The sequence below is a fragment of the Onychostoma macrolepis genome, chromosome 19 (genome assembly GCF_012432095.1).
Source record: "Onychostoma macrolepis isolate SWU-2019 chromosome 19, ASM1243209v1, whole genome shotgun sequence".
In the NCBI taxonomy this organism is placed as follows: Eukaryota; Metazoa; Chordata; class Actinopteri; order Cypriniformes; family Cyprinidae; genus Onychostoma; species Onychostoma macrolepis.
Window position 1 is genome coordinate 5,784,735 of NC_081173.1, and position 144,179 is coordinate 5,928,913.

General features: G+C 36.2%; 7 protein-coding genes, 1 long non-coding RNA gene and 1 other non-coding gene across 14 annotated transcripts in view; 6 read left to right on the forward strand and 3 right to left on the reverse strand.

Annotated features, from left to right (window-relative positions):
- The first annotated feature begins 10,912 nt into the window (after window positions 1-10,912).
- ptpn2b (protein tyrosine phosphatase non-receptor type 2b) lies at window positions 10,913-26,741 on the forward strand. Its single transcript, XM_058754301.1, has 10 exons — window positions 10,913-11,149; window positions 12,416-12,506; window positions 12,605-12,705; window positions 13,593-13,691; window positions 14,729-14,866; window positions 15,042-15,251; window positions 16,882-17,043; window positions 17,159-17,355; window positions 18,364-18,465; window positions 26,079-26,741. The coding sequence occupies exons 1-10, from the start codon at window positions 11,093-11,095 to the stop codon at window positions 26,101-26,103; spliced, it is 1,182 nt and encodes a 393-aa protein (XP_058610284.1). The 5' UTR covers window positions 10,913-11,092; the 3' UTR covers window positions 26,104-26,741.
- Window positions 26,742-30,743: 4,002 nt separating this feature from the next.
- psmg2 (proteasome (prosome, macropain) assembly chaperone 2) lies at window positions 30,744-34,576 on the reverse strand. Its single transcript, XM_058754051.1, has 7 exons — window positions 34,393-34,576; window positions 34,155-34,314; window positions 34,001-34,059; window positions 32,427-32,545; window positions 31,401-31,574; window positions 31,196-31,316; window positions 30,744-31,026 (listed from the first exon to the last, which is right to left on the reverse strand). The coding sequence occupies exons 1-7, from the start codon at window positions 34,447-34,449 to the stop codon at window positions 30,946-30,948; spliced, it is 771 nt and encodes a 256-aa protein (XP_058610034.1). The 5' UTR covers window positions 34,450-34,576; the 3' UTR covers window positions 30,744-30,945.
- An 11,260-nt stretch (window positions 34,577-45,836) lies between these two features.
- On the forward strand, window positions 45,837-65,705 carry ncaldb (neurocalcin delta b). 4 transcript variants are annotated; one of them, XM_058754052.1, is made up of 4 exons: window positions 45,837-45,985; window positions 58,135-58,531; window positions 62,430-62,535; window positions 63,602-65,705. In XM_058754052.1, the coding sequence occupies exons 2-4, from the start codon at window positions 58,154-58,156 to the stop codon at window positions 63,694-63,696; spliced, it is 579 nt and encodes a 192-aa protein (XP_058610035.1). In that variant the 5' UTR covers window positions 45,837-45,985; window positions 58,135-58,153; the 3' UTR covers window positions 63,697-65,705. The 4 variants fall into 4 exon arrangements, with proteins under 4 accessions (XP_058610035.1, XP_058610036.1, XP_058610039.1 ...); XM_058754053.1 differs by lacking the exon at window positions 45,837-45,985 and adding an exon at window positions 47,305-47,706; XM_058754056.1 differs by lacking the exon at window positions 45,837-45,985 and adding an exon at window positions 49,128-49,150.
- A 1,046-nt stretch (window positions 65,706-66,751) lies between these two features.
- grhl2b (grainyhead-like transcription factor 2b) lies at window positions 66,752-89,478 on the reverse strand. Of its 2 annotated transcripts, none has more exons than XM_058754630.1 (16): window positions 89,165-89,478; window positions 86,754-86,940; window positions 83,997-84,064; window positions 83,547-83,904; window positions 83,402-83,460; window positions 82,396-82,546; window positions 81,114-81,225; window positions 75,118-75,212; window positions 72,246-72,404; window positions 71,063-71,120; window positions 70,713-70,852; window positions 70,266-70,303; window positions 69,304-69,395; window positions 68,378-68,463; window positions 68,009-68,073; window positions 66,752-67,896 (listed from the first exon to the last, which is right to left on the reverse strand). In XM_058754630.1, exons 1-16 carry the CDS (start codon window positions 89,182-89,184, stop codon window positions 67,782-67,784), a joined length of 1,803 nt encoding a protein of 600 aa, XP_058610613.1. In that variant the 5' UTR covers window positions 89,185-89,478; the 3' UTR covers window positions 66,752-67,781. The 2 variants fall into 2 exon arrangements, with proteins under 2 accessions (XP_058610613.1, XP_058610612.1); XM_058754629.1 differs by having other exon boundaries at window positions 82,390-82,546.
- A 10,389-nt stretch (window positions 89,479-99,867) lies between these two features.
- znf706 (zinc finger protein 706) lies at window positions 99,868-104,603 on the forward strand. 2 transcript variants are annotated; one of them, XM_058752498.1, is made up of 3 exons: window positions 99,868-100,028; window positions 100,886-101,021; window positions 103,761-104,603. In XM_058752498.1, exons 2-3 carry the CDS (start codon window positions 100,887-100,889, stop codon window positions 103,854-103,856), a joined length of 231 nt encoding a protein of 76 aa, XP_058608481.1. In that variant the 5' UTR covers window positions 99,868-100,028; window position 100,886; the 3' UTR covers window positions 103,857-104,603. The 2 variants fall into 2 exon arrangements, with proteins under 2 accessions (XP_058608481.1, XP_058608480.1); XM_058752497.1 differs by having other exon boundaries at window positions 99,870-100,028; window positions 100,867-101,021.
- Window positions 104,604-107,295: 2,692 nt separating this feature from the next.
- LOC131525902 (uncharacterized) lies at window positions 107,296-109,342 on the reverse strand. The gene is made up of 5 exons (XR_009267313.1): window positions 108,794-109,342; window positions 108,599-108,655; window positions 108,447-108,503; window positions 108,166-108,248; window positions 107,296-107,682 (listed from the first exon to the last, which is right to left on the reverse strand). It is a non-coding gene; the product is annotated as an uncharacterized LOC131525902 (long non-coding RNA).
- Window positions 109,343-112,588: 3,246 nt separating this feature from the next.
- Window positions 112,589-127,661, forward strand: ywhaz (tyrosine 3-monooxygenase/tryptophan 5-monooxygenase activation protein, zeta polypeptide). The gene is made up of 6 exons (XM_058753610.1): window positions 112,589-112,749; window positions 118,152-118,454; window positions 120,557-120,680; window positions 125,027-125,190; window positions 125,279-125,374; window positions 126,678-127,661. The coding sequence occupies exons 2-6, from the start codon at window positions 118,164-118,166 to the stop codon at window positions 126,735-126,737; spliced, it is 735 nt and encodes a 244-aa protein (XP_058609593.1). The 5' UTR covers window positions 112,589-112,749; window positions 118,152-118,163; the 3' UTR covers window positions 126,738-127,661.
- A 4,763-nt stretch (window positions 127,662-132,424) lies between these two features.
- pabpc1b (poly A binding protein, cytoplasmic 1 b) overlaps window positions 132,425-144,179 on the forward strand; it is a 14,797-nt gene continuing 3,042 nt past the window's right edge. The window contains exons 1-10 of the mRNA XM_058753539.1: window positions 132,425-133,147; window positions 137,793-137,986; window positions 138,119-138,234; window positions 140,130-140,269; window positions 140,355-140,449; window positions 140,546-140,683; window positions 140,964-141,059; window positions 141,799-142,071; window positions 142,153-142,243; window positions 142,336-142,446. Of these exons, the coding sequence (XP_058609522.1) occupies window positions 132,955-133,147; window positions 137,793-137,986; window positions 138,119-138,234; window positions 140,130-140,269; window positions 140,355-140,449; window positions 140,546-140,683; window positions 140,964-141,059; window positions 141,799-142,071; window positions 142,153-142,243; window positions 142,336-142,446 (1,447 nt within the window). The 5' untranslated portion in view covers window positions 132,425-132,954. The remainder of the gene's footprint in view (window positions 133,148-137,792; window positions 137,987-138,118; window positions 138,235-140,129; window positions 140,270-140,354; window positions 140,450-140,545; window positions 140,684-140,963; window positions 141,060-141,798; window positions 142,072-142,152; window positions 142,244-142,335; window positions 142,447-144,179) is intronic.
- On the forward strand, window positions 140,709-140,843 carry LOC131526482 (small nucleolar RNA SNORA5). The gene has a single exon (XR_009267470.1). It is a non-coding gene; the product is annotated as a small nucleolar RNA SNORA5 (small nucleolar RNA).

Here is a 144,179-nt window from a genome sequence, read left to right on the forward strand (position 1 = left end):
ACCGGCATTTTTCTCTGGTTCCACGTTAGGTGCAGTCGTCACGTGGTACAAGCAGGGTACAAACCGTAGCTTTCAGAAAGCTCCCAGTTCACAAATTGAAAATACGAGTTGTACGAGGACGTGAACGCTTTTTACAAGTTGGTATCTCGTAATTACGGGAATTCCTATATGGCGTGAACGCACCTTTGTTCTCATTGGTGGGTTTTGTCATGTGGTCTCCTGGTCTAGTATAAAAGATGCTCTCACTCACTCCAAGATCGCTGATCATTGTATAGCCATTTCCTTGTTCCTAGTTTCCGAGTTTTCCTTTCTGTGTTTCCTAGTTTACCTGTGTTTTGATCTTTGGACTGTTTCCTTGTTTTTGATTGATTTCTGCCTGCCCTGACCATCACCTGTTTATGGATTACTCTTTTGCCTCTGCCTTGGATTATACTGTTTGCTGGTGCTCGGCCCTGCCTATTTTGACCACGTGTGTTAATAAAGCCTTGCATTTGGATCTAGTGGTGGGCAGAGCGAGGCTTCGTGAAACACTGAAACAGTCGAAGCAAATGTGCCGAGGCTTTGAAACAATTCGACACCCGTCTAGCGGTCATTTTCAAGTATTACTCTGAAACAGCATTGACTCAGTTAAGCGAATTGATGAATTATAACGTATATGTTGCGCTTTGCATTTCACCCTGTAAGTTGGGGGAGTGGCTAGTGTGCACGATTGATATGTTGTCAGAATCTGTTAGCTTAGGTTCGAATCCCGGGTGAAGTATGTATATAAATATTTAATATTTAAATATTCTGTTCTTGTAAAGTGTTGTAACATCTCTCTGACAACTGAATGAACTCTTTGTGAATATGTTATTTTGGTCATGAAAAAATTAACATTAATAAAAGACATCAAGCCACAGCGTCTGGCTTTGAAGTATATAAATTGTTCTGCTGTATTAACTCCACTTTTATACTTTGCAGGAGTTAGGTTAAGACAGATGTGCGATTGTCTGGTTTGTTCCCAACCTTGTCGATCAAAAGCAGATTTCGAAAACACTTGTGAAACGCCCCGATGCTTTGGTTCGCTGTAGTCACGTGACATGATGGTGGCCATGATGGGTCAAGCTCCGGCAGCAGCGGAGTTTGACCCATCATGGCCACCATCATGTCCAGTTATTATGGTCACCACTCCTTGTGTTTTCAGCACTCTCAGGTCCAGAGCCTCTTCACAAAATGGCTGCCACACCAAGGCCTCTCCATGTCATGGCCGCCGTTCTAGTGTCTCGTCCCAAGATGGCCGCCGTTCCAGAGTCTCTTCCCAAGATGGCTGCCAGCTCAGAGTCTCTTCCCAAGATGGTCGCCAACCCAGAGCCACTTCACATGATGGCCACCCGCCCAGAGTCTCTTCCCAAGATGGCCGCCAGTTCAGAGTCTCTTCCCAAGATGGCCGCCAGTTCAGAGTCTCTTCCCAAGATGGCCGCCAGTTCAGAGTCACTTCACAGGATGGCCGCCAGCCCAGAGCCTCTAGTCGTTATGGATGTCAAGCCACAGTATTCAGCCATCACGGATGCCATTCCAGTGTTCCAGAGCATCGTGAATGTTGCGTTTGAAGACACCAAGGCTTTCCAAGGGTGTTTGAGGCTGGTGTCAAGTCTGGAGGACCCACCGTTGATGTCGGTGCATGCAGCAGGCATCCCAAGAGCTTCAGCACTGGTCGTCACAGAGACTGTTCCTCTATCCTCAGTGCTTCCTGTAATGGCGGTCGCCATTCTGTGTGTTTGGGCTATACATTGCTCTGTTCCCGCTCCAGTCTGTGAATCTATTCCTGAATCTGCTCCAGTCAATGAATCTGCTCCAGAATCCACTCCAGTCCATGAGTCTGCACCAGGGCCCGCTGCAGTCCTCAAATCTAATCCAGAGCCCACTCCAGTCCATGAGTCCACTCCAGCTCTACATTGGTGGACATCTGCTCTGCTGTGGTGGTCATCTGTGCTGCTGTGGGGATCTTTGCTCTGGTCGTCTGCTCCACCATGGAGATCTTCAGACCCATCTGCTCAGCTGTGGTGCTCTTCAGCTCCGCCCTGGTGCTCTTCTGCTCCACCCTGGTGTTCTTCAGCTCCACCCTGGCTTTCTGCTCTGCCTTGACTCTCTGCTTGGCACCCTGCTCTGCCTCAGTCCCCTGTCCCTCCACTTCCACATGGACCTGGCCCTCCATTCCTTCCTTAAGGAGGGGGCTGTGTTACCATCACCAGCTGGAGTGCCCATGAACTCCATTAGAGGGCACTCCACTCCAGACTCTTGCCATTGTTTTCTGGACTCCATTTCCCATGTGTCCCTTGCCCCTCATGTGATCTTGTCATGTGCTACCCTTGTCTGTGTCTTATGTTCTGATTGGTTCCTTGGTTGCATGTGTCTTTTTCTCATTGGTGGGATTTGTCATGTGTTATCCTGGTCTAATATAAAAGATGCTCTCACTCACTCCAAGATCACTGATTCCTTTCTGTGTTTCCTAGTTTACCTGTGTTTTGATCTTTGGACTCTTTCTTTGTTTTTTGATTGATTGCTGCTTGCCCTGACCATCGCCTGTTTGTGGATTACTCTTTTGCCTCTGCCTTGGATTATACAGTTTGCTGGTGTTCGACCCTGCCTGTTTTGACCACGTCTGTTAAAGGGGTCATATGATGCGATTTCAAGTTTTCCTTTCTCTTTGGAGTGTTACTAGCTGTTCGTGCATAGATAAGATCCATAAAGTTGCAAAGACTAAAGTCTCAAACCCAAAGAGATATTTTTCATAAAAGTTAAGACTCGTCCACGCCCTCCTAAACGCCTCATTTAAACATGCCCCCACATGTCTACGTCACTGTGTGGGAAGATTTGCATAACACCGCCCAAATATATACGCAAAGAATGAGAGCATAATTTTTATCCTTGCTGTAGTATTGTTGCAGCCGCCTGCACCACGTCCTGGAGATGCTGTGTGTTTCATTGTGAAAGCGAAACTACTTTGTTTGGGCTTCCAAAAGAGGACACAACTAGAAATCAGTGGTTAAGGTGTATTTACAACACTGTTCCAGAACAGTTCAACCCAAATATTAGAGTGTATGCAGCGCATTTTACGGAGGACTGTTTCCTGAACCTGGGAGAGTAGCCTACAATGCCAGCTGTGCACAAAGGCTGTTTCTATAAAGTGGGGCAATTCCAACTTTGCAAGGACAGTCTGGCGCTTATGACTCACAGATTGTAAGTATGTTTTCATATTTAAAGAATTGGTAACACTTTATTTCGATAGTCCACTTTAGACATTCTACTAACAGTAAGTAACTTTGCAACTTCAAGTCAACTATCAGTCATTATAGTATTAGTAGACTGTCTGTTTAATAACTTCTAACAGTTTATTTTGATGGGTCCGCAACACAACATACTGACTATGAGAAATTTTGCAAGTATATGTCAACTTATTCTACTAACCCTAAACCTACCCTAACAGTCTACTCTGAGAGTTAGTAAACATGTAGTTGAAAATTAATGAGAATTAGTTGACATGTAGTTACAAAGTTACTTATAGTTAGTAGAATGTCTAAAGTGGACTATCCAAATAAAGTGTAACCAAAAATTTCTCACTGACTATTCAAATTCGAGTTATGAGCAGTGTAGAGTAGTGCTTGTTTGTCGTTTCTTTGATCACAAATGCAGACGTGGTAATGTTTACACGGCATGATGCAACGTGACACGTAAAAAGACAGTATAAGTCATTATAATTAGAGATGCACTGATGATGTATCGGCCAACAATCTGTATTAAAGCAATTTATTTCACTATCGCCCATCGGCCGATTGTTCAAAATCAGCCAATGATCAGGGCCGATTATATCCTGTCAATCAAAAGGCAGCGGAAAAACATGTCAGACTGCAACTCATACTGTGGGTGATAAAATCTTTGTTGAATTTAGGGCTGTCAAAATTAACGTGACAATAATGCATTAACAGATATAAAAAAGCGACATTAAAGCAGGCTCTATTTGACCAGATTAATCACCTGTAGTTCAAGCCAGCATTGCCAGATCCGCAGTTTTTCTCTACACCAAATATTTGTAGCACGCCTCGCATCCAATAATCACAAAGATCTCTGTGCTTTCTTACTTCTGATAAGAAACAAACTCTCAGCTTTCAAATCCTGTACATTCTATCACATGAATGTACATCATAAGATGTTGAAAGATACAGTATGGCTCACCAAAATGTATCATGTCTGTCTAATGCAGTGGTTTTCAAACTTGTTCCTGGGGACCCACAGCTCTGCACATTTTGCATGTCTCCCTAATTTACACTCCTGATTCCGATCATCAGCTCATTAGGAAAGAGCTCCATGAACTCAAATGAGTGAGTCAGATAAGGGAGACATGCAAATGTCCCGAGGAACAGGATTGAAAATCACTGGTCTAATGTAATCGCTCAATCAGTGTTTCAACTGCGGAAAGATGCCAATAAAGCAGATTGTGAACAATATATCACTTAACGTGACATTTACCTCAGCAAATTTATTCTGCTGTTCACAGTTCACTATAAAACAACACTGAAGAGGAGCTTTTTTACTTATAATTATATACAGTATGTATGTTTGAATAAATCTGGCATTAAGGTATTTATGAAGAAAAAAGGAAAGTATAAGTTTATGGTAGCAAAAGTAGTTAACATTCAACCTATTCTTTTTCTTCAGTATTATTTGTGATTTGAATTTTGTGAACAGGAGTTCCTCTTTTGCTGTTCTATAAGCCGGGCTTTGAACGCTTTCACTTTCGAATTCGAATTCATGACCTTGTCACTTTTTACAAGAAAAGATAATTGTCTGTTTTGCTTACATCTATTCACTGTTTAAAACTAAAACAAATGATTGAAAGATGGAAGCATTGTTATTCTTAATTGAAAAGCACAACAACAATAAAACAGTAGGCTACAAACTAACTTATATAATGTAATTAACATAAACAAATAAGACAAGGCATGGCATAGGCTACACCAGAACGTTTAGCAAACACTGAGGAATCAAATAAATAAAGAATATTTAAAGAAAGCCTCCATAGCGTAACCTGAGATAAACAGCAAAGACAAAACCAACATGTTCACCTTCTCTGCTTTTAAGAAAAAGTATTTTATTTTCCGTCCTGTCTGCCATCGTTTCCTCAGTATTGACGCAGCGAGTATAAACCGGGCTCTGCTCCCAAAAGAGTAGCATTGAAAGCACCTCTCTCACTCTCTTCATGTGATCAGAAATCTTACTCCTGCTGCACTGTGCGGCGGCTCTGCAGCACGCGATATACATGGAGCAGAGCAGACGTTTTGGAGCAGCGCAGACTGTGTACTGGCACAAATTCCAAGTCAAATTTTAACTCGCACATAACTATCGGTATCGGCCAATATCATTCTGAATAATCGGCTATCGGTATCGGCAGAGAAATTCAGTATCGGTGCATCTCTAATTATAATCAGTAATTATGTCCCCACTGGATGCAACAAATGCCTCGTTTATAATGGGTTTTATTGTTTTTGTCTCATCGTGCCGGGACACAGCATCACAATATGGTAAGGGGAATAACATTTCCGTCACACGCTTGAGGTATTTGGCCAATCAGAGCACGCCTCGCTTCTCAGAATGATGAGCTTTGTAAAAATCGACGCGTTTCAGAAGGCGGGGCATAGAAGAGCAACAATAGTGTACAGTATGTGGAAAATAATGTGTTTTACACAATACACCAAATACACCAAATAATGTTCTTTTTAGCAACGTTGCATTTGGATCCCCAACTCTGTTGTCACGCTCTCCACGTTACAATATCATCAGCATTACAAATGTGATATTGATTTTATACAATTTGAAGAAGTTAATATTAAGTGACTTACATTTGGACACTGTATTATCATTGTTGGGATCCTTCAGATGCATAAGCATTTGTAACTCATTTTAAGGGGCTTCAGCTCTCATGTTCAATGATCAACCAAAATAGAGGTTGTACTTCTATTTTAGGATAGTTTCACTTTAACTTTTTCACACTCCTTACCGCATGAGAGGTACGTTACCTACTGTATGTTTGTTCAGGGGCGATAATGGAGAAAAAGACTGTGCCATCAAAGCAGTTATTTATCATACAGGTTAGTGTCATTTATACAGTGACAAAGCCTGCTATACAGAATATAGTTGAATGTATTTAAAGAATGACCAAGCTAAATGAGACATTAATTATAGTTAAAGGTTTTTGTCTGTTGGTTTGACTTTAAAATATACAAGTTAAAATAAATTCAAAACCTTTTTATACATAGCCTTTGTCGTGACACTGACACATATGTAGTCGCTCATATTTTAATGCAATAATCATTGTTGGCTGGTGGAAAGATAGGGCTATATCACATCCAAAAATTTTAGGAAACATCCCAGTATGATTTAATGCTAAACAGTTTAAGAAAATGTTTAAGAAAAAAAGCTTCAGTACCAAACAGGACCACATGGAGATGCACAAAGACCACTATACTGTAACTACATTGACCTGACTGCATGTAGATATATTCAGATTCATTCAGAATTAATAAACACAACAAAACACAAATAAAACATAAAAACATTCTGAATGTTTCGAACCTGAAGGTGGTTCAACATCATCAGTGAGTGAACAGTTCTTCTGTCAGAGTCAGTGTTTGCGTCTGTGTTTGGAGTGTCTGATGCCTATATGTACATAAACACCACTGACCATTGCAAACTCCCCCAAAACACACTTCTTCAGCTATCTGGCATGCTGAGGAGTTGAGACAAGTAAGGAAGATTATTTATAAAGCAATCTTTGGGTGTAGAAGTGATATACCATATTTGTAACAAGGAGTTGAGTTTGCAGCTTTAGCTAAATTGAGTAGACAAGACTAGATAATGATCTGAGATATATTCGCTCTGCTGCAGAATTCCAATGCAATTAACATTCATTCCATGTGACAGTATTAAATCTAAAGTATGATTACCATAATGAGTTGGTCCTGTCATGTTGTCTAACTTCAGTAGAGTTTAGAATATCTACATAGATATTAAAATCACCAACAATTAAGACTTGATCTGCAGCCAGTACTAACTCAGATAGAAAATCAGCAAATTCTTTAATAAAGTCTGTGGTGTGCACAGAAAAAGTTACATTAAGCACCATCACGTCAAAAGAATTATACTTGAAACCAGGTAATATACTTATTACCTCAAAGTAATACTGAAAATAATACTACAAATTGTAGCAATACCACACTTTTACCTTTTGGACACGGCTTATGTGTTTTCACGTTGCTCTGAAAAGGGATGAATTAAAAAAATATGTTGCCTGTGAGGAGTAGCTTAAAACAAAAAGAGAAAAAGACTGGCACAAAAAGCAACCCAGGCTCATTAGAAATACATGCAAGAATATACCTATGCACGCATTTCACTGCAGATGAAATGAATACCTGGAAACTGCAGTAATGCATTGATTATTCATTGAAAATCTGCCCCGTAATCATATGTTGTGTGAATAAAAGTTGTTTGCGTTTTACTTATTCTTTTAGGATAGGTGCAGTGAAATGAGGCATTAAAACACCAATAACTTTTGTTCACACAAATTATGATTACAGAATATTAATTTTTTAGCATCACTTCATTTCTGAACTGTCATGATATGTACAACAAACAACCTTATGAAATGTTGCCATAGTCACAATTAACTGTTTTGGAGAAAATTAAACATGCTATTTAAAAGTATGTCAAAAAGAATATGATAGCAGATGCACAGACTTGAAGACTCCTTCCACAGATCACCGTTTTCTCAAGAATGAAATCCAATAATCTGTTTTGGATTATTAGGATTATTAATGAGTAAATAATAATAATGAGAGTTTTAAACCATGTAAAAGAAAATCATGTGAAGCATCATTAAATGGGTAGTTCACCCAAAAAGGAAAATTCTCCATTAATTTTCTTACCCTTGTGCTGTTACAAACCTGAATGACTTTCTTTCTTTCTGCAGAACACAAAGAAGATTTTTTTGAAGAATGTTTTTACTGTTTTTGTTCAAAATATCTTCTTTTGAGTTCAACAGAGGAGAGAAAGTCATAAAGGTTTAGAATGGCATTAAGGTGAGTAAATAACAACATCATTTTCATTTGGAAGGGAAAAATCCATTCAACTATTCATAATTCAAAACCAATTTAAATATTATAGTCAAAACACTTTTTAAAAAGTCACAACTCCCATAAAACCCATAACTGCTTAATGAGATTCCTGAAAATTCACTTCATGACAACAAAGGATCTTGCAGACAAATTAACAAACTCGGGTCAATCAATAGAAGAAATATTTGATATTTTTTTAACAGGGCCTTATATGTAACATTTAGCATGTTACAAGTTCTATGACAGAATCGCTAGTCATTCAAATTGTAGTATTATGCCACTTATTTATATAGTGCCATCAAAGTGACTAGTGCAGAGCCTTTTGAAACTGTTTCAGAAAGTCAGATCTCTCCATTGCAACCACAGAGCTTCTCAGGAAGAGTCTCAGAGACATATGAAGTTGTGATAGGTGCATGCTGGCACAAAAGTCCGCCAGCAATCACTTTCAGTTTTAGTCGCTACATCTCTCGACCTTAACAACACAGACAATGACCAGGGAATGGATAGCATGTTTGAAAAAACAGCTGAAGAAGAGTCCTTTTTATTCAAATGCAATTATTGGCTTTTTAATGGTGGGACTTGAGAAACTCGTGGAGATGGACTTTGCATGTCCTTGTAATCCAAAAATGAACCTGATGTTTTCTGTGGCATATTTTGTGGTTCCTGCTCTGTTCTCCAGCGCACTCATGTTTTGTATTCAAAGCCCACAATGCAAAACAAAGTATCTGCTCTCCACTTTCAACTGCATCATTCCAGCTGCTGTTTGGATCATGCTGCTGTTCTTTGATGGACAATACCTTGCTTGTGCGCAAACCTCCTGGGAAGGACTGACGGTTCACACGGATATATCTGCTTCAACAACATGGTGTCACCCTTTGATCAATTCTAACAATATCACTGAAAAGCAAATTACATTTTTTGGCTTTCGAAATACTTCGCAGGTGAGTGAATTAATGGGATGATTTAATTCTGTTTGATGTGGATGAAAATGAGATTCGTCAAATTAAATATACCGAAGATTTTGTCAAATGCTTTAAATGGTATGTCACAATTTTTTGCTTCAGATAGTGGCACTGGCCATGCTGTTTCTGAGCTCTCTGCCCCTATTTATAATTGGATGTATAAGGTGTCGCCACCAAGCATCAGGAAGCAAAGAACCTGAAGCTGAACAAGTCGAAATGGAGGATCCTGGTCAAAGTTCATCACCCCCTCGTGAAAGGTCTTCATTAATGGAGGATGAATGCAGAGATGCATAAATACAGAAGCTTTGAACATAGATCTTGCAAAGCATCACTTAATGTTCAGAAACCTCATGTTTAAAATGTTGCAAAAAAAGGAGGGAAACAACGTTTGTAGCATATTCTCATCCAGCTGTACCACAAAGTGCATTTGTTTCTGAGACGCCTTGACGTCATTGACAGTAAGAAACCACATCCTGTCATTCAGTGCACTTGGTTAAGTAACATGGTTGCGATATGCTCACGTTTGCTGACTGTTTTTTTTTTATTGTTTTGTTTTTTTATACTTTTAGCTTACTTTGAAGTTTGTAGAATATAAAAAATAAAATAAAAAACACTTTGCAACTGATTACTGTCAAATTATGCTATGCTTTAAGGTATGTGAGGAGGTTATCAGGTGAAGTGTATGTTGACCTACTGATTTTAGCTGCAGGTGGACGTAAGCATTTCCTTAAGGCAGGAGGCTGATCTTCAGGCAACAGCACCCAATTGCTTGTCAAAGAGTCAGAATTACTCATAGTTGTAGGAACAGTTTAAAAAAAAAAAAAGCTCAAATAAACTGAAAACGAGTAGCCTCCCTTTTTTTGGTATGAAATACTTTCAAGAAAATAAATATTAAGAGTAGGATTTAAACAAAAGGTTTGACAAACATACTTCAAAAAAAAAAAAAAAATAAGTTTTCCCAAGTTCTGGTTTAAGCCTGACAAAACTGTATTTTCTGAACATTTTCTAAATTTAGCAGTCTTTTCAAAAAGGGCACTTTGGAGACTACAAAAGGACACCTGATATCCAAAATCCGCTCTATTCGCATTGCTTGATTTTAAATGTAAGTACACTGTGTTTCCTGTCGCCACCATGCGGCAAACGACAACACGACACACCTACAGAACAACATAATGACAAAACTGCACTAATGAACAGAATCACTTAAAATTGATTTGAATCTAATCTGGCTGCGCCCCACAGGATGAAGCGAAGCTCTAAGAACATTGTTTTTCCCACGGTTATAGTTCATATTTCGTATTCAGTTGTTAAATACTGTCAATTAACTGTAAGATTTTATATTTGCATGCAGTACCACTGATAACTATGATAATATTAACCTATAAAAACACTAATAACAAACTAATATCAGAAAAGTATATCAGGAAAAAAAAGAGTTTATTAGATATATTAGGCTATATTTTATTTTTGCATTGACTCGGTACCAATTTAAGTGTATATAGGCTAATTTGATACGAAAATTCAGCATTCTGCTGATTATAGTGGTGCCGATAGACTACATTTATAATGCTCCATAGCCTATTTTGACAAATTATATTTTTCTCTCGTCCATTTATGTCAACAAGACTTACATTTGAGAAGTGAATATCACACTATAACACAAAATAAGCTTATATTAAATAATAAATAAATAATTATGCACATGTCCAACAAAGTGCAAATCATTGACAGATGTTTGACATATTCGCTCTGCTCTGACATCTTGAAGACGCTCTTTCACTGCGCATGCGCAGACGAGCGCCGCTCTCCGCACCGCGCATGCGCAGGGGACTGAGCTTCTCGTCGCAAATGTCAGCGACGCGGACAAACACTGACAGACTCTTTCAGCGGTTCAGTGTGAGGACGAGAAATGAGCGATTTCTACAGCTGTGACGTTCATTCTTAATAAAAAACAAGCTCAAATCGGAAGGAATTGAGGCAGTTATGGAGCAGGAGTTTGAGGACATAGATTCAGAGGGCCGCTGGCAGAACCTTTATTTAGTAAGTAAAGCTAAGACGGCTAGCATGCTAATGAGCCACGCAATCTACATTTAGCCGTGAGAGAAATGTCTTTTTATCTCCTTGTGTCTTTACAAAGTTTAATTCCGTGTGCTGTCACTGTTCTCCTTTTGACTATTGTTGAAATTGGATAAAATGAAAGTGAAGCTGGGGCGTTATTGTGGTAGTTCTGTTGTAAACTCCAGTGTGTTGTGAATGAAACTGTAACTGTGCCTTAAAACGTAGTGAACCAACTACATAGACAACATTTTTGGGCATTGTAGTCTGTTTAACTTTTACTTTTTTATTATTATACTTATTGTTTTGTTATAACAACAAGCGCAGTCTAAATTGAACAACATGTAGCCTGAGATCGAGATCGTAATGTATCGTAACTGCTTACAGTATACAACATTTTAACGTGACATTAATGGCCAAAAAAGCTGATTTTGAAGGCAACACACTAGGTTTTGGGACAGAATTCTTAGGTCAACAGTGGTCAACATTCCCTCCGTTTATACAAATAACAGCTGTTCGCTATTTCTGACCTATACACGTTTATTTACTATAAACAGAAACTGTTACGTTTTCTTATTATCGCTGACTAAATGTCGTCCTAACCACTGAAAACAACAGGACACTGAAAATATCAGGACAGCATTAAAACTTTCCTGTAGTCTTCTTTACATTTTGTGTCCTACACACTTAAACAGTGTGCTTAAAAAGTATTAAATGTAAAAAAAAAAAAAAGAAAAGAAAATCTTGTTTAATATAACTTGTGTTTGTTTGCTGGTTTTTATTGTGTTTTTTATACTTGTATTTTTTTCAAGTTGTTTTTGCCATGAAAATAGCCTAAGATGCTGACATGACATTAAATAAAAATATACTACTACTGCTTAAAAAGTATTAAAGTCTGTTAAATTGTTTTCAAATCTTTTACTCTTATAGTCCTAAATAAGCATACATTTGTAGGCCTCATTCAAAATTGCGTTGAGTGAGTTTTTCTGTAACTAAATAAACAACATGTAGCTTCCTTGATTTATGTTTCCAGTAATGTTGCGTTATTACTTCTGGAAGCTGTTCAGTCGCAACTGACATGATCAGCTAATTTCTTTTAAATGTTTTTTTCCTGTCCTGCGTTTGCAGATATGGGCATGGGCTTAGGCAGTTAACTGAAATGAACCTAATGAATCAGTAATGACTCGATTTAACTGTTGTTTTGAAGCTCTTTTCCAGGAAATACTCAGTTTAAATGTATTTCTTTTCCAGGAAATACGCAACCAATCACACGAATGTCCTTTCAGAGTGGCCAAGTATCCAGAGAATCGCAATCGGAACAGATACAGAGATGTGAGCCCGTGTAAGTAACGTCAGATTAGGATTCGTCTCTTGTCATTGTAATGCAACTGGCCTGTAAAGTTGCGTTTGACATTGTTTAAATTTTTCCAAACATATCAGTTGACCACAGTCGAGTGAAATTAGAAAACACAGAAAATGACTACATCAATGCCAGCCTGGTGGTAATGGAAGACGCCCAGAGAAGATACATACTTACCCAGGTGAGCGGGTCCTTAAAATGTCAGTTTTAAAGAGTTTCGTTATTTCAAATATCATTAAAATTATCATTTTAAATTTAGGGACTGAAAAACATGAATCACGATATGGCCTAATGTGATTATTAAACTTAATAAGGCTGTGATCCATAAAATAAATGTGTTCAAAGTCAAAATGTGGTTATGTGGTTACATTCTACAGGGAGAAGAAACAGTCATAGGACTTCAATAAATATTTTCATTGTTTTCAGAGCTAGAAAGGTTTTGTTTTGACGTGTGACTAAGATGCCTTAAGCAGGCATTTTTTTGTCTGAAGTTATTTTCAGTGGACTATTTTCAGGGACGGTCCCCTTATAGAAACCTGCAGTGAAATGGCTTTGCTCAGGCACACAGAACAGTATTGTAAACAACTTAGCAGCTTTTATTAAAACCTTTATCAGCACCATAAAGATACCTTCGCTCCATCTCTGGCAGTTACTTTACAGAGATGTTACTACAGGATGATGTAGGCAGCTGGTAGGTTTTACAAATGTCTATTACAACCAAACTGTGTGGGTAGCATTTCGAAGGTCACACGCTCTCAAAAACATTAGTCAGCCATTTGAGATGCAGTTTTGGTTTGATATTTTTCAACAGTTGTGTAGGTGTGCTAGACTTTTTGGCGTTACATGATTTTTGCATAGGTAACTACTAGAGATGGTGTGAGACATGTTTTTCTAAATCGACCAGTGTTTACTCAATGACTAGTCAGCTCATCTGTCTTACGAAAGCACTGAAAAATGAGTCTGGAGTTGGGTTCAAATTTCCTAGGGAGCTGTATTACATAAGACACATTCTTGTGGCCTATCCCAACTAATTCTTCACTTTTTTTGCGTGTGTTTCTGTATTGTCAGGGTCCTCTGAGAAACACCTGTGGTCACTTTTGGCTGATGATCTGGGAGCAGAAGACCAAAGCTGTTATAATGCTCAACAGAGTAATAGAGAAAGGCTCGGTAAGCATCATTGATCCAAACCTTTTCTCTTTAAAAGCACCACTCTAAGAGCTTTCAGCCTCCACACTCATTCATACTACAATGAAATGTAAAGTCTGTCTCTTAGTTCATATTACAGAGCTCTGTGTGCCTTAGGGAGTCTATGTAAGTAGCATATCATTAAAGAACTAATATATGTGTAGAAGTTCTGTGTTGTTCTTGATAACAGTTGAAAATAGTTATTTTAATTGAAATAAAACTTCAAATATAAATATTAGATGGGAAAAACTTCAATAATTATAAACATAGAATTACTAAAACTGCTTGAAAGTGCTAAAATTACTCAAACTAAAGCTGAAATGAAGCTAAATAGAAATATTAAAATAAAGTATTTTGTGAATTGATGTGAATAAATGAAAAATAAAAGCGGATTCAAATAATCAAACAAATACATAAATGCAGTTTATATATTTTATGATGAGCATGATTTAATGACTGTTTAAAATTCAAAAAATGATATTTGTCAAGGGTATTTTCCCTTTTTAAAATAAATTAGAAAATCTTTTTGAAATGAATGCAAAGATCATCTTTCTAAGATTATCTTTCTTTATCTTCAACATCTCACTTTGTCTTTATCATTGACCCAGTTATCGTTGCATATTTGGTGATAAATGCCATTAGTGGGTGTAACTGAAACTATGGGTAAAAAACATTTTGGACAGTTAAATTAAAATAACTAACCAGTGTTTTCACACAATCCTATGTTTTTGGACATTTGGTATTTGTAGTGAAGTCATAAGACTATCACAGAACGTAAGTAAAGCATCTTATGACTCTATGTAGGATCTTTGTTCTCTAAATTTTTTGTCATAATTATGCACTGACCTCAGCACTGTCAATGCAGGCTGTTGTGTCTAAATTTACAACATCTTTACCAGCCTTTGGGTTTTAATACATAATTTCAGGAAAGATCAGGAAGTTGTTAGCTTTTACAGATGAGTTTTAAACAAAGAAATGCATTTTTTGTTCTACTTTTCATTATTTATACCTTACTGCAGGAAAAGTGTGCACAATATTGGCCAACACAAGAAGAACGAGAGATGTCGTTCCGTGACACCCGCTTCGTGGTAACACTAGTGTCAGAGGACGTAAAGTCATATTACACCACCAGAGTGCTGGAACTCCAGAATGCAAATGTAAGTTTCACACATTGACTATTGAAAATCACATTCTTGCTCACAGAATGCCATCTCATGTCTTCTTATGCAGATTTTAATTGCAATCCTATGCTGCAGCGATATTAATATTATATACAATTCTTGTCTGTTCTATTTTGTTTATTTTTTAATTATTATTAATTTATCTACTTAGACAGGGGAGACGAGACAGATCTATCACTTTCACTATACCACATGGCCTGACTTTGGCGTCCCAGAATCCCCAGCCAGCTTCCTGAATTTCCTGTTTAAGGTGAGGGAGTCGGGCTCACTCGGGATGGACCAGGGTCCAGCAGTCGTCCACTGCAGTGCAGGAATCGGCCGATCGGGAACGTTCTCTCTGGTCGACACCTGTCTCGTTTTGGTGAGTTGGATCACTACAACTAGGAATAAAAAAATGAGTTTTTCTTCTATCATAGCAATTTTCAGTTTTTCTATGGACTGTAGGTCACTGAAAGTCTGTCTTTTAGTTATATGGAGACAAAAAAGACAATATAATTACTTCCTAAGCTTTTTGTAATGTCTGATTTTAAGCATTTTAACCTTTATATCAACATCCAGTCAAGTGTGTTCAGAGTTAAGATTGTTAAAGGGTTTGTTCACCCCGAAATTAAAATTCTGTCATTAATTGCTCACCCTCATGTCGTTCCAGACCCGTAAGACCTTCATTCATCTTCGGAACACAAATTAAGATATTTTTGATGAAATCGGAGAGCTTTCTGGCCCTCCCATAGACAGCAACACAACTGAAATGTTCCCAGGTCCAGAAACGTAGTAAATACATCGGTAAAACAGTCCATGTGACATAGTGTTAAGCGATATGCTCAATTTTCGTATCGTCCTATCGTCAGCTAATTTATTTAATTATTTATTTACTTAGTTACATTGCCGGAAAGTGAACCAACTCCAGCGTAAGACTAAAAGCAGCCTAATGTTTCTAATATGACTGAATTTATATTTAACATGATAACAAATTAATAGAAGCATCATAAGTTACTAATTATAATGCTTACATTTCCTCAGTTATTCAGAAAGCAAAGAACATTACATTACCAAAGCTCGGCCTAGCGCGAGTTTATGCACTTTAAAAACACGCCCCATTATAATCGGTGAATCTACACTGTATGATGAATAAATCTCTTATACTTACATCGCACATACATCTGCACTTTGTTGTTTATGATGAGAGAACTCGCGAGTCAGAATTCAGTCATTCCAGCGATGGCTCATCTGAATGCCTCTGATTGGCCATTGCATTCATAAACTCAGCATAATCGTGTGATTGGTTATAATAATGCGCAACACTGTAAAAACACGGAAAAAGAAATATAATGCAACAAATAAGCCCTAATATTAATTAGATAGTATTACTAGCCTGATAATAATAATAATAATAATCGTCTTGCTATCGTCAAAGGCATCATCCACAGGCGATATCTCTGACAATCGTCTATCGGCACAACCCTGATGTGACATCAGTGGCTCAACTTCAGTTTTGTGACGCTACGAGAATCCTTTTTTTTTGCGCAAAGAAAACAAAAATAACAATTTACTCAACCATTCTTCTCCACCGAGTTACGTCTTCCGCCATTTTAGAAAGTATCACAACGCATACACACTAAGCATAAACAACGCTTATTACGCAGATTGCGTTCATGTGCACGCTTTCCCCCCGAACGTAAACAACGCTGATTAAGTCAAATACGTTCTTCGGTACTCTCCGAAATAGTGGAAGACGTAACAGAATTTTCATTTTGGGGTGAACCAACCCTTTAATATTATTATATATTGAGTGTTTCCGAAAAAGTAAACTGGCTGGGACAAACATTTTTAAGTTAGACAGCGATGTTACTACAGTCTGAAATGATGCTACATCATGAGTTACACTTACAGTATTGTGTTATCATGAGGTTTAGCGCTTATGTTTGTCACCCACTCAAACTTGGAGGTAATTAACCACTGCTTTTCTTTTCTGCTATGACTGATGTGTTCAGATGGACAAAAGGAAAGACCCACTGGTGGTGGACATCAAAAAGATTCTCTTAGACATGAGGAAGTATAGGATGGGTTTGATTCAGACCCCTGACCAGCTGCGTTTCTCGTACATGGCTGTGCTGGAAGGTGCCAAGTACATTATGGGAGACTCATCTGTGCAGGCATGTCATCACCAGAGTATTTTCAACAGAATTATTATTAACTGGACCCTGGACTAGACTTACTGCGTTTGTGTTTATGCTCAAGATATTGATTTGGTTATTTTTGTGTGTGCAGAAACAGTGGCGAGAGCTCTCCAGAGAGGACCAAGAGCCCCTGTCCGAGTCTCCCCCGCCGCCACAGCCTCCTAAATGCACAGAACGCTACAACGGCAACAAACTGTCTCGTCTGGAGGACGGGATGGACCCAAAGACAGGAAAGAAAGCAGGCCTGGAGACCACCAATAAAGAATCGGACAGAGATGCTGGAACAAAGTATGTAGCAAGACACTATATACGTTAAATTTGGTGTTTCCAAAAGTACATGTGGCCAGTAAGGAATCTGCATTCATCGAGCATGATTTCAGATGCTGGATTTAGTTGCCAAATGAATTCCAGCTGCCACTGACTTGCACAAACATTGCTACTATGTTAAGACTGTGTCTTAAGAACTAGTCTGACCAACTAGCAGTTAATCAAGAGGTGATCGGTCTTACTTTTCAAATTCAGATTAGGCCAGGTTGTGTTTTATTTAAATGACTATAAAAAATAATGACAAGTCTTCAAAACAAATTAGATGACTTACTTGTAAGACTAGTCTAAGCAGTTTATGCAACCGGTCACAGGATTATTTTAGCATTTGTTTAATAGCATTTTAAACAAACAACTCATTAAATTAAAGTAATGTGAATTTTTCTTTAATACATAGTGGTGTTACTTAAAAATATGCAGATTTAAATGTGTATTACAGTAATCTTGTTTTACTGTAAGAATATATAAAACAATATCTAGAGGCATTATGATATTGAAAATTTGGGAAGAAATGAGCATAGGCGTCTAAATGATTTTTTTCTTAAATGCAAAATATTTCTTTTTATTATTTCCTTTAGATTTTGGGGTTAAATGTTGCAATGAGATTCACCCAATTTGTGTCATTAATACATTAAAACATTTTCCACAGTGTTTGCTTATCAAGGCAAACACCATGAAGTCTTCTCTTTCATTTTTCATCACGAGGTTTTGTCCTAACACACCACAGAAGCAACATGCAACAAGATCGCTTGCTTTGTTTTTCTTTGTTTTTTCTATCACTTTGTTTTCTTTTTTGTTTCTGTCACTTTGTTTCATTTTTTGTTTCTGTTTGGGCAGAGTTTTGCATTTAGTGATGACAAATAGGGAAAATACTTTTTTACTGGAAATGAGACCTTGTTAGAACTATGTGTTAGAGTAATCGATTCTCAGCTTATATAAACTTTTTTTTTTTTTCCTTCTTTTTTTCTCCAGTGCTCGCAAAAGGCAAAGAGATGAGAAAATGTCCAACCCCACGCAGAAGACTCAGAAGCAGACGAAACCCAGGATCACCGACCCTGATAAGAAAAGAAAAAGGTGAAACTGTCTGGTCTGTCTGGATGGAATGTGATATCTTTTTTTGGTGTTCTACTCCTCTTTGGCACAATGAATAATTTCAACATGTCTGTTCATGTGTGTGTAGTGTCGTATAATAGCACAGATGCCTCAACCCACTCAGTTCTCACAATGTCACTTGTTGTTTAGTATTTGAGATGCTCGTGCCTCACTATAGTTACTATTTAGTCTTTGGGCCATTTAGAGATCAAGCCATTTGCAGACTCATGTCATCAGGTCATACAGGGGTTGGACAAAATAATGTGAACACCTGGGAAATAGGCAGTAATTCTTCATTAAAGTGTTTTTCTGCCATTTGCATGTAATACAGCTTTAAAGCTTAGAATAGATTCATACAACCTCTGAATAATCTCTATTAGAATGTTGTCTATAAAACATCTTCCAGTTGCTTTAGAGCTGTTGAAGGAGGGAATGGGCTTCTCACTCCACTCTCCAAAACTAATCCACAGTGGTTTGATAATATTTAAGTTAGCTGATTGTCAGGTAATTTGTCTGGCTATAGCAGATGAAGTCTTTGTGCTCCAACAGTCTAGGTTTTATGATCATGACTCCATATTTTTTGCATTTTATCATTGGTGTCTGTGAATAAGTATGAGCAGTTGCAGCTCTTTCATGGATGTTGGCTTTGCGAAGTTCTCTGTCATCAGTTTTTGTGGAAACAGGGTCTTCAAAGTGAATAAGGGTTGCTATCACTTTGCTGATGAAGCCTTGTCATGCTTTGCTTACGTAGTCGTAATCGTAAAGACTGTTGTTCTTATAATACCAAACGGTTGGGCTGTTAAGACGCTCCTGCAAAACGGGTTCCCATGGTTTGTCCTGTTTGGAAGTCTGAGAAGTCACCCATTTTATCCATGACTTGTGCTAAATACGTCAACACAGCTTATCTTACAACCTAGAGAATATAGACAACGAAAAGATAATCACAACATTGTCTTTTCACTGTAGCCTGCACAAATTATATTAAGCCTATAATAATTGGATCTTCTTCACATTGTTTTGTCCAACCACTATACTAGTGTTTCTTGCTTTGGTCAGACTGTTGCTTTGTGGGTCAGTTATAGCAGATGATTTAACAGTCCCTCTAGAAGTAGTGCAGTTACACCAGTGAGGATCAGTGTTTTTTTTTTTTTTTTTTATTTGAGCATCAATTTCTTGCACCTTTATAATGTCTGTGTGTTGGATTCAACTGGCATCACTTGATAGTAATGCATTGAAATCTCATCAATAAAACTGCTTGAAAACAGTGTCACATAACGTTACATTTAACTAAGAAAGGCCATTCAGTCTTGATACCTTGATAGTTAGCTAGAAAAAAATAACTATAGAGAGGAGCATTATGCTATATATATTATTTGTTGATTATTAAACTTGATTGATTTGATTATTAAACAAACTTTGTTTAAATGAAATCTAAATGCTAAATGAAACCTTTAATTCTGGTGCATCACTGACAATATTATTATCATTAGTAATAATAATACATGAATGTAATAAAATGTATATTTTGTCCAGTATAATGGCAGTTAACCATTTTGGATTATTTTATGTACGTTTACAGTATACCCCATCACAAGTGATCTTAATTGGTGCATGTGACAGACAAAGAGGGCGAGATTTCAGAAAACAGTCCGTAGGTGTGACACCCCTGATCTAAACGGAGTTGCTTTGAGTTGGTTAGCGGGATGCCGATGCTGTCAGACTGAGGGTGATCATCACTCTGATGGCCTATTTTAGAGCTTTGTAGAAGATTTTTTTTTTGCATTGACATTTTCATGACAAGCAGATTTTTCCCCTATATGCTCATTGCTGTATACAGTGATTTCTTTAAAAAAAAAAAAAAAAATTTCAGACAAACAAATACTATTGTGGTCTACACAACTGTACTTTACAAATGACCTTTGTAATTTAAATGTCATTACTTGCTTGTTACTGTGAGTTTTATTTTTACATTACACTAATTAGGGGTGCTCCGATTGATCAGCTTCCGATCACTATCGGCCGATAATCGCTTTGGGATGTTTGATCGTGGTCTCTATAAAGGCCGATCTCTAGCCGATTACGCGCATGCAGTGAGAGGTTTGGCACGATATGCAGCGGATCCGTCCGGCGCGGGTAAAATAATTATAATGCTGAAGGTGAGGTACAAGAAGGTTAAACCATTCAGCGCTCACTCGCACCCTCTCCTGGAGATCGGTCGCTCATGCACACTCGAGTCGCAGCGCTCACACATAATGCCAGGTTCACATTACTCTGTTTGCAGTGCGTATTTTTCCACGCTCATGTTAACGAATAAAGCATTCACACTGCACACGGTTGCGGTCCGGCAGTGTGTTCCAGGAGCGGTGCGTCTGCAGCGGTGCAGAGATCGTTTCCACACAGAGTCTATTTCTGCTGCTCTGCTAACACTGAATTAAAGTAATAGTAATTGTTTGCGGTAATTATAAACATGGATTGACATGAAAATGCAGTAATTACACCATAAATTCATATACAGTGGGTACGGAAAGTATTCAGACCCCCTTAAATTTTTCACTCTTTGTTATATTGCAGCCATTTGCTAAAATCATTTAAGTTTTTTCCTCGATGTACACACAGCACCCCATATTGACAGAAAAACACATAATTGTTGACATTTTTGCAGATTTATTTAAAAAAGAAAAACTGAAATATCACATGGTCCAAAGAATTCAGACCCTTTGCTGTGACACTCATATATTTAACTCAGGTGCTGCCCATTTCTTCTGATCATCCTTGAGATGGTTCTACACCTTCATTTGAGTCCAGCTGTGTTTGATTATACTGATTGGACTTGATTAGAAAGGCCACACACCTGTCTATATAAGACCTTACAGCTCACAGTGCATGTCAGAGCAAATGAGAATCATGAGGTCAAAGGAACTGCCTGAAGAGCTCAGAGACAGAATTGTGGCAAGGCACAGATCTGGCCAAGGTTACAAAAAAATTTCTGCTGCACTTAAGGTTCCTAAGAGCACAGTGGCCTCCATAATCCTTAAATGGAAGGCGTTTGGGACGACCAGAACCCTTCCTAGAGCTGGCCGTCCGGCCAAACTGAGCTATCGGGGGAGAAGAGCCTTGGTGAGAGAGGTAAAGAAGAACCCAAAGATCACTGTGGCTGAGCTCCAGAGATGCAGTCGGAGATTTTCTGTCAATATGGGGTGCTGTGTGTACATTAATGAGGGAAAAAAATTCACTTAAATGATTTTAGCAAATGGCTGCAATATAACAAAGAGTGAAAAATTTAAGGGGGTCTGAATACTTTCCGTACCCACTGTAATTAAAGTATACTGTGTTTCACAGTCAACACATAGGCTATGGCTTTTTGGCTAGGTTTAAAGGAAAAGAGCACTTTTAAATAAACAAGGCAATATTAGGCATTAGCGGAGGTAGGAAAAAAGTTCTTTATGAACCACAGGATTGCTTGTAAAAAAGACTTAAATGCTAAAGAAAAGGCAGTAGAGCTGACTGTTTCTGTCAATGGTACATTTTAATTTAGAATGTTTGTGATAATGTAAGAAAAGTAGTTTAAATGTTTTGCCAGTTGCTTGAGCCACTTAATATATAAATCTAGAGGTAAATACAAAATTAAAAAGCATTGAATAATGTGTTTCTTATATTTATTGCGTTTAAACACGTCTATGAAAGATTGTATTACTGGACTGTGTAAAAAAAAAATCACAATGCTGAAAAAGCATTTCAAGTAACAGTGTTTGGATTTGAAATCAAAAGAATGGATAAATGTGTTTGTAGTAAACAGCCACGGATCAGTTGCAGACTCCTATGTGAAAGCACAATGAGAGTCAGTGCTGCTTCTGCACCACATGGACTGCATACACACTGCAAACGGAGTATGTGTGAATCTGGTGTAAAAGGCCCCCTCACATACAGCTCATGAAATCAGGCTTGTGCTGTGTGTAAGCTATTGTGCAACAACTGCACGACTGTCAAAACAAAAATGCAGTGCATGATCAAACATTTAGGTGTGATAAATATATATTTTTGAAAAATGTCTAAAAAATGCCCCCCCTCCACCCCTCAAATTAAAAATCCTCTCACAAGAGTCACCTAAGAGGGAAGTTCATTTTCAAAATGAAATTCAGGCCCTGAATAAATGTCTAAAAAATATTGATTGGATCATCAGTGTAAATGATACTACATGATAAAAAGAAGGCTTTAAAAAGATTGGTATCGGTGATCGTATCGGCAGATACTGCTTTCTGTGATCGGAGCACCCCTAACACTAATGAGAATTTTGGGGGAAAATTGTTTTTAAAATAGTCTTAATTTTCTTTTGGTAATTATGTGATTTCTTATTTTTATCTTCTTATTTTTGGGGTGAAATATGACCGAGCCATTTTTATGAGGTTGATCCTTCAGTGATTTTGAAAAAATGGAAGTCATGTAGTGCTGGGCGGTATGACCAAAAATTTATATCTCTGTATTTTTCCAAATTTTACCGGTTTCGTGGTATATGATGGGGGGTGTATATGACCCGGGTGCATGACCGGGTCTTAACCACATTTTCTACTGATTGCGAGAGGAAATACTGCAGTAGATTGACTTAAAATGCCCTATTTTACTGTCATGATGAATGAATATTGTAGAAATATTCCACACTAAATAGTGACTAAACACGACTCATTAATATGTTAACGAGGAGTCATTCTCATTTATAATCGCGACATTGTCTGATAAAATCAACATACATCTACACTAAAGAGCAGCTATGCAGTGGTTTTGGCTATATTACTTTTTTGTCTCATGCAGTGCGCCTGCATCTGAGTAACAAACTAAAAAAAAAACAACAAACAAAAAAAGTGGATAATATTAACAGACAAACTATGCTCCTATTTATAATTCTAAACAGTCAGTTAGCGGCAGGTGCTTGGAAACGCTGTTTTGTACTCATTTACTGACGTACGGCCAGCTGAATGCACTGCTTCTCTGCCGCAGAGAGTCAGACCTCGCTCGCGGGGCAGCACTGGAGACATCTTCCAACTGAACCATAGCTAGGGTTTATCCAGAAAAGTCGCTAGGTTTGTCATTATGTATATTCTATGGAAAAAAAGCTGCTAAAAGGGTCTAAAAGTTGCTGAATATAGTGCTGAAGTTGCGCTCGTGTGTGAGACGCGGGAGCTGATGGCAGCGGGCAGTGTATATTTGTGGCGGTCAGTGTGGATATTGTGGATGAGTTCTTCTGTGTCGTCACGTTCTACAGCTTCAGTGTCAGAACTTTCACGCGTAGTAACACATACAGCTGTGTCCTCACCACAGTGAAAAGAGACCCCTCTCAAACAGTGTTCCGAACGTTGTTTAAATGACATGCATATATTGCGGTAATTTAAAAATTCATATCATGAGAAAAATAAACACCGGTATTCGGTATGAACCGGTATACCGCCCGGCACTAAGGTCATGTTACATTTGATCAGTGAGTTGTGACAGGTCAGCATTGTGTTGAGGGTTTGTGTAATTGTGTCTTATATTGTGGTTGCAGTCTGGGATGTATTTGCTGTACGTGACACAGCGAGTGCTGCCCTGTTGGGAAACCTCCCCAATGAGGCAGCAATGGTGCATCTGCAGGATTTTTGTAAAGACGAGCTTGTCCGGGCTCCTCAAAATCCTCAGGCTGTACGTGAGAGTCAGACACGGGCCTTGTGTGCTGTGATGATGTGCTGGTTTGGAGCTTGCTGCTGTTCTCATGGCCTTGGCTGTTGGCGTTTTAAGACTAAGCTTCAGCATGGTGTGATCTTTTGCCCCCTCCCCTCCATAGATGTAGACGTTTGCTTTCTCTACTTAAATGAGATTAAATCGTGATCTCAATGACTAATTTTAACAGCAAACCAAAGTCTTTAGAGGGGTGTAGATTTGTACAGTACAAACACCATTACGCCTATGGAGAGTCCCTGTAAACCACAAATACCAACGTGTGTGTGTGTGTGTGTGTGTGTGTGTGTGTGTGTGTGTGTGTGTGTGTGTGTGTGTGTGTGTGTGTGTGTGTGTACACACGTTTATGCTAAATTCCCACAAGGATAGTAAAATATTAAGTGATGTTTATCTGAAAGTGTAACAATGCAAACAGGTTTTCTGTAAGGGGTATAGTTAGGGTTGGGTTAGGGGATAGAAAATATTGTTTGGTCAGTATAAACGTAATAGAGGTCTATGGAAAGTCCCCACAATTCACAGAAACAAATGTGTGTGTGATGGTGTGTGTGGTTTGCGTGCAACACTTTCTGCAGACTGAGCTAAAAGTGTTTTGTTTGGTTAATTGTGTGTCACTAAAGTAGATTTATTTCTTTATTTTTCATGTATATGTTTGTTTTATTCTGCCATTCTGAATAAGACCAAAAAGGATGCATGCATAACAAGATTTTTAAGCATAAAACTTCTCTCACTTGCCTTCCTGCCCCCCCTTTATCACACTCAGGTTTGCAGTAATTTCTTTTTCACATCATTGGAATTGCAGCAACTGTGAAATGATCCCACCAAATATTTGTCATTGGATGGATGAATAAATATCAGTGGATGGATAAATATTTGTATCGGTCAGGTGAATAAAGATGGACAAAATAGTCTAAACCAGTGCTTCTCAACTAAAGCAACCTTATTAAACAAAAAAAAAAGTATATTAAACTGAAATTTTACTTTTTTTATTTTATTTTTAACTTTTATTTTTATTACAACAGAAGTATAATTGGAAAACCTTTCGATGTATTCTCAGACAAAGGGGATCAGAAAGGTTGAGAACCACTGGTCTAAACTCACTCATAATTTTTTAACCCAACATTTTAACCACTGAAGGCAAAGGGGCAAATAAGGGGTAGAGAACAATCTACCAGTACTGAATGCCATTTTGCCACAGCAATCATAAGAGCTTGGTCCTTATTGGTCGTTAATGTCCCTGCTGCATGGTGGGACATTACCAACCTATTATTCCTAATAGACTGTCAATCAGAGGCTGAGCTTAAAAGAAAAAATATTGAATGAGCCACTTAAGGGGATCACCCAAAAATTGAACATTCTGTCACTCATGCAGCACAGATGCAGGAGAAATGTATTTGCACAGGATTCATTAGCAGTGAACATGTTTAAAGTTGAATGCATGCAAATGTGAATGCAAAGTTACCTCTAATACTGGGATATTAAACCTGCTTGTTCTATTTCTATTGCCGAGTCAGAGTAGATGTATTTTAGCATGGCTTTTAAGTGAGATACACCAAGAATCGAATTACATTGTGCATTTTTGAATCATGAGGCGGTTGGCAAATATTCAGCCTCATTCCTAGGCCTAATCCTCAAAAAATGCCTTCATTGTCTGTTATGTTTAACACAGTTGTTCATGAGGTACCGGCAAGAATTGCTTCAGTTCCCGCTTGTGTTTTGGAGCTCAGAAGCCCATGTCCCTATTAGGGAACGTCAGCAATTCTGCTGCGTGTTCATAGAAGAGTGTCAGTCCTGCAAGTTTAGAACCAAATGAGGGCAAGTGAATGTTTTTGGGTTAACATTGTGATTAAAAATATTACGTATTTGACTGTAATTTGTGATTGTATTGACAGAGCGAGAACAACCAGTGACTCCTAACTCCATGGCAACCTCAGCAAGAGATCTTCATCCCATAATGCTCTCCCATCCACCCCTGTGTTTTCAGAAGTCGTTTACAGCATGAACTCTTCGAGAAGGTTTCTCCACTCCGAACAACAGCACACACCAGCACTATATCTGTGGATGAAACGCCGTAATATCAAGAGGACAGAGCATCGCCATGGTTTGGATTGGTTTTAATTTCGTTGGACCTATTTTGTCTTTTTTTTTTTATTTTGCTTTTTTTGTTGGAAAACGCAGCAGGATCTGAAGTAGGTCTATGCATTTCTAATGCTGTTCACACATTGTATTTTTAGACAACTTTTTTTCAGAGGCAAAATGAAATGCTCTATTTTTTATATGAAATTACTTGAAATTTCCTATCATATCTACAGGGCTTTATGCTCAAATCCAGTTTGTGAGATTGTTAGATGACGTCTTATGCTGAAGAGTGCTCGCATCGTGTACATAGTGTACCTTATGAGATGTAAAAAAAAAAAAAAAAATTTGATTGTACAAAATGATGAACAGACATTGCATTTGGTTGAGACACAGAACAAACCAGCAGTGTCTGAGTGTTGAAGTCTTACTTTTCTTTATCCAAGAGTAGGATCCATGAATAAAACTGCTATCATTTAGTTTCTGTAACAATGCGTGGTTTCATTCACTTCTTCCAAACAGTCACACATCACATCAGGCTAAAATGATGGCTCATTTAATTGTCTCTGCAGACTAAACTAGTCATACTGTATCATATTAAGACATGTCCGGTTCATAATTCACCCCAAAATAAGACCATGTTTGAGAGCTTTAAGCATTTTTTTGGCTATTTTCATTACAGTTAAGCACATTTACTGTAATACATGCACAGATTTTTTTTTTTTTACAATAACCAACCAATTGTACTACTATGAATAGATTTTATCATGAAAAATAGTTCTTGTTTAGGAGTGAAATGTTCTACTGTTCAAAAATTTGGGGTTGGAAATATTTTTAATGTTTTTGAAATTCTCTTTTGCTCACCAAGGCTACATTTATTTGATTTGAAAAAAAAAAAATTTTTAAATGCATATTGTAAAATGTAATTTATTCCTTTGATGTGATGTGATGTGAAGATTAATTTTCAGTGTCATGTGATACTTCAGAAATCATGCTAATATGCTGATTTGCTGCTCAAAAAACATTTCTGATTATTTTCAATGTTGAAAACAGTTTTTGCGAAAAAAAAAAATTGTTTTATTTTTTTTTCTGGATTTTGGTGGAAGCCTCAATACATTTCTTTCTGGATTATTTGATGAATAGAAAGCGGTTCTAGAGGCAAAGTTGTTATGAATGGAGAGGACTATCAAATTATATGGATTTGGGCTGCGTTTCAGTCCACGTTTTTATGAACTGAACTGAAACATCCTTTGCCCTTGATCACTTAGAATCCGCCATTGAGTTGGTTTATTATTTACATTTTTTCCACTTACAAATGTTTGATGCAACATTCTATATGTAGTCTCTCACAGAAGTGAGTACACCCCTCACATTTTAGTAAATATTTTATTATACCTTTTCATGTGACAACACTGAAGAAATGACACTTTCCTACAATGTAAAGTAGTGAGTGTACAGCTTGTATAACAGTGTAAATTTGCTGTACCCTCAAAATAACTCAGCACACAGTCATTAATGTCTAAACCGCTGGCCACAAAAGTGAGTACACACCTAAGTGAAAATATCCAAATTGGGCCCAAAGTGTCAATATTTTGTGTGGCCACCATTATTTTCCAGCACTGTCTTAACCCTCTTGGGCATGGAGTTCTCCAGAGCTTCACAGGTTGCCACTAGAGTCCTCTTCCACTCCTCCATGACAACATCACAGAGCTGGTGGATGTTAGAGACCTTGCGCTCCTCCACCTTCCGTTTGAGGATGCCCCACAGATGCTCAATAGGGTTTAGGTCTGGAGACATGCTTGGCCAGTCCATCACCTTTACCCTCAGCTTCTTTAGCAAGGCAGTGGTCGTCTTGGAGGTGTGTTTGGGGTCGTTATCATGTTGGAATACTGCCCTGCAGCACAGTCTCCGAAGGGAGGGGATCATGCTCTGCTTCAGTATGTCACAGTACATGTTGGCATTCATGGTCCCCTCAATGAACTGTAGCTCCCCAGTGCCGGCAGCACTCATGCAGCCACAGACCATGACACTCCCACCACCATGCTTGACTGTAGGCAAGACACACTTGTCTTTGTTGCCGCCACACACGCTTGACACCATCTGAACCAAATAAGTTTATCTTGGTCTCATCAGGCCACAGGACATGGTTTCAGTAATCCATGTCCTTAGTCTGCTTGTCTTCAGCAAACTGTTTGCGGGCTTTCTTGTGCATCATCTTTAGAAGAGACTTCCTTCTGGGACGACAGCCACGCAGACCAATTTGATGCAGTGTGCGGCGTATGGTCTGAGCACTGACAGGCTGACCCCCCACCCCTTCAACCTCTGCAGCAGTGCTGGCAGCACTCATACGTCTATTTGCCAAACACAACCTCTGGATATGACGCTGAGCACGTGCACTCAACTTCTTTGGTCGAACATGGCGATGCCTGTTCTGAGTGGAACCTGTCCTGTTAAACCGCTGTATGGTCTTGGCCACCGTTCTGCAGCTCAGTTTCAGGGTCTTGGCAATCTTCTTATAGCCTACGCCATCTTTATGTAGACCAACAATTCTTTTTTTCAGATCCTCAGAGAGTTCTTTGCCATGAGGTGCCATGTTGAACTTCCAGTGACCAGTATGAGAGAGTGAGAGCGATAACACCAAATTTAACACACCTGCTCCCCATTCACACCTGAGACCTTGTAACACTAACGAGTCACATGCCACCGGGGAGAGAAAATGGCTAACTGGGCCCAATTTGGACATTTTCACTTAGGGGTGTACTCACTTTTGTGGCCAGCAGTTTAGACATTAATGGCTGTGTGTTGAATTATTTTGAATGGACAGCAAATTTACACTGTTATACAAGATGTAGACTCACTACTTTACATTGTAGGAAAGTGTCATTTCTTCAGTGTTGTCACATGAAAAGGTATAATAAAATATTTACAAAAATGTGTACTTCTGTGAGAGACTACATATAGAATGTTGCATCAAACTAATTTGTAAGGGGAAAAAATGTAAATAATAAACCAACTCCATGGCGGATTCTAAGTGATCAAGGGCAAAGGATGTTTCAGTTCAGTTCATAAAAACGTGGACTGAAACGCAGCCCAAATCAATATAATTTGATATGAATGAGGAGGACTAACAACTTTGTAAAATATTTACAAAAATGTGAGGGGTGTACTCACTTCTGTGAGATACTGTATTATAAGTATGCTTGGGTGATGGTAAATGTTCAAAAAAATAGTTTATATATTATAGAGTTGTTTGGGGATCTGCGGTGATGTCATAATTGTGTTGCATTGTGGTCTATGGAGCGGCCTGAAGTGTGCATATGAAGTAGACTCGCTCCCTCGGTCAAGGGTCTGTCTGTATAAACTTCCCTCGTCCACTTCATGAAGTGGAACGCACTTCAAAATGGCAGCAGGGATTCCACCGAGGGGAAGTGCGCGAGTGCGTGTCTAAAAGTGGAGTGGAACGCAACAATTGTGTGCATGTGGGAAAGTCCACACAATATACAATAGTTTGTGCCCTTGAAAAATGCATCACCCCGCCACCCCAGGAGCCATTTTCTTTCAAATTTCTCACAGACTTTAAGGCCGTGAGTCAAACAGGCCCACTGAGTTTATAGCCATGTTAGTAAAAGTGATCCTGCCCCTTTCGAATGTTTTGGTGTCCCTTTGCGACGGCGAGTCAAAAGTTCAACTCTTTTTATAATTATTGAAGTACACTCTCCAGAGAATCTCTCTGCACTGGTTTGGTTCTGATCAGGCGTGAAAAACCTAGGACTCGTTTGCAAAAGTAGGTTTAAAAAAATAATTAAAAAATACAAAATACGTGAAAATTTCACCCTTGAGACTGCAAGTAACAGCTTAGGAGTTATGAGTGATTTCGTACTTTTGATCGATGTAGTGCCCCCGTCAGGCCAATTGGGACGAGCCTTGGTCACGTTGTAGACGGTGTGAGTACTACCATCCCTCCAAGTTTCAAGTCTCTACGACTTACGGTTTGGTCTGCCTGATCAGTTTTAGGTGGAGATTGCTGATCCTTGGCCATTCTAACAAGCTACATGCTTGTACCCCTAAAAATCTTACTAACCCCAAAAGGTGGTATATGATGTGGACATTTTTTGGTTGTTTTTGTTTGATTACTTTATTTCATTTGTGTCACTCTGTGCTGTGAAGATTTCAGACAGCCATGATGGGACATGACTTGACACTGCTAACATGGTAATTTTTGGTGCACCAACAATGGGAAAAAATGGCCAAACTATGCAGAAGGGGCTTTTAATGTTTTCACTTTCTTCCCACAAGAACGTCACACACAACTGGTCCCAGCAGGTTCAGAGCTACGTCACATTACAAGAAGTGCTACTCTGCTGGGAAAGTCAGATGGCAAAGTGCCAGAGCCGTTCTGTCATCCACCGCTGGAGAGAGATGAAAACTGAACCATCAGAATGACTAGCATTATAAAGAAAAAAATGACACAGGACACATGATTTGGCAAAAATAATACTACAGCTTATTATTTCTGTACTATTTCACTTATTTACAAGCAAAATGTGTATTTAGCGCTTTGTGCAGTTTGACCACTTAACCATCAGTCCATCAGTGATTTCTCTGGTTCATGTTTAAAACGGTCACAACCTGCAGAGTTGCATCAGGCATATCCATATGCAAGCGTGATGTTTCAGCCATGCTTCAAAAGAGAAGAGGTGGGATACCGCTGCCAAACAGCAGCCTCCACGAGGGAGGAACCCGCCACTGCACCGAACCCTGCGTCTGAGAGAAAACATAATGAAAAACAACAACGTTCAGTCTAGACAGAAAAAAACCTTCACTTCTGAAATTCTGTAACCACATACTTCTAAGGTAATGTGCCATTCTGGACAACCAGTTTTGAAAGCTCAGTTTCAAATTATTCATATTCACTGCTTTTTCTGACACTTACAGGTTTTTCCAGCAGATGGAGCCAGTCGTTGAGATGGTTAACGAGAGCAAACGCATCAGGGATGTTGTCTCCTTCTGAGCAGAAGATCAGCATTACTGCCATAGAGATGTCCTCTGTGCAGCTGACCAGACAAAAAAAAAAACTCCATTGGCCGGATTCACAATTATAGATTAGATGGAATTGTTTGATTTATGCTGGTTTTTACCAGTCTGTGTAAAAGGCTTTGGTCACTCCTCCTCCGGGAATGTAGAGCCGCTGCTCTGAGTCAGAGATCCCGGGAAATGCACTGATCCTCTCCATCTCCCTCCAGCCCAGCTCCTCCACCCTCTGAGCCGCCTCCTTCTGCAGAGATGGGGTCAGCAGGTACCGCAGAGGAGTGCTGCGCAAACAAAAGATCAGCAAACAATAACATTTGAATACTAGGAACCTGTGTTGGGGAAAGTTACTTTTTAAAAGTAATGCATTGGAATATTGCGTTACTCCCTAAAACAAATAAATGAAATAAAAACTAATTGCATTACTTAGTTATGCTTTATGAAAAGTAATGCGTTACATTACTTTTGCGTTACTTTTTGTCCCCTGGGCTGGGCTTATTGATTTGTTTTTTTATAAAAAAATAAAATAAAAAAATTATTTTTGGCAACTGTAAAGGTCCTTTTTACACCTAAAGTGAAATTACTAAACCTCAGTCTGAAGGAAGTGGCTCTTCACCTCACTCCAAATTTCACCAGAGAGGTGCCAGTGAATAAATGGGAAAACAAAGTAATTTGCATTACTCATTTGAAAAAGTAACTCTGATATTTAGTTGTAAATTTAAAAGTAATGCATTACTTTACTAGTTACTTCAAAAAAGTAATCTAATTATGTAATGCGTTACCCCCAACACTGCTAGTAACACTAAAATATTCCAACCATTGGGTATTGGGTGATTTCTAGTGGACATATGAAGTTCTTCTGAAGTTCACACAGGTGTCCTAGCAGAGGAACCACCGGTGCAAAGAATCACATCAGTTATCAACGTCATCCACTAAGGTTTGGAAGTGGCACAATACTTTTTGATTAGTATATTTATTTTTTTTTACATTAAATGTATCGATTGAAAAATGTGCTACCCACTGGCATTCATCCAATATCATGTGTGGCTTACGTGTCCAAACACTTTTGTATAGTAGAAATACATGGCATTTATTTGCATGTATATTCTATCTTCTCTGTCCTCAGTATTGATTACCCATCAAGCTGTTGGTCATCTCTGTGATACGCGTGACTGCTGGACAGCAGCACACTCCTGAGGAATCCACTGCTCTTGATCCAGGAAACCATCAGCTTTCGGAATGATCTGACCTTCGTCTAAGAACAACAGTAATTAGCAAAGAGTCATGTGCAACTGAAATTAAGAAACTGTTTAAGTGGCCAACTGATATAACGGCTGACATTTGGATTTTTTTTAAATAATCATCGCAGCATAAGCATCAGAAGCAGCTTTTATTTTGACAGCACCAAAAAATGAAAAGGAGCTCTGGTTGTCAATCGCCATTAGTTTTTATTTTTTGTTTAGCCATTCTGTCTAATAAATTATTAGAAAGAAGTGTTATTGAGTAAATGGTATATGAAAAATAGTGCTGTCATATGATTAATTGCATCCAAAATAAATTTTTGTTTATATAATGTGTGAACTGTATATTTATGTATATATATATATATATATATATATATACACACACACATGCATGTATATATTTAAGAAAAATAAGTCATTTATATTTTAAATATATATAATTATATGAATATATACGTGTAAATATTTTCTAAATATATATTGTATGCGTGTATATACATAATAAATATACACAGTACACAGATTATGTAAGCAAAAACTTTTATGTTGGATGCAATTAATCGTTTGACAATACTAATGAAGTATTACAAGTATTTTTCATATTGATTCATTTTCAAAATCAAATTAAAATTAACTTCAGTAAATATTATGTTTAAAAAAATGAATTGCAGCATGTGTTAATTACTATCTTTAAATTAAATTGTCTGATATCATGTTTATCGCCTTTATATCAGCCACCCGAGATGGGGGTTTTCAAACTGGGGACCAGGGACGGAGGAAAAAATGATAGAAAAACATAAATATAAAAATATAAATTAATACTAAATACGATTAACTACATCCAATTAATCACCATTAAAATGGTTTAAATAAAAAATAAATGTGTAACTTTGATTAAAACAAATAATTGATTCAAATAATTAATAGAATTTGATCAAATAAAATACATTTAAATTAATTAACATAAATTTGATTTAAACAACACATCTAACAGTAAAGTACTATAGCGATATATATATATATATATATTCAAATAATATTTTACACATGCTTATATTATAATATTAATATTAATGTTTCATAGTATTAACGGGGTCTTTACATGAAAAAATATATAGCTGCCTTTTAAATTTTAGGATGGGGATGAACATATTTGGGGGTTCATGGCATCTAAAGTATTGAAACCCCTGCTCTAAGATATAAATAAGTCCATTTCGGTCGACCTCTACACTCTTAAAAACAGAAAGGTGCTTCACGATGCTATAGAAGAACTTGTCTAAATGGTTCCATAAAGAACCTTTAACATCTGCAGAAGGTTCTTCAGATTATAAAAAGGTAAGAAAGAGATGGTTCTTCATGGAACCAAAAATGGTTGTTCTATATCATTGCCGTGAAGAATCTTTGAAGCACTTTTATTTTTAAGAGAGTACATTTTTACTTCAGATCCATGAATGCGCATGACTGACCTGAATGATGGGTGTCCTGATCTGCAGCACAGCCAGCTTTAAGTCACTGTGAGAGTACACTGCACAAACACACATTCATACACAGCATCAGCTACTGTACATGCAAGAACAGCTCATCCTCATGGATAATTGACGGTTAAAGCAGCAGTGTTACCCTCCGCGCTGGTGCTGAGCTGGGCGGCGTCCGTGTAGGGGTTGTTCCCAGCCATAGGAGTGAGGCAGTCTGTGTGGAAGTACCCCACTCGGGGCATATTCAGTGTTGAGATGAGGAGATCCACGGCGAGCTGCCCCACATTTCCAACGGACACTGCAGGCTAAACAATCACAAGCGGCTCTAACTGTAGCATGTGTTTGTGTCATGATATACTAATGGCGACAAATAACTCACTTACCATTATCAGAGTAAAACCTTTAAACGAAGGCACAGCATCCCCCGACGCAATGAACATTTTTAAGACGGTTTATGTCGGATTTAAAAAGTAAATGTAGATGAATTGCAGTGGATCCGTAGTGATTTTTACTTTCAATTTCCTGCGCTGTGGGAAGAGGACCTGACGTTACTGCGTCACGCCTCACCGGGGCACCCTAATGCCTGACCAAAAACAATCAAAACTGTTAATTTGTGATTTCTGCATTAATTTGTTAATCAGAAGCAAAGCATGGTAGCATATATAAAGATAACATTATCTTTATCAAACCTTAAATGACCTTAATGTGGCCGTTACAAACAGTAATTTATTGTGATAGATAAGTGTCAAAATAAAAGCCCTCTCGCAAGCAAATTTAACGCTTTAAGATAACAATAATAATAATAATATAAAGTTAACATTACGTTATTATTATTGATGTACACTTTACGATTTGTAACACTTTGTGATTTTCTTTTCAAATGTATTTAAATACACTTAGGCTAAATACCAATATGCTAAAATAGTGCTAGTCATTTTGTTGAAATAACCTTGCCAAAAACAAGCAAACAAAAAGTCATAGGAAAATAGCTTCATTAGAAACTCACTGCTAAAGAAAGATCAGTGCATTGATTACATGGCCACAAGATGATGCTAGACTCTTAGTCTCTGGACTCTTAGTCTTTTCAGTGCGATGCTGAACCGTTGGCATCCTAAACTCATAAAAACAGCAGAGAAGTAATATATTATTACAAGAATATATATATATAATCACAGTAAACTCAATATAAATATCAGACTGAATATGATACTCGTGACAGTACAATTATCTCTGAGGCAGCGGCTGTGAAACTATAAAGTGACTGTGACTTGTGTTTTCTGCAGGGTTATTCAGAAATATGGTGTTTCACAAATGACAATGCAAGAAATCAATACGCTCATCAGCCTCAGCCAAAGGCTCTCCGAAAGCTCTCAGTCAGCAGAGGAATATAATATCTACAAGCCAAACACTATGAAATGTTTCTTCAAATGAAACTGTTTGTGAAAGTCTTATCATACATTTAATATTGATGTTTTTATATTAATGCTTTACCTAGTATTTTGCAGTTATTTTAGTATCATTGAAATACTATTATTGTTATATATTATAGTTTTTTTAAGATTTTTAATTACTTTTTTTTTTATATTTTCTTTTTTCAGTTTCAGTAATTTCAGTGTGTTTTGCTGTTTTTATTAGATATTGTTTTTTTATCCATTTTTGTTTCAGGCTTAGTCTTAGTTATTTTAGTAGGCTTACATCAAGTTAAAATAAATGAAAGTATTGTTTTGTCAGCTAAAATTGTATTGTAGTCAGTATTTTATATTTTTAAGATTTTTAACATTAATATTTATTTATTTTTAACATTATCATTTTAATGTTAAAATAAATAAATCTTAATGTGAAATTTAAAAAATAATAATAATATATATATATATATATATATATATATATATATATATATATATATATATATAAAACATTAACTACATAAAAACTAGCTGTTTTATGGTTTTAGTTTAAGTATTATTTGTTTATTTATTTAGTTTTTATTTAATTTATTTTGGAAAGTTGTACCAATCGACACAAATCTACAGTCATGGCCAAAAATATTGTCACCCTTGGTAAATATGATCAAAAAAGGCTGTGAAAATAAATCTGCATTGTTAATCCTTTTGATCTTTTATTTAAAAAAATTCACAAAAATCTAACCTTTCGTTGGATAATAAGAATTTAAAATGGGGGGAAATATCATTATGAAATAAATGTTTTTCTTAAATACACGTTGGACACAACTATTGGCACCCTAGAAATTCTTATGAGTAAAATATCTCTGAAGTATATTCCCATTCATATTCACAATTTTGAGCACTCCAGCGTGATTATGAACATGAAATTATCCAGCCATGGCTTCCTGTTTCACAGAAACATAAATAGGAGGGAAAACAAAGGCCAAATTCCCTTAATCATCCATCACAATGAGAAAAACCAAAGAATATATTTATGATGTGCAGCAAAAGATAATTGAGCTTCACAAATTAGTGAAGTGGCTTTAAGAAAAGAGCTAGAGCAGTGAAAATTCCCATTTCCACCATCAGGGAAATAATTAAGAATTTCCAATCAACATAAAATGTTACGAAACTGCCTGGAAGAGGACGTGTGTCTATATTGTCCTAATGCACGGTGAGAAGGAGAGTTTGAGTGGCTGAAGACTCTCCAAGGATCACAGCTGGAGAATTGCAGAAAATAGTTGAGTCTCGGGGTCAAAAACCTTAAAAAAAAAAAATTGTCAAACAGCACCTACATCACCACATGTTGTTTGGGAGGCTCATCCAAAAACAAACTCCAGCATATTCAGTTATCAGACACAACTGGAACTTCAAATGGGACTGGCTTCTATGATCAGATGAAAGTAAAAAATGAGCTTTTTAGCAGCAAACACTCAAGAGTGGTTTAGTGAACACGGATAAAAAGTACCCCATGTGTACAATGAAATATACTGCTGTATTTTTGATGTTGTGGGCCTATATTTCTGCTGGAGGTCCTGGACATCTTGTTTAGACACACGGCATCATGGATTCTATCAAATACCAACAGATAAAAAATCAATAAGTGACTGACTCTGTTAGAAATCTTATAATGGGCCATGTTTGGATCTTCCAACCGTACAATAATCCAAACACAAACCTCAAAACCAACACAAAAATGGGTGACTGAGCACAAAACCAAGCTTCTGCTGGCCATTCCAGTCCTCTGACCTGAACCCTGTAGAACATGAGTGAACTGAAGAGAAGAAGCACCAACATGGAGCTGGGAATCTAAAGGGTCTGGAGTGATTCTGGATGAAGGAATGGTCTCTGATCTCTTGTCAGGTGTTCTCTAACCTCATCAGGCATTATAGGAGAACATTTAGAGCTGTTAAACTAGCAAATGGAGGTTTTAAAAAGTATTGAATAAAAGGGTGCTGTTAATTGTGGCCAATGTGTATTAGAGAAAAACATTTATTTCATAATGATATTTCCCCCATTTTAAATTCTTATTATCCAATGAAAGGTTAGATTTTTGTGATTTTTTTAAATAAAAGATCAAAAGGATTAACAATGCAGATTAATTTCCACAGCCTTCTTTGATCATATTTACAAAGGGTGCCAATATTTTTGGCCATGACTGTATGAGTTTCATAAAGATTGGTTTCCCACAAGGCAATTTGTTTATTAAAAGCAAAGATGTTTTTTAGGATGTGAAATGGTACTGTATCTCCAAGGGTCATGAGCATTAGAGCTGATTATTTGCCAGTTAACCTCATATTGGGTCACCAGCATCATTGATTGTAGTCCAATTCTGGATCAGAGTCACGCTACAAACATTCATTCTCACAAATATTCAGTTTAGTGATTTAATATTCTCTGCTTGTGCATTTGCATTCAGAGTCTGCTGCTGTCCTAGAGAGAGAGAGAGAGAGCGTGTGCGTTTGCGTGTGTGTGTGTGTGTGTGTGTGTGTGTGTGTGTGTGTGTGTACCTGTTTTTCTATTCAGGTGGGGACTTAAACCTGAATACACGCAGACTCATGGGGACTCGTGTCACGGTGGAGGCCTAAATTGAGTTTTTTGAAAATCCTGTAAGGGGTAGGTTTAGGTGTAGGGTTGGTGTAGGGCAATAGAATATACGGTCTGTACAGTAGAAAAAGCATTACGCCACAAGGATAGCAAACCAGACACGTGTGTGTGTGTGTGTGTGTGTGTGTGTGTGTGTGTGTGTGTGTGTGTGTGTGTGCGTGCGTGCATGCGTGCGCGTTTTTGTGACAAATGAGGACATAAATTTGTATAATTACAAGAGTATGACAGGTATTACAAGGAGAAGATGACTTTTCAGGACATTACCCCATGTCCCCACTTTTCAAAACGCTTCACACAGAATGGAGTGTATTGAAAATCTGAAATAGCAGAAAGTTTTCTGTAAGGGGTAGGTTTAGCTGTAGGGTTGGTGTAGGGCAATAGCACATACAGTATAAAAACCATTACGACTATGGGATGTCCCCACTTTTCACAAAAACAAACATATGTGCGTGTGTGTGTGTGTGTGTCTCTTCGCCTGAAGAAGGATCAAAGGGACTTTAGCAGCCAGACTTCACCTGTGTACTATCTATAGAGCATTAGATAATGACCTGAGTTCAGAGGTAAGAACAAAACCCCTCTGTTCACATGCACCAGTGCTGTAACGCCACATTTGATTATTTCATTACATCAAAGTCACAATGTACCAACACAATAATTCAATCAATGTTTACAGACCACAAACACACACATCCAAATAATTTCTGCTGTAATATGTCAGAAATGTAAATGAAATGTAAATTTTCATTCATACAGTGAAATATAATCATATCATATCTGCACAATAAGTTGAATGGGGTTGTTGAAATGAGAGTGGAAATTATGAAAACTTGATATCCAGCTGTGGAAAATTTAATGAAATTACTCATTACATTTACATTCAAAATCTTTCTTTTTTCCATCCTTTTTATTTCCCTAGACAGACAAATTCTACTAAAAGTTTAGTACATTTAAAATAAATATTATGTCTATTCAAAAGAAAAAATCAAATTACACTATTGTTAAAATTATAATCAAGTACTTTATGTGATTTAGCATGTTAGTCAACACATTAGAATAAGTGTACTTATTGAATACATGACAAAAGATTATTAAAACAATGATTCAAAACTCTAAATTAAAACTTTTAATTTGACATTAGTACAAAGTGCAGTTTTTTTAATTCTACTTCATAATCATGAAAGTGTCTCCCTTGAAGAAACTTAATTGGCTTTTTATGTCATTAAAACTATATATTATTACTAAGGTTTGAAGTAGCCTTGACTACATATGCACACAGAGGCCAAGATGTGTTTCTAACAGCTCCACCTATCCAGTGTTGGGGGTAACGCATTACAAATAACGTGAGTTACGTAATCAGGTTACTTTTTCCAAGTAACTAGTAAAGTAATGCATTACTTTTTAATTTACAAGAAAATATCTGAGTTACTTTTTCAAAAAAGTAACGCCAATACTTTGTTTTCCCATTTATTGACTGACAAGTCTCCTGTTCCCATATTGGGAGAAATCGGAAATACAGAGGCGTTGTGTGCGCTGTGTGAACATGATGTTACTGTAGTTCAAGACTAAATGTGAATGTGCATTAATTCATCCCACTCGCAAAAAAAAAACTGATTTAGGATTCATCAGAATGAATTAAAACAGTGAAATGCAAACTCAGAATATGAGGCAAACCTTATTAATTAATTAAACCTAAATAATTAAATATGTTAAATAACACAAATGTATCTAATCTCATTTTATTAACCAATGTCTTTTCTGCTGACCTTTGATGATCCAGTTCAACTATAATAAGCAAAAATGACTTTAGATAAACTAAAAATTGTACTTCATTGTTTAGTTTTTTTTATTGCTAAAAAGTAACACGAAAGTAACGCAAAAGTAATGTAACGCATTACTTTCCATAAAAAGTAACCAAGTAACGTAATTAGTTACTTTTTTAGGGAGTAACGCAATATTGTAATGCATTACTTTTAAAAGTAACTTTCCCTAACACTGCACCTGTCTGCACACACACACACACACACACACACACACACACACACACCTGCAAGCATCACTAAGGTCACTCAACCTAATCCTGCACACTTGTGAGCACTTTTCTTTCTTTTTTTTGGCAGCTTCTTGCTGTCTCTGGCTATCAGCCTAACTCTCAGCATGCAGCAGCAGTGACCTTCGACTGCAGGGCATTGTTCTTTTAACTGAATCACCTTATTTCTGCATTTGGCTCAAACGTGTGATCTTGAACAGAGCTGCATTTGTGAGAATTACATAATGAGGCATTAGAGATGTGATCAGACATCTTGAAACTACATTTGGTAATTTTCTGATAATGTGGGGTTTTGCTTTCACAGAAATTTGCCACCGCGATGCTAGATTGTTGTGAATATGAGCCAGGACATGCAGTTACTCGAGTGCTCTTTTGTGGGTTGGTTGCCATATGGTTTCATAAAGAGTGCATTAGTGTTTGCTCACTTTTTCAGTGGCCTTGCTTTAGAAGTATTTGTCCCATAGAGATCTTTATTGCAGAGTTTTTGGACCAAACTAAGTTTAATCACGCAACACAATGTGATTTGCTTGTTTCGTTACTCTGACTGGTGGATATTTCTCTCATAAAGCAGTTTTTCAGTTAAACATGATTATTTTAAGAATAAGTTGAAATAATGTAAATGGAAGGCTTCAACAAAAGCATATACCATCATTTAACAACCTCACAGCTCACAACATGTCTGTCTTTAACATATTACAAGTTATCATTAGCAAGTTACCAATTCGCCTATGGAGAAAATGAATGTGATTTTTACTTCTGTTGCACTCTAATGGTCCAGGTTAAAAGAGGCTGCATGTTTCTAGGGCTCAGGTCTCTTCTTTAATGTAAGTCTATGGGATTTTTTTATTCATTTTAGTCCAATTGATTTAGGTACTGAAGAAGGTCATGTTGTGACCAAAATGTTTGCTTTTTCCCCGGTAAAGATGTGGGATTTTTTTCTCCATTGTGTGTGGGCATTTTTTGAAAATGTTTACTTATTTGGATTATTATGGTTTAGGCACTAGTGCTTATGTGGACTTTTCAGGTGTGGCAAGTTTTTGGTGATAGCTTCAGACCAACTGCTTAGAAAGACAATAGCACAAATCTTCTCGGTAGGCCACATGATTTGAGGTATCATTCCTGTTTCTAGCATGTTCCACTTTGCTACTTTTGACTTTAATAAAGTCCTGCAGTAATGCATTTTTGAAGGCCATCCTGAAAGTTCACATCACCTTCAACAAAAACTCAATTTTCCATTGGCTTTTGGATTATTGCAAAAAAAAAAAAGTGCTGTGAGGTTTATGATTCTTACACATTTTGTTCATCATGATAATCTTCACTTATGAGCACAACTTTTCCCAAGCCTAAATATAATCGTCAGAAGTAAAAAGTTAAGCATACCTTATAAATAATCTACACCATACTGATATGACTTCGTTCACACCTTTACGCTTCTGACAACTCTTTCAGTCTTTATTTAACAACATTTCCTCTGAAGGTTTGCAGATGTGTGATTAGAAACACAATGAGTCTGTGAAAGCGACTAGTGATCAGATGAGTTTATCTGTTCAGTGCGAGGATGTTTAATGTCCTCGACGACCTTTGTAGTCCCGTTTAGACACTTGTTATCAACCACTTTTTTCAAGACAAGTAAATGCTTTAAAAAAATCACAAGGGATATTACTGATGTATTTTGTCCCATAGGATAAAACATGAAAATATCTTGAGCTTGTGTTCACCAAAGACCCTTATTACAAACATTTAACCAAAAACCCATTCAAAAAACCCTCTGACTTTGGCACCATCCCTACAGCACTCTGTTTACTGTAGACTAGGCTTATATTTGTAGCCTAGATGTAATATTTAGGAACCGCTGACCATCTATAAATGAAAACCACATTCTGAGTTCATTGTGATGTTAAGTTTGATATTAAGAGGAAATCACCTTTTTGCTGACATTGCAAAACTCACATGAACTGAAGTCTTCCAATGTGTTCACAGGATAAACCCTCTAAAGCCTTGTCTTTGGAGCAAAGTGAGTAAAGGACAAACCTGCACACACACACACACAGAGAGAGAGAGCAATGACAGCAGGAGAGTAGCCTGGACTACTCTTCACCTCTGACTGAAATAGCAGCTCCTCCAGAGCATGCCTGTGGGGTGTAAGCGGACTGTTAGGTAACAGATAATCATTGAGAGCTCTACCCTCCCATACAGCTCTCATTATCCATGCTAAAGCTGACGTTATCTAAAGATAAGAGCCCGTGGCTGTGCATGGACCGGCTGATGGAGCTACGGCTCAGAGCCAGCCGGTGCCCCAACATTACAGGATAGACAAGGCCAGTTTTTATCCAGCAAATATCATCCTGTTAGCTGGAGAACCATCTTCTCATATGAAATAAAAATCACAAATGAGATCTCTAAAGTATCTACCGAGCCATGAGATTAAATACAGATCAAATGGAGACTTCTGCCTCCAAAAACAGTTCTCACTTTTTTCTCCCTTTAGCGTTGAGTAGAGTTGCAACTGAGACCTACTGTTTTTTTCCCCTAACTTTATTTGTGTCTTTTCTAGAGTTTCATACAGATATCTCAGTATGAACTCAAACATTTTTCATCAAAGACCAGAAGTTCTAGGTTTTTCTCCTGAGAAAAAGACCTTGGTAATCTCATATGTTTCGCCTCTTGAGTTTCAAAAGATCTCAACAGTGTATCAAATGGGGCTCAATATGACCCCAAACAGATGTAATGAAAGTCAAATAGAGATTATTGCGCAAGTCTTTCACTTCTTGGTTTTTACTCCTGAGAAAAAGACCTTTGAAATCTCATATTCTCTCTAAAGGTTCATAATCATAAGAGATCTCAACAGACACCAAAAATCTGCAATAAGAGTCCTCAGATATTTCTCATCAAATTCTTTGTCTTGTCAAAGTTTTCTGCTTCTCAGGCTTTTTCCCTGAAAAAAGAAACTATGAGGAGAAAAGTTGTCTCCTCTAGAGTTTCATAAGTCTCAACAATGTCTCAAATGGGGCTCAGATTTGTGGTGATTTTAATGCTGTTTTAAATCCTGCACTGGATAAATCTCACACTGATACTACAGCTAACCCATCCTCTAAGTTATTGAATAAATTTATCACTGAACCTAATGTAATCGATCTTTGGAGAATCCAGAATACTACATCTAAGGACTTCACTTTTTTCTCTAAAAAGGGTGGAGCGTCTGATGGGAGGACCTATAGGAATTTTGTAACAACACACCCTTATGGCACAACTTAAATTTTTTATGTTGAAATTGGCCATTTGTCCAGCCCTCTTGGTCTACATTAGGCAGAAACACATCCGGTGACTTATATGATAACCAGGGACTCTGCTCACTTCAAGAACTAAGTTTTGTTTACCAGCATCATCATATTTTGTCTTTTTTCAGTTTCGTTCTGCTCTCAAGGCCTATGGAGTTCCCTGGGCATCCCCTATTTCCTCTCATCCTATGTGGGATTGGATCGCACCACCCTCTGGTCGGCCATCTGTTTCTTTAATATATAGTAAACTTAATGATCACACTGCAAAGTCTCTTTCTATTAAATCTATCTGGAATCGTGAATTAACAGATTTTGATTTATCGGTCGACTGGGAGAGGCTGTGGTCTTATCTAATTTTAACTTCTAAAAACTTGACTCATCGTCTTATCCATTTCAAAGTCATCCATAGAGCATACATAACCCCTAGCAAGAGGTTAAAAATGAAACTGCAATCAACCTATAACTGTCATATCTGTAGCATTGTATCAGCAGGTACTTTTCTCCTCATGTTTTGGGAATGTCCAATTGTCAATCTATGGACTCATGTGAATTCTGTTTTGTTCTTTTTACTACAAATTGAAATTGTTGATGGTGTGTCTGTTGTTTCCCCCTCCCTGTTGTTTGTTTGAGTGGATGTTGTTTTGTTGATTTGAAAAAAAAAAAAAAAAAAAAATGGGGCTCAGATTTGTCAAGTCACAGAAGTCTGCAATCAAAATGCAGAGACCTCAATATGAACTCAGTATGTCTTGTCAAATTGTTCCAAGTTCAAAAGATTTATTTAAACCCAGCAAGGCAAAAAAACAAAACTAAGATCTCTTAGTATCTCAGATTTTTCTCCCAGACAGCAATTAGATGCAATGGAGATCAAGTGGAGACTATTGTGCAAGTCTTCTGCTTCTCATCCTCTTCCCCTGAAAAAAAGAGGCCAGTAATCTTATGTCTCCTCTAGAGTTTCATAACAGATCTCAGCAAGGTCTCAAATGGGGCTCAGATTTGTCTTGACACCAAAGTCCGCAATCAAAAGTCAAAGACCTCAATATGAAGTCAAATGACTTTTCTAAATCATTCAAACAAATCAGATATTTTTTAGTTTCTCATTTTGTTTCTCTTAGACAGCAAAGAGATGCAATGGAGATCAAATTTTGCTTACAATAAGCCTCCTGTTTCTCAGATTTTTGTGCCAACTCTGAACATTGTGCCAAGAAAGTCTGTCATGCAACAATTTCATTATAATTTCATTATAATTTCAACTATTTCTCATTATATTCTTCATAATTTCAAACATCAAAGCTGATACTCAAATGAAACAACAGAAGGCAATGATTAAGTCTCCTGATCTATGAAAGAGCATCCTCTGAGCAATACAATCCTCTTCCATATATCAGCACCAGGATATGATCATGCACATCAACATAGCGCTGGTTATGCCAGTTTTATGATATATTATGTTTCACAGATTGCGAATGCAAATCACACTGCGGATGTCTGCGTGAGATGCTATCGGCTGTATTTTGCATGCGCACCCCGTGTTTTGTTATAATGCATTGAGGGTGTGATTCGAGTGCCATGCAGATAAATGACTCAGCAAGTAGCATTAAAAAGTATCTGTACATTAAGACTAATGAGAGAAGGCTTTGACTTCCCTTTAATCAGCTTAAGTAAAGCATGGCCTCCAATGTGAGGGATGTCTGCTCTTAACGCTAACCCTCTCCTCCTGTCCTGTGCATCGCAATGTGATCATGACAACAAAGTCCTTGCAGAACAAAATGTGCATTTTTTCTTGAAAACCACACACATACACGATATCATAAATGCAACAAGTGTATGTGTTTCTGCATGAAATAGCTCTATAATTCTTCATATGTATGCATATATATTGAGCATTTTTATGTGTATCTCAATCATATATATTATATATACATACAAACATACACACACACACACACACACACACACACATATATATATATATATACAAGAGTTCAGATGCAACTCTAAATGCCATCTAAAATTTTCATTTAAAATTAGCATTTTTATCAGGTTCAGCAATTTTACTCTCATGGCAATGTATAGGTCCTTTTCTATGCAATTAAAGTGACACAACTGAACATAAATATAGGAGCCTGAGAAAAATGATCATTTTAGAAGAAAATTTCAGATGGCACTTACAGGCTTTTGCATCTGAACTCTTCATATATGTATATATATATATATATATATGTATATATATTCCTTTGGTTCCTTTATATTATTTTACTTTTATCTATATAGTTCTGACTTTTTAGTACTCAAGGAGTGACAGCAAGAGTCAATACTGAGTTCTTGTTGCCAGGGCAACGGTGGCTCTCATAGGCTTTTTAGGCAGGTCATGTGACCAGCAGCTTTGACGTCACTGTGGGAGGCAGTTTGGTGCTCTGAACTAAGCTGCGGGTGAGTCTTGTGGAGTTTCTCGTTGGAGCTGCTGGTTGCATCAAAGCTTGTTCCTGATACCTGTAGCTGCATATCAGCACTGAGGCCACACAACGCCTCTTCCCTGCCGAGCTCCCCGGGTTATGGCCATCTAAAATCTCACGGCACAGCACCAGAACAACCACCTGAGGTGAGTTCTGTCATTTTTGTGCATGTTTTGCTGTTTTTCTTGCAGGTGAAGTCTGGTATATGCTGGCTGTGCACTGATGCACTGTCAGTGGATGTGAAATTGAAAGGAGACAGCCGAGTTTTTCGGTATCCTGTGAGGTTTGGATGAAAGGAATCAAGCTGTTGCTTGAACGTGAACAAGATGCAACTATATGAACTGTTAGGATAAGGACATCTCTGTGTGGAGAATGAAGGTTCAGTTTTATCCCATCTTTATCCAACCTGGAACTGACAAGAGTGCCAAAAAGCAGACCAGAGTGGATTTCAGATCATTTGGCTTTGGATAAATCCTGGAACATAAGGCTTAGAGGAGGGACACTGCCTGATTTCACAAGAGGAACATCTGATCATCTGAACAAGCCCAGATCTGAGTTCTGAGCTACATCGCATGCACTTTAAAGTGCCATGTTGACAGTATACATACTACAGTTTTTTAGAGAGATAGCTTGGACACTTACACTGGGGGAAAGAATGGTGTAGAAGCAATTTTCACTCAGAAATTGCTAGTAAATTATACAATTAATTACATTGAATTTGCATGCAGTTTTCAAGTCTAAAGTAGTGTTTTTTTCTTTGTAAAACATACTCTAATAATATTAGTTTTATTTACAACTTTGAAAAAAAACAACATAAAAAGTCTAACTGGTCGCCAAATTCTTCACATTTTTGAATCCCCCTTCAGCTTTTTGCTTGAGTTCACTTCAGTAAGTACAAAAAGTCCATGTAATTAACATAAGCTCATCAATTATCATTTAAAGCACCTAAAAAAAACATTAGACTATGTCTGTGCAAACATTTTAATGGCTCACACTTTATTTTAACATCCAATTCTCGCTATTAACAAACCATTAACTGTGACTTTTGCCTCAGTAAACTCCTAATTTGCTGCTTAGTAATAGTTAGTAAGGTAGTTGTTAAGGTTAGGTATTGGGTAAGGGATATAGAATATGGTCGTGCAGAATATGTGCTTCATATGTTATTAATTGGCATGCTAATAAACAACTAGTTAATAGTGAGAATTGGTCCCTATGCTGAAGTGTTTTAATGCATGTGCAAAGTCACACTCCAGTTATAACAACTCTATTGTTTCAAAGTCACATGGATTTGTGTGAAAGAGGAAATAAGCCTTTTGCTCTAAATGACTTAATTCTCATTATTGAGTGGTTGGTCATTAGTAAACTGAAAACCAGAAGAGGAATCAGATAAAGTCAGGTGGGAACTCAGGTTAAGTAGCAAACTTGCTCTCAGAAGACTAGAAAACATCTCAGGTTGCAGGAAGTTGTTGAGGCGCTCTTTTTTTTCCCTTTTGCATTGTTGTGGCATGCATGTAGGTTACACGGTGACGTTAATGTTGTAGATCTGACAGGCTGTTCAGAAAGCACACGTACTGCTCCGAGAGGGTTTTTGAGAACACACAAGTGGGCGCTTGGAAAAATGTGACGGTCTGTGGGGATGTGGAAACAGAGACGCTCAGCTTTGTGGGAGAGTTTAGTAAAGCCCCAGAGAGAGGGAGAGAAAAAAAGAGAGATAGAGAAGGAAATGTAGAAAGGAGAGGGGAGTGTCTGCTCAGAGAGTTTCCTGTCAACATACAGAGCTGATATAGAGAGGGAAGAGAGGAGGAAAGAAAGCTGGCAACATCACAAGGTCCAACAGGTGAAACTGAAGTGCATCATTTACATCAAGGTGGGTCAGAAGCTGAATGTTTTTCTTGCTACTGTCACCTTTGGCTGAATTTGGCTTGTAGGGTGCTTTTCTTTGTAAAGCTGCCTTGGAACAGTATGTATAATGAAAAACGCTACTAAATCTCTTCAATTCAAACAGTCTGTGGGTAGTTGACATGACATATCAGACAGTACGCTGTTAAAAATAAAGGTTCCAAAAAGGAGTTTTCACAGCAGTTCCATTGAAGAATCATTTTTGGAAAAGAACCTTTCAAAAAACCTTTCAGTGAACAGAAAGAACCATGTTTTTTCCTTAGTGTGAAGAACATTTTAAGTCTAAAGAATCGTTTTCCACTATAAAGAACCAGGAAATGGAATGGAAAGGTTCCAAGGATGTTAAAGGTTCTTCGAGGAATTATAGATGCCAAAAAAAAAGAGAACCTTTATTTTTAAGAGTATAACAATAGTGTCATGCATTGTGATGTTCTGTGCTTGATATAAAACTGTTTTTAACAAAAGTTTGCAATTTCTTGTATAATTAAATATATTAACTGAGACCTCATATTAACTTTAAAAATTAAATATTGAAGAAAACAGCAAAAAGAGTCATCGAAAATATCTATCTATTTCTGCTTGTCTGTCAATCTTATAACAAATTTATATAACTATTATATCTTGATGTTAACGTATACATAGCATAACGTATACTGTATATATCTATACCTTCTTCTTATAGGCTATCTTGATTTTGACCAAAATTCAATTCAATTCAATTCAAAATAAAATAAAAATCAAGGACGTTATTTATGTATTAGGTGTCTAAAGCATGTTGCAGTGATTGGGATCAGAGTGTTATGACCAATGCTGTCCATTAATTCCTTCTGTTTAATAGTGCACCTCATAAGAGTGTAAATACGAAGCATCCACTTCTCTGAGTTTCAGCTTCAGTATAAAGGTGGTAAAAGCATATACTGTGACTTGTCTCAGTTATAAAGTGCTTCATTAGATCCTGAGAACTTTTGAGTCTCGGTGGAGCATGATGGAGCATGTGAATGAATCTTACGAGGATTGTGTGTATTTTTAATGAGGCTGAGGGTTCAATTATTACTGTAATGTTCATCTCAAGTACGTACATTCACAGCGACAGCAGCTGAAAACGGTAATTGCACTTTGTAATGAGCTGTGGTGTCGAGCGATAATGATTTCACACTCGAGTTCCTCTACATTCAATTTGTGAGCATTGAGGCTTTAATGTAAAGGCATTTCCTGTTTGCGTGCATCATGCGAAGCCTCTATTGCTGTAATTGAGCACGATTTCAAGCTGTAAACGCTACGAAATTTTTTTTCCAAAAATAGGGGCTTTGCAAATATTTACACTAAGAGCATGTGCAGGAATTGTCGAGCGCGGCTGGCGATGGCGTTTGGTGCCGTTCTCACAGATGGATGGAGGATTGTGTCGAGGTCAAGTAAGGATAGTTTACAAGCAGTTAACAATTTTAGATTGATGGCTGGTCGTTTACTTTTGAACTAGACAAAAATGCTTTATGTCAAAAGTCTGGGTATTAATACAGAGTTGCTGTTTCTTTAGACAGGAAATATGGACCTTTAACGACCTCAGCACTGTCAGCCGAGAGTGTGTGATATTTATAACTACTTTCAAGTGCATTCACTGAATTTTTCTCATACAAGCAAAACATTTAGGAGGTCATTTTCCTCTAGCTTTCGACTGCTTATGTTTGCACAAATGTTAATCTGACATGTTTCTCTTATTTAAAGCTACACGCTTTGTTTGACAGTCTTTTGAAACCATCTAGAGAAGGCAAAGATCTCAGCAGAGGTCACGCTGAGAGAAAAGGACACCATTTTAGCCTGGGCCTGTAAATCCTCATATAACAATCACAGACTTTCTACATGCATGCAGAATTCCAGCTTATTTTAAAAACTTTTATGCTTTTAATTATAAAGGGTTCATTTCATAATGCATATTTTATTTCATATGTGCACTACTGGGCGGTCTTGAGGTTGCAGATTTATGCACAGTAATGAATGTCTCAAAACATTTGTGATTTTGACTTACAAAAGCACAATGTTGTGTTTTACGCATTACCAGTGGAATCCAATGTGTACATTATACCTGCTGTATTCTTTATCACCAATATAAGATATTTAGCGGTCCTTACATAACAGACATGAGTCTATATTTATACCCTACTGCTTCAGATTAGCCCTGCAGAACCTTGAGTTAATCCTGCAGGTACAAAGACACAGAGAGCGAGTGAGTGAGAGAGAGAGAGAGAGAGATTGTGAGGGAAAGCAGATTTAGTTAGCTAAAGGAAATTAAACGTGAAGTTAAAAGAAAGTTTTTGATGCATTTTGTGCTCTTGCAATCAGATTTCAGAGTAGCACTTTAGTTTACGGACCAATTCACACTATTAAGTTGTTTATTAGCATGCATATTACTTGCAAATTGGGTGTTTATTAGAACTTATAAAGCACATATCAATGCTTTATTCTGACAATATTTTAAATCCCTTTATCCCACCCAATACCTAAACTTAAGAACTACATTACTAACAATGAATAATCAGCAAATTAAGAGTTTATTGAGGCAAAAATCATGGCTAATAGTTAGTAATAACTATTAAAACTAATATTAGTTTAATATATCAATATTAGTATTTATTGGCTGTATCACTTATGGGCAGATTTTGCTAAATGTGATTGAAATTCTTAAACTGTCCGCTATAGGGCATTTGTTACTTTATTAAAAAATAATTCTCCAATCTTATAAAATGAATTTGAATGTGTGAAATTCTTGTGGCGCGGTCACTTTTACTGTTGGCTATGATTCCAGAATATAGTGCGGTGAATGTTTACGCTTATCAACCAATGAAATATTACATTTTGTTCTTTCCGACAACAAATCACTTGAATGCGTGACTGTTTTTATGAATGTGTCATTGAATTGTTCACTCAACCAATTCATTTGAAAAAATGCAGATTCTGAGCGACTTTTTTGTTTAATAACTGTTACATGAAATATCACATTTAGGAAAACCAGCATTCCTCCTCCTTACGTGATATGGCTTAATTATATCAGATGTTATAAATGAAGAGCTCCGATGCAAAAGCCTCTAAAAGCCATCTTGGTCAAAAATGAGATAACGATACTGAGTGAATGCTCTCTACACATAGTAGGTATATGTTCATCAAGTACTTTCACTTCAAATGCGCTAAATCCCAGCCTCAACCCATTCAGAAGTACCAGTACTTACATAGAAAACTATACATAGTAGCTAATTTGAAAGAAAAACGACAAACGTACTTAGAGGATTTTGCATCTGAACTCTTCAAATATAAAAAAACGAAACTCATAAAGGAGCATTTTTGCCCCATTTCTTTAATTTCTGAGACACTTTTATTCATCTTGGTGGCATTTTTGGCGTCTTCTGTGAACAATAATGCATTTGAAACATATTGTGAGGGATTATGTGATTATGCGAATTGAGCATAATTCATTATTTTCTTAATCAGCATTTTTGTTGTTTTCCAGTAAAAACATATAAACCCTTAAAACAAGATCAAAAGCTAAATGTGCAGAGACTGTTTTAATCATTTATTTTATTTATTGTTTCATGCTAATAGTTCATTATTTCCAAAGTTATTCTTAAGCTTACATTTTAAAACCTGTGAAATGAAATGTGAATGTGAAAACTAAATGTTTATAAATGAGACATAAATTGATATTGATGTGGCATGCATTTGGCAATAGCATAGCACAGATGTCAAGTGCAGATTGAGGTGAAGAGTTACCAGCAATGAGCCACAGAAACCGACAGTAGTGCAAGGGTTGGCATACAGTTAATAGCTGAGAAACATGAAATTCATAACTAAACATTAATCATTGATGCTGATTCATTTTCATATTGCGCATGCTAGCTATCAGCCAACGGTCTCACTTGATGCTCACTTGATTTTTCCCCTCGATTGTAATTTTAGCATACACTTATTGAACACAGCAGTGTAAATGCAGCGCTGTCGATGACTGTTAATGTGAAGGAAATTTCCGCATTGACTAATGTCACTAGATGTGCCCATGATAACAGAAATGCTGTTCTTACACAGCACTGTATGTTTATTTTGGTGAGCCTGGGAAAGAACAAGGAAACTATGAGAGCATCTGATGAGTTTTAATTTCGTAGCCCCCTCACAAAGATGAACGCAGCACTGACATTTTCCACAGTCGTAGTTCTGTTTCGGAGCTTGTGGTTTTATTTGGCCTGCTGTGGTTTTGAAGGGTGGAGGAAATGGAGGGGAGGTATCAACTTTTGTATCACATGACCTGCACCTTCCTGTGCCTTGTTTCATCGTTTGTATGGCCACTCGAGTGAGAATAATCATTTCTATCATTTGGATGGCTACTGTAAGTCTGTCAACACAAGTCACATGTCACAAGTTATTCATTTCATTGCTGAATGCACCAAAGGTGAAAATGAAAATAGCTGAGCTCTGATGCTCATATTTGATTGATTTACTGAAAGAGTTTGATTTCAGCTTGCAACATTTGATCCCTTTTCTCTTTTGTTTGTTTGTTCCTCGTGAATAATTTTAAAAGGATTTTCTTAACCTCTAACTACTTGTTGTCTTGTCCATTCGTTTATTTATATATTTAATGCAATGACCAATGAATGAATGAATGAATGAAGTCGCTGGGGTATATTTGTAGCAATATCCAAAAATACATTGTATAGGTCAAAATTATTGATTTTTCTTTTATGCCAAAATTCATTAAGACATTAAGTACAGATCATGTTCCATAAAAATATTTTGTAAATTTTCTAGTGTAAATATATCAAAACTTAATTTGTGGTTAGTAACATGCATTGCTAAGGACTTCATTTGTACAGCTTTAAAGGTGATTTGATCAATATTTTGATTTTTTTGCACGCTCAGATTCCAGATACTCAAATATCTCAAATATTGTATCTCGGCCAAATATTGTCCGATTGTCCGATCCTAACAAACCATACATCAGTGGATTATTTATTTATTCAGCTTTCAGATGATGTATAAATCTGAATTTTGAAAAATTGACCCTTCATTTATTTATTTATTCAATCAGTCATTATTTATTTATTTTCATAAATAAATAAATAAATAATCAATCTTTTTTTTTTTATTTGTCTTGACCAGTAAAATAGCTAAACATCCTTCAAACGACTGCATAGTGTATTATGTCATATTTTTGGATAGTATATCATGATTTTTTTTATCCCACTGGCAGAAAGTATTCTATCATTTCCGCAGTAGTATTTATTAATATTTTCAATTACCTTTTATTTTTAGTTTTGTCTTTTTATTTTAGTTATACGTTTAGTTGTATGTAGTTTTAGTTTTTTTATATATATTTCTATTTAGCTTAAATTTGTTGTCATTTTAATGCTTCAACTGAAATGTATTTAATTTCAGTTAGTTGGTAGCTTATTTGTTTATTAGTGTAATTTCTTTTTTATATAATATTATTTTATTTCAGCTTAATTTCAAATACCACTGTTTAAACACTATAGTGTGTGTATATATAGTTCAACTGGTTATTTCTAACCTGTCTCATCTTGTTTGATATTCTTGAGAGGTATTATTCTCTTGTGCTGATGAAAACAGGTTGTTTGGTGTGTGTGATGTGTCACCTGTCCTCGGGACATCAGTGCCTTGTGTCCACCTGTGTCTGTGGGCAGGCGTTATATAAGCGTGACGTCTCCTCAGGGCGATTGGAGGCTCTAAGAGTCTTAGGCTTAATTTGAGACAGAGATCTTTGAGCTGTTGACCCTGGAGTCCAAGAACATCAGAGATCTGCGAGCCAGCGGCTCTGCTTTATAAACACAGGCTGAGGAGGATCAGAAGAGATGTCTCTGACAGACCAAACCTGAACATGAGCATTCAACTTTAGGCAATGTGGTGACTTTAACTTCAGATAATGTATTTTGTTTATTTCTTTCCAAAAGCAACATCCTATCGTTTGATTCATCCATAAATCCCATTGTTGAAGGCATGTTTTTAATACAAAGTCGATTCAAATGCAACTGTTTTGTGCTTCGCTAACAGTGAGGTTAGACTGGTCTGTTACCATGGCAACGGGTGGAACGTAATACAAATGCTGCTATCCTTTAAGCAACTAAACTCTGATTGATCACAATGCTTTTATCCACAGGGCGGCACAAAGGTCTGCTGTGGACAGATTGCTCTGTTTGGTGCTCAGACTGGACGGGTGGAGGAAGTGCGTGTGTGGGGTGTGGGGGGTGTTTTGTGACAAATGAGGATATAAATTTGTATAATGACAAGGGTATGACAGGTTTTACAAGAAGAAGGTGACTCTTCAGGACATTACCCCATGTCCCCACTTTTCAAAACGCTTATAAATCACACAGAATGGAGTGTATTGAAAATCTGAAATAGCAGAAAGTTTCCTGTAAGGGGTAGGTTTAGGTGTAGGGTTGGTGTAGGACAATAGCACATACAGTTTGTACAGTATAAAAACCATTACGCCTATGGAATGTCCCCACTTTTCACAAAAACGAACATGTGTGTGTGTGTGTGTGTGTGTGTGTGTGAAGGCGATGGTTTGTAGAGAGGGGATACAGCGGTCAGCAGGGGATTTTTAGTTCAGATGAGGATGAGCACTGGGCTTGATCAGGCCTCAGAGGATCATGGGAGAATACAGCAATTGTTCATTGAACAGTTATAGGTGTTCTATGGTGTGCCCATGTTTTAGCAGAAAAACAATTAGATGGTGAACACAGGACATTTTGTTTAGAGAAACATCTATGAGAAAGTTGATATTTCAATGAAATAAAAACAATTAGAAAAATTGACAAGCATTGACAAAGCAACATCTGAGCAATACAATTTTCTTTTAGGCTCTCATGCATGGCCATATAATTCAATGTTTTATTTTAACATTTTCTTTATTATTTTTTTAATATACACTACTGTACACTACTTTTTTCTTTTTTTCTTTATTAATTTTTTGAAAATGGTATATTATGCTCGCTAAGGATGATCAAAAATTTAGTGAAAACAGTAATATTGTGCAATATTATTGTAATTTAAATGATTTAAAAATAACTGTTTTCTATTGTAATATATTGTAAAATGTAATTTATTCCTGTGATCAAAGCTGAATTTTCAGCGTCATTACTCCAGTCTTCAGTATCACAAGATCCTTCAGAAATCATTGTAATATGCTGATTTGCTGCTCAAGAAACATTTATGATTATTATCAGTATTGAGAACAGTTGTGCTGCTTCATATTTTTGTGGAAACCATGATACAGATTTTTTTATATAGGTATAAAACATTCAAAAGAACAGCATTTATTTGAAATAGAATTGCCTTGTAACATTATTAATGTCTTTACTATTCCTTTTGATCTAAATAATACTTACTTACTGAATAAAAGTATGAATGGGTGAAAACTGCCTGAACACCAAACTTTGAAACAGCAGTGTTTAATCATGTAAGGGGCCAATCAAAATGAATTTCAACCTAATGTCATTATTTTTAGTTATATTATTTACATATGTGACTCTGGACCACAAAACCAGTCTTAAGTCGCTGGGGTATATTTGTAGCAATAGCCAACAATACATTGTATGGGTCAAAATTATCTATTTTTCATTTAAAAATCATTAGGATATTAAGTTAAGATCATGTTCCATGAAGATATTTTGTAAATATCCTACCATAAATATGTCAATACTTAATTTTTGATTAGTAATATGCATTGCTAAGGACTTCATTTGGACAACTTTAAAAGCGATTTTCTCAATATTTAGATTTTTTTGCACCCTCAGATTCCAGATTTTCAAATAGTTGTATCTCGGCCAAATATTGCCATATCCAAACAAACCATACATCAATGGAAAGCTTATTTATTCAGCTTTCAGATGCTATATAAATCTCAATTTCGAAAAATTGATCCTTATGATTGGTTTTGTGGGACCAAGATCACATATTTTCTTACATACAGTACATTTCCAAAAGTGGAAAATGACTGGTATGATTAATATCTTCACATCTATTTGGCTGACATTTATTTGCCTAATTCATTTCAGCATTTATGACTGACAGTTTCCTACGAGCACATACTGACAGTGAAAGAGAAACAGATGTGGCACGGATAATGGAAATGTGAGCTGAACTTTAAAGATGTTTTTATACATCTTATTCTATATCTTTTGTTCTTCTTTTTTATTATTTGACTCATTTTGTTAAATAAGACATAAATAAGCACGCTATATAAATAGCATGGAGCTGGATGGACACATGCGCTACGTGAGGAGTAGTGAAAGGCAAACTGATGGACTGCTTCCTGTTTACAAGAGGAGGTTCAGTTTCTCCATCTCTTAATCTCCCCAATGTTATTTTTGTCCCCATCACTCTCAGTGGATATGGATGAGAATAAAGAGTCATTATATATAAAAATATGTGTCTCACATAAATATAATGCATATAAAAATGACTTTTATTATGAATATTTAATGCAATTTTTATATGTTAATATAGAGAGTGTTCTGAATACAACTACAAAAATCTTAAATTTAAATAAGATTTTTAAAAATAATTTTTAAAATTTAAAAAAAAATATTTTTCCCTTTTTTAAATATCATAGGGATTTTTTTCCAGTTTCTCCTTGCTATATTAAAATCAACCAGGAAAAACACCCATTTTATAGAATTACCTTAATATATGCTCTCTAGATAATATGTGTGTAGAGCTGCAGACACGTGGGGTTTTATGAGAGATTTGCATCAGGAAGTGATTCGGGTGCAGCTGCACGCGCTCACACACACACACACTCACACACACACACTGCAGCAGGTGAAAGCATCACTGCGGTCTACCAATGGAAAGTTCAGTTGACAGATGGGAAAAGGAAGAGAAATTTTAGATATGTGGCATATATGTGCTTTGCATTCATAATAGTACGTTCACAGCGAGGGACTCGTCCCGTCAGGGTTTAGGCATTGTGTATTACTGAAGCGCTCACGAGACTTAACTGAGAATGTTGTCATTGTCTCCAAAAAATCCAAAAGGAATAGACTCAAATGAGAAAATTGTTGATATAAAGTGACAGTACACTCAAAAACATGTTGTAGGATTATGTGGGATGCATGTAGGATTTACTTTGAAACTTTTCACTCAGAAATTGCTAGTAAATTTCAAAAATGATTACAAAGAAATAAAACACTGTGAAATTTTGAAGTAGAAAGACTGAAATAGTATTTTCATGCCTTTAATACGTGTATGCCAATAATCTTTGTTTTATTTACAACTTAAAATGTATGTGCACAGAATCAGATCAGATCATTGATCTTAGAAAAAACATTTTTTTATGGCGATCTCTGAATTTTAATGGCAGACTATCGTGGCAAATCTGAGAAAAGCAAAGATTGTTGAAATCAATTCTGAATGTTGAGATCTCTTCACATGTGTCACTGGGGGGTTTTCTCATGATAAAAATCTGAGGAAATGGAGATTTAAGAAAAAGTCTCCATTTGCTTTCCATTTAATTTCACTGATGTCCAGGAGAATCTGTTTAAAGAGATCTCAGTAACTCTTTACTTAAAGCCTTTATGTATTATGCATTATAAAGGGTTATTTAAGGCTATAATGCATTATAATTATTCATAATGTGCATTGTAATACATTATATCTTGTAGTAAATAATTATAGTAAATTATAATAATATAATTATATAAATAAGAATTTAAAATGCATAGTGTAACAAAGAATTTAATAATGTATTAATTATGGTTACAGTTGTTCATGAGATTGTACAATGCATTATAAGGTGCATTTCAAGACATTATTAATGCATTAAAACTACTTTTATAATGCATTATACATAAAGGCTTTAAGTAAAGTGTTACCGAGACCTCTTTTGTCATTTTCTTTCCTATATGTCAGTGGTCCTAAACCGGAGCCTTAGCAAACTTATACGGGAGCTTTAAGATGACTTAAGACAAAATAAGTACTAAAATGAGCTACTAAAAATCCATCAAGTTCTTATTTTATTTCACCACCTCAACATGCATTTTTTATCTGAAGAAACAGGGTTCCCACAATCTTGGATATATAAGATAGCCTAATTTTAAAAGACTTGGCTTCAAAAAATGTTCTTAAGAATATTAAAATGTTGACTTCTTTGTAGAAAACAATGGCTCTTTCTGTTCACCAAAAGCTTCTTTTGGGAAACTCAAATGAACTGATGAATTTTTAAGAGTGCGTAGGTTGTTTCTTTGCTGTGAATTCTGTTTTTAATCTTGCATTAAATGTGATCAAGTTAAACCTATTTCATATGTATTAAGGGTGAGTTAAAATGAGAGTAGTCTGTTTACTCACTGTGAGGCATTTAACTAACAGTTCTTCTCTTCTTCTCCTTCACCTCTAGTTGAAACCACACCATCAGCATGGGAAAGCAGAACAGCAAGCTCCGTCCCGAGGTGATACAGGACCTGTTGGAAAACACAGACTTCACTGAGCATGAGATCCAGGAGTGGTACAAGGGCTTCCTGCGGGACTGTCCCAGCGGCGCGCTCAACATGGAGGAATTCAAGAAGATCTACGGCAACTTCTTCCCCTATGGAGACGCGTCAAAGTTTGCGGAGCACGTCTTCCGAACCTTCGATGCCAATGGAGACGGAACAATAGATTTCAGAGAGTTCATCATCGCCCTGAGCGTCACGTCACGCGGCCGTTTGGATCAGAAGCTGAAGTGGGCCTTCAGTATGTACGACCTGGATGGCAACGGATACATAAGCAAGGCAGAAATGCTGGAGATTGTACAGGTGTGTGAGTGTGACTCTCTCGGTTGAAGCACAGATATATGTTATACAACAGGTTAGGGGTGGATCATTTTAACAGTTATTCATGCAACAATACATATTAATGTTAGAGTTTTCATTAATAACCATTGCTATATAGATGATAACTTTGTCTAGCGCTCTTATGAATGATTTTCGCACGAATTTGTGAAAATTTAACTACTATCCACCTTTTTCCTACGCCCCATGACGCTTTGTGCAAATTATGGGAGTAACTTCGGTTTTCACTGTAAACAATCAGCAAATGGTTCGCTCTATTAAAGCAATTATAAGCATTTTCATTAAAAGGACATTTAAAAGTGTAAAAGCATTAACAGATTACTTTCAACACACCATGAATTACTCTCAAAGATCCTCCTTCTATCTGCAGCAATATTAAGGATGTGTTAAATATCAGTATAGTAATATATGTCTATATATCGTAACAATTACATTTCACAGCATCCGTGTGAAAACCTGAAAAGAGACATGAGGATTTGGGGATGAAAAGATGAAAGATTCCTGGTGCATTCCAGGGAATCATTCATGGATTATATCGTAAATTAAACTGGGAGAGCAGACCACAAATGCACGGTAGCCTATACGTTGTCTTTTTTCATTTACTTACAGCGGAGTACAAAGGTACGAAAGAGGATTAGGGTCAAGCAATAATTAAAAAATAAAACCATCTCGAGATTAAAGCCATTATAATGCGAGATTAAACTCGTTAAATTTAGAGAAAAATTTTGAAATAAAATGTTGAGAATAAACATTCGACTATTTTTTTTATATTGTTTTGACTTTTTTTCCTCAAAATTTAACGATTTTTATTCTCAAAATTTAATCAGTTTATTCTCGACTTTATACAGTTCAATCTCGCATTATAATGACTTTAATCTTGAGATGGTTTTATTTTTTATTATTGCTTGACCCTAATCCTCCTCCGTACTTAGGAAACAGAAATTTCAGCCGGCTTAAAATAACTATTCTACAGATATTGTTGTTATATCACGTCACATTAATATACCAAAAGGAATACTACAAGGATTATTTGTAGCGAATTTGAAATGATTTATTGCAGTCTTTTTGAGTGGAACTTCCCCAAACCGGAAGTGCCTCCCATAATTTAAAATGCAGTAGGCTCATTAAGAAAAAGGTGGATACTGAATGAAATACAGTAGCATAGACTTCTTCATGGTTATTGTTTGCATATTTCATTTCATTCTGTAACCTACTTGTTCTACAGATCTGTGTACTACTGTTAAATGATACTGTACTGCTTTTGATAGTATTGATAACATTTCTGACAGATAATATCATGATGTCTTTTGTGTTTGCCTTAACGAATGTGGTCCTGTCGGCAATAACCTATCCACAGGCTTTTTTGATTACTGTCAGTTTAACTGTGGTCGATGCCAGATGTAGTTATGAAAACAAATTTTTTTTTTAAAAACAACATTTTCAAATCTTTTGTAAATAAGATAAAGATATCGCTAACTCAAAACTGCAACTTCCCACTTTATTAAGTTTCTAAAGTGGCAAATTAAGTGGAAAAGACAAGTCCATAAACGCTTATAATAGCTGGATCTGGCAACACAGAGGCTGCACCCATGCCTTCACTTCGGCAGCGTCTCGCAGCGATCATTTTCACACCACGGACGTTAAACATTCTTGCAAACTGTCCAAACTTAATTATACATGCAGCAAATAAGTCATTCAGAAAACAATTTTTATTTCTGAACATAAAAAAATTACTGAGGTCCGGACCTCGGTGGCCTCATAGCTGGCAACAAGATACATTTTGATACTCAGGTTTTTAGATATTTGTACTGCAAAACAAGACATAAATACTCAATAAGAAAATAATTTGGCATGAAGAAATTTAATCTGCGTGTTTAGTGTTAATCTGTGTTTATGTCCAAACCATCCAAAGGTTATTTTGATTGTAGTTTCGCCCACACACAAATCTGATTGGTTCAAAATCCAGCTCTCTGATTGGTTTAAAAATGTAACACTGAAAACAATAACTTTATGCCTGGTTAGATCATGTTTAGATGTTGAATATTTTGAATATAAGTGCAGATTATGCTGGTTTAAATAAACTAACTTTCAATGTTATATCACAAGCTTGTTTAAATAGTACCTATATGAGAAGTTTCCATGAAACACTTGAAATGATATCGCTATCAATCAACCATTGTGTACAAAAACACATGTCTTTTGACTTTATACTTACAGAGAATATATTTCCAACCTTATAGTGTACACTGTAAAAAAAAATCTGTATTTTTTACAAAATAATTTTGGCAGCTGTGGTTGCCAGAATAATTTTGTAAAAAAATACAGAAAAACTGTAAACACATTTACAGATAAATACTAAATTCAACAACACACACTGCTATTAAAATCTGTTTTGAACCTTTAACATACTGACAACTGCCATAATAATACAGGTGGTAAAAGAGAAAGCCACATGAAGAATCAAAGTTCATCAAAAGCAGCTTTGCCACAAGCAGAAGTTATATATTAATATATAGAAGGTGCACAGAGTCATTCATGCAAACACAAAACACCATCGTGGTAACACACATGATACTTAAATAATGCAATAAACATTCATTAAACAACAGAAGATGTAACATAAAGCCCAAATGTACATAACTGACAACAAAAACTATTAAAAAACATGATTATTTAAACAAAATAATTTTAAATATGGAGTGTCACGCAGGGAATTCTGGGAATATCAGTTTACAGTTTTTGACTGTAAATTATACATTGATTTGTTTTTTTTTACTTCTAAAAACTGTACAATTAACAGCATTTTACTGTAAAATTACATAAAATGTCTGGTTAGATCTTTTACAGTTTTTCCCTGTATATAGTATGGGGTATATAGTTAACCTATTAACAGTTTTTTTTTCTGTAGCATTTTTACTAAATGTTACAGTTAAAATTACACTTATTTTTTACAGTGTATATTAATATATTTCAGTAAATAATATGGCAAATCAATACTATCAAACTGCCTCCAGGAAATTTCAGGTTTTAGGTTTGTGCCTTATTATCGTGTTTTTTAGACCAGAAAATTATAAAGTTTTCAGTTGTGCATGATGTTTTGCTCAATTAGGGAGAGTTGAGTGCTGCAGGCAATTACCTTTTGCTCGTATTTAGGTAAATTTCACGCTGTTGGAGCAATTGGTGTAATGCGTCAACTTCCCAAGTGCACTCTCTGAATCTGACAGCTGAGTGCAAGCAAATAGCTGTAATTTTCTTTTCAGATCATTCAGTTCTCTGGGAAAAGTGGTTGCTATGGTTACTTTGAAAAAGTTATGAAGTGACAGCTCCAATTCTAAATCGTACCCAGAGTCCTCTAATTTTCTCTAATAAGATTTACTGCCTTCTTAGACCTTAACAGCATCTTAGCTGCACTCCCAAACTAAAAGGTAGCCAATTCTAAACCAGAATTCTAAAACCAACTGCTAGAAGATTCTAAAGCAGCACTGCATTATTTCCCCAATGAGACAATCCCAGAATGCACTGCAATGAGTTCAGAATCATCTAAGATTACAGAATATTCCATCATGGAAGAAAAGGGCAATTATAAATGTAGTTATGCTAGTTAGAGTACCGTGTTGTTAGCTTAGCGACATGCTAAAGCCAGATGAAATAAACCGAGAGTTTTATTTCTCTTGTTTGCAAGCTCACAGCAACAGTGAGGACACTTAGTAGTTTGCTGCCTTTGTAGGCAGCAGTAAACAACAAGGAAGCTCACTAGCTTGTCTTGTTCTGTATGAGTAGAATTTTGCACTTGTTGAACAACATCATGTTTTTTGTGAGGTAATACCTTTTCTAAAGCTGATTTTGATTTGGTCTTCCTCAGGCCATCTATAAGATGGTTTCTTCAGTGATGAAGATGCCAGAGGACGAGTCCACACCTGAGAAACGCACGGATAAGATCTTCCGCCAGATGGACACAAATCGTGATGGTGAGCATCCTATACTCTTGTGAAAAAGAAATGTGCTTAATTGTATAGAATGTGCACTTAAAGTATATTTTAAAAAACTGTTCTTGCAGATAATTTAATATTAATAAAATAAAAGTAAGGGTACTTAAAGAGAGACACTTTCATGTTTTTAACACTCAAATAGTCTTTTAAAAGGTGCACTTTGTAATTAAAAGTTTTACTTCAAAGTACATTTTAAATCATTATGTTTTAATCTTGTCATGTTTTAAAGAAGTACACTTATTTTGATGTGTTGACTAGCATAAAGTACATATAAATTACTTGACTATAATTTTCACTGTAGTGAGTTATTTGACATAATTACATTTAAGGTTTATATGCAGTATTTTAAATGCGCTATATTGCGAATTCATCATTCCATGTGTTTAATGTCATCTATATTTTTGTACAACACACAGATATGCCAACGCTATCTCACGACCAATTTGTACGTATTTTATGAGGTGGCAAATTCGTACGAATTCGTACGATTTTGTATGATTTGTTCACACCCCAGTGACGGGGCGGGGTTAGGTTTAGGTCATTCGTACAGATTCGTAAAATACGTATGATTTAGCAAAAATCGTATGAATTGGTACGAGTGAGGTCGTACGAATTAGCCACCTCGTAAAATACGTACGAATGCCAGTATGCCAGTACCGTATTTCTAAGACAATAAAATGAATTATGAAATGATATAAATATGCACTTAAGCCCTATATAAGTGGGCCAGAAAGCACTCTAAAGTTCAACTAATTGCATTTAATATAAATTTAAACTATAATATTTTTCATTTAATTGATGCTATTAAATGTTACTAAATAATAAGTACTCTTTTTAAAAGTATGTTAAAGTGTACTTCTACAAGGATAATTGTATTGGCATTTAAGCTTAAGAGGCCTCCTAAACCTTAGGCATTGGTAAAGACTTTTTTTGCATTTCGCGAAAATAAACTGCTTTAAATATGCAAGTGCTTTCAAATTTCTAATCCATGCTAATCAGCCAAATCCTGGTTATTTTTGACCTTTGACCCTGTGTTGTCCCTCAGGTAAGCTGTCGCTTGAAGAGTTTGTAGAGGGTGCAAAGAGTGACCCATCCATCGTGCGACTGTTGCAGTGCGACCCCAGCAGTGCGGGACAGTGAATCCGCAGTCATAACCTCTCTTCCGCAAGTCTTTCTGTGTTCGCTCTCCTTCGAATATCAGCAGAGCATGGACTCCAAAACCACACCCCTATCTCAGTGTCTGTGGGTTTCCCGCTGAACACCACGCATGAGAACATTATTTCCCCACAGGCACAGGTCAGGCAATGGTGAGAACCAGACATACAGAGATCCTACACAAGAAGCTTGTGTTCGTGTGTCTCTCTGTATTTTGAATTCCTCATATAAGGCTTTTTGCAATTGAACACAACAGGCAGTGATGCAAGTGACAACACATCCTGTTGTAAGCTTTTGGTACTGAAATAAACACCTTCGAAAAGAGCTTTAAATAATAACAGTGCAATAACAAAATGCACCAGATGAAACTTTCTAAATAGTACAATATAGTTAATTAGAATTTAATAAATTAAATCAATGACAAATGTCATTCCTTGTGTTCCTAGTATTTCAGTTCCATTCAGCACAAACATCTATTTAAAAGAGAGTCACTTGGGCGACATAGTTTTTTTTACTTGAATTTTTTTTTTTTTTCAACATTTATTGCATTATGATGCCAGAGCCTGTGATAGATTCTTAAAAGGGCGGTTGGGGTCGAGTTTTATCGTGATGGTGCTCCTTTAATGTGCATCAGGACAAATAAAAAATAATTTTTTAAACGTTAATACTCACTGCATAGGACTGACAATAACCAAATAGTTGTAAAATATCATAAAACAAAGAAATATTTTCATAGGGACAACAATAATTTTGATCTTGCTGCTTCAAAAGAGAAGAAAAATGAAAAAGTATTAGACAAAAAAAAATGTAGATATAATTTATGGTGAAAACTTATCACACCACAAAAAAAGCTTTTCTTTGTGAAACTGCTGTTATTATTAAAATATGACATTTTCTTTTGTTTCAAATAATCATTTGTACAGTAAAAGCATATGTATGTAGGACTGTGACAATGAACAGCGAAGACCACATGTTACTATGCACATGCACGACGGACCATGAACCCCTGCAGCATTTACTGCCAGACACCAGCCAACACATTCACTTCATCCTTTCCAGACACTTTCTGCTCTATCCAGACCTCGATTCAGTCAATCTTCTGCCCACACCATCAGCTGTGAACAAATACTACAGGTTAGCACGAGTGACTAGTTTAAGTACGATTCATATTTGACTGAATCTTGGCCTTAGTATTCGGTTAAGGTCTTTATTTTTATATCCGGCTCAAATCATTTTGCACGCTGCACCTCAAACTGAATGTATTCTCTGCATCGACTGGGACACTCTGTACATTTTTGGATGAATATGTGTGTATGTGGTGTGTATGTGATGCTTTTTGAGTACTCGTGTGTTTATTCAGTGTTTGTCTATGCATACTGTACGTTTCGGTCAGCACTTGTGAGTGTGCAGTGGAGTGTAAAATATTAATGTGTAAGGATATTTCTACACAACCTCAGGGTTTAAATGCAAGGGACTGTGTAAATGGATGGCGCATGCTTTTTATCTATAGTCTATTTATAAATGCACAAACACTCGCTCACATGCAAACCACATCACATCTGAGGCCACATGCAAGATGGATAGCCATCGGAAACTCTCTGCAATTTCATTTTCTGTGAAGTCAAGGTTGTAATGATCAAACTTTCCTCAGCCACATGCTGATCAGATTAGCTCATGAAGGAGCCTGAATTCAAAGCTGATCTTTTATGTTTGTAGATCCTCCTTCATAAAAACAATTTAGCATCTGGCATTTCATTTCAAACCACAGAAGACAGCAACATGTGGTCAAGTGCCAAACACAGATTAATATATATGGCAAAACAAACAGTGTTCTATCAGTGTTTGCTGTACAACTGTTATCTGTCAAACTAAATGTTTGTCATCATCATTTTGTAGGTTTTATATGGTAACCTGTACATTGTGTGAGTGTAGATATTATAAACGCAGGCATCTGTTTTGGTTATATCATAAATAAAAATCTTAAGAAAGAAAAATGGTTTGGTGTCTGATGGTCTTACATGAATATTAAAAGTGAATATATGATAAGTTATTAACCCAGGGTCAATCGTAACTCTGGGTTAAAGGAATAGTTTGAGCCAACTTAAAATTTTAAGGCAACCAGCTTCAGCAGATTTTTGAGTTTTCTCAACTTGTCGTTTTAAGTTTGTACAACAAAAATTTGAGAATCTCCCACAAAAATAAGTTGAGCAAACTCAAAAATCTGCTGAAGCTGGTTGCCTTAAAATTTTAACTTGGCTCAAATTTTTTTCTTTTTTTTTTTTACAGTGTACATGGGTTTATTTCTTCATCTGAAAAGATTTGGAGGAATGCATCCACTGCAGTGAATGGGTGCCATCAGAATGAGAGTCCAAACAACTGATGAAAACATCACAATAATCCACACCACTCCAGTCCATCAGTTAACGTCTGGTGAAGTGAAAAGCTGCATGTTTGTAGGAAGCAAATCCATCTTTAACACATTTTTAACTTAAAACTAAAAAAAAAAAAGTTGTACTCTATCCATACTATTGCTTAGAAGTTTGTCTCGTCTGAATCAAGCCATAACAGTCCAAAACAGTTCAAAACAAATATGTTTGTTGATTTTGATGTGAGAGAACTACAGTGGATGGACTTTTTCCCTGGAGGAAGTGTTATTATGGATTATGGACTCATATTTTAGCTGGAAGCAATGGTTTGCCGTTACAGTTGTCTTAATGGATTTGTTTCTTGATGATGGATTTGCATTACAAACAGATTTTCACTTCACAAGATGTTAACTTATAGACTGGAGTGGTGTGGATTACTGTGATGTTTTTATCAGCTGTTTGGACTCTCATTCTGACGGCACCCATTCACTGCAGAGGATCCACTGGTGAGCAAGTGATGCAATGCTACATTTCTCCAAATCTGTTCCTATGAAGAAACAAACTCATCTATATCTTGGATGGCCTAAGGATGAGCACATTTTCAGCAAATTATGGGTAAACGATCCCCTTAATTGTAGTGTGAATAACCAATCAAAATCTAGATAAAAATGCATTTATTTACAGACAAATGAAGTGCCCTTTTACATTATTTCTTTTGGAAGATAATGATTTTCAAACATTACATTAACAGTTCAAAATAGTGCTGATCAACTGAATGAACCAGGCTTTAAGACTGTGTAGTTATTTCAAAAATAATGACAAAAACTGAGAGACACGTATTTTGATGCAAAAGGGAAAAACCTCCGCTGTTTATGTGAAGATATACATGTTCAGATGTCCAAAAGGTCTTTTGCATTTGAAACCAATGGAACTTTTATCAAATTCATTTCACATTAAAACATGCAACTGAAATGTGTCGGAGCTACACTTACTGTGACTTCCTCGTTTGATGAATTTTCTGATAATCGGTACTGTTAAACATTACAGTACTTATACATATTTCCTGCTTTGCTCTATTAAGCATACAAAAAAACTTGAAATGGCACAGTCTCATAAAAATAGCTTTCTTTTTGCATCAGAAAAAAAAGTCAGTAAGAAGCTGAATCATATCTACCAAGCTAACGTTAACAATAATATTAATGGCAACATAATACACACACACAAAAACAACATTGACAGTATTGGACACTTTTCACAGATCAGTAACTCTGCAGAGTCTTAAACTCCACAGAAAAGTCCCAAATTCATATTTTTGCTGCAAGCATTATAATTCCAATGGACGCTTGCTTTTGTTGAATATAGATCATTGTGATGAAGAGATCATGTATTTCACTCCACTCCAGTGAAACCCTTTGGAAGAAACGGTTGAAATTCAGGCAGGAATTTGATGGTGGTCTCCAAAATCAAGTGAAATGTGAAATGCAAAAGTCTTTCCATCCACATGTGGACATTTTTGGGATGCACTGAAACTCCTATTGACCATTAAAAATCATACTTGAGGTCTATTAAAAATGAGGTATGTCAGCCTTAGCTGATGTCAATTCAATTTATGGACAGCTGATGTTGAATCTGACCAGGCAGGAGTCCAAGTAACAAGTCTTTTAGCTTAAACATACTGAATGTTAGAAAGGCATATGATGGTGTTCATATTTCCGTTAATGTGATTTTGTATGCATCTGCGTAGTTCTCGATATTTAGGATAAATGTGTCCTCGTTAGAGTAGTGCTCGATGATATTGTCGTCCATGTTCACCAGGATCCTGCGACGGAGAGAATAAACAAAATCACAACAGGCTTATTAGCTGTCATCTGAATCTGACATGTCTTCTCTTGATGTGACTTTTATATTATTTTTTTCAAGAAATCACTTACCCTTTCTTGCTCTTCTTGTAAATCTTGGCCATTCTGTCAATAGGAACACCGTACTTCTCTGAAATCTGTCGATATAAAAGAAATCATATATCAGTTATCACACTGGCAATGATTTGATTGAGCTTATTTACAATAAATCTGAAAATCTTTTGAAATTTGTTCAGTATTCAGTTAGATTTCATTACTTTGGTGCTAATCATTTGAAATCCATTTTGATTTTATTTTTAATCATTTTAGTTTAAAAAAGTAATCTTTGCACTGAACTTTAATTTTCAAATTGATGCACTGTTTCATTTTGCACCTCTATTAAATCAGCCCAATGTGTCAGTAATTTAGAGTAGAGCGCCCCCTTTAGCGACAGATACTCACTGCATCCATGAGTCCTCTGAGAGTGGGCGTCCGCAGCATCAGAGCGTCAAACACCTCATCCGACTCCTTCCTCACATACAGGAGCACTGTAAAAACAGAACCTCTGCTTATGAATTCCACATTCTATTCAAAGTCTATGAAGCCTTTAGAATGTAATCAGCAGTGAGAATTCAGTGCTGCTGCACATGAAAATAAAACAGTAAAGTACAATCACCCGATACAGCTATGGTATGGAAAAAATGAAGAGTTTTTTTGGATTTACTGGGTATGGGTTTGAGTAAAATGTTCATATTTGTTTTGATAACATTTCTTCCAAATTTCAAATAAAAATATTGGAGATTTTCTTTTCTTTTCTTTTTTTTTGCAGAAAATGACAATTGGTCAAAAAAAAAAAATGTTTTCAGGTTAATCCACCAAATATAGATTTCTTAACTCTTCTGAAGATAAAACATTGTTATTGTGTTGTCTAAACTAAAGATACATATAAACATGTTTGAAAACATGGCATCTTTTTTGTTATTTTGACCAATTGTCATTTAATGCGAAAAGGAAGATTGTCATCAGTAGTTTACAGAATTAAAAAAAAAAAAAAACACGTTTTATTCAAATACATATGTGTCTTGAAACTGTTCTTATTTTTTCAGTTCTGTGAAATAGAGCAGAAAATACCATAATAATCTCAACTATTTTACCTTTTGGCGAATTGGTGGCTAATTCATATGAATCCATACGATTTCATTTATACATTATGTTCATGTTTACTTTTTTCAAAAAATGTTTCGTACAATTCTCTTCATACAGATTCATACGAAATCGCAAGCTTGTAAAACAGTTCGATTTTCCCGTGAGATCGGGTTGGCAAATATACTCTTCAGCTCTAGATGTGTGTGTGTGTGTGTGTGTGTATAAGTGTGTCCTGCTCTGACCTTTCTTCTGCGTCTCCTCTCTGAGCTGTTTATGGGGCGGTGGACAGAAGTCATCCTCAGACGGCCGGAACATCCTCTTCACCAGCACACTCCTGCCACAAACACAATAACATCAACTGACCAGTCACATGATCAGATACCTCTCAGCAGCCCGGCTGAACCTGAACGCAGCTACATGATCTCATCAGTATTACAGAAAACAGCAATAATTGTGTACTTTAAGGGTACGTTTACACAACAAAGATGTACTAAAAACTAATGACAATATATTTTTTTACAAATTCACATTTTCACAGTTCATACAAATTGTAACAAGTGCACTTTAAAAACCCATTTACAAAGTTTGCATTTTCAGTTTATCTTGTAAATGAACGGGAAAAAGTGCATAAAAAGATTTCTGTTTTTGTCTGAAAACGTTGTCATTAATTGACCCCCTTAACTACAATCTTAAAAAATTTAAGAGAGTATAGAAATGACAAAATGCACAATATTTCCTTTTCGAGTGCAATAGTACGTTATGTGACTATTTCAATTCTTTAAGTGTTATTGATCATTTTTTAATGTGTAGAATATTATTTGTATACAATGTATTTTTATATACAGTTAAAACAGATTTGTATGTGATAAAATTACTTTTTAAGTGAATGCGTATTAGACTTTAACTGTAAATAATATACCTAAAACAGACAATTAAATCATTCATTATAAGTATAATTACCAGCAATTAAATATGACTCATGTTATGAAGGTAATACCACTACAATTTTACAATGAATCTTTTTTTTTTAATCAGACATTAGTGTTGATCATCACTTTTAATAATAAATATTCTTGAGGATCCCTGTAATCTACTATTGCATCAGTGCTTGCAGTTAATTATGAGGTGAAGTGATGTTCATTTAGTTATAAGATTATCTTATTCTGTTTTACAGCATAAATACTGAGAGAAAGATCAAACTCACCCTTCGCGTTCAATTTCCTCTGTATTAAATGCAAACACCTGCGAAGAGTTGTGTACAAAAGTTTGTAGTTTTATTTCCTGTAAACATTCATAATCAAACATCTCCGTAACATTCACAACAAGCCTAAAAATAGACACCCCAATGAGCAGTTCAGCAGATATCACTCCTAATAAACAACTGTCACCAAGATACACACACGAGGAAGGCAAGCGTGACCTTTCCTGCCGGGTTCTGAAAGGTCAGTCGCTCTCTAATAAGTTTCAGTCTCGTTATACATACAATGGACCTCTAAGGTCTTCATGACAGTTCTTTAATGAGCCTCTACAGCCTTTTTGAGATTTGAGGAAGCAAACGCTATGTGACCGCAATTACAGCCGTCTGCAAAATGGCAAAACACAAAAGAGCTTGTGATCTGGTCATTGAGTGTGTTTTCAGGCTGACTCGTACCTGGCCTGCCCTCTGTAAATTCCCAAAGTGCACATCCGGGATGAAGAGAACCGGCTGGGCATCCAAATCAGTCATCATTTTAAAGAAGGTGGCGTCGCATTTTTTCGGGACAGAAACCGCCCCGACGCCTCCATCTTTTCCTGATGAGAAGATGTCAGTTGTGAGATGTAAGAATTACTGTTATTGATGATGATAATAAAGGTGACTCATACCGGTTTCTGTCTAATCAAATGCTACCCAATACCACCTGCCACTAGCAATTAGCACATCATGATTCATGGTGGTGAGATTCTTGAGTGCTTTTTAAGCTTATTTTTATGAATATTTATGATACTTTCAGTGCTTCGGACCTTTTGTCTTCTTGCGGTTCTGTTTCCTCTCCTCATCTCTGATCTTCCTCTCTGCTCCCTGAGCCGCACAAACACAGACAGGATAACAGAGAAACGAGATATTAGAAACACTAGCATGTCTGTGAGGACTGTGAAAAGTAACAATAATTAGCAACCACAAGGTGGCGCTTCAGTTACCGAGATTGTAGGCCAGAAACACGCCATAAAAGATGTCTAAATAATGAGCCACTAGGTAACAGCTCTTCACTGCTTAATAGTGATAATGCATATAAAGTGCTGCAGGGATGATGCATTTTTGTAGGCCAAAACACAGAAACGTTTTATCATTCAAAGCATTTTAGCACAATCGTTTAAGTCAATGGGATTTTGAATGGGATTTAAGGTCTGGGGGAAAGCGGTTTTATTCTACGACATAAAATACATCAGTAATACCCCTTGTAATTTTTTAAAGCTTTTACTTGTCTTTAAAAAGGTGGTTGATACATACACTCTCAGAAATAAAGGTAAAAAAGCTGACACTGAGGCGGTACCTTTTCAAAAGGTACATGTTTGTACCTAAAGGATCCATTTTGGTACCTTAAAGGTATATATTAGTACTTAAAGTGTACATATTTGAACCTAATTGGTACAAAAGTGTACCTTTTGGAAGGGTACCTCCCCAGTGACAGCTTTTGTACCTTTATTTCTGAGAGTGTAACAAGCGTCTAAATGTGACTGCGGAGATTTGACCGCACGACTGTTTCCACAGATACACCACCTCTGCGTCCGAAATCGCACACTTCCCTACTAAATACCATGCGAAAAATAGTATGCGAGGCGAGTACTATGTCCAAATTCATAGTATTTGAAAAACAGTAGGCGAAAAGTACCTGGATGACCTACTTCTTCCGTCTGGACTCGTAAGTGTGCATTCGATGGATACTTTACTATCCCATGAGGCCACAGGAGAGGATTTATGAATGACAGTGAAGCAACGCAACTGACGTAGGTGGGTCATGTGACAGTAACAACATGGCGGATGTAGTATGTCCGGATTTATTCATACTATATAGAACATACTTTTTAACCGTTGTGAAGTAAATTCAGGTTCAAATGTAGTACCTACACAGTATGCGATTTCGGATGCACCGCATATGTTGGAATACTGTACACATATGTTCAGAAGTTAAAGGTCAAGGTTCACCTTATCACAGAAGACCTTGATCTGACAGTAGGCTCTGTGCAGGGGTTTGTTGCTGCGGTTGTTGTAGCTGTAGGTGTCGATCTGTATCATCAAAGGAAGACCCTTCACCCCCTTCTGAGAGGAGAAATCTGTGCTCAGACAGTTCACCGTGATGAAGATCTACCAATCAGAGAACAAGACAAAAACAGCTCCACGTGAAGATTCATGTAAAGAAAATAAACATGTTATAGTGGTGTCTGTCAGTGCAAAACTCTTTGCCACTGGGGTGCTGTGGGAGATTGTTATGATATATGTGACCCTGGAGCACAAAACCAGTCATAAGTAGCACAGGTATATTTGTAGCAATAGCCAACAATACAACAATGGGTCAAAATTATAGATTTTTCTTTACTTCCAAAACTCATTAGGATATTAAGTAAAGATCATGTTCCATGAGGATATTTCCTACTGTAAATATATAAAAACTTAATTTTTAATTAGTAATATCCATTGCTAAGAATGTCATTTGAACAACTTTAAAGGCAATTTTCTCAATATTTAGATTTTTTTTTGCACCCTCAGATTCCAGATTTTCAAATAGTTATATCATGGGCTAATATCCTAATAAACCATACATAAATGGAAAGCTTATTTATTCAGCTTTCAGGTGATGTATAAATCTCAATTTAAAAAACTGACGCTTATGACTGGTTTTGTGGTCCAGGGTCACATACTGTATAATATAGGTATCTAGATGCACATGTAACAGACTGTTGCATAAGAACTGCCATATTCATATTTTCTAACAGCTTGTTCTGGTTTGACCTACACAGTCCTGACCGTTGAAAGTGCACCTTGTTTTCCCCCACCATCCACCTACACACGCAAAACAGGTGCCTGCCTCGACACGTCTATCTGTACCACTGACTGCTACAGAAGGCACTTAGACTGCACGCTAACAACTACGCAGTTTCAACTGCACAGAATACTAAATGTTCCCGTTAAAAGGAAACAGCTTTATATTAATGTAAGACCAAGTTTTAATCTTAAATGTCATCTTTTATTTTCAATTCCAAAGCAGTTTTTAGCCTCTGACTCCTCAAAGGTTTGGAAACAGAGTCTTGCTCACCAAATATGTATGTGGTTAGTTATTAACAGTTTCATATGATCAACCATTACCAATGCCAGAGGACAAAAAGGAGGCCATCGTTAGGAGAAGCATGCAAGAAAACTAAACTGGAGCACTTTATATGAATTATACACCCACAAGGAAAACCTTTATTTCCTAAGATGCCACCAGATAACCCTCTAAGTAGTAATGACTAATCATGAAAAGCATGACTTAATTTTTTTGTCCAAAACATTTAACACTGATAGAAATCGAACTGGGCTCATTCTGATTGGTTTAGAATTGGCATTCTCTGCTGTTGAAATGTTGGGTCAGTCTGATTAATGTTTTTAATACCTTTATTTAGCAAGAATGCATTCAATTGATCAATAGTCACAGTAAATACATAACATTTCTAAGTCAAATAATACTGTAAATTAAATTTTCTGTTCAAAGAATACTGAAAAAAAATATGGTTTACACAAACATTTGAAGCAGCACAACTGTTTTCAACATTGATCATAATAAAAATGTTTCTTGAGCAGCAAATCAGCATATTACAGTGATTTCTGAAGGATCATGTGACACTGAAGACTGGAGTAATGACGCTGATAATACAGCTTTGCATCACTACATTTAAAAAAATATTCAAATAGAAAACACTTTTTTGAAATTGTAATAATATTTCACAATATTACTGTTTTTCCTGTTTTTGATTAAGAAAATGCAGCCTCAGGCAGCAAAAAGAGTCTTTCAAAAGCATTAAAAATCTTGCTGAAAATTTTAAACAATAGTGTACACACGTTGTAGGCTCAAAGACAAAATGATTTGTACAGCTGCGGACTTCTCGTAAAATAAACTGAGCCCTTCAACAAGGACGTAATTTCCACCTCACAGATCAATGGCTCATGGAGACTCAGTTTATGGCTTTCCTCACTCCAGCCTGATGAGAAGAGCTTTGAAGGGACTTGTAATAAAAGTCAAGAGTATGTTAGGTCAGAGTATGAGATGCTTATCAGATCAAACCGAGAGCATTTCACACCCCAATGCATGCTTTTACATGAGCTTGGACTCAAAAAAAAAAACACTTAAATATCCTTCCAAGGGCGGCTGCATTGAGACATCACATAGTTCACATTAATAGGTTTTACCAGAGTGAGTTGGCCCGATAAAAAGCAAATGTTTGCGCAGAGAGCTTTAGTTGAATATACTCTAGAGGCGAGTGTTTAAACTGAGCTGTATTGCAACAGAAGAGCCACAATAGGAGGGCAGGACTCTACCTGTGAGGCTGGGCGGATCTGGACTCGGGTTTGTGTGCGTTTGGTACACAGACCTGGGCTATTTCCTACTCTTGGTAGCATACAGATGAAACCCAAAACCCAGGAGAAAATAGAGGTTTAAATTAATAGACGGGACTGGGGAAGATGCACCAGGGTATTGTGAATCAAACATCAGGCTATACAAGGCTCTCGGGGCGTGTAAAATACACATATCAGATATCGTAACACTCCACCCTGTGTCTCAATAACATTTTGTGTATCACACACAATGGTGGTAGTGCACCTGAACGAGAGAAAAAAAATAGATGCACTGATGCAGTCGGACTGAAAACTGAACCTTAGGTTGAGTTAAACAACTACACCTGCCACTTCATCATCCACGATGACCATTAATGCAAGCAGGATGTCCATAAACCCAAAACACACACTGGAGGATGTATTGATTGTAAATTTGCAGTGCCACATCTGAACTGTGAGCACGCGGTCTTAGTGCTGGATGACTTACCTTGGCCTCCTCATTCACGTCCCAGGTGAAGGACACGGCATTGTAAGCGATTTCTTCAATATTTCCAATTGTGTTGAAGCTCTCTTTGTAGTCAGCTGTAGAGAGAACAGGAAAAGTCAGTTTTCGAACTTGCTGAAAATAAAGCAAAGCAAACCAGGATATGTTGTGTTTTAGATACTACAGAAACCACAACTGTTTAAACCAGTCTTGACCAGCATGCAATTCATTCTACAGACTGATGCTTGCAGCGGTAGAGACATGTACAATTTATATGGTGTATGATTAAATTTTGGGAGTAATGTACAAACAGCTCTGGCGAGTGTCGGAGAATGGCGACATTAAAACAATGTCTGCCAATGCAAGCGGTTTTAAGACTGATAAGCTGAGTCTACATGAAACAGCACCCTTCCACATTAGATAACTCTTATCTGTTTATGTAAACAAACATTTGCTTTTTTAGTAGCCGCTTGATAGGCCATTTATGACCACTCACACTTTAAGCATGTCTGTGATTCTGCCTAAACGCCATTACTTTATAGATTTACGTTAAGGATGGGTGATCTCATAACAGTTTCAATGGCTGGAGTCAGCCTGTCTATGCTAGTTTAGCTATGGCTGTTAACTTTACATTCTTGACTGGTACTTTCTAAGTGTCTGTTTTGATGTCCACCAGGCTAAAAGTCTGGGCTGCCCCTCACTAAAGATTTTTCTATTCAATTAATAGTTGTTCATTTAAGACTTGGGTGTAGAATACGTGCTTTAACATAAATTCGTCCCCCACACGTTTTGGGTCAAGTGTGTTCACATAGAGGTTTTTAATGACCAGTGTGTATAAATTTAGATTTAAATGCAAAGAGACAAGATAGTCTATGCATGACCTGACGTTTTATTCATATCTAGAATGAGGCCATGTGAACATCACGGAGCTCTAAACACTCTCATGTAATGTATGTTTCATTCATACTTGAAGCTGGAGGGCGCTCTCGCACAGAGTCCAAAACAGTCTCATAGAAATAATAACTTGTGAAATGCCAGGAAATCTGTACAAAGGCATACAGCTATCACTGTAGCTAAATTGAATAAAAAGCAGAAGGCAGAAACGTTTTTATGATTGCAACAATATATGGTTTATGTGTGTTTTTCAAGTCATCTCCAGGTAAATAAATAAAGTATATTAAAATTGCAGTGCTATTACGGAAGTTTATCCACTTTATTCTTCAACACGGAAGTAAGCCTATATAGACAAAACTTCCGGTTCATTAGCCACTGTAGGAAAATAATGAGAAAAATAACAATGAGCAGTAAACGGTAAAACTGTTTGCACTACAAACCAGTGTGTTCATAATTAAGATAATACGTTAAAATAATATGGTAAGACACACCAATTTACAATATCAAGCAGTAAAACGAGCTGTTTTTTACAGCTAGAAATAGATGGAAGCGAATGACTCCGGACCCACAACATTTACAAATGGCCGCACCCGCTAATAAGGGGAAAAAAAGCTGGATTGAAACTATAAAATATATTTTTATTTTTTATGGGAAAAAAAGTGTTTATATAGTATATGAAACAAACATAACCAATCATAAAATTAGGAAAATATAAGAAAAATTATTATAGAATAAGAGATAAGAAAAAAAATAACCTGTCATTTAGACAAAAAAAAAATTTGACATTTCCGTCCACCTCACTTCTGAAATGATGGCTATGCCCCAGATTTAAGCTATTATTCGACTAATCAAATGTTTGTTACTTTAATTACTTAAATATATACTTAGAAGGCCTTTATTAAAAGGCTTTCAAGCGCACATATAAAGCTTGCCGCAAAGCACCTGCAAAAGTAATGACTATGAATGTGTGAAAAATAGAAAGAAGATATTTTAATTGTTTATTAATATACTAGTGTTTTCTGAGTCCGTGTGTCGGTGACAAAGATTAAGTTGTACAGTGACGAGCCTTCAGAAAGAAATTCACCTTTCATACGGATTTCCATATTTCTCATGTCTGTGAGGCAAGAAGCCCATGTTAAAGTTAGAGTGAGCGGCTGTGTCAAGTTGCTACTATCTTTAGTCGTGGCCTAATGGTTAGGGAGTCGGGCTTGTAACCTAAAGGTTGCTGGTTTGATTCTCACACCGGCAGGAATTGAAAGTGGGGATTGTGAATGAACAGCACTCTCTCCACCTTCGATACCCCTAATTGTTCCCCGGGCGCTGGAGCAAGGCTGCCCACTGCTCCGTGTGTGTGTGTGTGTGCGCACTTGTTCACTACTCACTGCTGTGTGTGTGCACTTGGATGGGTTAAACCATTTCGAGTATGGGTCACCATACTTGACAATACGTCACGACTTAACTTAACTTTACCAAACATTTGGATTTCTGGCCCAGTATACTGTAATTACCTCAAGGACCAGTCATTAACGATCTGTCCATCACAGACACAGACCAATAAAATTATAGTCAACTAAGCCTTTTTTCGTCAACTAACCTAGTCAACTATTAGGGGGCAGCCCTACTAAAAGTATTAGATTACTTAGAAATCAAATAGCACCCATTTGCACAACTAGCTGCATGATTTAAGGTGTCATTCATTGTCGTACAACAGGTAACACACATGCTCATTATAGAAAAGGTGTGCTCATCAACTGCATTTTCAATTTTTGAAAGACTGCTGTGACTCTCAAAACAAAATCTGTTCAAATCCTTAAACCTAGGTATGAGTGGTAGTTTTTAGTGGCGATTTCCTATGTTAATTAGACTTTTTTTCTTCAGTTCCGAAGTTCTTTGTAATTTAATAAGCTGTCATTACAGAGGCGTTTATGTCTATGTTAAGTAAACCCAACACCTGTCTTACTTTGGGGTAACTTGGGGATTAGGAAGGCCGAAACCCTTCCCAATGGATATCCTTTGGGTGGTTTACCAAGCACGCCCGACGATGCCCGTAAGCGACCTCCCCCCGTTAAATAGCCCCATTCAAATCCCAGCTCTAGTGACATGGCCCCAAGCCTGAGGAACAATCCCGCCTCAACTGCTATTCAAATCTCAACTGTGCAGGTGTCAGGTTTCAGTCACTGTCTCCTCTTGGCTTCAGCATACTGCCGTATACCATGTGCCCAAAGGTCTGTCCACTTCACCAATCTACCATCACTTTCTTCGCAAAGCTCTCCTTGAAGTGCATCAACAAAACATTCCTCTATTTTCTCCCCATCTAAGAGAGCAGAGTTTAAGACAAAGATAGCTGCCATCAAGATTCAGATATTCCCTCAGGGTGCTCCCAGGCTGTGAAAGTCTCGAGGCCAAATCTTGACAAAGGGCATAGCAGAGCGTCTGATTACTGGAGATGAGGCGAGGACAAGAAGAAACAGGCTTAAGATGACTGTTCTGTCAAGGTGTGACAAGACCGAGAATAAGACGTGAATTGTTTGGACTCATAGCTACCCCACGCCAGGTGGACTCCAACAATTTTGGGCCTGTATGTTTTTTTTTTCTTTTTTCACTCATTTAACTTGAATCAGAAGCTGGGCTAGTGATCTGAAGGTCACAAGTTCAAATCCCAGGTGGGGTGACTCATGGAGCTGGAGAATAACTGGGATCTCCTAACACCATTGCACCTTACTTAACCCCAACTTGCTCCAACGGGACCAGCATTGTAATAAAGCGTGCAGCTGTGGATAACCCTATTAAACTGGCTGTGTCATTGCTGCCACATCCAACCAAGCTGTATTCCTGTTACCATAACTCTTCAACCATTTGCACCATAAAAATGTTTTTAAAAATAGCTCCTGAACAGTAGGACAACATGCACTTTTTAGCAATATATGGCTTATTACGGTTATGTCCTGATTTCCCTCAGCAAATCGCATGGCAGTTTTTGGGTAGCGCAAACAGGAAGAATTTGAACAAAGAATTACAGAACGCAACAGGATAGAGAGTTTAGAATGCAAAAAAAATCATTAGAAAAACAAACACATGCACATGCTGAAGAAGGAGTATACATGTTTGATAAAAACATGGGAGGAGGAAGCAGGACTCAGACCGGCATCTTAGCACATGCGATGTGTGTGTGTGTGTGTGTGTGTGTGTGTGTGAGTGCGTGCATTTATATGCATGCATGCATGCATTTGTGTGTGCGCAAAGAAGTCTCTTGAGTAAAAACTGTGAAACCCAGTGTCACAAAGAGACTTATAAAAATATATTTATTATAGTATGTTTTCAAGTTTGAAGTTAAATAAAATCTTTTAAATTCTATTTACAAACTCTCAGCACACAGTAATGCTCAATAACTGTAATTTATTGAAAGCTAATTGTTTTCTGACTCCTTGCACATGAAGATATCATATTGTTTTAGAATTTTACAGTCAAAAAATAAAAGTAAAAATGGCCTATATTAGCTTTGGGTTCTAAAGGAATAAGAAACTATGAACTAATTAACACCACAGATTTCATTAGGAAGGAAATATGTCCAAATGTCAAAATTACTGCTGTAAAAAGATCTGTGGCCAGTTGCATAAACTACTTAAGACTAGTCTTAAAAGTTAGTCATCAAATTTTTTTCTTCAAGACTGCCCTACTAAAAAAGTAATATGTTTAAAATGTTTATTTCATGCTAAGTATAGTTCAAATCTATTAACATATTTGCTGACTTATCGCTCAAGACTTACTGATATAAAAATTATAATTATTATTTGGAGAACTACTTGTGCACAATGTACATTTGTTAATATTAAGCCTAAAATGTGTTTTAATGTCACTATTGATGAGGATTGTATGATCTTTGAATAATATCGGTCTTTAAATGCAAGATGTTTAAAGTGTATCAAAAGTACACTTACAATAGTTCCACTTCAACACAATCAAATATACTTCAGTAAATCTTTATTTGGACCTCAGCACTACTTCTGCACAATTAAAGTGCATGAAGTACAAAATTAGTTCTTACAATTTAGCAGACGTTAACTATACCAGTTTAGTAATACCAAAAGTGCAGGGTATTTTTATTAAGCACATACATATGTAAATGTACTTGTAGTATACTTAGCGTGAAATAAATTCATTTCAAATACATTTTAGTTTATTTAGTTTATTTATTGGTCATAACTTTTTAAAGTCAGTTTGGATAAAAACACAGATTGGTCTAATTTGAATCTGAAAAGCTGGACTGATTACCGCTTGGTAAACTGCTAGTTACTATGTTGACTATGTTTATGCAGCTGGACCCTGTATCTATCTGTAAAAAAAAAATCTCACAGTAAACTCTTTCGTTAAATTGTGTATAATCTGTGTGTAAAACCATTTAGCAACCAAGTACCCATTAGCTGAGCAGAGGGAAACCAAGAGGAACCAATCTCCTGAGAGCCCTGAGGGCTTCTGGGATGTAAGGCACCATCAGTCTTAAAACTAGATGCGGATGCACAATGAACCATTTTAAAGACAAGAAGTACTTTTGACATAGGGCGATTCAGACCAAAGTGTGTTGAGCAGTAGCTTGGTTAATGATTTTTGGCAAAAAAAATATGCATAATCTACATAAGTACAAGAACACAAATGCTTTTAGCTATGCAAACTCAATCTCACGCATCGTTGCATTCAAAAAATATTTACTCTTTCACGTCAACTACTGCCATGATGGAGCAACAGTTTGAAGATAATCTTGCTGCTGATATACTAATAGCTATAGCAACCTGTTATGTTTAATGCAGGGCTGTCCAATCCTTCACCTGGTGGCCACTGTCCTGCAGAGTTTAACTACAATCCTTATTAAACACACCCAAACTAGCTGATTAAGGATTAATAGAAACTTCCAGGCAAGTGTGTTAGAGCAGGACTAACTTTCTGCAGACTTAATTTCCAACCATGCTCTAACAGATCTGCCTGTTATTTTCTAATAGTTCTTATGCAGGATTAGACACCCCTGGGTTAAATGAACTGGGGTAAATTGGCAATGCCTGATCCAAGATCAAGCCTAAATTTTGACCTCAGTAATGGAGAAGAAACCTCACCGATGTCCAGAACCCTCTGCTTTGCCGTGTGCTGACGAGAGTGCCAATACTTCCAGTACTTGAGCTGCTCATCGCGGTTCTTATCTTCACTGAATACAACCATGATGACACTCTGATAGAGGAAATAAGAGAAAGGAGGTTAACAGAGGTTATCACAATCCACTCAATTACTTCACGCCTCTTCCAAACCATCAAGAGCTGACTAGCATTGTTATTACCATAACAAGAATGGAAGATATGGTCATACATTAGGCCGTGTGTCCACCAAAGCATTTTTAGCCAGCTAAAAACACCAGGCACTCTTGCTCTGATATGGAATATTCGCAGAAGTAATGTGGCAGACGCATTGAGAATTAAATGTTACAAGCATTATTTTTTTTAACGATATTCATAGTAGTCTGGGAATCCCATCTGGTACAGACATGAATACTCGGAGACAAGAAATTTTGTCTCCTCTATTGTATCCTCCATTGTTGTTTAGTTGTAGTAATGTGTGACAGTTGCTCAGTGTGGATTTAGTCCCGCCCCTCCTCCACTGTGATTGGACGGCTGACTAAAAAGTGACAGTGTTGACAGTTTATCCAAAGTTGAACATTCTTCAACTCTCTGCACCGAGAAAAAAACACGCCCAAGTGCTCAGCATGAAAAAGACACTCAGTGCTCAGCTGCTGGCATTTAAAAAAAAAAAACATTGAAAACAATTTTAAAAATATGCTAGCTTTGGTAAAAAAAAAAAAACACTTTGGTGGACACATGGCCTTACTGTTCATAAGTGTGGGATTGCTAAGATTTTTTAATGAAAGTCTCAAAGTCTCACCAAAGCTGCATTAATTTGATCAAAAACACAGTAAAAACATTTTATTGTGAAATATTATGACAAATTATCATACCTTTTCTTGTTTAATATATTTTAAAAAGTAATTTATTCCTGATACATTTTTTTCCAGATTATTTGATGAATACGAAATTCAAAAGAACAGCATTTATTTTAAATAGAAATCTTTTACATTACAATGTGTTCTTGGCTTGCTGAATAAAATCATTAATTTCTTTTAAAAAATCATACTGACCCCAAACTTTTGAACTGTTATTTTTAGTTTTATCTACAAATTCATTTAGAGCTGTCAATCACTTAAAATATTTAATAGAAATGAATTACATATGCCAATTATTAATCAAAGCTCCCAAATTCAATGCCATGACATTGTTACATTACACCATGTCAATCTCCTTCGATTATCCGGTTTGATAGAAGAAGGCAGGCCTACACACTCACCCTTACTTTGCTGATGGGATGTCGGAGGCGTTTATTGGCACTTGTCTCGTTCAGTGTAATAGCATAGAACTGGCCTTTGTTCAGGTAGGTCATAGGCCCTTCACCCTGCTTCTGCCGCAAAGACCTGCTGGCCTCGAGTGTGTACTGGAAGGTGTCTCTGTTGAACAGCATGCTTTTCAGGTATGTGAGAGCTGATTCATTATAACATACAAGCCTAATGGTGTACACTACCAGTCAAAAGATTTAGAACAGTAAGATGTTTTTTAAAGAATTCTTTTCTACTCATAAAGCTTGCATTTATTTGATCCAAAATACAGCAAAAGCAGTAATATTGTGAAATATTTTTACTATTTAAAATAACTGCTTTCTATTTGAATATATTTTAAAATGTAATTTATTCATGTGATCAAAGCTAAATTTTCAGCATCATTACTCCAGCCTTCAGTGTCACATGATCGTTCAGAAATCATTCTAATATGCTGATTTGCTGTTCAAGAAACATTTATTATTATTATTATTATTATCAATATTTAAAACAGTTGAGTACATTTTGTTCATGATTCTTTAAAGATCCAAAGATCAGCATTTGTAACATTATACGCTATACCATTCAAAAGCTTGGAGTCAGTATCATTTTTTGAGGGGAAAGAGATTATAGAAATTAATACTTTTATTTAGAAAAGATGTTTTAAATTGATCAAAAGACATAAAGACATTTATAATGTTACAAATTATTTCTATTTCAGATAAATGCTGTTCTTCTGAACTTTCTAATCGTCACAGAAATCTGAAAAAATTCTAATCCGCTGTTTTCAACAATGTTTTTTGAGCAGCAAATCAGAATATTTGAAACAGTAAAAATATTTCAAAATTTTACTGTTTTTGCTGTAGCCTACTTTGGATCAAATAAATGCAGGCTTGGTGAGGAGAAGAGACTTCTTTAAAAAACATTAAAAATCTTACTGTTCAAAAACATTTGACTGGTAGTTACAACAAACAAACACACACTTACAACATCTCCGACTGTTCAAATATGAAGTCATCAGCTGCAAGCGATGATGGCCGATACTTCTGCATCAAAGAAACAATCAGCCATTGATTAAATCCAAGTTTTATAACAAATGTTTCAGAAGCACCAAACATCAATCTGCTCTCACTTCATTGCTGTCTTCCTCATAGTTGCTATCTGGGCTACTCCGATGGTCATCCTTCCCGTATCCACTGTGACACACGGCCGAGGTGTCGAACGAGTGGGCCTGTTCACAGATGACCCGCATCGGCTCCTCTCCTTCTGTCCTGTAGTGAACCCCCGAAGTCATGAAAACAGGAGCGTACACCTCAGCCTTCACCACCGCAGCGTTCCCGCTCTCTCCCGCAGACACGCTGTACTGCTCCCGTTTGGTGTCCTGGTGATCCGTGCTGACCGACAGATTTACAGGCACTGATTTCAGGACCTGGACGCGATTATCCACTGTCTCCGGCTCCATCTGACTGCTGTTTCCCACTGTAGAGTTTCTGAGGCAGTATGAAAGCATAAGAGATGAAAAGCTGAAATAAGTCCATTTATTCAACTCCATATTCACCATTACTTTAATCATTTCACTGACCTCTTTTCTGGCTCCTCTGAAATTTCAGCCGCTTTACTGATGGGCAAAACTCTCTTATCTCTGGGCACCTGTAGAAGATAATACATCAAAATACAGCAGTGCTGATAGTATCATAAGCACTGTTTCACTCATAATTGCTTGAATGGAGATTTATCACTACTTAGAGATAAATTGAACACTTCCTGACTGTCTTCCGCCATGTAACTTCCATATCGGATCAGCATACTTTCATCATATCCTTACTGTGCTTGTATGCTTTGGCTAATGAGGTGTAAGCTATAAAGTTGTACCTTGGTTGCACTGGCAATGATATAATTGTTTTCATTAGTCAAGAAATTCTGGATAAAAAATGATGGAAAGTATAAGTGTAAAAGTAACCGTGTGGCATGTTGACATCTCTAAATGCTGCTACATTCATTCTACGCAAAATATCAAAAAGAATAATTTCACTGGGACATAAATGTAATGAAAACTGCTTTCATTATCAAAAACTTGCATCTTAAACAAGAATAAATCATTATAAGGATGAACTGGATGGACTTTTCTGTCTGAACCTCACACAAAAGCTGTGATATGACTTGAAATATAGTGCACAAGTTGCAAAACATTAATCATGGCATAGTTTATTATGAATAACTATATATAGTTTTTGCATTCATTTGATTTTGTTTAATCATATTTTCAAAATGTATTCAAATGCATTTCAAAATGTATTCAAATGCATTTCAAAATGTATTCATTCAAATTCGAATTAAAAAGTAGGAGCTGTGCAAAATTCAATTAGTTAAAATGAATAACACTGGTTTACATGTAATAAATTGGATTATTGATACACAATACACAAACGTGGTTATTAGTACTATTACTTAATTCTCGTTCGTATGCAACTCAATTCTGTGTGACTAACATTTTATAGTTTATATGTTTATGTTAAAACTGTAATCCAAATGGTGTAAACCTGGTTTTATCCTCCGTACTACAAATTGATTGCTTTGCTAACCCAAGTTTGTGTCTTCTTAATGATGATTCTGGTCTCTGTATAAGCTTAATGGGGTCATATGATGTGATTTCAAGTTTTCCTTTCTCTTTTAAGTGTTACAAGCTGTTTGTGCATAGATAAGATCCCTGAAGTTGCAAAGACTAAAGTCTCAAAACCAAAGAGATATTCTTTATCAAAGTTAAGACTCTGCCACGCCCCCCTAAAACGGCTCAAACATGCCCCCACATGTCTACGTCACGATGTGGAAATATTTGAGTGAGGCCGCCCAAATGTTCACGCAAAGAAAGGCGGCGTGGTTTCAGTAACCGCAGCAGTGTTGATGCAGCCTTGTCAGGGAGACGCTGTGTGTTTCTATGTGAAAGCAAAAGCACTTTATTTGGCCTTCAGAAAGTAGATGCATTTAGGAATCATTAAGATTACTTACAAAGATGTTATCACAACGTATTTTATGGAAGACCGTTCCGTGAAGCTAGGAGAGGAGGTAATTCTGACTTTGCTATGACAATCTGGCGCTTCTGAATCAGTGGCTGTAAGTATGTTTTGTTATTAGTTTAAGTATTTGCTATTGACTGTTCAAATGAGGAGTTTTGCACGTCGTATGTGTGTGTGTGTGTGTGTGTGTGTGTGTGTGCGCTCGCGTGTGTGAGAGAGAGGAGACACGGAGACACTGCAAACACATACGAGCATCATCACCGTGTCTGTCACGCGACTCTGTTCCCCTCTCGGGCTTGAACTGATGGTAAAACTAAGGACATTATTACCTGTCTTTACATTTATTTTGAAAACTAAAGCTCGCTATTATGGTAAGGGACATTACATTTCCGACTCGTGCTTGTGGTGTTCGGCCAATCACAATGCACTGTGCCAGTTGGCCAATCAGAGCAGACTGCGCTTGTCGGAAGGAGGGACTTTGTAGAAAACGAAGTGTTTGAGAGAGGCGGTGCATAGAGGAACTACAATAATATACAGTATTTGAAAAATAATATGTTTTTTGAACATTAAATCATGTCAACATATTCTGTTACACCAAATACACAAAATAATGATCTTTAAAAAAAGCATCATATAACCTCTTTAAAACGAAAGAGAATGTTGTTTGCTGGTTTTACGGCTGTGAAGAAGAGTATAATACAGAACTGGTTTACACCGCACATGTGTGCAAACACATACTGAATCCACAGCCTCCTGAAAATAGTGACTTGTGAATGTACAACAGCATGAATTAATGGGGCCAAGCCCTCTACTATTGATGCTTGGCAGTTCTATAACATACTTGATTATATAAAGGAATGACTTGTTTTGTTTTTTCTTTTTTCCCTCCCGCTCTCTCTTCCTTTTTGACTGGACTCTTTAAAGTATTGATTATATGTCTGTTGTTGTTTTGTTGTTGCTGTTGTTTTGAATAGATGTTGTGATGTTGTGTGTAAAAAAAACAATAAAAAGTTGATAACAAAAAAAAAAAAAAAAAAACTGTAATCCAAATGGATGGTAATTTTGTGGTTGCAGTTAAAATGCATAAAACTTTTTTGGCTGTATAGTGCTTAAATTGTTATTTTCAGAACTTGATACTGTAGGCCCAGTTACTATCCACTTTCATTGTATAGAAAAAAGCAGCTTGAACATTCTGCTGAACTTCTCTTTTTGTGTTCCACCGAAGAAAGAAAAGTTACAAACACCATTAGGATGAATGAATGATAATGTGACATGAACACATGATTAATGTGAAGATGGTAAGAGACTCAGCTGATGTCCCTGACCTTGTAGTACTCATAGAGGAGCCCCAGGGCGGCAGCACTGTCTTCGTCTCCATTGATGCTCATCATGGCCTTTGTGGCCGCAGTAAGAGGATTCTCCAGGTAAGACCTCCAGGCCTCGTCCTCACTAGTGTAGGCCCGGCGCGGGTGGAAGGACGGCTCATTGGGAACCACTACAACCAGCCTCTTACTGGGACACACACACAGACACAGACACAAAACATATATCAGCACACTAGCAAACAGAAACACAGACATAAATGATCCCGCTGATAAAGCTTCATGTAAAAGCTCTATTTTGCATACTGATGAAAACAAACCTGCACACTGCACCTTTTGTGAGTGTGATGTATAGCGCATTGATGCCAGACAGAACTGACAGTGACAGAAGTCCTTCTGCATTTTACTGCCTGAGAGACAACTTCAGCTACAATGCAGCGAGTGACACATGACATGGGGAAGTGCCACTGCTGGCTCTAGTCTCCCTGTTTGATATCATATGATATTAAATCTATATCTGGCTGCTTTCATTCTTCAGAATCATGGACAAGATATTCAGCAACATACTGTGGTCTTAAAATGTTTTTGGCCACACCTAAAAAGAAATATACAGTAACATTGGGGCCACAATAAAAATGTAATAACACAAGAATTATAAAAATGAAGTATCTAAACATAGAACATGTTTATTAAATGGTTATTCTCTATGCTTTTTAAATTCATCTTAAATTTTCATCTGAAAAGTTCTGAGGTTGAATTATTTTTATGTTTCATTTTTATGTAGATGTTTTTTGTCTATTGTCTATTTGTTAACTGGGAATTATGGACATTTGTTTGGTAATGAATTAAAATTTAATTTTTTATTTCTTTTAAGTAATTGTTTTATTTATTGAGTTAAAAATTGACTATGCCCTCCTCAGAATTGGTGCAGAAGGTTTCCAGTGAAATTTATAATTCAGCAGATTCATAATCTATTGTTTTATGGCATTTTTTAATAAAAACATGTATCTAAAACACAGACTTAAATAATGAAATTCAGATGTATCCCTTTGACTTTGATTCTGTTATTTTAATTTGTATAATATAAAGTAAGTTTTCTTTACCCCAGTAATGGGTGAGAAATTCACGATTTGAGATTTTGTGCTATAAACATTCATGTATTCTCAGAATATAAAAGTAAATCGTGTTGGGTTCACTTTAACGTTCTGAAAATATTCTAAAAATGTAATTGTCCAAGTAGTGACTTCACAACACGATAGTCATTCATTGGTAAACACACGAGATGTACACACAAGCAGTGAGCACAGAGCATGTTCTCCTGTGGGCTCTTTCACTGGAAAAGAAAGGTCAGAATACAGGCAAAGTGGGACAACTGAGCTTATTCATCTTTAGCATTTAAAAAAATAAAAAATCAGGATATGGGATGACATTAAATAGTGTCCTTAGAAATAATTTTTGTTATTTGGAATGCAGTGTAAAACAAGGTACATATTCTGATTCTGTATTCTGATTACAAGGTAATTACACTTTTTGTATTTAATATTTCTGAATAGTGTAGCTGATTAAGTATTTACTATAGTTTATTGTGAGGAGCTAAATCATCTGAAACATACCTTTATGTATAAATTTTCACAAAGTTTTCTACTTTACCTGCACTCACTCTATTTAATTGGAATTGCACATGAATTAAGTTCCATGTAATACTTTGACACACATAATGTCTAAGAGGTGCAAGACCCATATTACCACCAACAACCCTTAAGAGAGAGCAATTCAGTCCATTTACCTTGCCTTTTATAAACAAAACTGTGATTTAATCACCATAAACATAAATAAACTGGTTGTTACTAATGACACAATCGATCCGAACACTGCGTAAATTAAAACAATAGGCCTAAAACAATCTTTTCAAACCTTGCACTGTGTGTATTAAAACTAAAACAAAAACGTAATATTGTGACGCTTCTAGGTTAGGATGATCGTCAACGATATACAGATAAAAACTATAACGAAATAATACAGCACAAATATAAATAAATAAATAAATAAAATCTTTATTTTTAGTAAAAACATTACATGTAGCAAATAAGCCTTTTCTTTGAGGTCTAAATAAACAGGAATGAATTTCAGGTAGCTTATATTCAAGGTGTTTCCTCCGTGAAAAATGGCGTTTTGACCGCAAAAAAAACTTTCCTCATGCGGTGAAATTCATCAATAAAAACAACAATAAACCAGACAAAACCTGTGTAATATTACACGCCGTTAACGTAATTATTGCGACCGTAAAACAAGGTTTTGAGAGTTTAGAGAAAATATGAAACTTTTCTGAAAGTACAAATGCAGAATGGCACTCGGCGACGCTCCGATACTTGTGTTGAGGTGAGGTAAGATCGTGTCGCAGTCCTGACTCTTACCTGTCTGTCTCCTGTGACATATTTCTCTTCCTCCGCGGTTCTTCCTTGTGAAACTGGACTTTCAAGTCGGTGCAGGTAACAGAAGACAGAGCGCGAGCGAGAGATGCCAGAACCCGGGCTACAGGTAAATCGACTTTTCCCTCTCTGCTTATTTCTCAAGGGCTGAAGGAGCAGGTAGGAAACACCTGAGCACCCCGTCCCGTCCTTCCCGAAGATTTCAACGTGTAATTTATAAATTAAAAAAAAATAAAATCTGTATATTTTTAAAATATTTATAACACGTTAAATCTACTTTTATTATTTTTATTGTTTGCGTATAGACCTATAGGTAAACTTTGACGGCTTTTTTTCTGTGTAAAGTATTTGGGTTCAAGTAGGGGCGGGTCGGCGCTCTGATTGGTCGGGGTGCGAAAATGACGCTCGCTGATTGGCTGGCGCGTCAGAAGACAGGTTAGAAGACCCGCCTCACCTGTAGCCATAGATTTGTACTAGAAATGAAGGGCAGAATGGAGAAAGCCACAAAAGGCTGGATTATTATTATTCAGGTGCAATGATAATAGACTCTCCCAGAGAAGCTGGAAATCAAAAAGGTTTTCAATTCACAATAAAATGGATTGTACTTTGAATTGCATGTTAATATTATAAAGAGTGGTTCACAGGTTTACAGTTGGCTAACACCACCATAAATAGCACACATCCTATTTTGATTCTTCAGAAATTCAAGTCATCAAGATCTGACATGCCCAGAAGTCAAATAGCAGTCAGTCAATATTAGTTCCTTAAAAAGTTAGTTGCAATTTTGCGTGAGAAAAATTAATCTGAGTGACATTCCCCACATTTCAAAGTGTCAGGTGTGAACATGTAGATACACAGTGACATCACTCGATGACAAAGCATGGGAAATAAGAAACTACTCGTATTGAAAACACAACGGAGAGTTTGCAACATTGACACCAAAGATGATGCGAGGAGGGATATTGTATTACCCAAATATTATTAGTGCTGTTCGCTATTGCTCATACTTTTATTATGCTACTATTATCTTTTCTGACATAAAACGTGGCAAAAATGTAGCATCATCCCACACCTTTGTGATATGGATACATCAAATTGTGCAGATTTTTGAGGAAAGAAGTGATTACTTTTACTCAAGAAACATTGTTAATAATAAGCTGACTGCTGCTCAAAAAATTTTTATTATTTCTAATGTTGAAAACAGTTGTGCTGCTTTTTGTATATTTTTCATATTTTTGATTCATGTAACATCATAAATGTCTTTACTGTCAGTTTTAAACCATTTAATGCATCCTTACCTGTGTTTCTTTTTTTTTTTCATACTCACCCCAAACTTTTGAACAGTTAGTAATGTATCACGGTTTCTACTCAGCACAACTGTTTTCAACATTGATAATAATCAGAAATGTTGCTTGAGCAGTAAATCAGCATATTAGAATGATTTCTGAAGGATCATGTGACCCTGAAGACTGGAGTAATGATGCTGAAAATTCAGCTTTGATCACAGGAATAAATTACATTTTAAGGTATATTCACATAGAAAACATTTAATTTGAATTACAATAATATTTCACAGTAATACTGTTTTTACTGCATTTTTTTCAACTAAATGAAGCATTGGTGAGCACAACATACTTCTTTCAAAAACATTCAAAAATCGTAATTATTCCAAACGTTTGGCCACCAGAGTACCTTTTCTTTATTGAAATGCACAATATAGCCTGCTCAATGTTTCTGAGACTATACAGAGAGATCATGATAGTGGGGCACTAGGGAGAGCATAATAACTTGTTTACCTAGGGTTATTGTCACCTTAATGAACCTATTGTGAGAGAATGTAATGTTTGCCATTACCCCTTCTAAACAAACCAATTTGCGGCAGCTTTGGTAAACCTCAGTTCACTGGAGTGTAAACACTGGGCATCCATTGTGACGGAGTTTGAAGACTGACACCTTGGGCAAGCAAACACAGGCCTTTGTTTTGAGCATAGATCAGCCATTCAAGAAAAGCAATAAAAAGCCTGGGTCAGAGACAATGGCTCCCTGCTTTAAGGAGAGGGGGTCAGACAGGGAAGGGGACTGGAGCAGTGGGGCCCAAATGAGTCTGATAAAATCTCCACGTTCTGCCCTCTCTGAAGACCCCTGGCCTGACCTCATGCTCTCTGGATGCTCACAAAGGACTACTGAGACTCCTGACTGTACATTAGGACAATGAAGCAAAGTTTGGCTTCTTTGTCATTTAAATGCAAGACTCTCTTAAAGAGATGTGATAATGGTATTTCTGAACTGTTATTAGACTGAACTATATGAAAGTAAACAGGAGGCGTATTTACAGTATATAAGTGATTTTTAAAAGTTATTTCTATACTATTATTTCAGTAATATTTTCACTGATATTTTGAAGACAAAACCGGGACATTTTAGGTAATTTAGAAATCCTGGCCAGGACATGTGAGGGAAAACGAGGATGAATGGATGTAAAAAAAAAAAAAATTTAATTAATTAATTAAAGCTAAATAAATATTAAAAAAAAATACAAATGACAAAAGCACATGACAAAATTACTAAAACTTAAATTAAAATTGAATTACAGGACATGGACAAATGTCAAGGATATGTCCAGGCAAACGAGGACGTATGGTCACCTTAAAATTACTAAAATGAAAACTAAAATAAAAAATGTATTAAAGCTAAATAAATATATTAAAAAATGAATAAAAATGACAAAAGCGCATGACAAAATTACTAAAACTTAAACTAAAATTACAGGTCATGGACTGAAATAAAAAATTAATTAAAGATAAATTAATATTTAAAAAATAATAATAATAAAAATAACAAAAGCAAATAACAAAATTACTAAAACTTAAATAAAAATGACAGGACATGGATAAATGGTATCTTAGTAACTTAAACTTTTCACTTATATTTTATTTCAGTTTTATGACCAAAAATGATTTAGTATTTTTAGATGGCTTTAGTTTTCCAGGTAACAGTAACTACACTGCAATATAGCCAAAATTTTACATTGATAAAGAAAATTTGAGCAGTGCACATCCATGCAAATGTTGCTAGGGCCTTACTATGCTGAATGCTAATTGCTAAATTGTGCCTTTTAGCATTATTTGAGGTATCATTCATGTCCGTAGTTTAGTAAGTTTAGTGGTTCAAATCACTAACCTCAAGTATGAGCGATAATAACAGTGATCCTTGGTTTGGCAAACACCACTAATAAAATGTCTGTTGGCAACATTAGCATGGGCTAAATAGCTAAAATGTCAGATCAAGCATCACAGTAGATCCACTTAGACCATGTTTTTGATCTTGATATGAGTGTTTAGCATGTCTTCATGATTACAGCCCATATTTTCTAATCTCACTTTGAGAGCACCTGGTGTTTTCACTACTGCGTGCAAATGAAGTTGCTAAATAAATACAGGTGGGGTCCTCAAAATGGTATTCTCCGAGCTTTGCCCAAAGGCTTATGGCTAATGCGGAAAAACCGCAACATTGCGAATAAGCCTGTCTCACCATGCCTGGACTGCCCACAGTAAAAGGACAGGATGTACAGAGAGCCAGAACGCAACAATAGGACTGGATTACAGACTGTATGTACACACAAGCAAAACCTATAGCAGCCAGGGCTCCTTTAAGACTATTTACGCAAACTTTTGTAACCCAAAAGTCAAGGCCCTCTATTGAAACTTCTGCTAGTTTAATTCAGGGTACTATGTTTGTACTTAATAACTCTAAACGTCCCCAGCTGACCCTTGTAAAAAAGTAGTGCACTAGAAGTGACTTCAAACGTTAAAAGTATATTTTTAAACTGAAATGAAATAAAAGGCCACTTAAGTATACTTAAAGAGAGACACTTTCATAGCTGTTTGTTAACACACTTAAGTCAACTTTAATAAGTGCACTTATGGATCATGTCAAATTAAAGGTTTTACTTTTAAATAAGTTTAATAATCTTTTGTTGCACTTATTTTGATGTGTTGACTAACTTACTGAAGCACATGTAAAGTACTTGATTGTAATTTTAACTGTAGTGTGCTATTCAATATTAGATTTAATATATAATTTAATTTAATATATTTTAAATGTACTAAATTGCAACTTTAACATTAAAGACGTATATAAATCCATGACATACAAGTTTCATTAAATGCCATTAAAGTGTATTTTAGTTTACCATAAATGCTTGTCAGTACATTCAGCAGTACTTTAACCATATTTAAATGACATCAAAAGTAATTCTGAAATTTAAAATAAATAAATAACTTAAGATATACTTAAGATATACTTAAGTCCTAAGTGGGTCAAAAACAATCTTAAGTTTGATGAATATAATATAATATAATATAATATAATATAATATAATATAATATAATATAATATAATATAATATAATATAATATAATATAATATAATATAATATAATATAATATAATATAATATAATATAATATATAATATAATATAATATAATATAATATAATATAATATAATATAATATAATATAATATAATATAATATAATATAATATAATATAATATATGAAAATAAAAGATAAGATGAACTTCTTTGTTTTGTTTTAGATACATGTTTTTTGTGATAAGGATCACAACTCCATTAGTCATTAGTTAAAGCAATTTTTTAGAGTAATCAATTTATAAATTTCTTTATGCTACAAATTGTTAAGCTCTAACTCAGTCTGTTGGGGCTTAGTTTCATTAGAAGTTGTCATAACTCAAAACGATTGCTTGTGTGTGTGTGTGTGTGTGTGTGTGTGTGTTTGTGTGTAATGATAAATTTAATTTAAACTATAATACGTTTTTACTGAATTGTAAATAGCATGCAATTAAGTATCCAAAAACATTGCATTCAGTTAAGTATATTGAGTGTATTATTTCCTAAATATGTACTCTTTTTAAAAGTGTATATATTTTTGCTGCTGGTGTCTTTGACAGCTGAAGTTGTAACCTGACAGTGTGAGGCAGGCTCAGGCACGAAGTGTGCAGGGTGTCACGATTTTTTCTGTCCATGGCATTCTTCTGAAAGCACATGCAGGGCAGGCTATGAGAAAGATAGGGATGTATGCCGCATACCAGGGATTTCTGAGATGGGAATAGGAAGCCTGTTAGGACCTGCCCGACTGCTGCCGTGTACCCGTTTGGCAGGTACGTCCCAGCATGCAGTGGGACTGTGGGACTGTAGGGGCAGGAATGCAGTAGGTGGAGGCCCCGGACAGCTCCTGCACAGGTGTGCAATCAGCGCTCCGCCGGCTTTTTAGGGGGTGGTGGAGGGGACGTGCACATTCCAGTGGCCCTTAAAGGGACAGCAGCGTTTTCTCTTCACATGCCAGGATGTCTTGACTCCAAACCTGTCCTATGGGAAGCTGCTGAACAGGTTGGGTGAAGGGGATGATTGCCTTTGCATCAGCACCATAAACCTGTCTCTGCGGCTCTGCAGTCAACAATGATGAATCTGTATTACACAGCGCTGTTTGCGGGCATTTGCATTGGCGGCAGCATGTCACGCTTCGGTTGTACTTCATAGGAAGCTCTCAGGAGAATGAGTCGATAACGTTTTTTTTGTTTTGTTTTTTGTTTTGTTTTGTTTTGTTTCGTTTTGGCTTTGACAGACCTTGTGAACAAAGAAGTGCACTTGAGCAAACTTTTAAAAAATAGTATATTATGGATGTAACATACCTAATGTAATGTTTTCAGACACTTAACTGCTTGTTAATTGCAATCAAATTAAATGTAGGCCTATTATACACTGTAAAAAATCAAAAGTTGAGAAAACTTAAATGTTTAAGGCAACCAGCTTAAGGAGAATTTTTGAGTTTTCTCAACGTCTTGTATTCAGTTTATACAACAAAAAGTTTTCTCAACTTTTGGTTTTTTTACAGTGTAGTTTAAATTTATATTAAATGCAATTAGTTGAATTTTAGAGTGTTTTTGGACCCACTTAAGCAGGACTTAATCTTCATATGTAATTTCAGAATTACTTCTATTGTTTTTGAAATATATGCTGAATGTACTGGCAAGGATTTATGATAAACTAAAATATACTTTAATGTAATTTCTATTAAAAATCATATATAATGCATTTAAATATATTTGCTTTGCACATTTTTAAAGATGAAGTTGCAGTTTAGTAATTTAAATACAAGATACTAACTAAGATACTAACAAATCATAATCATGTACTTTACATGTGCTTTAGTATGTTAGTCAACATAAGTGCACACAACAAAAGATTATTAAAACATAAAGTACTTTAGGATTTTTAATTTGACATTGTTACAAAGTGCTTTTTAAAAGAGTACTTAAGTTTGTAAAGAAACAGTCATGAAAGTATCTCTCTTTAAGTCAAGTAAGTGGCCTTTTATTTCATTAATATTATATCATCTGCAAGAATACAGTTTTTTAAATATACTTCTAAGATTTGAAGTACACTACAAGTGTGCTTTCAATGCAATTAAGTATTTTTTGTCACAAGGGTCACTGGTGCATTTGTCGGTACTTCTGCCATTGTGGTGAACGTGGAACCTGTCCGTTGACACATATTGTTTTCAGCATAGTTGGATGTCAGTGGAAAACAGAGGAAGTAACTGATGGGATGGATCAAAACAACTTCCTCTTGTGTAAAGCTCGGGTTCCTCTCCCACATCTGAAAATGTTTTGTTGTGCTGAGCGGCTTTCATATTGAGAGATGCAATTAGTGCGCATTAAAACACATTTACATACAAGAATTTCACCACAGCTTTGTCAAGACTTGATCAAAGTTCTTAAGAGCGGGGAGGATGTTATAGCTACTTATTGCAATTCATGATACACCCAAAAGCGTGCACGGAATGACACAAGAAACAACTTTTTTTAACATGAATTAAATGCAATATTAAAGGGATAGTTCACCCAAAGATGAACATTTCTGTCATCATTTACTCACCGTCATGTCGTTCCAAACCTGTATGACTTTCAGTCGTATGCTGAGGAGATAAGAACATACTTTGAAGAAGACAGTTGACTTCTGATTTAATTTTTGTGCATATAGTCAGCATGTCTTAATGGATCAAACTTGCAATTTTTCCCTGGTAGTTGATAAAATCCCACAGACTCCCATATTTTTGCTTCCCAAAAGAAACAATTCTTGAATAAGTCATTTTTTCCACTATAAAGGACTTTTTATGAATGGAAAGTCTCTTGACTGTTAAGGTTCTTCATGGAACCATATAGACGCTAATATATAAACTTTACTTAAAAAAAAAGAAGGTACTCTCATAAAGTTTCCAGAAGAAGAAAGAACTATTTTTCTTAGTATAAAGAACATTTATTAATAATCTAAAGAACATTTTTTCACTACAAAGAATCTTTTGTGCAATAAAAAGATTCCATATATTAAAAGTTCCAATGAAGAACCTTTATTTGTAAGAGTTTAGAGTGTGTCATAGAGAAAAGAATATACTGCACTAGAGGTAAACCATACAAAACACCCTAGCAACAACCACCCTAAAACAAAGCATAGCAACCACCTGGCAATTTTAAAAAGCGTACTCATATTTTGTTCAGAAAAAATAAATAGTTTGGTAATGTTATGTGGTTGTTTTGTGATGTGACTAATCTGTTTATAGCCCAGAATGGCTTAATAAAGAAGCACAGTGTCTAAAATGGGAATTTTCTGGGATGTCTGTGGAAAATCCTTCTTTTTCCAAGGACAAAGGACAGACTGATATAATTCTCCTGTTGCTATTGAGGGTCTGACACCTGTGAGATTTCCTTTCAGAAACCCTCAGGCAGGACATCTCCACCCAAGCACAGTCGAAACTGCACCCAACATTCATGCAAAATTATGATGGATAGTGTGTGATACAAAACCGATAAACACTATGTATGCATGTGTTTAAAAAAACCCATCTGGGCTGATTTCGAGAATGATTTCCTCATTGTCTCATACCAGACATATGTCCTCATGGAGACTGTTTAGTGCTCAGAATCTGCTTTCTCATGATGTGAAAAGAAACGAAATGTAACACCATTTACAGGAAACGTCTCTCACAGTTTCAGAAAGAATAAAACATGACATGTACATATGTTTACTAACATTTTGCAGTCGTAGCCTTGAGCTGTAGTTGAGTGAGAGTGCTTTGCATATTCAGACATGCAGTAGCACGGAAGGCTAACGAATTTCCTTCTCAACATTTTCTTTCTTTGATCTGGAACTGAAAAGGTTTGCGTTTATCCATTGTTTGATGCACAAGTCATATTTGTTCTAACGTGTATTCAGCTGCTTTCAGTTTCATTAAATTCAAGTAGGAATGTAGCTATTTATGTCAGTATTTCATATACATGTGTGATTTATAAAAGTGGGGAAAATAAAGGAATAGTTTACCCAAAAATAAAAGTTGCGTCATCACATGCCTTCATGCCACTAAAGTATTGATTTATGTCCCCATTCACTATATAGCCTACTACATGGCATAGTTCAGAATTTATCTCTTTTTCTTCCACAGAATTAAGAAATTCATATTCAATACTATTCCTTTGAATTCAATCTATGTATAAACATTCAGATTTAACTTATAACTGTACTAGAAGAATATTATCTTGTCAGTCTAAAAAGAATCTATTGAATGAATGCTTCCAAATCAAGCTAACTGAGCTTTTACTTTCTCTTATGTTTAACTTGTCATTTAGTTGATGGTGAGGTGAGAGGCCAAAGGGGTTATTGAAGATTAATACTGCCATCTACTGGAGGAGCCAAAAAATAGACTTCATGTCACAGAGAAAAAAATCTTACATGGAACTGAACCAGCTATTAAAACACAATAAAGGCAGAAAAATGCTTTTTTTTTTTTTTATTTGTGCTTTAGGTTTGTGCTTTATTCTATTAACTTTTAACAGAGTTGTTATCACAATAAAATAAATACATAAATAAGATAATAAACCGCATATGATTTAATGTTAATTTGTTTTATTGTATTGTAAAAAACTTCACTGTCTCAGATACAAAAAAAAAAACTTTGGACTAAACCCGTTTCTCGGTTTTGTTTTGTTTTGTTTTTGTTGGTTTGTTGTTGTTGTTGTTGTTGTTGTTTTTATGTCAAAATGCTGTTTGTCAAATTTACATTCTTTTTACATTAATGCTTCAATTTAACCTTTACTGGAAAAGTTTCTGGCCGGACCATGCGTTTTGGATGATTATTAGTGCAATAATTATAAGCAGTGCAATAATTATTAATTCCAGTGTGTGGCAGAAGTGAATGCTTTCATGTGGCTAAATAGAATAAATACTGAAATAAGCAGCTGGAAATTGCAGTTATGGAATTAAATATGAGTTTCTATAAATGTGAAAAATTTAAATTTGGGTTTAAATAAATATTCTATTTTATTTCTTAAACGTGTGTCAAGTCAATGGCTTTCTCAGTGTTGTTATTCTGGTGTAATTTATTGTCCAGGCCCTAGATGGCGCTGTTAACGTGTTGTTTTTCTCAGCGCTTTTCTGGATGGACCAATCAGAGTCGTCTGTGATTATTGCAAATTAAATTTCCTTTTTTTTTTTTTTTTTAGGTGTTCAATCTAAGGTCTGGTCTGCTGTTTACACCGCTTGGTAACTTAAAAGTTTTGTACTGCAACATAAAAATGATTGTCAGCTAGAGAGCGTTTCTGACTGGCCGCTTGCTCCTACTGTTTTTTTGTTTTTGTTTGTTTGTTTGTTTTTTATTAATTTCTAAATATTTTATAACAAGTACAAAACTACACAATATCAAGAACAACAGAGGACAATATCTCAAAAATAATACAAGGAAGAAAGTAAAATAAATAAATAAACTAAAATAATAATAATAATTAAGTAAATAACATAACATGAACCAGAGAGGGAAAATTATAGAAGATTAAACATTGACAGCAATTTTTGACTTCTGAATGATTTTTAGTTTTTTAAGCCCATCAGAGACAAAACGCAAGAATTATAATCAACCAGAAAAAAAATGTCAGTAGTGCGTTCTTGCCCAAAAATGTGCATTTGTAAATAAAAGATTTGGCAAGTATAATAAAAAGATTAACAATATATTGAATACGGGAGTTAGAGTTATAATAAAATAAAATAATATCAATGTGTTAATACATATTCTGACATTTGTTTTGTTTTTTTCTGAGAGGCACCCACTGTTTTTTTATTTATTTATTTTTATTTTTAAAAAATTTTGTTTGTTTGTTTTTGTTCTCACATACGACCTTCCACAAAGATAGATGTGATTTCTCAGCACAGTTATTTTAGTGATATCTTCTATGTAGCTGAGGTAAATTTTATATGTGTTATCAAAATAATGCGCCCACATTGCCTTCAAGTTTTGGTATATTGGTGAATATATAGCCTATATAGTGAATTTACTCATTATATATGGAAAATTCTTTATTCACAAATTGGCAGTGAAAAATTTTTTTTTACTCATTTTAAAATAGAAATAGTATGAGTTAAAAAAAAACAAGAAATGAATCTACTCTTTGAATAATTTTACGGACGTGTGATTTTCTTATTGCTTTCCCTATTTTATTTAATTTCTTATTGTTTTCGTTTATTATTGTGTTTGTTTTGATATTGTTATATTATTATCTATTATATTTAATATATATTTATTATATGTAATATTATCTATGGGCAGGTTACACCTTGCTCTCGTGTAACGTGCGGAGCGCATGCGGCTCTCTAGCGCTCGGCGCCGCTGTGGTCAGTGCAGGAACTACAGGAGAGGCGCTCTGGGAAGAGCACAGCTGTCAGAAGCGTGCGGGAGTACACTTAACAAGCTCAAGAGCTGCCAGCGGATCTCATCTGTTCGCCAGGTATGCCCAAAACACTTAGTTCTAGATATAAAAGAACATATAGTCGTATTTTATCAACCCGTATGTTGGTGTGTCGAAAGGTCTGATTTTGTTAGTGTGCTTAGCATGCTAGCTGGCTAGCCATATGGTGTTGTTAACTAAGCCCAGTATGTTTACTTACTAATTTACGTAAACTCTTAAAGCATGCGAGGTTTTACTTATTTGATATTTGGTTTTGAGCTCCTGAACGTCTTTTTAAACTCTGGTTATCGACATACATCGATGGTGTAGGGTGAAATAGTGCTAGCTGTCGAGCTAATGTGCTAACGAACCTTAATGTACATTGACAGCTAGCTCACAAACAGCTAACATTGAACATTAAAACTCTCCCTTATTGTGTACTAATATATTATTATTTATTTAGAAAGCCTAACATACTGGAATAGCTGTTAACTGGAGACATTATTCTACTGTAATATTCATATGAAGCAGCTTGTGTCTTCTGATCACTCTGTGGTTTCTGTATTGAGCAACAACACAACATCAGCTGCCTGACATTGTTATTGTTTTAAACTAAGCCAAAGGCAGAACATGGTGTACTCTAAGTGTTAGTTAAGCCTCATATACCCTCAATAGGAGACAAGACACAGTCCTGGTGGAGTTTTATCTGACTGAATTTTTATTAGCACAATAAATGATGTGGAGTTTGGTTTGTTGCTAGATAACCGGCACACAAACACGGCACATAATGATGAGGTTTTGCAGTTGATTCTGTGTCTTGTTTGTTCTTGATAGCCGAGTATGTAAATCCATTGGCTGTGTGACTCATACTTCACTCTCTGTATGTTGTCGACGTCAGTTTGTCTTCCATCCAACAGCATGGCTCGTGGACACCAGAAAATCCAGTCTCAGCAGAAAAACGCCAAGAAGCAGGCAGAGATCAAGAAATCCAAAGGCCACGACCAGAAGACCGCGGCGAAAGCGGCACTGGTGTTCACATGTGGCGTCTGCAGGGTCAGTGGTAATTATAGCCGGTTATTTTTACCCCAACAGATCATCCTTAGATGTTCTTTTCAACCAAGTTTCAATACCCACTTATGACAGATTGCACTTTTTATGCTTTTTGAACTTAATTGTATACACTTTGGACATTTTCTGAACACGGGCCAAAGTAAGGAACCCATGTTTTCCCTGCATGCTGTCGATATAAAGCTGATTTTATAAATGGGTGTGTGTAGACAATGAATGTGTTGGGAAATTTTGTTCTCAAGCTGCAACTTGTTTCTGACTATGAAAGTTATTCACTGTAGGAAAAAAAAAATCTGACTTGTCAGTACACCTTCTACCAATTACCAGTAACTGAGAGCCACACATGAGATTCATGGGCACAAAACCGCTTAAAATCACCATCAGATGATGTATTTTACCTGTAGTTTTGTGACTGCGGAGCCACATACAGTTAAGTGAATGAAATATGTCTTAATTACAATGGTTTGTTTGCTGTACACTTGCATTTGTTGCTGTTGTTAAAGCAATCCACTCACCAAACTGACATACTCCAGAAAAGACATTTGGGGGAGTGTAGGAAAGTAACAGAAGCCGTTATCCTCATTAGAAGTCAGTGTATTTTAAGGTAAAAAATACTTGCATTCAGTTTCTTGAAGCTGTGGTCAACATTAGCAAGAAGTCCATTGTCAATCGAGTAATGATGTATGAAGCACAGCTCACAGAGAAGTCATCATCAAAGCAAGCAGCTTTCTGTTGGGAAATGCGGTGAATTGATATGACCAACTCGAACCTGTTGTGAAATCTGTGTGGGGAAATCTTTAGTGAAATTCCTCATCGCCTGGATTCCTATTGAAATAATTGTTTTCCCCTGTGAAAATTGGCAGACAATGGTAGATGTGACCACACCTTTATGATACTGTATGTATATTTTAGGGCTGCACATTAATGACTAAACAAATAATCATGCTAATTTTACCTATAATCACAGTTATTAATTAGGATTTAAAATAAATTTTTACATTGCATTAGAATTTTAAGCAAGATATTAAGAGAACATCAACTCACATGCAGGGTTTATTTTACCTCATCTAGTTTCCTGATTTATTATATTTACCATATACAATTAAAACACTCTCTACATTATGAAATACTGGTAAAAGCTTCTCTCAAAAGCAAAAACTGTGAAATTCCTGATATTAATTCCATTGATTCCAAATTGTTAGCATTTTTTTCTATTAAAATGATAAAAGACTTTGTTGTAGCACTTCGTGAAGGAACACAGACTGGCTGGTACCCTTTTATTTGAGCAGAATCTGTCAGTGGAGTTCTCTAAAATGGGAAGATTTGTCTCTCCGCTGCTGTCAGCTTTCACTTGCTCAGTTAGGGTTTAATATTAAGACAGTTAATATTGACCAATATTACCAATTTAACTGCACAGACACTGTTGGATGAGAAACAAAAATTGAACTAAATTGAGTTGAATAATGACACTAACTTGGTAACATGGACATTGTTATTAAACTGAATTAACACTGAACTGACTTTAACAAAATTATGACACACTTGCCTTCTGTAGAGTTGCTTATACAGGAATTGAACTTGTTTCATAATTGATGAACTTTGCAATAATGGCACTGTTGGTGAACTGTATTGAGCTGAATAATGACACTGTCTTCTGTAGACCTGCATTACTGCTTACATTTAATTCGTTTCATAATGAGTTTTTGAGCTGATTTGAAACCATCTGTATTTTATATATATATATATATATATATATATTAGTGCTGTCATAACGATTAATCGCATCCAAAATAAGTTTGTTTACAAGGTATGTGTACCGAGTTTATTTATTATGAATATTACTATACAAACATTCGGTATGTATTTTGAAAATGTTTACATGTGTATATACATTTATATATTTATATTATTATATTTTAAATTATATAGAAATATTTCATATATAAATATAACATATTTTTCTTAAATATATACATATTGCATGTGTTTGTGTTTATATATACATAATAAATATACACAGTGCACACTCATATTATGTAAACAAAATGTTTTTATTTTGGATGCGATTAATCGTGATTAATTGTTTGACAGCACTAATATATATATATATATATATATGTATGTATCTATGTATATGTGTGTGTGTGTGTATTTATTTATTTATTAGTTTGGGGAACCATTCTCACTATTAACTAACTATCAACTGTGACTTTTGCCTAAATAAACTTCTAATTTGCTACTTATTAATAGTAAGGTAGTTGTGATGTTTAGGTATGGGGTGGATTAAGGGATCTAAATTATGGTAATGCAGAATAAGGCATTAATATGTGCTTTATAAGTACTAATAAACAACGAGTTAGTTTTACTGAAGTTATACTCTGTGTGTGTGTGTATATATGTTAGTAAAAATGTATCCATTGAAAAGCTGTGATTGGTGGATTTAAGATTTTGACATCTGGCAACCCCGAGCAATGCAAGATAACAAAAATGAACAGAATGTTTGCAGGATAAAATAACAATATTGCAAATGATTAATCTTAATTAATCAAGAGAAGCGGAAATTGTGACAACCCTAATACAGTTAATGTGATTTTGGTCACCCAAAATCATTCAGGAATTAATTGGTTTGTACAAAGTGTTTGTTTCATACCAGAATGAAGCCAGACCTGGATTCCATGAGCCATAGCATGGTAAACTAAACCATGAAACCCTTCTGTTTTACAGTCGCAAATGCCAGATCCCAAGACCTTCAAGCAGCATTTTGAGAGCAAGCACCCCAAGAGCCCTCTTCCCCCAGAGCTGGAGGGCGTGGAGGCGTGAACGGCCCGGACACCAGAGGTTGACTGTATAAAACGTCACAATAAGAGTCCTGATCTCAAATTTTATTCAGGAGGACAGGATCAGTGCTCTTACCTAAGTTTTATACATGCATCTTCCCCTTCACTGCAGACATGAATCCCGTGGATCAAAGACTGATGACGATTAGCTTCCCTCTCAACACTGTTTCAGAGCACTTGCCTTGGCTACGATCAGATCAGTGTATTACCTCAACCTGCACTCACACGCTTTCTTTTCTCATCTTACTTGTGTAATTTAATAGATTGAGAGACATTAGAACACTACCAGTGATCGTCAGTTGATCATCAGTATCAGAAATGTGGTAGTTACGGACATAATTGTCTGCTTTTGCTTGGTAGATAAGACATAGATGAGTGCAAATGGACATGGGAGCGGTTTCCCACTCCTTGACGTTTAGCCTGGGCAAAAACTTTTATTTTGATTTTTTTTTCTTACTTTACTTTTCTCATTTACTAATTTTGCTTTCCAGCGATCAGTCTCTTTTAGTCCAAAACAAACTGGTTCTGTACACTGAAACTGGAATCTGATGCGTTTCTGTAAATCACTGGATGTGCCCGAGGTTACTGTATTAATTTAATGTTGCTGCAAAAGTTATTTCTCTTTGGAATTATCTCAAACAATATCGCCTCAATGTTTGATATTCCTGCTCAAGCCGCCTGGTTTCCACACCAATGTAATATATCTCTTTAATAAAATTTAACTTTATGACGTTATGAGGCATGTCTTCAACACAGCTGGTAAGAAACCAGAGTCTAAAAACATGATCTAAATATACTTTCAATGTGTGAATGGAAAAAGAATTGACAGTGGCAACAAGGAACAGTGTTTCTAGGGCAGTTATTATGCATCATTACCTTGGCAACAACACAGCAGGTCAGTAATCACAGCAGAAGCAAACCGAATCGGACTCTGCCTGTTTGACCTGGAGCCAATGTCAACTGATCTTTTAAACTGGTTTTACAGTAGCTAAATGCATGCAGATTTGCACAATGATTGTTCATTACTGTTGTTATTAACTAAAACTATCAGTAATTATTTTTGTTAATTGGAATAAAGCTATGTAAACTTAAAAATTTGAACTGTTGCTTTGGCAACTAACTGAAATAAGTAAGTTTAACCCTTATGCTGTGCTGAAAGTCCTTCGCCTATTTTGGTGTTCCTTGTCAAAAATGATCGGCCTTTTAAAAATTTCTTGTTAATCTCTCAATATGCTATATTATTGGCAAAATTTTTGATTTAATCTTTTTTTTTTTTTTTTTTAATTAGCACACATTTTGTAATTATTTTTGGGAACTGATTGATTGTAGACCGAGCTTATTTTGGGGATGTATTTTTAGGTGCAGAAATTTATAAATACGTTTTTTGTAAAATCCCCCAAAAAGTACAAACATCATCAGTTGAAAGTCTAAAAAAAATTTCAAGATTTTTGGGGAAGTTGTTATACCCCGCATGAGCAAAGTCAGTCCAATGTGATAACATTAACTAGCATTTTCAGGAAAAAGGAAATCCTTTCTGGGTCACAATGACTGAAACACAAAGAAAAAAAAAAAAAAAATATATATATATATATATACATATACACATACATATATGCACACACACACTAATAAAATGACAAAATCACAACAAAATTATTAATATTAAATATAAAATCTATTATATATATGTATGTATGTATATATATATATATATATATATATATATATATATACAGGTGCTGGTCATATAATTAGAATATTATCAAAAGTTGATTTATTTCACTAATTCCATTAAAAAGTGAAACTTGTATATTATATTCATTCATTACACACAGACTGATATATTTATTATTTATTTATTTTAATTTTGATGATTAGAGCTTACAGCTCATGAAAGTCAAAAATCAGTATCTCAAAATATTAGAATATTACTTAAGACCAATACAAAGAAAGGATTTTAAAAATCTTGGCCAACTGAAAAGTATGAAAATGAAAAGTATGAGCATGTACAGCACTTAATACTTAGTTGGGGCTCCTTTTGCCTGAATTACTGCAGCAATGCGGCGTGGCATGGAGTCGATCAGTCTGTGGCACTGCTCAGGTGTTATGAGAGCCCAGGTTGCTCTGATAGTGGCCTTCAGCTCATCTGCATTGTTGGGTCTGGTGTCTCTCATCTTCCTCTTGACAAATACCCCATAGATTCTCTCTGGGGTTCAGGTCAGGTGAGTTTGCTGGCCAATCAAGCACAGTAACACTATGGTCATTGAACCAGCTTTTGGTACCTTTGGCAGTGTGGGCAGGTGCCAAGTCCTGCTGGAAAATGAAATCAGCATCTCCATAAAGCTTGTCAGCAGAAGGAAGCATGAAGTGACATGGATTCTGTGCCTCTCCACTCTTCCTTCAGACTCTGGGACCTTGATTTCCAAATGAAATGTAAAATTGACTTTCATCTGAAAAGAGGACTTTGGACCACTGAGCAACAGTCCAGTTCTTTTTCTCCACAGCCCAGTTAAGATGCTTCTGACGTTGTCTCTGGTTCAGAAGTGGCTTGGTAGCCCTTTTCCTGAAGACGTCTGAGCGTGGTGACTCTTGATGCACTGACTCCAGCTTCAGTTCTCTCCTTGTGAAGCTCTCCCAAGTGTTTGAATCGGCTTTGCTTGACTGTATTCTCAAGCTTGCGGTCATCCCTGTTGCTTGTGCACCTTTTCCTACCCAAATTCTTCCTTCCAGTCAACTTTGCATTTAATATGCTTTGATACAGCACTCTGTAAACAGCCACACCTTTCAGTAATGACCTTCTGTGACTTACCCTCTTTGTGGAGGGTGTCAATGTTCGTCTTCTGGATCATTGCCAAGTCAGCAGTCTTCCCCATTATTGTGGTTTCAAAGAACAAGAGATACCCAGAATTTATACTGTAGGGATGGTCATTTATTCAAACTCAAATGTAAATATTCTAATATTTTGAGATACTGACTTTTGACTTTCATGAGCTGTAAGCTCTAATCATCAAAATTAAAAGAAATAAACATTTGAAATATACAGCAAAAATATGTTGGGAGATTTGTCACCATGGGTGTTAAAATTAACACTTTCCGGGTGAACATACAGGTCCATCTTTGCTAGTGTTAAAACAACACTGACGAAATTGTTTATTATACCAACACTGTGTTAGTGTTTAATTTTAAACACTAATGGTGGTAAGAAATTATTACTCGCAAGTATACACGTTTAACACTTAATCCTATACACCCAGTGTATTTATTTAATGTTGATTTAATGTAAATACTTATTTTAAAATGGTAATGCAGATTAAAACATACCTACACTGCAAATTTTAAAGAGTGAATTTAACTCCCTCAACTGGTGAACACTGCACCAATGTTCAGGTAAAAATATAAAAAAATAAACTCACAAAACAATACACTTTTACAATTTTTAATTGAAACATTGTAAATCTTTTTCCCTGAGAAAAATGTTTTCACATTCAATGCATGTAAAGAACATGTTCTTACAACAATTAAAACATCATAATGTCAAAGCAAATCAGTGAAAATACATATTCTTATTTGGTCCATATGTACACTTAATGTCATGAGGTTTATAACGCTTACATTTATCAGTTTAGACAACAGCATCCCATTCATTAGCATCCAGGCAGAATGCATGTTAATGCTCACTGAACAAAGTCTGCTAATGGTGTTTGGACTTCCTTGTAAAGAGTAGTTTTCTGCAAGACGAGATGTGTTTCTCTGCAGCTTTCAGCCAAGCAAGATACCCAACTCCCACTTGCAGCATCACAAAAGTGCTCCTGTAAAATAGGAGAAAAAACAAAAAGGATTATTTCAAATCCATTTATCAGGTGAAATGTCAGGGACAAGTCTCACTTACAATATAAGAATAGTTAACCCAAAACTGAAAATTCTGTCATTTATTTATACTCATGTGCTTCCACACCTGTAGGACCTTCTGTCTTCAGAGGAACACAAAAATAGATATTTTGAATAATCAACAGAAGAAACTGTCATATATGGCATCTGTGGAAAGGCATGAGTACAAGTAAACATTTACTGTTCACTTATGGTTGGACTCCTACCAACATGAATGCACATAAATGGGACGGAACATAAATGACAATGCAAGCATACCAAAAACTTACATTTGATGCGTTTTTTTACAAAACATTTTTAGAAGGAGATCAGACTCTTTATTATTATTGTTTAATAATCAAAAAAATTAAGCATGACAATCAATAATCTTAAAATATGCAATTGTGGCTTAAGAGCCGGCTTACCCATGTCTCTGGTATGTGTCCTAACAAAGCTCTTCTCATCCCACTTAATGTATTGGTGGCTTCATACTCTTCAAGCACATCATCTGTAACAATATTAAAGGAACAGTTAACTTAAAATTGTAATTCCAAACCTATATGATTCACATTTGCTGAACACAAAACACGTTCATGCTTTAAAAAAAGATAATAAAGTGTCTAAAGTAGTTTATGCGACTCATGTGCCATATTCCAAGACTTGTGAGGGCACAAAATCACTTTGAATGACTAACAATTTAACTCACTCAGTGTTTTCCTTCAGAAGACCAACTTCCGCATCTCCAGTGAAAGAACATGTCTCTCTGAGAAAGGTTTAGAGCACACAACACATAAATATCGCTATTAATCAATATGTGATGTAATAAAACACAAATTTTAAATGAGGTAAAACACTTACTTATGTTTGCCCTGTTAAAAGTGACGTCCGCGTCAATACATAGCCATTCAAATGCATCTGTGAGAAACGTTTAGGCTCGTTTAGGCGCGCACAGCATAACAATATCGTCATAAAGTAATATTATTTTATAAATGAGTAAACTTATATATAATATAAATGAGTATAATTATTTTGTAAATGAGGTTAAACACTTACTTTCGGTGTTTTCCATGATAAAACCAATTTGCCCGTCTTCTCCGCATCATGAGTGAAGAAAAATATCTCTCTGAGAAAAAGTTTGTGTACACATCACACAAATATCGCTATAAATCAATATGATGTTGTGAAATGCATATAACTTAAATGAGATAAAACACTTAACTTTCGGCGTTTCCCTTTTAAAAAGAAACGTCCTTGTCTGGTCCGCCTCGCGAGTGGAAGAAATGTCTTTAAAAAAAGTTTAGGCGCACACACCTCGTAAATATCGCTATAAAACGATATGATATTACAAAACACATATTGTGAGTAAAATTAAACACTTAATTTCGCTGTTTTCCGTCCTCATATGCTCCGCATCGCGAGTCTAAGAAAATGGCGTCTTTGAAAAATATTCCAGATGGGTCAAGCGCGCACACGAGCAAATGTCCCGGATGTCACTAATAACACTCAACAGAGTTACTAGCTAGTGTTAATCCCTTAAAGTTCAACACCACAACCTTAACACTTTACTCTAAAAGTCCTTAACACTAGGATTTCAACACTGGAGATTTTGCTGTGATGTGTTTAATGAATGAATATAATATACAAGTTTCACTTTTGAATGGAATTAGTGAAATAAATCAACTTTTGATGATATTCTAATTATATGACCAGCACCTGTATATATATATATATATATATATATATATATATATATATATACATATATATAAAAGCTAACTTAAAATATATTAATAAATACTATAATAGTATACTATAAGTATTAAAATAACACTAGTCCTTTTCATATTTAAATCTAAACCACTTTGTAACTGTAGTATCTTTATTTCAGTAATAATTTGAGGCCTGGTTTCACAGACACAGTCTAGACTAAGCCAGGATTAGGCCATAGTTCAATTAGGACGTTTAAGTAATTTTTATAAATGTGCCTTAGGAAAAAACATTACTGGTGTGCATCTTGAGACAAAACAAGGCACTGACATATTTAAAGATCAGTCAGTGCAAGTTTCTTTCAGTTGAAACAGCTCAGATTTACACTTTAGTCTGGGACTAGGCTTAAGCCTTGTCTGTGAAAATGGGGGTAAATGTTTTATTATGAATTAAGAGGAAAGAAAAAAATACTGTTCAAGGTGTACTGTTGAATCACCACAGGAATTTATTTTGATTTTGTGCTTTACTTGGTAATTTTATTAGTCAGTTTGTCATAATTGCTTCTGCCCTGAACACAGGCATTTAACCACAGGGTGCCTGTATCAGATTTAGATAACAATGACACTACTTTTCCCAGAGCCAATCCCTGTTTGTCCCAGTCTCACTCAGGAGAATTCAGACAGTCAGTGGACCAACAGGAAGTTGCCCTGCAGGTTGAGACGAGTCAGGACTGATGACACACCCTCCAATAAAGCATTCTGATGGAGAGACTATTACAATAAACAGGACAATACAAAATACTTCAGATCACTCACCGGAAATGATTTTTCCACAAATATGGTAAAATATCACCTGAAACTCTTAAAACATAGTTTGCGATTAAAAATAGCTTTTTATAACAATGAAATGAATATAAATTCTCAAGATTATTGTGACACAATTCTGAAAATGTCTAGACCTTTAAAGGTGTGACAGGCCAAAATCACCATGTTAAAGGCGGGCCTTGATGTTCTGTTTAAATTGAACTAGGTTAAGTAATAGTTTATCAAATGTAGTTGTCATAACAAACAACTCAGGATTTGTGCATCTTATGCATAATCATGTAAAACAAAACCAAAAATTAATTAATCTTCAGTTTCTCAAATGCAGTTGTTCTGTTTCTTTGTTGGCTGTGTGTAACTGCGTATTATAATTAATTGTCCCTGGATTGAGCTGATTTGTGTGAATGACCTCTAGTCTGTGTCATCAGTGACTCACCGATGACAATGATGGTGAATCGGAGCTGAGCATGTTGAGGTAGGTGTGGCTGCGGGTGGGGTAAAAATCCCTCTTTATGAGTCAAAATCTTACGTTTGAGAAAGTATACCTTATTGAGCAACAACAATTATCTCTAGAGAGTCACATTATAACAATTACATAAACGATTTAGCATTGAAAACCATGCCAACAGGATCAAGATCTTACAATGCTGGTGTGACTGTACCCATAAATTGGGTTGTAACATCTTAACACGCCGTTCCAACGAGAAAATGTGACCCTGTTAAAAATTAGCACATGTTCTCTTTATGGACCTCGATGGGAGATAATTGAGATTCAGCTTTTATTAGTATCTGGTTCCTCTGCTCCAGTTTAGGGGCCGAGCTGCTCTCTGACGCCATGTACTCAGACCATGCAGCTGCGCAGACAATATTGTCTTCCTCTGCTCTTTCATCGTCTTTGTGTGTAATGATTTTATTTTATTTTTTTTATTTTTTATTTTTTTGATGACAGCATCTATACAAAAAGCATGCAGTCTCACACACTGATGTATCGTCCTCTGGGTCAACTATTGTGCTACATTATGACAAACCCCATTACAGTGAAACTGAGGGTGTATAAATAAGACAATTAAGCAACACATTTCGAAAGTTAAATAAATCCAAAAGAGAGCAATGCATCCGTTTCATTAACACTTTGATGCATGACATCCACTAGTGAACGTTAGTCATTTATTATGCAATTAAACAGTGTGAAAAAATATAGAAAAAGGGGGATAAAATAAAAGAAAGAAATAATGGTATGGTTTTCTATTTATTTATTTTACTTCATTTTACTATCATTATGTTGTTATATTATTATTCACTACTCTTTTTCTTTTTTTTTTTTTTGTGGTTGGGCTTTTTTGGTTCGGAGTTGCTGTTTATTTGTGTAGAATAAGTACACACACATGTTATCAATCATTCTATATCTATAATTGTATGGTGTAACCTGCTGAGGTGGAGAAAATCATAATAAAGTGAAGAAAAAATAATAATGGGAATTATATATGTTTTAATTAAAATTTAATTAAATATTAAAATAAAAGATAGTATTAACATTTAAATAAATAAAATAAAACATTTTTATTAATTAATAAAATTAAATATTTTCATTGTGATCTAATTAATGAGTCAAATGCATAAATTACATTAACCCTATGAAGCCTACTGACTGTATCATTTTTAATATGTGAATACACAAAGGCCTAAATTATCAACATGATCAGCTTTGCTGAAAATCATGTTGTACGCAATCTACTACACATTATTAGCAAATAAAAGGCATTTTAGTGTAATTAAAAAAAAACATGTGCCTTTTGTGAAGTCTTTACTAGTTTACATAAAGTAAAAGTTAGAATATATTTTATATTATTAGCAATATTTCACTATCTGGACTTACTTGATTATCCATACATCATTTTTTTTCATAATCAAAAATCATATTTTGAGGAACGTGTATTTGTTCACCTCTCAATCATCATTGCATTGCATTGCATGTTTTCCCCCTCATAATAAATACTGCAGAGCTTTGATCATAAAACACCGATCTAAGACATAACTGAGAGCTATAGAGTGACAACTGATATTAATATGCTTTTCATGCAAGTCTTATTGATCTCATTGATTTTGCACAAGCTATCAAAATGTCATCTAATTTTTTGGCATCTGCACTTTAGAATAAGAATGGCGCATGAGCTCCATATTCTCACTCTATTATATTCTCAAGAGGTTTTATAAATAGCTTGTTCTGAGCGTCAGGCTTTACAGGGTTAAACTCATTCTCATTAGGTTCCTCGGAATCAAACGCGCTATCCTTGCGGCGCACGCCAATCAAAACCCCGGTTGCCTAGGCAGCGGTTGACGTCACGGCCCCTGCCCAGCCCCTGCTCCAGCAGCGCGTGAGTGGGAGGGAAACCCCGTGGATCGCAGAGGAACGCTGCGCCGCGCGCCACAGTCGCAGAGTGGCAGCTGAGCCGTACAGAAGGAGACCGCTCTCATTCACAGGTTAGCTTACTTTCGTTTCATTCAACTCTTCAGTGCGCTGTCGCACACATAAGAGCCGTATTTCTTTGTTTCGTGTCTGCTCGTTTTAACTAAACTGTTTATATCATTCGAAATTGTTCGTAATAAGCGCTTGCCGTAGGGATGCTTCAAAGCTTTTGCTTGAGAAATGCCTCAATGACGGCTGGGTTCAGCACGGATAATACCGGAATGATAAGTTTAACTTCTAAAACGAAGCTCGGCCTGTTATTTGACTTAATAAACGCTGTTTTCCGCGTTTTCGCTCCTCGTAGTGCTTCAACCGTTTCAGCTCTCCAGACAACGGAAGGATGAGTCCTCCTCCTCCGCACGCAAATATCGCCTCATCTGTCTTTATTCGTATGTTAGTGAGAATATAAGTGTGAAAATGTGATCTATCGCATTCAAGCTTGGTCTTGGAGGATATCTGGCAAGCCAGATCATGTCGGGCACATTAGGCGAAAAGTAGGGCGTTTACCTCACTGCTTTACTAACGTTACTGTGGAGTTCCTGTCAGTTGAAGGTAGCTACAGTGTGTGTCATTATGAATTTGCTTATGGAAATGAATAGGTGTTTTGGTCTTTGTCAGCACAATGTAATATATTCTCATTGTCTAAAAGGCTGTTGTTGGATTAAATGGGGGGCAAACGAGCTGCCCGGTCTAGCGTGGTTTCGTATTGAGACAAAGCGGACGCTAGAAAGGTAACGTCAGGTAAAGAGCGCAACGCGCGAGCGCAGGGCGGGAGGAGTTCGCACGCATAAATTCCCGGATGGACCGCGATCAGACAGACATCAGACAGGAGATCAGCCTTTTTTTTGATATATGGGGTGTCTTGTTTAAACATTGTTCGCTGCTTGCTGTTGGGCTGCTGTGTAGACTGGGCGTGGTCGGCGAAGGCATGTCCGCATTTTTGGCCATTTTCACTCCTTTTCTGTCATATCACATGTGAAATGCACTGTAAAAAAAAAATTACGGTAAAAGAAAAAACTGGCAGCTGTGGTTGCCAGAGTTTTACCGTAAAAATACGGTAGCAACATTTATGTTTTACGGGTTTAACTTAAATTTACATTTAAAAACCGTATTTCATGAACTGATATAATGTTAATATACCAACCTATTGATTATTGAAGTACTGACATCTGTGTAGTACCTTTGTAATACACTGATGACCACCAAAAAAGCAGGTGGTGATGAGAGAGTCACGTGATGAACCAAAGCTCATCACAAGCAGCTTTCCCACAAGCTGAGAAGGAAAATACTAATATTTATAGAAGGCTCAGTGTCATTCACACAAACACTAAACACCGGCATGGTGTAACACGCATTAAACCGAAATAATGCAATAAACATTAATTTAAACCGATTAGAAAAAACTAAGACTAAATGTAGTTATTTCAATGAAAAAAAAAAAAAACCTTTCAGCATATATGCCAACATCATATTTGCTATAATTAAAATGTATTAACAGGTAATCAGAGTGGTTCTGGTATTCGAACTTGGTTGCGTGTGAAATTGCAAAAAAATAAAATGTGTGTATATATATATATATATATATATATATATATATATATATATATATATATATATATATATACTAAACTTTTGTGTTGTTATTGTATGATTTAGATATTTAGTAATTAAATCGGCTACTTTGTCTGTTTTTGCTTTGCGAATTAATTCGTTCAAAGTGAAGTCAGATCAAATTCAAGCACTAAAACTGTTAAGGCCTGTTCACACTTATACACTTTTAATAATCAATCTAATTCTATGAGAATAGTGAAGTCCACACCATAACTACAACAGTAACGACACAGAGAAACAATATAGGTCTAGTTGAAATATAGTTGTTGTTTTTTGCATACGGTAAATACAATGAATCACAGAATCCATCAGACTTTCGAGATCTCGAGCATTTGAAGTGGCAGACAACAAAACTGCGGTGTGCTTATAATAAACCGTATGTTAATGTCCATTGGTGTGGACTCTAAAATAGTTATCTTTATAGCTATCATTAAAGACATGTTTGCTACAAGGATAACCATAATGCTAACTATAAAGTTTTTGTAATAATCATAAGTTTAAAGTTTAATAATCGTTTTAATTTCATGAGTTTAGGGAAGTCCAAACCACAACTGGTAACGATTAGTAACTATATTTCAAGTATAGTTATTTTTCAAATCACTTTTTTTAGTAGTTATCTTTATCGTTATCATTCTTGGTGTGAACAGACTTTTAATGTGTTTAAAAAATAATATTTTAAATATGTAAGGATTTAATAATTATATTTTGTATTGTCAAAATATTAACCAGTGATTTTAGCTATATTGCCCTGCACCAATTTGCATTGTCTGCGTTTGCATTTTTTAGCGACCGATATCCTTTATTTTCAATGATAGTTGATAAGAGTATGAGTATGTATGTGATGTAACAAAGTTGAGTTTAACTTTATGCGGATGAACAGTGATGCATTGTGGCTATTGCCAATGGGAGTTGAGAAAGTGGAGCCATTTTATCGTATTTACACTAGGACTGCAACTAATCATTGTTTTGCTAATCGATTAATCTTTGAGTAATTGGATTTGAGTCATTTTTAGTTGTTTCATCTGCCCAATATTGTCTTCCAAACAATATGTAAATTGAAGGCTATGAAAATAAATATACATTTAAATTTACATTGATACCCCATTACAACAGTCCATTTACATTTACAGCTTTAATAAAGTAAAAATCCTAGTGTTATATGTAGTACTTCAAACCGACGTTTAATACATCCAATAAAACATATTTAAAGGTGCTGTATGGAGGATTTTGACTCTTCTAAAGCATAAAAATACCATAATATGTTTGCAGATATTTAAGAACCATGCTAAGTTAACATACTTGTTTATCTGTGCTACAGTCAGTTATTCTCCTTTGAAAATGTGCATTCAGGCCCGGAATGTCTGTGTTTGTTATGGTTCATGAAACCCACCCACTGCCAGTTTACCCAATTGTATTTCGGCACCCCGGGTTGCCAGTTGGCGTATTTAATTTCATTCATCGGCATGTGCCCTCGTTCCTGTTGGTGCTGTTAATATGGCAACCTGCGTGTGCGTCAAGTCTGAGGAGGAGGGGCCTAGTGAAAAAAAAACGTCTCCAATATTTTGAATTTGAACCGCAATACCTAGTTCAACCGCTAGGTGTCAATCCTACATACAGCACCTTTAATGTTACAATGTTATTTTGTTGTACTCCATCTTTTTGACATGCATTCGGCTCCGGCACTAATTTAGTGAAACAGAGACTCACTTGCTCTCAGGACAAGCCTTTTTGCAAAACATGTAACTGTAGTAAGATATAAGTTATGCACTGGGGAAATCTATTAAACTCTGTAAATCTATTCAGATCTAGGGATGTAACGATGAACCGCGAGCTGGTTGAAAATCAATTAATATATGTGACGATTCAAATCGGTTGAGATGCTAAACAAATCGCGATTCAGTTAGGGGTAGGACTAGGAGTTTATATGAATGTATGTCTGAGGGGAAATTACTGTCTTTTAGAAAAGTTTAGATGGTATTTTTTCTTTTCATCTTGCCTCTGTATAATGCATATTAAAGTTCATAAGTACAGCGCTGCTTTGTTTACAGCGGAAACCAAGGAAACGCTTTAAGCGCCACCTGCTGGCAGAGAGTGAATCTGCGTCTCATTCAGCTCGTCTGCTGTTTGTTTCATGCAGATATTTTTTATGTATACAGTAGTTTCACAAAACTGAAGTCAGACCATTCTGTTTTTGCTTCAAATTTCAAAAGTATACAAATCTAATTTAGATTAAAAATTGCTCATGTTGCATGTATGCAGCATCTTTGTTTGGATCGTGATTAAAATGCAGTGGTTGCCTCTAATTTTAAATGGAAAGAGCACAGACAAAGCCTTATTTTGTTTATATGAAGAGATTTCTTTTATTTGTGTTACTTATTTGATTTGGAGCTTGTTTTAAAATTTTAATTCAGTTTTGTTTGAAATTTACATTATATTTACATTTTGTTATTTAGCAGAGGCTTTTATCCAAAGTGACTTACAAATAGAGGTCGACCGATTCATCGGTTTTGCCGATAAATCGGCACCGATAGTTGCGGTTATCGGAAAAAAACCAAGCCGATAGTTTTCCGGTTTGCAACCATTGCTGGAGTGGCTGAGAAGTTGTCCGCTGGCATTTATACAGTACGAGAGCGGCCCTCTAGAAGCGGAAATCACTGACAGCACATGTTGTTTATTTTGACACTTGACACTGCGCGCTGCACAGAGCGGGAAACTCCAGACGCGCATTTAAATACAGCCGACAGAAAAGCGTGTGTGTATGTGATACCTCTGAGTTCTCCTAGACGCAGCGCTGCGCTTTTGCCCGGTGTGTGACTTAACTTTTTTTTTTTTTTTGATTAGATAATTATCAAGTGTTAAAAAATAGAAGCAAATAAAGTGTGTGAGTACACATACAATATCCATATGTATGTAATTTTAATGCTATGGCCTTATGTAGATATTTAAACATGACTGTTGAAATTAAATGGTAACACTTAACAATAAGAGTCCATTCCTAGCATTAATGAAAACTGTAGAAGTATTGTTCCTTGTTAGAGTGTGTTCATTTCAACATTCACTATTAGCTACTAATAGGCTACATTTTTAAATTTTAAAGTTTCTTCTTTTAACATTAGGAAACTATGAAATAACTTTAATGATCAATATAGTAAATAATATTAATATTTTTATTCATTTACAAAGTATGGTTCAGTACTGTTACTGCTTTGTTTTTTTTTAAATAGTAAAGCACTAGCTTTCTTTCAGTATCCATTTTGAAAACTATCGGTTGATTAATCGTTATCGGCCAGTGTGGTCCAACCAAGCTATCGGTATCGGTAAAATCCACTATCGGTCGACCTCTACTTACAAATGAGGAGAATAAAAGCAATCAAAACCAACAAAAGAGCAATAATATGCAAGTGCTATATTAGTATATTATTATAGTGTTATATTTCAATTTCACAAAGAAACATGCTGCCTTTTGTCCAAGCAATAATAAAAGGACACATTTAATTTATAATTTGTCTTAAAAATTGTGAACTCAAAATCGTTAATCGAATCGTGAGTTGAGTGAATCATTACATCCCTATTCAGATCAGATTTGAATGTCATCTCTTACTTATTTAGTTACAAAAACCATTACAGATTAGTTTTCTATATGTTTTCAGCACATTTTTGCTTCTGTTTGATTGATCTTTAGCTAGATTTAATGGTCTAATTGAGATCTCCAATTAGCAAAGCATTTAGTACACCACAGTTTATAAATTTGCATATTAATTCCTCTTTCTGAGATGATGTAATTGAAATTCTGTCTCTCCTGTAGAACCTAGCAGCCATGGACAAGAGCCAACATGTGCAGAGGGCCAAACTGGCGGAGCAAGCCGAACGCTACGATGACATGGCCGACTCCATGAAGAAAGTGACTGAGCTTGGAGAGGAGCTGACCGATGAGGAGAGAAACCTGCTCTCTGTGGCCTACAAGAATGTTGTGGGCGCCCGCCGGTCCGCCTGGAGGGTGGTGTCCAGCATCGAGCAGAAGACCGAGGGCAGTGACAAACAGCAGATGGCTAAAGAGTACCGTGAGAAGATTGAGACTGAGCTGAAGGCCATCTGCAAAGACGTTCTGGTGAGCTTCGAAAGGGAAAGAACCGCCGATAGGGATCATAACCATGGCAGAGCTTGACATTTTAAATGGGATGATGTGAATAATGTCCTGTCAGCAAGGTGTTTATTTTTGTTTTTACCCAGAGGTAGGGTCCGGAATAAAGAGCTGGAGCCAGATTCATGAAACGTTCTTAAGAATAAAGTTCTTCTTAACTGTTTTTTTTTCGTATTATTTTTGGCCTTTGAAGTGTTTTTCGTTGAGTTGATCAGCAAGTCAATCAAGTCGAAACTTAATAAAAAATTAAGAAAATATGATACTCCTTTTCCACCAGCATGAACCGGGTGCTAGTTCAGAGCCAGTGCTATTGCTGGTTTGGAGTTGGTTCAACTGGCGGAATACGAATACGTCTCATTTCCCCTAGCAACGCTAGCGCGGTAGCGCCAAATGCATCGGCACAAGCATCCCAAACAAGCCTAAACACCATCAACAATGGTGGATGTTGAGTTGCTATTTGATGTTCATGGCTTTAAGAACCTACATCGGCATCCAAACACAGCGAATCCAAGGTGTTCGCGTTTAGCTGTTATTTCAAATATTTTGTTGGTCACGGTAACCCCCCCCCCCCCAAAAGAGCTTCTCGAATGAGACAGAAATGTAGGGCAGGACTTGATTTTTGTCCATCGGGAATTGATTGGATCATTGTTGTTTGCTATTTCTGTGATCTCATGTGAATGACGGGTTGTCCCGCCCTCGTGCTGGTGAACATGCCGTCAGAAAAAAGATGCTGTTTCAAGAAGAATAGGAAGTTATTTTTATTCAAGATTACAAAGGCACATGAAATAATAAAATAAAAAATGAATTAAAAAAAAACCCGGATAATTAATTTCAAATAAACACTGTGATATTTGATTATTAAAAAAGAATAAGAATTGTGAATTTAGATTTCATTGTGACTTTAAGAAATTTCCTAATTTCTTTCTCTTTTTTTAGTAAATTTTCATGAATCCGGCCCCTGGTTCTCATTCAGAACTAGTTACAATTTTTACAAAATCTGATTTTCATAATTAATTACTGAAGCACTGTCCTCCTGTAAGATATTGTCGCAGGACTTCAGCCGGTCAGTAGCTAGAGGTCATTGGTTTTTCCCAAAGCTGTATCTAGATAAGCAAAACAATGGAGTCCTTTGTTTGAGCAGTCACTAAATCGGCTCTTCCTCTGGAGTGGTTTTGGATACAGAGTTTTTTCTTCCAGGAAACTGGAGGTGAGACTTACTGTGTGCAACTGGATAAGGCTTTAATGAATCGGACAGGGCCATTGCCTCTCCTTGTTCTGGGCTGTTTTAGTTGGATTGCTGCCTGAGACGTTTTAAACGCTGGCACATGGAATGTTAGGCTTTGCGTTATGACATTCCTTACATTTTCCAGATGTTATTTAGACTGTATCCAGAAGAATGTGATGTTTAATCTGGCATTAGGAGGGTAATGGGTTGAAGTTGGCTTCTGCAAAGAAAGAACCAGCTGGATGTTGCGTCTTACGTCCTCTCAACAGCATTTGACATGAACAACATGCATGGAGCCAGATAAGGTGCATTCGCCGGTAGTCCTGATGTTCCTCACCAAATTAAGTTGACAAGATAGAGATGACGATTCACATCAAAATGAAATGAAATGGAGTGAATTGCAAAATGAAAAGCTATTCACATCAAGTGTGAATATATGCTTGAAGAAAGTCCAACAATATTTAAAGGACTGCAAACAGCCATAAAACAAGGATGAAAGACAAGTGAGTAAAGCTGTACATAAATGTTGGTTATGAATCAATTTATAAAGAAACAATATTCTCTTTGAAGATACTACAGGCCAGTCACTTGTTCAGCACTTTAAAAAAAGCCAGAAATGATCCAGAAAGTGTAGAACAAACCTTGATTGGCCGGTGTTTGCCATCAAGTAATTTGAGTAGATATGAGGCTTGATGTGTTGCCAAAAAAATGTAAATATTTATAGACAAGTCATGGAAATTTGTTGGGCATAAAGGGTGGGAACCACTCTTTCTCACACAATAACGTGTGAGAAACATTACTATTTTGGACCGTGTATTTACATCCATGTGTCTCTCTTCCGCAGCATCTCTTGGACAAGTTTCTGATCCGCAGCACTTCTCCAGCAGAGAGCCAGGTGTTCTACCTGAAGATGAAGGGAGACTATTACCGCTACCTGGCTGAGGTCGCCACAGGAGACGAGAAAACCGGTGAGCTTCTCCTTAAATGACATCTATATAAAATTTATTCAAAATGCACATTTGTCTTTTCTTAATATCGTTTATTTTGATTTGAGAAACGGATCTAAATGTTAGCTGGTCTTTGGTGTTCAGCGTGGTTCCTCTTCAGTTGGAGGCTTTGCATGTGTCTGCTGCCTGCTGTGCAGCCACACCTCCATCACACACATGCAGATTTTTTTGGTTTGATAGCTACCAGTGGAACAGGTCTTTACTTGTGCTTCCACACCCTTAATGGCTGATTATTGAGGGAATGTTGCACAAATTCTCTTTTAAAACAGAAATGGTTTATGGTTCAGAATGTAAGCCACTTGCAGGTATACAGTGCTAGGGTCCTGTTAAATCAGTTTTCAGTTTTGTTTTTTTCTGTCTTGATTGTTTTAATGGTTGAATTAAATTTTGATAAATGAAAAGTATGTCTAATTAATTAATCATGAAACGTATACGGATTAACAAAAAGTTTAACAATAGATTCAACAAAAAATTAATTTTTAGTATCCTTTTAAATGTTTTATTTATTCACACAAATCTATGTGGATTCTGATTTAATGGTGTAATTAAATTGTAATGATCAAGCATGTCTAATATTATTTGTTTTATATTATTTATTTATTTTGGAAACTCTGTGTTGTCTGTTTTAATTTTTGGATTTAAGGTTCAATACAAAATATTTTATCGGTGGTAATCAAATGATGGCATAAAACATTAACAATTTAATAAATAATTATAATAAATAATTATTTCATTTAATGTAATTAAATGAAAATTTAACCGTTCTTTTTATTTTTTACCCAGAAGAAAGTGCAGCACTAAAGAGGTTCACTGTTAAAATTAAAGTAGAGAAGAAAAATTGTGATATGCATTAAGAACGTTTTAATGATTTTTAATAATATATTGTAATTATTTTCCCTTTTTTTTTTTTTTACAGTTTATGTCTCAGAATTTGGCTAAATGAGCATTGTGTTAATGTTTATTTTAAAAAGCATGCCAGTAATGCTTGAAATGCTGGCCAGATTGACAGCCCACTAGGTTTTGGAACAGAGCAATAATGTCCACATGAAAAATCTTACATAACTGCAAATATAACTCTCTTGTGGTGATTTTAATGTTGTTTTACTCATTTGCTTGTCCTTGAACTAGTATACTGGCCCGGCTCCAAACGCTCTAGCTGCCTACCTAGAAGCATCTCACACACGCCAACACAAACACTGATCCAAACAGTATGCGGCAGAATGATGCTGCCTTAAACACACCACCTCGTTTTAGCCAATATATGGCAGCATCTTATGGAGAAGACAATCTCAGAATGCATTGCTATAAGCATCAGGGGAAATCTCCTTTATAAATAATTTATCAAGTCCTTCAAAAAATTGATTGAAAATAGCTCCATCTTATTAAAAATGCTCTTTATCTTTGTGCACCTATTAGAATAGCGAGTAACATTGCTAGGGTTTGGAAAAGAGCAAGAGTTTCCTAAAAGTACCACCTGACTGTGTTTGATGCTTCTGAACTCAAGAGGTCAATCAATTAACCCTCTTAATAGAGTTAGAAATCTCATGAAGTAGCCACAGACTCAGAGTTTTCATTAATTATATATCTGGAGATGAGGGATGGAGGCTTAGATCTGAAGGTCTTGTGTCCTAGTTCATGAAGCTCTTGAGACACAAGCAGCTTGCAGATTAATTTAAGGAAGTCCAGTGTGACGGTTTCATGCCCGCATGTAATATCCTCACCGTAGCTCATATCTCTGCTTTATTACAAAGAACCAAGCCAATCACATGATTTGGTTGTAGGACTGGGCGATATATCTTTTTAATAAAATATATATATATTTTTTTTCGATTTTTAACTAGTCAACTTGAAAATGTAACTACGACATGATTCAAGTAACTTTTTCTTAATTAACCCTCTAGTTAAAGAAAATTCTAGTCCAAGTGCACCACACATTGTCAACATGTGAACGTTAAACAAGTCACTTGTTAAATAACTTTGCAGAAAAGATGCATGAACTACACCTACATCTTGTACAAACTTGTACAAATTCAGTAGTAGTTTTTTATTCGATTGCGCTGCTTTTACATAGTTTTTTTCTATGTAAACATGGACACGTTTGTCTCTTGCAGCGTCTCATGCATGAAACAGCATTCTAAAAGCGCACCGCTCAAGTTTAATGAAGTTCACTCCCATCTTCTTTCATTTTTTCCTATTCCACTGCCCGCGTTGCATCTTTGTCAACACAAAAGCGCATTCTGTTTCACATGTGAGTGGTTAATCACGTGTCAACATGCGGTCGGATCATTGGACAATAGCATTGGCATATTGTCAAAGTGTCTAATTCTAAGGTTTGGCAATATTTCTATTTGAAATCGTGATTCCTCAATTAATAAAAAATAAAATCGTGTCAAAACATTAAATACAAATGAATCGATAAAATGGGAAAAATCGCCCAGCCCTGTCTGGTTGTGTATTGTGTGCTTCCAGTGAGCACAATGCAAATGTTGTGATTTTATTTCCCCCATCCAGTCTTTGTCTCATCACAAGCGGACATCTCTGCTGCAGATGGAGTGTTGTTGCAGGAAGTACTGCAGCACGCAGTTCAGTCTATCCTGCTCCACCTCGCTTGGTTTCATTAATGAGGCTAATGAGTGATTTCCCTCCTCATGTGGTCTTAGTCCGTCTGTGGAAGTAATAACTCACTCTTTCCGATAGATGCATGAGGTTATTAGGGCTGCTGCTTCTCACTGCAGGGTTTGATGAATTTTTAAGAGCCTGGTGTGTTTCTATGGCAGCACAGGAGCGAATGATCTGACTGAAGCTGCCATCTGTGGAAACAACAGGACCAGGCTGTGATGCAGATCCTAGATCACTCTGTTTGTGTAGTATTATAGACAAGCTGCAGATTTCGTTGATTCTTTCTGAAGAGGAAAGAACAGCGCTCGTCTGTTTGAGCATAAGCAGCCGCTGACCTACTACTGTCAGTGTGAAGGGCTGCATGATCATCACCATGGCAACAGCATCTGGATAACGCGTGTCGTCCAGCGGGGTTTGGGCTGAAGCTCCTGCGGGTGGAGCGCTCGGCCACGGCCTCCTGAAGCTCTTCAGATGAACAATTACTGCTCATCAGGCACAGCGCTCTCGTCAAACGCTCTTTACAGAGCTGCTGTCTTTTTCAAATATTTATGTATTTCTCTCTGAGAATGGATCAATACGGGCAACCGCAAGCTCTTGATGCACTATGATATTGACTATTACTAACAGCTCTCCAAAGTGCAGAGGAGAAGAAAATTATATCTCATTTTCAGCCATGTGGAGAAAAAAAGAAAAACTTAAAATGCATGTTTTGAAATGGCTTTGAAGATTTATTTATTTGAATTTTTTCCACTGCAGTAACCATCATAAGGCATACATTTAAAGTGTTTAATGTTGGATTTAAAAGCGTAAAAGTCTAGTTCAAGTAAAAGCATATTTTCCACAGGCAGTTTTCTCAAAATTATCGTGGGGAGCAATATTTCTTCTTTTATGTAACACGCCTCACAAAACTTGAGTGACTCAAACAAAATGCTGAATTGGTCATACACAAGGCAGGAGGGGGCATGAAACCGGCTTTAGGACACTTAACTGGCCATATAAAAAGCACATTAAGATCAGATTCATTAAGATTAAATATTTTATGTGCTCAGCTGTTCGAAAGATTGGAGTTGGTAAAAGATTTTTTTTATTTTTTTCAGTGGTTTTGAAAGTCTCTGATGCTTAACAAGGCTGCATTTATTTAATACAAAATACAATAAAAACAGTAAAATTGTGAAATATTATAACCATTATATATAGCTGTTTTCTATCTGAATATATTTTAAAATGTAATTTATTTTTGTAATGCAAAACTGAATTTTCAGCATCATTACTCCAGTCTTCAGTGTCACATGATCCTTCAGAAATCATACTAATATGCTGATTTACTGCTCGAAAAAAGTATTATTGTGACCAATGTTGAAAACAGTTGTGTTTTCATATTTTTGTGAAAACTGGGATATATAAAAAAAATATATATTTTTTTATTTTATAGGATTCTTTGATGAATATAAAGTTCAAAGGATCAGAATTTATTTGAAACAGAAATATTTACCGTCTCTATTGACCAATTTAATGGATCCTTTCTGAATAGAAGTATTCATTTCTTTCAACAACAACAACAAAAAAAAAACAGCTTACTGACCCCAAACTTTTTAACAGTAGTGTATATTGTCAGCCTTAATCTGTGCTTTTCTGTGGGAAAGTATATAATGATTCTTGCATAAATAATGTTGTGTGTTCGTACACAGATATCATCCAGAAGTCTCAGGAAGGGTACCAGGCCGCCTTTGACATCAGCAAAGACAACATGCAGCCCACTCATCCCATCCGCCTGGGCCTGGCTCTCAACTTTTCAGTCTTTTACTATGAGATCCTGAACTCTCCAGAGCAGGCCTGTGAACTTGCCAAGAAGGTTAGAATGGGTGCTCATGGGGCTCAAAGCGCATACACAGAATTAAGCTTGGTATTACTTATTTAACCATGTATTTGTTCCTTTGTAGGCTTTTGATGATGCCATTGCTGAGCTGGACCAGTTAACCGAAGACTCGTATAAAGACAGCACACTCATCATGCAGCTACTTCGAGACAATCTGACAGTAAGTTGTTGTTTTCTGATATTAACCCAGTACTGACATGTAAACAGCTGAGAATTTCATTGCCGATAATCATACAAGCAACTGATTTTACTAGCGCTTTAACTCTTTCCTAATTAAAAAACACTCACTAAAATATCGTCATAATCATAATAGGAGTCTGTAATAACCTTGTAAAGATTGGACAGTCATTGGAAAAGGTCTCTAGTGGAATACAGCAAGTTTATTTGATTGACTTACAAACTATAGTTATTCAAATGTTAAAATCCTTAAATGAATATGTTCGGAGGCATTCACACGTTGTATGCACATGTTATGAAATGAAAAATCAAAATGTCCTTGATACTTGCACAAATAAGTGATTAGAGTTTCATACCTCAAAGCTAACTTCCCATTTCAAAATGTGAGTTTTTTTGTTTTCCGCCCTTCTGAAACGCATGAAATGGGTGATGTTTACCAATCACAGTGTTTACTTGTGTTTCTGAAAGAGGTAACGCACCTTGAAATGAAGTATTTTTGATAGTGCTGTCAAATGATTAATCGCTGTTAATCGCATCCAAAATAAGTTTTTGTTTACATAATATATTTATGTACTGTTTATTTATTATGTATATATAAATACACACACATTCAGTATATATTTAGAAAATATTTTCATGTACAGTATATACATTTATATATTTATATTATATATTTAATATATAAACAAGATATTTTTCTTAAATATATGCATGCATGTCTGTATTTATATATACATAATAAATATACACAGCACACACACATATATATATTATGTAAACAAAAACTTTTATTTTGGAAGCGATTAATCGCGATTAATTGTTTGACAGCACAAATTTTTGATAATAAAGATGAATAATACAAATATATATATTTATAATTTACAAATATTAACTTCAAAATGCAAAGCTCATGACGTAAGACACTTAAGAACGTAAGAAATTACAATTACAAACAGATGTAGCTTTTTGCCACATTTTGCTTATTTTAATGAAAAATAAAGTAAATATGGAAAATGCAATATTACCTACAGAAGATGATCCTGATTATAAAGAGTTCAAACATAAGTTAAGTCGAGAAAGGTCAGGATGTAATGTTCTTTCTTCTTACGGCTGGCAGTAATAAAAACTATGTACTTCTCAGTTTTTCTCAAATAAGATGTACAGCTCTGGATGTATCATGCTCCTTTCTACCCATTGAATTGTCCATATTTAAAAAAATAAATAGACATTTGAGTGGACAGATATGGATGTGCACACTTTAACGTCCTCCGCTTTGATGCTTTCAGCTGTGGACCTCTGACAATCAGGCCGACGGTGAGGACACAGAGGAGGGCCGGGAAAACTAAAGCCAACTCCACAAAGAACCTTTTCAGTCAGCACAGCGAGAGACAACGCTGACGCTTTTACAGTTCCAGCTTCATACTCACCAGCCCGTCATTTATGTGTGTGTTTGGATTTGAGAGTGTGAAGGAAAGACTGTGTTTGTGTACGTGTGTTTGTTTGGGGGGCAAACAGCAGTTGTTTGTCTTCAACATGTGTTAATTGTGGATTGGAGAATGCAGTGTAGATTGTTGGCTTGATGTGTGCTCATGCATGTGCTCATGGGATGCCAGTCACCATCAAGCCACCATCGACTTTGCTGTAGATGCATATGTGTGTGAGAGAGAGAGAGAGAGAGTATGAACCCTTTTCTGAGTTTGCTAGGGGAGCATTTAGTGATGGGTTTCTTGTGGCTTAGACTGAATCCTTCATTTTCCTAAAGAATCATGGGAAATTAACCAAAAGTCAGTATGAACGAATACTTGTGACAGATTGGGCTCGTGCAAGACATTCTACTTCAATTGTCAAGTGTTTGATTTCTCATTGGTGAATAACGCGTACAATCTCTTTGTCGACCTAAGATCAAAAAGACTTGACACATGGCTTATACTGTAACTTTGATATAAAAGTCTTGTTACCGGAGCAGTAAGTAATGCTTTTCATGCGCTTATCTGATTAATACTGTTTTCTATTAGGAGTTTCGGTTTTGTTTTATTTGTACTACTACTTACTAAATCTGTTTTTAGTTTGTTTTGTTTACTCTTTTGATACTTGCCTAAAATGCATGTGGCTTTAGTTAATCAGGGTGACTGGAGTTGGCTGATTGGGCTGCCTAGAAACTGTCTTTGAATTTTCATACGGAACACTCAGCATTATTGTTATTTGTTATGGAGGGTGGGCGGAGGGATCTGGATCTCATGTTAGTGGAATTAAAACAGATAAAACACAAACCACATGATCTCTTGGTCTTTTTGTGTTGCGTTGCATTCGTTCTCAAACCTGGCCGTTCCAGAAAGATCCTGGATTTCAAATGTTCATTTTCACAAGTGCTTGCGGGGGAATGGGGTTGGATATATGACACACATTAAGATTAAAAAGGATTTTCAACTAAATAATAAAGAAATGGTTCCCGAAGCTTGTGTTGTTCCAAAAGTCAATGGAAACTGGAGTTATCGAACTCTGAAACTGAGAATGTGACGTCTGTGATTTCAAACAAAACTGCCTCTGTGGCCATAACTGATGTGAAACTGACTTTTGACATGCCGCTTTTAATGTACATTAATACAAACAGGAATGGAGAGCTACATTAGAAGACGTGTTTAAAAAAAAAATTAAAAGTCAGTCTGTTGATCACACAAACATTCATTTTTGTTGTATTAAAAAGAAAATTAAAGTTCAAAAATGTTCTCAATTCTTTTTCTGTTCTTTCGACTTTTCTGTCTGAAAAACTAAGTAAAAATATTGACACTGTTCTCTTCTTTTTCTATTCTACTTGTGTTCTTTTTATTATCTACAAATACGTGTACTTCGTTAGCCTAAACGAGACTTGTCACAGCACTTACATATTATTGCTCTTTTGTTGGTTTTGATTGCTTCTGTTGTCCTCATCGCTTTGGATAAAATTGTCTGCTAAATGTAAAAAAGAAAAAATGACGTTTGGAACAACATGAGGATCGGTTAAGATTCTCAATCTGGGACAGTGCTTTAATGCTGCTTCGGCTTCGAGTGTGTTGGTGGTCAAGTGGTTGTCTTCTCAGGAACTGGGTCATATCATCTCAGTGGGACCGCAGTCATCCGAGTCCTGCACCAGATTCACTGGACCGAGGAGAGAAGGAGAGGTGACTGAGGCAGGTGCTGGCCTGATGTCCCCGGTGCGCTCCAGGCGTGAACAAGCTGTGATCTGTTGTTCATGTCATGATGTCTCTACAGTATTGAGCACATTGTGCTGAGCTTAAATGCCGTCCTGTTTATCGAAAACTTATGGATTATTGTTTACTAAAACTAAAAAAACATCTAATGTTAACTCAACATCATCAACGTTAACTAAAAAAATACTACAAAAAACATCTAGTTGCCAGGGCTTTACGTTGAAGTATAAAAATAAAACTACATGAACTAATGGCTTAATAAAAACTACATAGACATTTTAAAAATAAAAATGACTCGACTAAAAAAACTTTCACTAAAATTAAAATAGAAAAAACAAAAAGTATATCAATGACACTAAAATAACAGACCTGGACAGTTTTAAAATTGTGAATTGTGAGTCCTTGACAACTTGTGTAAATTAATAAAATCTTCAAATGTTATGAAAATTACTATTAAATTTCAATGGCTAGAAATTGCTCTTTAAAACTGAAATCATTTTAAAAATCCTGGTCCAATAACTTGATAGTAATCCAATGGTCAACGTGTAGTATAATATATAATATAATAGGAATATCAGGGAATTTTAAAATTATGATTTCAATTCCTTAAGGACTTATGAGGATTAAGAAAATCGGTAACACTTTACAATAAGGTTCCATTAGTTACTGTGTTAACTAACATGAACAAACAATGGACAATACATTTATTACAGTACTTGTTCATTTTTGCTAATGTTAGTGAATGAAAATACAGTCGTTCATTGTTAGTTCACAGTGAATTAACTAATGTTAACAAGCACAACTTTTGATTTAATAATGCATTAGTAAATGTTAAAAGATTAATAAATGCTGTAGAAGCATTGTTCATTCATGTTAACTTAAGTAGTTAACTAATGAACCTTATTGTAAATTGTTTCCAGAAAATCTTTAAAAACCATGAAAATTATTAGTATATGCACATTTCAGTGGCTAGAAATTGCTCTTTAAAACTCAAATTATTATTATTATTTTTTTAAAGATCCAGTGGCTGTATATAGTAATTTAATGGTATAAAATACAGAAATAGAATATGTATATGTGTGTGTGTGTGTGTGTGTGTGCATATACATATTCTATTCTATTATATATATATATATATATATATATATATATATATATATATATATAAACCTGGAAATATGTTGGAATTTTAACATCGTGATTTCCAGGCCTATTTAAAACGAATCCTGGTTTTGTCCATCTGATCCTGTATTTTGAAGTGAACTGGAGCACCTCTGGAAGGCTCTCGGGAAAGGCCCCGTTCCTCTCAGTTGGGGTGTGTCAGTGAAGAGCCTCGGGCTACTGCTGTGGGATGGGCCCTGTTGCCATGGAGACGGGCAGACGGCGCTGAACAACAGTACTTATGTGGAGAGAGGATGAGTAATCAGCAGGAAGGGACGGGAGACAGAAACTTCTCTGAGTAACCACAAAGACAATACATGTGCATTATTACACACTGCAGCACTGCAGATGGCAACGATCTGAACTCTGATATGAGCAGCAGTTACTTACAAGGCCAAAAGCAAATCAGACTACTTACTTTCAGATTACTTTTGACCTAATCTAACTGATTTAAAGAAGAGAACTGTGGACAAAAATATATTCCATTCATTGTTATTAACAACATGAAGTGCATTAAACTTGAACTGAATTGAGATAATAATGATATTATTGTCTTCTGCGTTATAGCTCTGCTGAATCAAATGTGTTCATAATTGATGAATTTTGCACACTGACACTGTTATTGACCTGAATTGAATCAATATTGAACTGAGTCGAGCTGCTTATCGCTGAATTGAACTGGTTTTACACTGAATGAGAGTTCTTGAGCCGAACTGAATAACGACACTATTGTCTTGCTATAGCTGCTTTATGGCAGAATGTAGATTTGCCTCGTTTTTGAAGGTTACGTCATTCTGTTCCTTTCCTGTTCGATTCTGTGAAGCTGCTTTGAAACGATCTCTGTTGTATAAAGCACTATAGAAATACAGGTGACTTAGATTTGACTCAGGTTAATGTGGACATATAATTAGACAGCATTAAATCAATCTTTCATGAAATTATTAAATGTACACTTAGTCTGTAAATATGAAATGTGTCAATGTGTGTAAATGTGTACGCTCTCAGAAATAAAGGTACAAATTGCTGTCACTGGAGCGGTACCTTTTCAAAAGGTACATGTTTGTACCTAAAGGGTCCATTTTGGTACCTTAAAGGTACATATTAGTACTTAAAGTGTACATATTAGAACCTAATAGGTACAAAAGTGTACCTTTTGAAAAGGTACCGCCCCAATGACAGCTTTTGTACCTTTATTTCTGAGAGTGTAAGATCATATTTTGAATTACCTTTTATTTTCATTTTATTCGTTTTTATTTCTATTTACCTTAGAAAGGTTAGTTTAGTTCTATTTACATTATTTCTATTTACCTTAGAATTTTTTTACCTTCACCTTAGTTTGTAAATCTGATATTTATATTTTATTTTATGTCAATTACCAAAAATAAAAATTATTTGTAATAATTTTTGTTAACATTAACAACACTGCAATAAACAGCAGAATGTGACAACACGCCCCGGTTTAATATCGTATTTTGAGTTTGCTATTATTTTTTATATTGTCTGTTTTTTATCATTTTCACTAGTTTTTTTTGTTTGTTTGTTTAATTCTATTCAGCTTTATTTTGTTTTTATTTCAGTTCAAGTTGAAGTTATTCATCTAATATTTGTTTTCTTTAATTTTTTTTTTTTCAATTATAATAGTTTTAGTTAACAATAAAAAGGAGAATCCAGATATTTTATGACAACATGCCCCACTATAAGATCAGTGTGCTTTTTTCTGGAAAATAATCATAGAAAAATGAAACTGCTATTTAATTGCCATGACTTTGACAACTTCTAGTTTCCCCTAATTCTGAAAATATTTCTTTGCTAGTGTTACCACCAATAGCCTAACTGCATTTGTGTTGATAAATGAATAAATCATTAGAAGGTAATAAAATGATGCTTCCTACATCCAGCAGAAAGTCTGCACTGGAAATCTGAACATGATCCAGATCTGAGTAGTCAGTAGTTCTTCCAGGTCTGTGACTCCCTCTGTTGGTGATCTTCAGTACAGACATCTATGCTGTTAATCAACTATGAACTATGAATTTAAATCATGTGTTGTAAAACTGATAACTAAACAAGTGAACAATGAGGATTGTTAAAGAGATTAAAAGACAACACTGATCAAAGACTATATTGGTTCCCCTCAGCATCCTATTTGATCAAAGCAATTAGGTTAATTATCACTAATATATAGGCTACATAAGACCCACTGTTAGTGGGCTTGAAGTGCAGTTATTGAAGTATTAGTTATTGATAAATTACATTTGGAAATCGACATTTCTTTGACTTGTTATTATTTAATTTAACTAAGATATTTTTGCTACATAAAGGTCACATTAAAACTGTTAGAAACAAAGTTAGAAAACAAATGTAACTGACTTAAAATCATTTTGTAGCTGGTGAAAATACTAGTGTTCTAATAATTTTGGCCACCACTGTATAAATATTAAATATTTATTTAAGCGAATTACCTATTCTAAATTAAATGAATAAACGTTAAAAAATTAAGTTCGGTAATTTATTTTCACTCTCATACATTCGTTACAAAAATCAACTATTCATCGTTCTAAAAGCTTATTGGCCAGATCTAGGGGCTCGAACACGTTCCATCCAATCAAAACCGCTGAGCACTGTTGCGTCACATTGCGTCGGTAGGTGACGCAGCGGCGGGTATATATGAGACGGCTCGCCCCGCCCCTTCCCTCCCGATCCCCGGCTGTTAGTGCTGTGAGAGTGCGCGTGTGCTCCGGAGCTTGCCTCGGCACACATTATATAAAAAATAAAAAAATACCAAAAAAATTTAAAAACTTTTAAAAACTCCAAAAAATCATTTTCTTTCTTTTTCTTTCAATTTTTTTTTTTTTTTTTTTTTTTTAAATTAAAAATCGGAGAAGTGGGAGCTGGAGGCCTTGAAACATCTCAACAACCCCGAAAAAATAACGACAGTCTGTGAGCTCGCGAAGGCCTAACGTTAGCGGTTTGCTTGATTCGTTGGTTTGGATTTTTCGCGTTTTAAAATTTCAGTTGCCCTAAATATCCGTCATTTTAAACGAAACGTTTTAATCGTTCAGGCGAAGTAATCTTTTAGTCGACGGTCTTCAACTGTAAAAATTGGCGTGCTGATATTAGCTTGACAGCTAGTTATATTCTGACGTAGTTGAGCTCACGCGCCAGCGCCGCGAAATACCTACAATTCTGCGAGTTCACAGCTGCGAGAGAAGAGAAAATGAACCCCAGCGCTCCTAGTTACCCCATGGCCTCGCTGTATGTTGGAGACCTGCACCAGGACGTGACTGAAGCCATGCTCTACGAGAAGTTTAGCCCAGCCGGTGCCATCCTCTCCATCCGGGTGTGTAGGGACATGATCACGCGCCGGTCGCTGGGCTATGCCTATGTCAACTTCCAGCAGCCTGCAGACGGTAAACGATGGCATTGATGATAAAGACACGTTGAAAATGAAATGTAGCGTGTCAGTGGCGTGCTTATGCGTCTCATCCATATGCAGCACAAGCGTCTGGGTTTGATTATGAATTATAAAGCGTTGAGGATGAGAGCCGCATGCATGGCGCATGGTGTTGCATGACAGCAGTGACTTGCATGCCTGTCATATTTAGGGCGTGGGTGGGCGGAGAGTGTGCTGCACAGATAACCCCTGTCAGGCTTGTCAGGAAAATTCCTTGATCGCATTGATTATGGCTGTTTGTGCTCCCTGCTTTATTGTTAAGCATGCTGTTTTCAATAGGTTTAAACATTATTGTATTGGATTGTATTGGAGGTGTCACGTGCAGCCCCTCTAATTTAGGTCAGACATGTTCAGTGTGCAATCCGAGATTTCTTGTCCCTTTTTTTTTTTTTTTTTTTATGGATTCAGGTTGCATATAATCATTATGTGGAACAAGGGTTCAGAAGTTAATTTGGGATTGGGCAAAAATGCAATTAAAATTCAGGCACCAAGCAATGTCTATGTAATGAATGTATCACTTTTATCCTTGGAGTAGTTAATCTGGTTATTCAGATGGACAATTTTATGATTTACATGAGACACAAATGTGCACTTCATTTTCAGTTAATGTCAGGATCATCTATTGCAAATTTAAGGCAAAATTCATAGATTTGAGCATATACTTCCCTAGTTAACAGTACATGAAGACAAATGTTTTGAATTAAGTTTTCTGAAATGTTTTTTCAACTGAGGTGTTGTCTAATTAAATATGAACTTATTTGTATCTGTATCAGAACACAAGAGTGATTATTGGATTAAGGCAGGTCCAAAATTCATTTAATTTCATTTAGATTTTGTTTAATTTTATTGACATTAGAGTTGAACATTTTTACAGAGGGGATTTTGGAACTTTTCATGACTCCAGAAAATACCATATTTTTATTAAGTTAAATATTATATAAATAAAGTCCATATAAATCTCAAATAGAAAAAAAATATATAGTAAAAAATAGTAAAAAAAAAAAAAACTATTGACGAGAATTTGGATTAGACAATTTTAAAGAAGTAGATTTTTTTATTTTTTTATTTATTTTTTAAGTTTCTCCTGGAATAATTTCCAGAAAAGTTGGGACGTTTTGTAAAATGCAATAAAATCAAGAATCTGTGATTTGTTAATTCTCTAAGTTTTATTTAATTGACAAAAGTGCAAAGAAAAGATTTCCAAAGTTTTCACTGACCAACGTAAATGTGTTTTGTAAATATGAACAAATTTTGATTTTGAAGGCTGTAACACACTCCAAAAAAGTTGGGACAGAGGCAAAATAAAAGTGAAAAAGTTATAGAATATCCACGTTAAACTGTTTTGAAACAGTTCACAGTCAGCAGGTGAATTGGCAATTGGTCAAGGTATCCTGTTTGGATGTAAAGGGAGCATCTCAATCTTTGCAAGCAAAGCTGGATCATGGCTCATCACTTCATGCCAAATTTCACGAGAGAAGTGTCAAACAAATCAAAAATCACATTTCGCAATGCAAAATCGCAAAGAATTTAGGTCTTTCACCAAGTACCATACATAATATTGCTAAAGGATTCGGGGAATCCAGAGAAATCACAGAACATGTAGGGCAAGGCAGGAAATCTCAGGTGAATGTGCATGACCTTTGAGCCCTCAGATGGCGGTGTTACATATAGCCACATGGGCTCAGGAGTACTTCAGAAAACCACTGTTATTTACCACAGTCTGCTGCTGCATCAAGAAATGCAACCTGATTATCTGTTACTCTGGGAGAAAGCTATACATCAATTCTATGCAGCGATGCTGCCAGGTTCTCTGGGCCAGAGCTCATCTCACTGTCTCAAAAAGACAGTGGAAATGTGTGCTGTACTCCGATGAGTCCACGTCAACTTGTTTCCGGGGAAAAATGGATTTCAAGTTCTCAGTCCCAAAGACCAAAGGGACCATCCAGACTTTCATCAGTGACAGATACAAAAGCAAACATCTGTCATGGTATGGGGGTGCAGCACAGCAAACGGCATGGGTGACTGGCATGTGTGCGAAGGTACTATTGATATGGAGGCATATACTGGGATTGTACAGAGATAAACAGTACCCTCCAAAAGTATTGGAACAGTGAAGACAAAATTGCTCTGTTGGCTGTGGAGTCAAGACATTTGCAAATATGATGAAAAGATGAATATGAGACGAAACTACAGAATGTCACATTTTATTATTGGGTGGTTCAACACATGGATGTTTTACCAGCTGAGAAGTTCAGCACTTTTAGAGTTTCATCCCTCTATCTGATGTGAGCATAAGTATTGGGACAGTTGCCTCACAGGTCTTTCTAAGTGATCAGCTGTGTCCTGTTGCATTAATTCTTCAGATATTAAAAGCAGGGAATGTGTCGTATCAGTTATATCCATTACTTCTGCATTCTGAATCTTGCATTCGATGATGACACACACAAACCAGGATGAAGATGAGGGAGCTGACTTTGAGAGAAAAGAAAGCAATTTGGACGCTAAAAGAAAAGAGGAAGTCAGTTAGAGCTCTAGCAAAAACAAAGAACATGGAGAATTCAAGAGTTTGGAAACCACCAGCAACCAACAACTACCTGAACGGCTGAGAAAACAACAGTAGTTGATGACAGACAAATCATAAAAGCTGTGAAAATGAACCCTAAAAGACGTGTCTGTAAAATCACCAACAACGTCCTGAAAGCTGGGGTGATGCTCTGACAATCTACTGTCCTCAGGAGACTTTGACACAGAATTACAGATGCTACACAGCAAGATACAAACCTCTGACCAGCTCCAAAAATAGAAAGGCAAGATTAGAGTTTGCAAAAAAGCACAAAGGTGAGCCAGAAGAGTTTTGGAACTGTGTTTATGGACCGATGAGACAAAGATGAACCTTTATCGAAGTGATGGGAAAGCAAAACTGTGGAGAAAAAAAGGGAACTGCAATGATCCCAAGCATACAGCCTCATCTGTAAAGCATGGTGGAGGTGGTGTCATGGCTGCCTCTGGAACAGGCCTCTCAACTTTACTGATGACTTAATGTATGATGACAGTAGCAGAATGAATTTGGAAGGGTACAAATCCATCTTGCCTACCAATATTCAAGAAAATGCCACCAGATTCATTGGGAAGTGCTTCATGTTGCATCAGGACAATGACCCAAAACACCCTGCCAGTTCAGTCAAGGAGTTTATAAGAGCAAAGAAATGGAAAGTCTTAAATTGCCCAAATCAATCTCCAGATTTAAATCCGATTGAACATGAATTTCAGCAGCTGAAGAGGAGAGTAAAGGCAGAAACTCCCCAAAACAAGCAATAATTGGAATTGACTGCATTAAAGGCTGGGAAAAGCATTTCAAAGGATGAGACCAAGAGTCTGGTGATGTCTTTGGGTCCCAGACTCACTGCTGTGAGTGCGCAAGGGATCTGCAACTAAATAATAGCTTTTAATCTTTTATATCTGCCTTATGTTCAACTGTCCCAATACTTATGCTCACATCAATGAGTGGGATGAACTCTAAAAGTGCTGTTCTTTTTATTTGGTAAAACATGTATGAGTTGAAACGGCTAATAATAAAATGTGACATTCTGTAGTTTTGTCTCATATTCATCTTTTCATCATATTTGCAAATGTCTTGACTCCACAGCCAACAGAACAATTTTGTCTTCACTGTTCCAATACTTTTGGAGGGCACTGTATACTGCCATCAAGATGGTGTCTTTCATGGGAAGTCCATGGTTATTAGATCAAGACAATGCCAGCTCTCATTCTGCATGTGCTAGAACAGCGTGGTTTCGTAGAGACAGAGTGAATGTGTTAGACTGTCCTGCCTGCAGTCCAGATCTGTCTCCAATTGAAAATGTATGACCAGTCATGAAAAGGAGAATCAGAGAACGACGATCACAGACTGCTGACCATCTGTATCAAGCGAGACTGGACAAAAATTTTGCTCCCAAAACTTTAACAGTTAGTATCTTCAATTCCTAAACAATGAAACGTGCCTCTGTCCCAACTTTTTTGGAGTGTGTTGCAGCCATCAAAATCAAAATTTGTCTATATTTACAAAATAAAATTAAGGTGGTCAGCGAAAACATTGGAAATTTTTTCTTTGTACTTTAGTCAATTAAATAAAAGTCAAAGAGAATGAACAGATAACATATTCTTGATGTTATGGCATTTCACAAAACGTCCCAACTTTTCTGGAATTGGGGTTGTATGCAGTTGTTATTGTTCCTATTGCTATTTTAAGTATATTTGTATGTTGATTGTTTATAAGATAAAATTGTTAAATTATTGTAAACAATGTATTGAAATATTGTAATCATAATACTGTTGACTTTGCCATGAATTTAGCCATTGCTGCTGATATGGCGTTAAATCGTAAATAAATAAATAGACACAAATAGATATTGAAATGCATGTTTTATTACACTATGTAGTTTGGAGGTTTTCTTTCTACTAGTCCAAAAGACGTGGATGCAAAATATCCAGAAATATTCAAACTGATAAGTGCGTGAAATAAAAAAGCAATGGTTTTGCCAATAGTGTCTTGCCTTAAGTGCTAATCATTTTAGTGGACTCATAATTGTTTTTGCTTCCAGCTGAACGGGCTTTAGACACGATGAACTTTGACGTCATCAAGGGTAGACCTGTCCGCATCATGTGGTCTCAGCGCGACCCCTCTCTGAGGAAGAGCGGCGTTGGAAACATCTTCATCAAGAACCTGGATAAGTCTATTGATAATAAAGCCCTATATGACACCTTTTCTGCATTTGGCAACATCCTGTCCTGCAAGGTAAGGCACATACACGCTTTTGAGTGTGCTTTGTAGTGATTTGATGATTGCGTGTTGTATTTTTTTTTTTGTGCACGAGTGCTTCTTTTGGTCAGTGTGTGCATGATTTTATGCCTGATATCCTTTCTTAAGGTGGTTTGTGACGAGAATGGCTCAAAGGGCTACGGCTTTGTGCACTTTGAGACCCAGGAGGCCGCTGAAAGAGCCATTGAGAAAATGAACGGCATGTTGCTGAATGACAGAAAAGTGTAAGTGAGATTTTTAGCATTGTCCCAAACCTGAGCATTAGGATAAAGGAAAATTGCTAAAAGAACTTGCCAGCTAACATGAGGAGTGGCTTTATTGACTAACAGACTTGATTTGGAATTGAAGTGTGTGGAAAGGTTGGACTAAGTGACATTAAAGAGTTTTTTCTAAAATATTGTAACATAAAATTTAGGGCTGGGTAAAAAATATCGATATCTCGATATTAATCGATTCTTAAATCCCAAGAACCTGTTTTCAGTTAATGGACGGAACATTGAAGGGCACTTCCCATCCAATTTACCGCAATAAGCATTGTGCTTTGGTACTTTTAATATGAAACAAAGTCTCAGATTTCAAACTCTGTCCATTGTATTGCAGTATTCAAACAATAAATGCCGTTTTGGCGCTGTTTAATGTGGAGTGACAGATCGCTGGAGCGCCTCAGTTCAACGCATGTGAACTGATCATCTCCTCCACATTAATACCAGTTTCAGCACGAAATAAACATGACTAAACATCCGAAGGTAAGTTAAAAGAAAGAGTACAACTTTACAGTCCGTATCCTGTCTCATGTTTCAGCCACGCAAAGACGTCAATATAACAGCTTGTAAACAATGTCATGTAACGTCACATTTACCTCAGAAAAACATACTTGGTGACCATAAACTGTAGAGAGGGGCATTTTGCTAAATATATGCACAATATAACACATTCATTATAAATGTTACTGTTCTTCAATGTTTAATTTATGCTTGAATAAATCCATCAAGTTTTTATGACAGCCACCATTATGGGTTTTTTTTTTTTTACTAATTGAAGTAGAAATATTATGTAATTGTAACTTTATTACCGTATTTTAAAAACTTCATAAAGTGTAATTTTAACAAATCAGTCAATTTTAACCTTCAATATTATAGTAATGTAGTACCAACTGACTCTCATGTATATTTTACAGCATTAGTTGAAAGATTTTTTATTTCATTGAGAAAATTTGGCATGTACTGTACCTGATATATTTCCAAAATAATCGATATTGAATCGAATCGAATCGTTAAATTTGTGTCAAAACCCAGCCCTAATAAAATTTAAAGGTATAGTTCAACCAAAAATGACTGATGGCATTTGTTTTTTTGTTTTTTTTTTGTAGCAAATTTTCATTTTTGGGTGAACTGTTCCTTAAACATTCTGAAAAACATTTTGCTGTCCATTTTTATATTACCTAATATACGTTTGTGTAAAGATTGCATGCAAGTATTAAAATGCAGTAAAAACAGTAATATTGTGAAATATTATTGCATTTTAAAATCAGTTTTCTATTTAAATATATTTTTAAATGTGATTTATTACTGCATTGCAAAGCTGAATTTTCAGCATCATTACTCCAGTCTTCAGTGTTACATGATCCTTCAGAAATCATTCTAATATTCTAATCAAGGAAAAAAATATTCTGCTTCATATTTTTGTGGAAACCATAAATCATGATACATTTTTTGATGAATTCATAAAAAAACAAGGATTTCAAAAGACGAATATTTATTTGAAATAAAAGTCTTTTGAAACATTATTGTCTTTACTGTCATATTCGAACAATTTAATATGACCATGCTGAATAAAGTATTTCTTTCAAAAATCTTACCTAGACTTTTCAATGGTAGTGTATATACTAAACAAACCTGGTTTATACAAGTTAAATAATTCTTCATTTCAAATAAAAAAATATATATTTTTGGCTTGGTTTGGCTTTGGTTGTATTAATGACTAATTACAGAGATATATAGTATATTGTTGAAAAATCCTAAATGTCTTGATCAAATGTAAGCTACGTCAACCAGCCTCTAGAAATAACTGCTTTGAGATCCACTAGATCCTCCTATTAAATGCTCCTAATTTCTATCAGGTTTGTAGGGCGCTTCAAATCTCGCAAGGAGAGGGAGGCTGAGCTCGGCGCAAGAGCCAAAGAATTTACAAATGTGTACATCAAAAACTTTGGGGAAGACATGGATGATGAAAAACTCAAGGACATCTTCAGCAAATATGGTAAGTTCTTTGTAGTACTGCAATTTATACACTCTTATTCTCTATTGACTTACACATTACCAAAACCTTTTCCTCATTTAATAAGGTTCTGCCATGAGCATCCGTGTCATGACTGATGAACATGGAAAGTCCAGAGGCTTTGGATTTGTGAGTTTTGAGAGGCACGAAGACGCCCAAAGGGTCAGTTCAACTTAATGTAGTCAAAATAACGTAATTGTCTTCCAATAACCATAGGATGCACACGTACAACACAATAGTTCTGCTCTCTTCTGACAGGCTGTGGATGAGATGAACGGCAAAGAAATGAACGGGAAGCTTATCTATGTGGGTCGTGCTCAGAAGAAAGTGGAGCGGCAAACTGAGCTCAAGCGCAAATTTGAGCAGATGAAGCAGGACCGCATGACTCGCTACCAGGTCAGTGAGGGTTAACTCTGACCTCTGCAGCCTTGTCAAATTCGGTGTTTCCTCCTCAGTGGACCACACTGGCCAAAATGGCTGCAACAGTGAAATTGTAGCCCATGGGCCTCACGTTCCTGTATAGTGGATATTGGGGATAGAAGGGCTATGTACAATGTTACTTATTCAAGGACATGAGTTAGACTGTGTAACTGCTTTTGGATCTTTCATTTAATTAAAGTGTGTTGTAAGTGCCTTCACAGATGCAGTTCTTCACAGCCGTTTGCTGTCTTTACAGGGTGTCAATCTTTACGTGAAGAACTTGGATGATGGTATTGATGACGAGCGTCTTCGTAAAGAGTTCTCTCCCTTCGGTACAATCACCAGTGCCAAGGTACGATTGTGAATCCGTCTGACCAAGTTATTTCTACACATTCTAGACATTTTCTATAAGAACTAAATGTACACAGTGATGGCCCTATTAAAATTCATTGGATTTAAAAATTGATTGATTTACTTTCATACACTTTCTTGGTCTAATTGTGTACAATTTATCAGTGCATCTTACTGCAGCGCAGAAATGTTTTTAGTTACTGCATTAAAGCCTGAAAATACCATTGTTCAAATACTTGTCTTCAAAAAACAATGCTGCAGCCAGTTATTCTACTTTGAAATGTGTGTTCCTGTCTGTTTTGTTTTTGGTCTGTGTGACTCCGCCCACTGCCAATTTATCCAATATTTTGACAGCCAGGGTTGCCAGTTGGCGGAAAACGCGGTGTATATCAGCCACGAAAGCCAGCAAACAAACTTGGTCAGAGATCACAGATTCTACCCAACTTAAGAAGTCTCGGCATCCATCTAAAAAGATCTAAGACCAGAGGCTTATTAAAACATGGATAAATCATTTCATCAACCTTACATTGTCAATTGCGCTCGTTAGCCTTAAAGTCTTGCCGATTGTCAATGCTGTAATTTTCCATTCTGTTATAAAGATGCCCAGTTTCCACCATCCAGAGGAATAAAATGAATTTGTTTCCCTTGATGTAATATCTCTGCAAATGCCATTTCATGTTTATTTTGTTGCATGTTGGCTTTTAGACAAAAATTGAAGTCTTCCCCCTCTTCTGTCACAGGTCATGATGGACGGTGGTCGCAGTAAAGGCTTTGGATTTGTCTGTTTCTCTTCCCCTGAGGAAGCCACTAAAGCGGTGACTGAGATGAATGGCCGTATTGTGGCCACTAAGCCATTGTATGTGGCTCTTGCTCAGCGCAAAGAGGAACGGCAGGCCCATCTCACCAACCAGTACATGCAGAGGATGGCCAGTGTCCGTGCAGTGCCAAACCCCGTTATCAACCCCTACCAACCTGCACCTCCGTCAGGATACTTCATGGCTGCCATTCCACAGGTGGGTTGGTTGTCATATTGCTTAGATTAACATTACTGCTGAATTTTTTTTTTTTCCCCTAATGATTTCCTTGCATCACAGGCCCAGAACAGAGCTGCGTATTACCCTACCAGTCAGCTCACCCAGCTCAGACCCAGTCCCCGCTGGACCGCACAAGGCGTCCGGCCTCAGCGTAAGTCAACTTTGAATCCCAGAAACCTGCTTTATTAAATGAATCCAATACTACTGATTCATACTAATAAAGACATTGAACCTTTCCTACAGACTTCCAGAACATGCCAGGCACAATGCGCCCATCTGCCCCCAGACCTCAGACCTTCAGCACCATGCGTCCTGCATCTCAGGTGCCTCGCATGATGTCCACTCAGCGTGTTGGTGAGTAGTTTCAGCCTTTACATGCACCACAGCACCATGAAGTTTTGGTGACATAGAATATTCAGTAGGGCTGGGAAAATAAATCGATGCATCGAGAAATGATTCAGCATCGATTCTGAGATTTTCCTAATGCATCGCGATTCTTTCTTGAGTCGATTAGTTTTGAACGGCAGATGGCACTGCGTGCTTTAGAAGCAGCCGTACTTTGCTTGGTTCCATATCCTTTTAGAACCTAAAATAATCATTCATAAAATTTGAAAAGGTTGAAACGAATTACAAGGGTGTTCACAATGGGCCGTTTACATTAATCTCGTGTCATAAAAGCATTCTGAGCTGAGGTGAAATTACTGAGCCGAACGCACAAGCATTTGAGTGTGCGGATAAAAACTAGATTAGAGCGCCATCTGCTGTTAAAATCTAAGCTCAGAATCGATTTATCGTCACAGACCTAATATTCAGTGATTTTCATACTTGATTTCATTTGCCTTTTACGTTTCTTAAAGTTAATGTCGTTAGTAAGGCTAAATTTTTTTTTAATTTCGAATATTCGTGGAATTAAAAAATCCACAACGTTTTGCATTCGAATTTTTGGGGTGCGTCAGGCAGCCTTATCTGGCGCTTGAGATGCGATAAAGATGTAGGTAGGTATCATTGCATTATTTTTTTTTGCCTATCCAGTTGAACCCACTGGATACGTTGTTCATTTAAAATACTGCGGAAAAAGAGAACATCAATGCGGAGATTATGTTGTTTATGTCAAAACTGGAACCAAGCCATTCACACAGAACACATAATTATCGCATTTTCAAGAGGGACATCTATCACCGCTGCACTCGCATCTCGCAAAAGAGAGTCGGATATTTAGAAAGCCATTTAAAATTATTGTAAGGTCAACTTTGAAAAAACATGTCTCAAAACTTTATGGCGGGACGGGTCTCTCCCCATTCCACTGCATCATGTTTTTAAATGAAACAAAGTAACGTTACTCTTTGTGATGGGTTTTCCGTGCTTTGTATTAAACTTGTATACATGATGCTGTTTTGTTTCTAATTGTTTAATCAACTTAATTATATAAGGTTAAACATTTTAAACATTATGCACATTTTTCAAAGATAGTCGTGTTATTTTACGCTTTGAAGAACTGTGGATTAGTAATATTTTGCTCGATGCACCCTCTTGTGGCCTCAGGAGAGAAGCCAAAAGCTTTTTTCCCTCTAACTGAAATTATGCCTTTTAAATTCGAATATAATTCGAATTTTGATAACATTTAAGTACAAAATTCGAATTTAGTTTTTCAGCCATTTTGACAGCCCTAGTCGTTAGTCTGGTTCGGAGGTGCTCACTCCTGGAAATCTGCTGTCCTGCAGAGTTTATATTAACCCTAATCAAACATGTCTGAACCAAACAAAGAAGGGTTTCAGGTTTCAAGTAAGAAAAACAATAATAAAAATGTAAAAAATCACTTCAGTGTGTTCATTACAAATAAATGATGAAAACTACAAAACCAGTTCAATCAAGTGCAGCGAGTGATTACCTCTTTTCTTTTATCATTTTATTAGGCCTGACATTAATGTGACCGACAGCCTATATTAAGACATAGTGTAATGCACAGATCTAATATAATGTTAAACATCTGATGTTTTCCCCCAACAGTTCCCCAAACGTTCACTTAAGACGTAAGAGATTATGTTTGCATGAATACTTAAATACATTTAGCCTACTTTAATTCTGTG

What these genes read in the sequence shown, in the direction of transcription:
- grhl2b (XM_058754629.1), bottom strand. Translation starts at nt 89,184, where the DNA reads ATGTCACAGGAGACAGACAG. An exon ending in ATCCCATCAGCAAAGTAAGG is followed by an intron (nt 81,226 to 82,389) that starts GTGAGTGTGTAG and finishes TTCCTCTATCAG; the next exon opens with AGTGTCATCATGGTTGTATT. An exon ending in ACGTGAATGAGGAGGCCAAG is followed by an intron (nt 72,405 to 75,117) that starts GTAAGTCATCCA and finishes TCTGATTGGTAG; the next exon opens with ATCTTCATCACGGTGAACTG.
- ywhaz (XM_058753610.1), top strand. Translation starts at nt 118,164, where the DNA reads ATGGACAAGAGCCAACATGTGCAGAGGGCCAAACTGGCGGAGCAAGCC. An exon ending in CACAGGAGACGAGAAAACCG is followed by an intron (nt 120,681 to 125,026) that starts GTGAGCTTCTCC and finishes GTTCGTACACAG; the next exon opens with ATATCATCCAGAAGTCTCAG. An exon ending in CCTGTGAACTTGCCAAGAAG is followed by an intron (nt 125,191 to 125,278) that starts GTTAGAATGGGT and finishes GTTCCTTTGTAG; the next exon opens with GCTTTTGATGATGCCATTGC.
- znf706 (XM_058752498.1), top strand. Translation starts at nt 100,887, where the DNA reads ATGGCTCGTGGACACCAGAAAATCCAGTCTCAGCAGAAAAACGCCAAG. An exon ending in TCACATGTGGCGTCTGCAGG is followed by an intron (nt 101,022 to 103,760) that starts GTCAGTGGTAAT and finishes TCTGTTTTACAG; the next exon opens with TCGCAAATGCCAGATCCCAA.
- psmg2 (XM_058754051.1), bottom strand. Translation starts at nt 34,449, where the DNA reads ATGTTCATTGCGTCGGGGGATGCTGTGCCTTCGTTTAAAGGTTTTACT. An exon ending in AAGGTTTTACTCTGATAATG is followed by an intron (nt 34,315 to 34,392) that starts GTAAGTGAGTTA and finishes GTGATTGTTTAG; the next exon opens with CCTGCAGTGTCCGTTGGAAA. An exon ending in AAAGCCTTTTACACAGACTG is followed by an intron (nt 31,317 to 31,400) that starts GTAAAAACCAGC and finishes TTGTCTGGTCAG; the next exon opens with CTGCACAGAGGACATCTCTA.
- ptpn2b (XM_058754301.1), top strand. Translation starts at nt 11,093, where the DNA reads ATGGAGCAGGAGTTTGAGGACATAGATTCAGAGGGCCGCTGGCAGAAC. An exon ending in TCGACACCTGTCTCGTTTTG is followed by an intron (nt 15,252 to 16,881) that starts GTGAGTTGGATC and finishes TGATGTGTTCAG; the next exon opens with ATGGACAAAAGGAAAGACCC. An exon ending in GACAGAGATGCTGGAACAAA is followed by an intron (nt 17,356 to 18,363) that starts GTATGTAGCAAG and finishes TTTTTTCTCCAG; the next exon opens with TGCTCGCAAAAGGCAAAGAG.
- ncaldb (XM_058754052.1), top strand. Translation starts at nt 58,154, where the DNA reads ATGGGAAAGCAGAACAGCAAGCTCCGTCCCGAGGTGATACAGGACCTG. An exon ending in AAATGCTGGAGATTGTACAG is followed by an intron (nt 58,532 to 62,429) that starts GTGTGTGAGTGT and finishes GGTCTTCCTCAG; the next exon opens with GCCATCTATAAGATGGTTTC. An exon ending in GATGGACACAAATCGTGATG is followed by an intron (nt 62,536 to 63,601) that starts GTGAGCATCCTA and finishes GTTGTCCCTCAG; the next exon opens with GTAAGCTGTCGCTTGAAGAG.